The 119847-nt window shown below is 47.1% G+C and overlaps 2 protein-coding genes and 1 non-coding gene across 3 annotated transcripts; 1 reads left to right on the top strand and 2 right to left on the bottom strand.

The window, feature by feature from the left end:
- Positions 1-6884: 6884 nt before the first annotated feature.
- Trnal-uag lies at positions 6885-6966 on the top strand. Its single transcript has one exon. It is a non-coding gene; the product is annotated as a tRNA-Leu (tRNA).
- A 3539-nt stretch (positions 6967-10505) lies between these two features.
- Sdr42e2 (short chain dehydrogenase/reductase family 42E, member 2) lies at positions 10506-35555 on the bottom strand. The gene is made up of 12 exons (XM_042689833.1): positions 35535-35555; positions 32095-32936; positions 31047-31142; positions 29555-29612; positions 28473-28591; positions 27301-27376; positions 22677-22759; positions 18787-18924; positions 17745-17810; positions 16399-16462; positions 14062-14135; positions 10506-10754 (listed from the first exon to the last, which is right to left on the bottom strand). Exons 2-12 carry the CDS (start codon positions 32899-32901, stop codon positions 10506-10508), a joined length of 1830 nt encoding a protein of 609 aa, XP_042545767.1. The 5' UTR covers positions 32902-32936; positions 35535-35555.
- A 5666-nt stretch (positions 35556-41221) lies between these two features.
- On the bottom strand, positions 41222-103198 carry Vwa3a (von Willebrand factor A domain containing 3A). Its single transcript, XM_042689811.1, has 33 exons — positions 103191-103198; positions 101561-101647; positions 100822-100945; positions 96659-96777; positions 96496-96573; positions 91628-91682; positions 86924-87022; positions 84423-84529; positions 81584-81709; positions 80575-80683; positions 79610-79675; positions 78005-78130; positions 77576-77711; positions 77157-77260; positions 74859-74939; positions 73558-73652; positions 71090-71209; positions 66280-66354; positions 65942-66086; positions 64663-64858; positions 62165-62235; positions 59555-59698; positions 57922-58012; positions 56312-56422; positions 54852-54949; positions 53500-53637; positions 51906-52014; positions 48518-48662; positions 47423-47567; positions 45592-45743; positions 43285-43408; positions 41437-41534; positions 41222-41273 (listed from the first exon to the last, which is right to left on the bottom strand). Exons 1-33 carry the CDS (start codon positions 103196-103198, stop codon positions 41222-41224), a joined length of 3534 nt encoding a protein of 1177 aa, XP_042545745.1.
- Between the last annotated feature and the right edge of the window lie 16649 nt (positions 103199-119847).

Raw genomic sequence — 119847 nt, 5'->3', positions numbered from 1 at the left:
AATCTGAGGATTGCAGGTCAAAGCCAGCCTGAGTAGGAAAGTCTGTGAGACTCTTTTTAAAATTTGTTTTACTTTTATTTTTGTCAGTTGTCAGGCTTGAACTCCGGGCCTGAGTGCTTTCCTGGGCTCTTCAGCTCCAGGTGAGCACTCTACGGCTTGAGCCACAGCACCACTTCCAGTTTTCCAGTGGCATATCGGAGATAAGAATCTAGTTTCCTATTCGGGCTGGCTTTGAACCATGATCCTCAGATCTCAGCCTCCTGAGTAGCTAGGTTTACAGGCATGAGCCACCGGCACCCGGCTGTGAGACTCTTATCTCCAATGAAACATCAGCGGCTCAGTGGTAGAGTGCTTGCCTTGCGTGCATGAGTTCCTCGGTTCGATTCCTCAGCACCACACAAGCAGAAAAAGCCAGAAGTGGCACTGTGGCTCAAGTGGTAGAGCGCTAGCCTTGAGCTGAAGAGCTGAGGGACAGCGCCCAGGCCCAGAGTTCAGGCCCCATGACTGGCAAAAAAAAAAAAAAGAAACATCAGCAAACTGGAAGTGACGTTGTGGCTCAAAGTGGTAGAGTGCTAGCCTTGAGCAAAAGAGCTCAAGGACAGCACCCAGGCCCTGAGTTTAAGCCCTATGACTAACAAATAACTAATTAACTAAATAAAAATATATTCAGTTTAAAAAATCAGTTTGTTGAATGATATCTCCTTTGTAAAACTACATAAAGACAAAATAGTAACAATAACAATAACAACAGCAATAATAGTACTTTCCTTTATACCACAAGTTGAGTGGAGAACTGAAAGGTGGCTATAATTTATTTGTGCTTTCCTCTCTTCCTTTTCAACAAGGAACACCGATCACTTTTGCAAAAGTTATTTTTAAGTGCCACATAGTGTACTTAAGTGCACACCCGCATGCACGCATGTGTGCACACAGACAAAACACCCCAAAAAGCAAAAGCACCCCGTTGTTCCAGCATCTGTGGTCTCTGCACCCTGGCTTGGCTGTGGCAGGGCTGGGCTTGCATGTGATCTGTTTTTGCTGCATGTCCGGAACAAATGTATGAATCACCAGAGAACCTGGTCAGCAGGCCAGAGAGGAAGTGGCTGGTAGAGAAAGGCTGGGTGGGGCAGCAAATGAAGGGCTACACACACACGCACGCACGCGCACACACACACACACACACACGCACGCACGCACGCGCGCACCCCTTGGGTGCCCTACTAGACTAGCCAGCTTGCTTTCTGCCTGATGGGGCCTAGTAGATGAAGGGTGTTCAAGGTGGGGAGGGAAGAGAGAGGAGAGAGGAGAAAAGGGGGAGGGGAGGGAAGGGGAAAGGAGGAGAGGGGGAGAGGGTAGGAGGGAGAATGAATAGGAGATTGGTGGTTTAGTACTGCTAGGAAATGGTCTGATTAGGGGCTGGGAAGTTGGCTCAGTGATAGAGCACATGCCTTGCATGCCTGAGGCCCTGGGTTCGATTCCTCCGCACCACATAAGCGAAGAAGAAAAAAGCCGGGAGTGGTGCTGTGGCTCAAGTGGTAGAGCGCTAGCCTTGAGCTGAAGAGCTGAGGGACAGCGCCCAGGCCCAGAGTTCAGGCCCCATGACTGGACCCAAAAAATAAATAAATAAAAGAAAATGGTCTGATTAATCAGGTGTGGGTGGCTCTAATCCAGGCTACTCAGAAGACTGAGCTCTGAGGGTCTTGTTTTGAAGCCAGACTGAGCAGGAAAGACTGCGCAACTCTTTTTTTTTTTTTTCCAGTTGTGGGGCTTGAACTCTGGGCCTGGGTGCTGTCCCTCAGCTCTTCAGCTCAAGGCTAGCGCTCTACCACTTGAACCACAGCGCCACTTTTGGTTTTCTGGTGGTTTATTGGAGATAAGAGTCTCACAGACTTTCCTGCCCAGGCTGGCTTTGAATCTTAATCCTCAGATCTCAGCTTCCTGAGTAGCTAGGATGACAGTTGTGAGCCACCGGTACCTGGCTGGTGAAACTCTTATTTCCAATTAACCACCAAAAGCAAGCTGTGGAGTTGTGACTCAAGTGGTACAGTGCACATCTACTGGAAAATGCTTTAAGCGACTGTGGGAAGGTGATCTACAGAGAACTCTGCCTTCTTCCTTTCCCTCCAGGGGTGACCATTCAGAAGGGCAGGACCTAGTCCAGTCATGTCTGGATATAGAAGTTGGGTGACTCTTAGGCTCTAGTCAGGAGCATTTGCCTCTTAACTCTATATTCAAATGCATGAAAATCTTTTTTTTTTTTTTTGGGTCCGGTCGTGGGGCCTGAACTCTGGGCCTGGGCGCTGTCCCTCAGCTCTTCAACTCAAGGCTAGTGCTCTACCACTTGAGCCACATCGCCACTTCCGGCTTTTTTCTTTTTGCTTATGTGGTGCTGAGGAATTGAACCCAGGGCCTCAGGCATGCAAGGCAAGCACTCTACCACTGAGCCACCTTCCCAGCCCTGCATGAAAATCTTAACCAAGAAGGAAAAACCAAAGCTGGGCCTGTAACTCTGTGGTAGAATAGCATGCTTAGCACGGGTGAAGTTCTGGGGGTGATCCCCAGCACCAGAAAAACAAAAAAAGCAAGAAGAGATGGGTCCTGGGGGGTCATACCTGTAATCCTAACTACTCAAGAGGCTGAGATATGAGGATTGTAGTTTGAAGCCAGTCCCAGCTGAAAAGTCCTCCATAAGACATTATCTCCAATCAATAAAAAACAAACTAGAAGTGGAGTTGTAGAGCACCAGAAAAAGCCAAGAGAGAGTAGAGGCCCTCAGTTCCAAGTCCCAGTACCAGCATAAGAAAAGAAAGAAAGAAAGATAAAAAAGCTGTCTGGGTACAAGCCGCTCATATCTGCTACTCAGGAGGCTGAGACCTGAGGATCACAGTTCAAAGCCAGCTCAGGCAGGAAAGTTTGTGAGACTCTTTTCTCCAATGAACCCACCAGAAAACCAGAAGCAAAGCTATAGCTCAAAGTGGTAGAGTCCTACCCTTGAGCAAAACAGCTCAGGGACAGTGCCCAGGCAATGAGTTCAAGTGTCATGACTGACAACAACAAAAAAGCCACTTTTTCTACAATTGTGTGTGTGTGTGTGTGTGTGTGTGTGTGTGTGTGTGTGTGCGTGCATGCCAGTATAGGGGCTTGAACTCAGGGCCTAGGTGCTGTCCCTGAGCTTCTTTTGCTCAAGGCTAGCATTCTACCTCTCAAGCCACAGCTTGATTTCCTTGGAAATAAGAATTTCACAAACTTTCCTGTTGGGCTGTCTTTGAACCATGATCCTCTCAGCCTACTGAGTAGCTAAGATTGCAGGTGTGAGCCGCAGGCACCTAGCTCCTAGGATTATTCTTGTGGCCAACTCTGTTCTAGGTCTGGGGGATATAGCACTGGGAGAACAAAACCTGTATTCCTGGAATTGATGTCATAGCAGGGTCCGCCCATTATCAGGCTAGAGAGATCCATAAATATTCACAAGCACGGGCTGAGATTGTGGCTTAGCAGTAGAGTGCTTGCCTAGCATGTATGAAGCCCTGGGTTCAATTCCTTAGTAACACATAAACAGAAAAAGCCAGAAGTGGTGCTGTGGCCCAAGTGGTAGAGCATTAGCCTTGAGCAAAAGAAGTTCAGGTACATTACCCTGGCCCTGAGTTCAAGACCCAGGACTGGTGTGGGGGGAAGATATACATATATATGTATATGTGTATATATATATATATATATATATACATATACATATATATATACATATACATATATATACATATACATATATATGTATATGTATATATATACATATATATGTATATATATACATATACATATGTATATGTATATACATATATATATATACATATATATATATATATATGTACACACACACACTTGCCAGCAGGGAGCTAGGAGGTGTACATGGGATGCTAACAGGTCAATTCCTGGCCACGGACCATGGAGGGTCTGGAGGTGTGGAGTTACCACCATCAATATCCCTTGGTGTTAGGCAGAGATTTCTCTGAATGCTTGGCCTGTATTACCATAATTGATCTTTTTTTTTTTCCCCAGTCCTGGGGCTTGATCTCAGGGTCTGGACACTGTCCCTGAGCTTCTTTTGCTCAAGGCTAGCACTCTGCCACTTTTGCCACAGTGCCAGTTCTGGCTTCATGAACCCAGGGCTTCATGCATGCTGGGCAAGCACTCTACCACTGAGCTACATTCCCAGCCCCATAATTGATCTTTGTTCATTCTCTGACAATCAGAAGAGGGTCTGACACATTGTAGGGGCTCAGGAAATATTTACAGAAAGAAAGCATGGAAGGACTCTTCCCACTCAATCCTGTGAGGTAGCACCTCCATTCCAGCGATGAGCAATACAGGCCCATAGAGAGGGGCATTTCCCCAAGTCACACAGCCAATAAACGCACAGGAGGTTCAATTCGCGCACTGTATTTGCTTCCTATTGCTGCTGGAACAAATGTAATGAGTCGACACAACATAAAATGATTGCTGTTAAGGGGCTGGAAAGGTGGCTCAGTGGTAGAGTGCTTGCCTTGCATGCCTGAGGCCCTGGGTTCGATTCCTCAGCACCATATAAGCAAAAAAAAGATTGCTGTTACTATTCTGGATAGGTCAGACACGTGGGCTCCCCGTTTGGAGGTTCCTGGCCTGTTTCCTGACATCATCCAGCTTGCAAAGGCTCCTTATATTTCTGGGCTTACTCCTGGATTACTCAGTCCCTCCCCTATGCATGTGTACCTCCCATGTATGTGTACCCTACTCTGATTCCTGTCTCTCTCTTGTATGTTTTCTGTGTGTGTGCATGTGTGTGTGGGGGGGGGAGTCAGGGAGCTTGAACTCAGGGCCTGAGCTCTGTCCCTGAGCTCTTTTGCTCAAGGCTAGCGCTCCACCACTTTGAGCCACAGCTCCACTTCCATTTTTCGGGTGGTTCATTGAAGAAAAAAATCTCATGGACTTTCTTACCAGGCTGGCTTAAAAAAAAATTACCTTTTATTTAAAAAACTAAATTTTATTGTAAAGGTGATGTACAGAGGGGTTGCAGTTACATAAGTCAGGTAATGAGTACATTTCCTTTTGAACAGTGTCACCCCCGCCGTCATCCTTTCCAGGCTGACTTTGAACTGAGTGTGTGCACACTGGGATTTGAATTTAGGACCTCATATCCTCACTTGGCCTTTTCTGCTCAAGACTGGTGCTCTGCTATTTGAGCTCCACTTCCAGCTTTGTGCTGGTTAATTGAAGATAAGAGTCTCACTGGGCTGGGAAGGTGGCTCAGTGGTAGAGTGCTTGCCTTGCATGCATGAGGCCCTGGGTTCGATTCCTCAGCACCACATAAGCAGAAAAGGTTGGAAGTGTCGCTGTGGCTCAAGTGGTAGAGTGCTAGCCTTGAGCTGAAGAGCTGAGGGACAGTGCCCAGACCCAGAGTTCAGGCCCCACGACCAGCAAAAAAAAAAAAAAGAGTCTCACAGATTTTCCTGCCTGGACTGGCTTGGAACCACAATGCCCCATGTCAGATGGCTAAGTAGCTAGGATTGATTACAGGTGTGAGCCACAAGCACTGGGCTGGCATCTCTTGTAAGGACCCTGGTGATTACATTGGGAATAAATAGGCTACTTACCCCATCTGAAGATCTTGAATTTAATTCCAGCTGTAAAGTTCCTTTTGCCGCCTAAGGGAATATACTTACATGTTCTTTTTCCAGAGCGTCCTTCAGTTTAACATATCTACTGTCCTTACAGCTCTGGGTGTTGTCTCTTCCTTACTGTTGCAGAGAAATGTATAACCACATGGAAAATCAAGGAAAATAAAACAAACCAAAAAACCTAGGATGATTGGAAACTGCTGTGGAATGAAGGAGGAGCAGGAGGAGGAAGAGGAGGAAGAGGAGAAGGAGGAGGAGGAGGAGGAGGAGGAGGTAGCCATGACAACAGCAATGCCTTGAACTTGCTCTAAAGAGAGTTGAATTTTAGCTACCAGTGTTTGCTTTGTTTTGGGCATGGAATCTAGGCCTTGTACCTGTTGGGCAAGTGCTCTACCACTAAACAAGTTCCATTCTTTTTTAAAAAAAATATTTTCTATTATCTTTACATAGGCTCCATTCTTTTTCTTTTTCTTTTTTAAATTTTAACGATTTGAAGTAGGGCAGAAAGAGGAGGGGGAAATTGGGAGAAAGTGAAGGAAGGGGTGACATTGTCACAAAAGTACTCACCTGACTTATGGAGTGGTAAATCCTCTGTACAACACCTGAATGATAACAATAAAATTATATTTTAAAAAAGATTTGAGGCAGATCTGAGAAATTCTGAAAAGTGGGTAATGAAGGTTTGATGGGCTGGCCTTCAACTGGTTACATTTTTCTAAAATGTCTTGGATCATCAAAAAATCTTGGGAGGCTGGTTACTGCTGGCTATGGCTGGACAACCAGGACAGATTCCCCGGGGTAAAATGGGTTAATATTTCTGACTGAGGGTGCTCACGCCTGCCAAGAAAGCAGCAGAGGGGTCACAGGCTGAACTCTGCAAACCCGGGATTCCGCCTCCCGCCCTGCTTGGAGGAAGCGGCAGCGCAGCACTGCCACCTGGTGGTCGCAGGCAGAATCTCATGGGAAAAGCAAATCAAATTGCACTCGCGCGAGGATGACATCAGCGTTTAACATTTTAAGAGTTCTTCTTTCCTTTTTAGTAATTCATCCCTACCGTCCTTGTTGGGGTCCGTGACGAGACCATCGCGACTAACCGTTTCAAAAAGTTAGGGCCGAGCATAAGTGAGCCACCGGCGCAAACTGAGCATGCGCAAATCTGTGAGGGCGGAGCTTGCACTGCGGGCTGCGTCGTCACACTAACTTTAACTGTGAAGGACGCAGCCAGAAGCGGGCGGTAGCGTGGCCGAGTGGTCTAAGGCGCTGGATTTAGGCTCCAGTCATTTCGATGGCGTGGGTTCGAATCCCACCGCTGCCACACCCGTACCTTTGCTTTTTTTCTACTACGAATGCAACTTTGAATCTCCAAGCCTCATTTCTTCTTCTTTTTAAAAATTTCTTCTTCTTCCTCCTGAGACTATTTCTTTTTTTAAATAAGGGAGAGGAAAAAAATAAGGGAGACGAGAAAGGAATCAGTTCAAGCCTTCTTCACCCTCTAGCCCAGTACACCAATTCTCTCACCAATTCCATTCTTTTCAAACAAAACAAAACAAATAAAAAAGCCATTACACGAGGGGAGAATGATGGTAGGGGTGAATCAGTCGGGATGCATTTTTTATAAGCTGATTTACTGAATGGTAACTCCTTTCTACTACTTAAAGATAATAAAAAACATATTTAAAATTAGAAAATCTAACCTGTTGCAACAATGAGAAGTACAAAATGTCATGTCAAAAACGAGCTTTACAATGTCGGTGTGGGGGGGGGGAGGTGGGGAAGGATTGGGTGGGGGGGAGGGGGGAGGCTGGGAAGGGAGGTAAAGGGTAAACAAAGGAGGAGGCTGCAATGCTTGGTAAGAAATGTATGCATTATCCTGCCCATGTAATTGTAACCCCTCTGTACAGTATGTTCTCAAATAAAATAAAATAAAATTAAAAAAAAAATTAGAAAATCTGCTCATTTTCTTCCAGGGGGGTCTTATCTCAACCCCTCCCCCCCCAACCAGACTCCTCCCCTATCTCCTAAAAAGCTGTCTATGTCTAACTGCTTGTAGGCTGAGGCCACAGGAATTAGGTGTCCTTACCTCTCAAAGCCAAAGAAAGGTGAGAATGACTCTGGATTAGGCTCTGCTTGCCCAGAGCTTTTGGAGGCTCTGCCAGATACCCCAAAACCTCTGGGTCTGGTAGAATGGGCCCCACATTGGGATGTCAACCTTGAGGTCACAGTGTCAACTTCCTATATGGTCTTCAGGCTTGCTTTAGGAGCCCTTGTTTATTCATTCAACAACCAGCTACTAGATCAGAAACCCAGCTCATCCTGAGGTCCCCATTGCCCGAGCAAGGCAATCGTGTAAAACACAGTTACAGATATTTTTATTAATTATCTTTTTAGGTGCCAGTTCTGGGGCTTGAACTCAGGGCCCAGGGCATTCTCCTTTAGCTTTTTCTACTCAAGGCTGGCACTTTACCACTTGAGCCTGAGTAGCTAGGATTACAGGTGTGAGCCATCAGTGCCTGGCTTACTTTCATTATTAATTACACCTCTGAGGGGAGTTCACCAGGAAACTTGCTAACCTGGACCAAGGGAAATAAAGTAATGTTTAGCTGGCCTTGATACTGCATAATAGGCAATTGGAGGTGTCAGTGAGGCCTGGTGCTATGGAGGTAATACAGGAATGTCAGCAGAATGGACCAATAACAAGAGATGAGGCTGAAATTGGGCCCCTGTGACCCATGCTTGTAATCCTAGCTGCTCAAGAGGCTGAGATCTGAGGATCACCATTCAAAGCCAGCCTGAACAGACAAATCCTGCAGACACTTACCTCTAGTTACCCAGCAAAAAGCCAGAAGTGGAGGTGTGGCTCCAGAGCTAGATCACTAGCCTGAAGCACAAAAGCCAAGCTGGGAGCCCCGGGTTCAAGCCCCAGTATTGCCCCTCCTGCCAAGTCATATAAATAAAAGCCATTATCAGGACCCTGGTGGCTCACTTCTGTAATCCTAGTTACTAAGGATATGAAATCTGAGGACCCCATTTGCAAGTCGGCTTGAGTCAGAAAGCCTATGAGAGACTCTTATCTCCAATTGAGCCAGAAGAGGATATATGGCTCAAGTGGTAGAGTGCCAGCCCTGAGTGAAAAAGCCAAGATTGCAAGGTCCTGACTTCAAGCTCCAGCACAGGCAAAAAATACACAAATAAAGTAAAAAATAAAGTCCATGTGGGCTATCAAGCATAGCCATAAAAGATTATTATTGATTACTGCAAGCAGACAATCCCACCTAGCAAAAAGAAGAACACACTCTCTTCCTCACTCACAATAGAGAGACACTTCTGTGATTGCATAGTTCCCCACTACCATAGGTCTTTGATTATTTTCTTCTGTGACAGGAGCCATGTACTAGTTCAGCCAATCCCAGTGAGCACACACACACACACACACACGATCTGTTAACACACTAGTATTTTGGTACCCGCAGTCCATATCAAGATGGAGGTGCAGTTTCTGTGGGAGCAGGGCTGGATTAAGATCTGAGGTAGCCTGGTACTGGTGGCTCACGCCTGTAATCCTAGCTACTCAGGAGGCTGAGATCTGAGAATCGCGGTTCAAAGCCAGCGGGGCAGGAACCTCTGTGAGACTCATCTCCAATTGACTACCAGAAAACCAGAAGTGGTGCAGTGGCTCAAAGTGGTAGTGCTCTAGCCTTGAACAGGAGCACAGGGTCAGTGCCCAGGCCCAGAGCTCAAGCCCTGCAGAGACACACACAAGATCTGTGGCAGTGGTGGTGGTGGTGAGATGATGGAAGGAGTAACACGGATCAAGTCATGTTTTGTACTCATAACCTGACACCATGAATTAACTCCCCTTGTACTACTTAAAACAAATCATTTGAAAGGGAAGTTCGGTGCTCAACCCTTCCTTAAAGAGGCTGGAGATTGCCATCAACAACACATCGAAAGAATATCAAAGCCTTAAATAGGTCCAAATTTTATTTTCTCATCAAAACGATACAAATTTGGAGACATTCAATTCTTTAATTTTCCTTTTTTTCCCCTGGAACTTGCTTGTGCCGTATTTGTACTCATGTTGATGAGTCTTTGCCCAGACTTATAAAGGCCCGGCCAGACTGCAGGGAAGCCCTGGTCCCAGGTGGCCCCGCACCCGGGCTATCAGCCCACGGAGATCGGCGTGAGTGAGGGCAGATCAAACGCACGCGGCTACAACGGGTCTGAAACCCAGGATTACAAAGCGACCTCAGACGTGCTCGGAGATGCCCGGGCAGCGGCTGCAGACTCGCCACGTACCGGGCCTACAAATCCGCGGCGACCGGGCCAGAGCGCACCCGCCCGGGAGGCGGGGCTGGAAAGTCGCTCCTGGGAGCGGGAGGGATTGAGCCCAGAGGGTGTGGTCAGGGCCCACCAGCTCTGGGTCGGAGCCGGGAGAAGGTCCCCTAGGTGAAGCAGGTGGTGAGAAAGAGCTAGGTCCAAGGGTGGAGAAAGAGGCGTGGCCAGGGCTCGGGGAAGGCGGAGCTTGATTGGGCGTGTCCAACCAGAGCTCAGGAGGCGGGGTGAGCATTCAGAGGCCCGCCCAAGGACCAGAAGTGAAGAGGCGGCGGGCCAGTAGCGGGAGGTGGTACCACTGAGGTGGAGCAGATTATGAGACCTGGCTACGTCCTAGGGTGGAGTCAGAGTGGAGAAAGAGGCGTGGCCAGGACGTAGGGGCGGGGCTATGGGCGTGTCGGGAGGAGGCGGGCTCAACAGCCCAATAGCAAGAAACGAGGAGGGCGTGGCCAGCGGTGGGAGGGCGAGTACCGGCCCCCGGGAAAGGTAAAGGCCCGGCGGACTCCCGCGGGCCGCGCGCGATCAGAGCCGCTGCACGGCCGCCTGCAGAGGCTGCAGGAAGTGCAGACCCAGGCTGAGGAGGCCGAGCAGCAGCAGCAGCCCGAGCAGCAGCCGCAGGAGCGTCCGCGCCGTGGGGCCGCGGGGCTGCCGAGCCGTGGACCGCACGTAGTGCTCCACGGCGTCCGCGAAGCTGAACTTGTCTGGCGCGTAGCCCAGCTGCGCGCGGGCCTTGGCGATCCGGAAGGTGTGCGTCACGGCCACGCTGTGCACCTGCGGGGGGGGGGGACGGGGCAGCCGGGGCCGGGCTAGTGGGAGGGCCGAGCATTCCCTGCCTCCTTCAGGGAAAGGGAAAAGAGGGCCGGGCTTGCCCTTCATCGCAGCGATCTGAAAGGACCCGCTGCTGCGTCTCGTTCCTGAGATGCCCTCCTGGGGAGGTCATCTCCACGCTTCACTTTTTTGGAGGGCCCCGCCTCCAGGGTGCCATCCCCACACCTGTCCCACGGAAGCCCTGCTAAATTCACACCCTGATCAACACCTCTTCGCGGCCTAGCATGGCAGTGCTGGTTTTCAGAAGGCCTTGGATCGGTTCTGAGATACCAGCTAGATGAGGCCGAATGTCCTTCCTGTCTGTGGCCAGAGTTTGGATCTCAGGGAAAATACTCCCACCTCCCCGCCAAGGTATGAATAACTTTGGCTTTGGCTCCCCAGCCTCAGACGCAGGCTTCACCCCTCCCTGATGAACTGATTAAGGGTCCCTAAGAGAATTCAGTTATGCACAAGTAGTTCCTCCTAGATGTTTGAGCTGCTCTCCCCTTCCCCCTTGCTCTGCCATATGGCCTGAGGCCCGCCAACTTCAAGGGTAATAAAGATAGCTATCAATTATGGAACAGTACTCTGGTTGGCTTTTATATGGCTTGTCTCATTTACTCCTCTGAGATGGCACCATTTCCTCTGTGGGTATTTGGAAATTCAAGATTAAAGAGGTTAAGTGACTTGCCTAAGGTCACACAGAACAGCCACATTCTAACCATGTCATACTGTGTCATTGCCTCCTCTTGTTTCAAAGCTGGACACTGTGGAAGAAGACACCAGCGACATGATTTTCCTATAGCAGCGAAACACCGCTTGGTGTCAAACCTCTGGTCCTGGACACTTCTGTGGAGGAGGCAGGGAAGCTAGTTTTTTTTTTCTTTTCTTTCTTTTCTGGTTAATTGGAGAGAGAAAGTCTTATGGACTTTCCTGCCTGGGCTGGCTTTAAACTACTATCTCAGCCTCCTGCATGGCTAGGATTATAGGAGTGAGCCACTGGTGCTTGGCTTGAAGAATCCAGTTTTTGTCCCTTTCTTGCTTCAGGTAGTAAGTTCAGGGCTTGAAGGAATACAGAAGTAAGTTTATTCCAGCTGAATAAGTCAATATTAAAAAAAAAATTACTAGGGCCGGGAATGTGGCTTAGCAGTAGAGTGCTTGCCTTAGTGCTAGCATGCACTAAGCCCTGGGTTCGATCCCTCGGTATCACATAAACAGAAAAAACCAGAAGTGGTACTGTGGCTCAAATGGTAGCTTTGAGCAAAAAGAAGCTCAGGGACAGCGTCCAGGCCCCGAATTCAAGCCCAAGGACTGACAAAAAAAAATAATAATAAGGACTTATTATATGGGAAACAGCTGTGAACCATATAAGCAAATCCTGGCACAGTGTTCACAGAGATCAGGACTAACTGGCTTTCTCCCAGACTTCCTCATCGCTGGCTTATGTGCTGTTCTGCAGGCTAGGAAGTTAAATTCCTCCTTATTTCCCTGGAGTGTATCTAGGTTTCTGGGCTTTCTTCTTTGGTCTGTGAGCTACACGGGGACTGGCGTGTCACTGATGAACCAGCAGAGGGCGCACGAGCCTCAGCCTTCATACTTCCCCAATTAATCCTCAATCCCTGAATTGAACAAGGAAATCCAGTTTAGACAAGAAAGGTGGCTAAATCAGTATAACTGGCCACAGTTCAGTAGCACGTTGGCAGCTTTTTTGTTGGTCATCAATGTGATTCCTGATACTTTCTACAAGCTAATAATTAACCTTGGAATCACATGGGTCTGAGTTTGATTTTTGATTTTTTTTTCTTTCGGGTCCGGTTGTGGGGCCTGAACTCTGGGCCTGGGCACTGTCCCTCAGCTCTTCAGCTCAAGGCTAGCGCTCTACCACTTGAGCCATACTTCCGGCTTTTTTCTTATGTAGTGCTGAGGAATTGAACGCAGGGCCTCGAGCATGCGAGGCAAGTGCTCTACCACTGAGCCACCTTCCCAGCATGGGTCTGAGTTTGAAAGCCAGAGGTATATCACTTATATAAGTGACCCAGGAGGGTATTTCATTGACTTTCATGTCCTCCTATTGTATTTATTGATTCTCTTTACCAATCTGCATCGATAAAAGGGTAAATTAAACAAGCTTTCCTGTTTTCCTTCTTTCTTTTCTGTTTTTGCAGGAACCAGGGCTTGATCTCAGGGTCTTGTGCTTTCAGCTTTTATGTCCACAGCTGGCTCGCTACCACTTGATTCATGCCTCTTCTCCATTGTTTTTTTTCCTGGCTAATTAGAGATAAAAGTCTCATGAATCTGTCTGCTTAGGCTCATTCTGAACTTGTTTCTCAGCCTTCTAAGTACCTAGGATTATAGGTATGAGCCACTGCCCCCTTGCTCTTTTCTTTTTTTTTGTCTATGTAGCCCACATGACTTGGTATGGCCTGCAACTCATGATCCATCTGCTTTAGCCTCTTAAATGCATGTACCACCACCCCTAGAAGAATTGCTTCTGTCTTTGGCATATTTTCCCTTTTCCACTCCTTCATAGGTTACAAAGTGCTGGGCCTTGGATAAATCAGTCATTTCTCTAATACTCAGCTTCTCATCATAATCTTTTTGCTCTTCCTAAGTTAGCAGGGTAGCTGAGAGAATCAAGTGCAAATGTATAGGAAGGATTTTTTGTAAACAATTATCCAGGAATATCACCTGTTGCCTTCCTGTTTAGTCTGCATGAAAGCATCCTCTCTTTGAATCTGTATGTGGTAAGCAAGCATAAAACCATTGCCATCCATGGTAGGTAGTTAACACAGAGTCTCCATGCAGTAGGAATGAACTGTGAGTCTGGCGATACCAGGTTTTGTGTCAGTGTGTGTATGTGTGCTGACAGCCGGGTTGATGAAGGGGTTGAAAAGTGACATCCGGGAACCTGCCTTTGGGAACCTCCAGTCTGACTGGAAAGATACGCTACGCCTGGCTTGAACATCACTGGTGAGGAATGAGCTTTAGTTGTGGCGTTGCATACAGGGCACAGCCTGAGCAAAACTCCCAGAGGTTGGAGTTTTAGAAAGGAGAAATGCAGGGCTGGAGGTTGCATCCTGCCCTGTAAGCACCAAATCCCGAGTTCAAAGCCCAGTACCACCAAATCAATGAATGAGTGAATGATACCCCGACAAGTATCCAGCCATGAGGCCCAAGGGATGAGGCAGCAGGCATTGGAGGTGTGGAGAAGGGGAGGAAGGGGAAAGCAGAGGCGCGGGCCCAGCCCCCCCGGGGTACCCCTCTTCCTTACCTCGCTGCGGGTGAGCAGTGGCGGGATGTTGCAGACCGGCCTCAGGGCCACGTGCAGGTACTCCATCACTGTGGCTGCAGGGCGAGGGGCGGGAGGGAGATAGAATGGGGAGGGCAGAGCGCAGCCGGTTAGCGATCTGGGTTAGTGAAGGAGAGGATGGAGGGGGAAGGAGCCATCGAGGGGTGGGGGCAGCGAGTGGAGAAAAGGGCGGGTGAGGAACGGAGGGAGGGGAGGGGGGGATGGTGGGCGGGGCCGCGATGAGGGAAGGAAGCCAGTGAGGGGAGGGGCGTGGCCGGGGAGGGGTGTGGCCAGGGCCGCAAGGAGGGAGGGGAGCCAGCGAGGGGAGGGCGTGGCCGGGGAGGGGCGTGGCCAGGGCCGCCAGGAGGGAGGGGAGCCAGTGAGGGGAGGGCGTGGCCGGCGAGGGGAGGGGCGTGGCCAGGGCCGCCAGGAGAGAGGGGAGCCAGTGAGGGGAGGGGCAGGGGCGGCGAGGGGCGTGGCCAGGGCCGTCAGGAGGGAGGGGAGCCAGTGAGGGGAGGGCGTGGCCTTGGAGGGGTGTGGCCAGGGCCGCAAGGAGGGAGGGGAGTCAGTGAGGGGAGGGAGGGGCGGGAAGGAAGCGGGCGCGGGGCGGGCCTAGCTGGCAAACCTTAGGGCGCTCCTAAGCTACAAATCATTTGCTTTACTGGCGTGGCGTTTCCTTTGCAAAAGTCATAAATGCCTCTACACCGCAGGTGTGCCTTGTTAGCTGGGAGATGCGCCACATCGCTTCTTATTCCAATCATACTGACTGACTGGAAGGGTTTGAAGAAACCGGAGACTATACAAAGTTCTCTTTGGTCCCTTTTCTTAGTCGACCCCACTCCGGTCCTTCCTTCCTCTCCTCCTCCCCACCGCAGTCTTGGGTAGGAGAGAGATTGGAACTCCTCACCCCGCGCTTGAAGCCCTGAGCTACTTAAACAAACTGCTGGGGCTGGGAAGGTGGCTCAGTGGTAGAGCGCTTGCCTTGCATGCATGAAGCCCTGGGTTCGATTCCTCAGCACCACATAAGCAGAAAAAGCCGCAAGCAGTACTGTGGCTCAAGTGATAGAGCGCTAGCCTTGAGCTGAAGAGCTGAGGGACAGCACCCAGGCCCAGAGTTCAGGCCCCACGACAGACAAAACAACAACAAAAAACTGCTAGCCAAGCACAAACCTGTAAGGTAGCTTCTCAGGAGGCTGAGGCCTGAGGACCGAGGTTGGAAGCCAGTCCAAGCAGGAAAGTTCACAGGACTACTTATTATCATTGTCCTCCTCTTCCTCCTCCTCCTCCCCCCCCTTTTTTTTTGTGCCAGTCCTGGGGCTTGAACTCTACCACTTGAGCCACAGCGCCACTTCCAGCCTTTTCTGTTTATGTGGTACTGAGGAATCCAACTCAGGGCTTCATGTATGCTAGGCAAGCACTCTACCACTAGGCTACATTCCCAGCCCCAGACTTATTTCTAACCACTCTACCACTGGTAGAGTGCCAGCCTTTAGCAAAAAGGCGAAGGGACAGCGCCCAGACCCTGCATTCAAGCCCCAGTAAAGGCACGAAAGGAAAGGAAGGACGGAAGGAAGGAAGGAAGGAAGGACGGAAGGAAGGAAGGAAGGAAGGAAGGAAGGAAGGAAGGAAGGAAGGAAGGAAGGAAGGAAGGAGAGAAAGGAAAAACACTTGTTTTCAGTGGCAAGCACCTAAAAAAAGGTGCAGCAAGAACGCAGCCCTTTGTGGTGATTTGAGGGTACCAGCAGCGGGGTGCTAGAAGAACACAGGGCAGCTGTTGGGGTGGAGGTAGAAGGAAAGTCTGATCTGAGGGTGAGGACTCAAATGGAGTCTTCCAAAGTGGTCCTAACTTGCAATGGACTTGGAAGGGGGGGGGGGGGATGCTCTTGCTCTCAGTTCTCACTGAACACCCCAGACACTGACCTCTCAGAAGTCCCAATCTCCTCATCTTTAGGGAGGACTCAATCACAGGAACCATGCAAGCACACTAGGATTTAAGTGGGGCAGACACTATCGAAGGGCATGAGGGGCTATGGTGATAATGACTTTGGCTTCTATACACAGGATCTAGCCAAGGCCTTTTACATGCTAGGTAGGTGCTCCACCTTGAGCTATACCGTCTGCCATGGGTGATAAATTTAGCAACAATTGCTTATGCACATCCAGTGGGCTGGGTATAGGTTTTGTCTCATTCTAGTCCAGGCCCTGAGTTTCAAGCAAGGTAAAATGTGCACACACACACACACACACACACACACACACACACACACACACACACACACACCCCTGGTGCATGGAAGGCTTTAATACACACAGCCTTACCTGTCAGGTAAACCCAGGATGTAGGTACCTGGATCCAGGGTTGGCTGTATCCTAGCTTCTCAAACTGCCAAAGGAACATGGTCTGAGATAAGAATAGGTTGTTCCAAGCCTGGTACCGGTGGCTCACACCTGTAATCTTAGCTATTAAAGAGGCTGAGATCTGAGGATCATGGTTCAAAAGTCAGCCTTGTCAGGAAAGTCCATGAGACTCTTATCTCCAATTAACCACCAGAAAACCAAAAGTGGAGCTGTGGCTTAAAGTGGTGGAGTGTTAGCTTTGAGCAAAAGAAGCTCAGGCCCAGGCCCTGAGTTCAAACCCCAGGATTGTCCCCTCCCCCCCAGAAAGAAAAAAAATTGTTCTAGGGCCTGTATGAAAAGACCACCTATTCCCTCTACTTGGAACCAGCAGAGATCCACCCCCCTCTTCCCATAGCTCACAATGGCAGACCCCAAGACATCCCTACACCTGAGCCAATCTTAAAACGAAAGTTACTCCGTGGTCAGAACAACTCAAGCAGGAATTGAATGGTAGGGGAGGGAGAAGGAGGAAATATAACCTGGGATCTTCAAATCCCTTAGTTATTAATTCCAGCTGCTTACATATAATGAAGTTCCCTGGCACTTAAGTAGAATTGGGAGCTTTACTAGAATGGACTTCTGCTGTCCAAACAACCAGAAGTGTGTGGAAGGTAGGAGGAGATGCTTGAAGAGACAGGCTGGCACTGAGTCAATAGAATTTTTCCACTTGCACAAAAAACTCTCCTGATCAAAAAGACAGATCCTAGCAAGGGCTGGCCGTACGTGGAGAAATTGGAGCTGGGGAGATACAGAACGGCATAGCTGTTTCAGAAAAACAGTCTAATATCGTCCTCCAAGACAGGATTAAACATGGTTCCTATAACCGAGTAATTCCACTCACAAGTGTATACTCAAGAGAAATAAAAGGACATATCCACACCAAAAATGTGTATGTGAACTCTCCTTGTGGTACTCTTCATAGTAGCTCAGAAACAGAGACCCTGGTGCTCAAGGCTTGAGCCACACATCCCATACGGCTTTTTGCTGGTCAACTGGAGATAAGAGTCTCATGGACTTGTCTGCTTAGGCTGGCTTGAAACTGTTCTTCCCAGCTCAGCCTCCTGAATAGCTAAGATGACAGGAGCAAGCCCCTAGCACCACTAGGAAAGCCCACAAGCTAGCAATCAAGGGAAGTTTGGGGCAACCAGAGCTCAGTGACTCTGGCCACAGCTGGGGTACAGTGTGAAATCCTTTGAGTTTTGGCAGTAGGAGAGGAAGAGGAGACGGGATGGGGGTTCTCACGCAGGGAGGGGTGCCTGAACACCTACCAGGGGGGCCATCCACTCAAAGACGTTGACACTCTCCCCGTCGTTGATGTAGTACGCCTGCCCGCTCTGAGGGAGACACAGGGAAGGGTGGAGTTGGAGTTGGGGATCTGCTCACCATTCCCATCCCATTCTTGCAGATGGCTTCCAGAAGCTGCTTTAAACCTCATTCTCTTGGGCAGGACTCAGGCCTGGGGAAACACCTGGGCTATATTCCCTTTGCATTCTGGGGCTGCCACACTGACCAGCTGTGCAGCCTGAGTCACTCAACTCTCAACCACGCCAGGCTTCAGGTGGTGGTGTTTTTTGTTTTTGTTTTGCTGGTCCTAGGGCTTGAACTCTGGGCCTCAGAGCTGTTCCTGAGCTTTTGTGCTCAAGGTTAGCAATCTATGACTTGAGTCACAGCTCTACTTCTTGTACTCTGTGTGTGTGTGTGGTTTATTGGAGATAAGAGTCTCATGGACTTTCCTGCTTAGGCTGGCTTTGAACCTTGAGCCTCAGATCTTAGCCTCCTGAGTAGCTAGGATTACAGGCTTGAGTCACTGTCACGCAGCTCTGTGTGTGTGTGTGTGTGTGTGTGTGTGTGTGTGTGTGTGTTAATACTGGGGCTTGAACTCACGGTCTAAGTGCTGTCCTTTAACTTTTCACTAAAGACTGGTGTTTGGCCACTCGAGCTGCACCTCCACTTCTGGCTTTTTTTCTGGTTAATTGGAAATAAGAGTCTCAGACACCCATGCCTAGGCTGGCTTCAAACCTTAAACCTTAGATCTCAGCCTCTTGAGTAGCTAGGGTTACAGGTGTGAGTCCCCCAGGTGCTTGTCCTCAGTTTCTTCATCTGAGCAATGGGAGGATACTAACAGAACCTCCCTGTTGGGCTTTAGGAGGATTAAATGCAAAGCGTTAGCACTTGGTGGCTGTTACTTTGAGTCGGTGTGAAGAGCCAATGATGGCCTCTGAGGATGCCACCCCTCACCCCAGCACCACTGGGTCTTCCTCAGGGACAGAGCCCCTGCCTGCACCCCATGGGGCACCCCTGGACACTCACGGCCACGTAGCCCTTGGAGGCGGTGAGGGCCTCGGCCGCCAGCACATGCGCCTGCACCAGATTGTGCACGTGGACCCAGTTCATCCTGGTCTTGCGGTCCCCAAACCGGAACATGAACAGCCGCCTCCTGATGTGGCTCTGGTGGGGGGCAGTGGTGACAAAGGTGCGCTTGAGCTTGGTGGCTTTCCGCCTCACCTACATGCTCCCACATCCTCTGTGCCCAGTCCAGGACAGGTCCTGTGCTCATGCAGACTAACAGGTGACACAGGGCCAACTTGGGAGTCCCTCTCCAGCCCTCCCTCCCACATACTGGCCTCGCTCTTCAAACCTGTCTGCACCCATCAGATCCCCCTCTTCTGCGGCCCCCAGAGGCTACCCTCACCCCTTACCTGGACCCCCAGCAGCCTTCTTTTCTTTCCATTCCTCCACCCCAACCCCTGCAGTCAGATCTCTGCACAACCAGAAAGATCCCCCCACCCTCGCTTCCGTTCTGAGTGTGTGTGTGTGTGTGTGTGTGTTCTGGCCCAGAACTTTCCAAAAATGTCCATGCTGACATGTTGAAAGCAGTTCTTCCTCTTCTTCCTCCTCTTCCCCACCCCCTTCCTGCTCTTCCTCTTTGCTGGTCCTGGGGGCTTGAACTCAGGGCCTGAGCACTGTCCCTGAACTTTTCTGCCAAAAGCTAGCACTCTACCACAGACTTGAGCCACTTCTGGCTTTTTTGCTGGTTAATTGCAGATAACAGTCGCCTGGACTTCCCTGCCTGTGTTGGCTTGAAACTGTGATCCTCAGATCTTAGCCTCCTGAGTAGCTAGGATTACAGGTGTGAGCCACTGCTGTTGGGTTAAAGCTGAAGTTCTAACTGGCCAAGAAGCCTGTTCTGATCTGTGCTCTGGCTCTGACACATCTTATAGGCTCTGCCATGATCACGTGGACACCTTGCTGTGGCTTTGAAAGAGCCGCCTCCTGCCTGGGTCTTCTTCCAAGCACCCAGTGACAAGCATGTCCACCTCCTGCTTTGGTGTTCACAATGTCACCTTCTCCATGGGGTTTTCCTCAGTCTCAGCAAGCCCAATTCTCTCACTCTACTTTTTTCCCTCCACAGTGCTTTAGCACTTAAAATCGAGCAATTCTACTGTATTTATTCATTTTTGGTGTGCCTATACTGGGACTTGAACTCAAGGCCTCATGCTCCCTCTTGGCTTTTTCACTCAAGACTGGTGCTCTAAGCCGGGCGCTGGTGGCTCACGCCTGTAATCCTAGCTACTCAGGAGGCTGAGATCTGAGGATCGTGGTTCAAAGCCAACCCGGGCAGGAGAGACTGCGAGACTCCTATCTCCAATAAACCACCAGAAAACCGGAAGTGGCGCTGTAGCTCAAGTGGTAGAGCGCTTGCCTTGAGCTGAAGAGCTGAGGGACAGCGCCCAGGCCCAGAGTTCAAGCCCCACGACCGACCAAAAAAAAAAAAAGACTGGTGCTCTACTCCTTGAGCCATGTCTCCACTTTCAGCTTCTTTTTTTCTGGCTAACTGGAGATATTTCTAGTGGATTTTTCTGCCCAGGCTGGCTTCTAACTCTGATCCTCAGATCTCAGCTTCCTGAGGAGCTAAGGTTACAGGCATGAACCACCTGGCTGTGTCCTTTTTTTTTTTTTTTTTTGTCGGTCGTGGGGCTTGAACTCTGGGCCTGGGCGCTGTCCCTCAGCTCTTCAGCTCAAGGCAAGCGCTCTACCACTTGAGCTACAGCGCCACTTCCGGTTTTCTGGTGGTTTATTGGAGATAGGAGTCTCACGGTCTCTCCTGCCCGGGCTGGCTTTGAACTGTGATCCTCAGATCTCAGCCTCCTGAGTAGCTAGGATTACAGGCGTGAGCCACCAGCGCCTGGCTGGCTGTGTCCTTAAGGAAGAAAAGAAACACAAAGACCAGAATTGTCTGCATTGTCTAACAATTTATCTCAAAATCTGGAATATAGTAGGTCTAGTTAAGTATTTGTTGGCTGAACAAATAAGTAGGGGGTCTCACTGGAGTTGCCCTTGTGATGGCAAGTCTAGATTGTCTACAAGATGGAGTTCAGAGACACCTAGGAGACTGGTAGAACATAGCAAGATGTGTCTGTAAGGGTGTTTCTAGGGATGTGGAGAGCCTGAGGGCTCTGATTTAATACTTTAGTCCATTAACCCATTCAAATTTTACATAGATTATTGGGAAGGCGGAGGAACCTTCTCCTTGGCTGGGGGAAGCAGTCTGAGTGGTGGGTCCTTGGGTGCTCCTCCTGGCTCTGCTTCCTGTCCACCATGAGAGAGACCATTCCATCTGTTTCCTAGCTGCCATAAACTCAACAGTTCTGTCCCACCAGGCCCTCCCCACCTTGATGGACTGAAACCTCTGAAACTGAACAAAGTAAATAGCTTCTTCCTTGCTTTATGTCTGGTATTTTGCCACACTAGACAGCAAAGTAACTAATACAACTCTCAAGAATCCAGTCAATGTAAACAAAAGAAAATAGACATAATGGCCAGGTACTAGTGCTCATGCCTGCAATCCTAGTTACTCAGAAGGCTGAGATCTGAGGATCCCTGTTTGAATTCAGTCTGGGCAGGAAAGTCCATGAGACTATTGTCTACAATTAATTACCAAAAAGCTGGAAATGGAGAAATGGTGCTTTGGCTCAAGTGGTAGAACACCAGCTTTGAGTGCAAAAGCTAAGGGACAGTATCCAGGCCCTGAATTCAAGCCCCAGGAAAAACAAGCAAACAAACAAACAGGCCTAAGATCCCTGCAAAGGAATAACGTTCCATACCTCCCTTTGACCTTGTCCTCCCAAATCAGATCCAGAATCAGGAAGTTTTGCTACTTCCTACCCTGACCATGACCTTTCTCATTCCTAGGTTTGTGCCCAAGCTGCCGCCTCTATTTAGCCTTCTTTCTCTCTACTCCAGTTTCTTGATGGGTTTCCCCTTTCTCCTGAATCGTATAGGCATCACTTCCTCTAGGAAGCCCGTCTGTCCTGCCAGGTCCATTGGCTCATGTTCTAAGCTAATGAGGACAGGTCCAGAGTCTCCTGTCACCACATTCCTAACCCTAGCTTTTTCTAGAGGGAGGTAGTGTGTGTGTGTGTGTGTGTGTGTGTGTGTGTGTACTGTCCTTGAGCTGTTCTTGCTCAAGGCTAGTGCTCTACTACTTGAGCTTTACTTGTAGCTTTTTGGTATTTTTAATTGGATATAAGAGTCTCATGAGGACTGGGAAGGTGGCTCAGTGGTAGAGCGCTTGCCTTGCATGCATGAGACCCTGGGTTCGATTCCTCAGCACCACATAAGCAAAAAGAAAAAAAGCCAGAAGTGGCACTGTGGCTCAAGTGGTAGAGCGCTAGCCTTGAGCTGAAGAGCTGAGGGACAGCGCCCAGGCCCAGAGTTCAAGCCCCACAACCGGACCCCCAAAAAAACAAATTAAAAAAAAAAAGAGTCTCATGAACTTTCCTGCCTGGGATGGCTTCAAACTGTGATCCTTGGATCTCAGCTTCTGGAGTAGCTAGGATTATAGGCATGAGCTACCATCATCTTGCTACAGAGGTTTTTCAACCTGAAGACCCTTGCATGGCACTATAAGATGATCCATTCAACCCTCAGGGAGCCCACATAAGTCCGCCAGATTTCCAGCTCCTTGTTTCCCCAAATTGAGTTTAGTCTTGGCAAAGAGAGCACTACTCACTCCTGGTAGCATTGAGGGATATGACTGCTGGGAGATGGGGGTGGATGGGTAGGGGATATTTCCAAGAACTGAGGGTCCCAGACAGGGATTCTCTGCCTCCAGGCTGGTAACTCTGAGCTGAGAGGGGCTGGGAAGCATGCATATCAACCTCCCTCCACCTTTGTTCCAGAAGACTGGGGTAACATACAGCCACTCGGGGCAGGTGCCTCTGCTCTTCAGGCCCATAAATCCCTGGGGGCCGCAGCACACATGTCCGGAGAGACCCTCCTCCTAGGACACAGGGAAGGCAGTTAGCAACCTACAGAGCAGCAGCCTGGCAGGGAGAAGAAGCAGCAGGCCCAGTGTAGACCAGGGGTCCTTTCTCTGGAATGGGAAGCCCAGTGCCACTAGCAGCTCATCTTCCTTTGGAAACCTCTCCCCTTTGCAGAGGCTTTGGGGGAAGGGACTGTCTGCTTAAATGGGGGTAGCCCAAGAGTAGCTGTCAATATCAATGATACGAAGATGACCCATCTTAGGTGAGACCGGCCCTAAGGACACGGGTCATTATTCTGCCACCTAGTTCTCAAGGGCTGCCTCTTGTCTTTTCCAAGCCTGGCAGTTACTTTTCTAGAAATCCATTTTCAAAACCCTCTGCCACATCCCTCCAAGGGGACTCATTTCCCCTCCAGTGAGCCAGGGCCAATGTCTCTGCATCATAACAGAATACATACTAAGACAACTTCACTTTACAACAAGGCCCAGGGCAAACGGTAACGTGACAATCTTCAAAAAGATACGTCTACGTCTACGGTGGGGCCCAAGGGCTCATGCCTGTAATCTTCTTTACTCATTAGGCTAGGATTTGAGGATCCAGGTTTGAAGCCAGCCTGGGCTAATGGCTTTTCTTTTGTTATCCATAGCTGTCTCAAAATGAGAATGGAGAAGAAGATTTGAATTAGTAAAAGCAGAGGGAGCTGGTGGTGGCTCATGCCTGTAATCCTAGCTACTTGGCTACAATTGAGGTTCAAAGCCAGCCCAGGCAGTAAAGTCTGGAAACTTTATTTCAGTTAACCACCAAAAAAAGCTGGAAGTGGTGCTGTGGCTCAAGTGGTAGAGCGCTAATTTTGAGCAAAAAAGCTCAGAAACAGTACACAAGAGCTGAGTTCAAACCTCAGGACCAGTACATGCATATACATACGCACGTGCACACATGCTCACACACACATTCTCTCTCTCTCTCTCTCACACACACACACACATACACACACACACACACAGAGAAGGAGACAGAATAGGGCTTGGGAGAGAGATGAAAAGTACAAACAAAAGCTGGGCACCAGTGGCTCACGCCTGTAATCCTAGCTACTCAGAAGACTGAGATCTAAGGACCACAGTTCAAAGCCAGCCTGGGCAGGAAAGTTCATGAGACTCTTATATCCAGTGAATCACTAGAAAGCTGAAAATAGAGCTGTGGCTCAAGTAGCAGAGCACTGCTTTGAGCACAAAAGCTCAAGGACAGCACTTAGGCCCTCAGTTCAAGCCCGAAGAGACAAGAGGCCGCACCCCACCGACAGTGAGCTGGGGCATACAAGTATGCATATCTAAGGACGTGCTACCTGCACAAGAGCGCTCGCTGCTAAGGGAGGAGGAAGGTTGAGGGAGTGGAAGTCACCCTGGCTGACCATGGCGGGACTCCTTGGAGGCAGGTGTCAGGTGCGCTTTTCTGTAAACAGTCTCAGCTAAGTTTAAACTCTGGGTCCCCAGGGCATGGTGGAAGGAGGTCAGATGACAGTTGACAATGGCCAGTGGGGCACCAGGCAGCCACACAACCGAGGGGCCAGCCCAGGGTATCTGTGACTCTCTGGACTATGGAAAGCTGGGGATGGTCACATGAATAATTCTCGGCCAGAGGATTAGGTGTCCAGCATGCCAGCTGTGGTCTGACCTGGCCAGGGATGCCCCAGGAGAGAAGGGAATCCAACGGCACTGGGTCAAGTCCCATGGAAGACACAGCTGGATGTTCCTGCCGAGACCAGGTGCGAAGGCCTGGCAGCCCAGGGTGTGGAGGTGCAGACATTTTAGGGAAGAGCTTCTGTCTAGGGAGTTAGGCCCTAGGTTCTGGGGGTAACATTGCCCTGGGGTTCAAATCCTACCTCTACCACCTCAGAACTGTGTGATCCTGTGTGATCTTGAATGAAGCTAATCAGTCTGTTTTTGTCACCTGTAAGCTGAGGATTAGAATCAACCTTCCCTCCCTCCCTCCCTCCCTTCCTTCCTTCCTTCCCTCTTTCCTTCCTTTTTTTTTTTTTTTTTTTTTTAATCAATTGTGAGGCTTGAACTCAGGCTTCCGTGCTCAAGGCTAGCGTTCTACCACGAGTCACAGCTCCACTTCTGGTTTTCTAGTGGTTACTTGGAGATAAGAGTCTCATGGACTTTCCTACCTGGGCTGGCTCTGAACCTTGATCCTCAAATCTCAGCCTCCTGAGTAGCTAGGATTATAGGTATGTACTACTAGTAGCCTGGTTCTCTCTCTCTCTCTCTTTCCTTCCCTCCCTCCCTCCCTCCCTCCTTCCCTTCCTTCCTTCCTTCCTTCTTCCCTTTCCTCTTTCCTTTCTTCCTTCCTTCTCTCTCCCTTCCGCCATCCCTCCCTGTTTTTTCCTTCTTTTCTTTTCTCCCAGTACTGGGGCTTGAACTCAGGGCCTCAAGCTCTCTCTTGGTATTTTTGCTCAAGATCAGCACTTAACCACTTGAGCCACAGCTTCACTTCTGTTTTATTTTTCTTTTTTGTCAGTCATGGGGCTTGAACTCTGGGCCTGGGCACTGTCCTCAGCTCTTCAGCTCAAGACTGGTGCTCTACCACTTGAACCACAGTGCCACTTCTAGTTTTCTGGTGGCTTATTGGAGATAAGAATCTCATGGACTAAGCCGGGCACTGGTGGCTCTTGACTGTAATTCTTGCTACTCAGGAGGCTGAGATCTGAGGATCATGGTTCAAAGCCAGCCCAAGCAGTAAAGTCTGAGACTCTTATCTCCAATAAACCACTAGAAAACTGGAAGTGGCGCTGTGGCTTAAGTGGTAGAGCACTTACCTTGAGCTGAAGAGCGCAGGGACAGCGCCCAAGCCCAGAGTTCAAGCCCCACAACCAACCAAAAAAAAAAAAAAAAAGAATCTCATGGACTTTCCTGCCTGGGTTGGCTTTGAACCACCATCTTTGGATCTCAGCCTCCTGAGTAGCTAGGATTACAGATGTGAGCCACTGGCACCTGGCTTGGCTTTCTTTCTTTCTTTTTTTTTTTTTTGCCGGTCATTGGACTTGAACTCAGGGCCTGAACACTGTCCCTTCTTAGCTTTTTTACTCAAGGCTGGTACTCTGTCACTTGAGCTATACCTCAACTTCTGGCTTTCTGCTGGTTAGAGATGAATCTCACAGATTCGTCTGGGCTGGCTTCAGGATCAGCTTCTTGGATAAGTAGGATAATAGGAAAGAGCCACCACCTTTGGGATGGGGATTTTAATTTCAAGCATCTTTCACTCTTCAAATCTACCTGGCCCTCATGTTTAGATAGTATCGATCATTAAAAGGAGTCAAGCTGCCTGCTTCCTTTGTTTTTGCATTGCAGAAAGTCAACGGTAATAATTTGGATGGCAAGGAATTTACTTAGATGGATCTGGCACCTGATTTTGAAAAGCCAAGAACACCTAAGATGCTCACCTTCCAGGATGCTCTGAGCAGTGCATGAACCCTTTGCATATAAAATTATTGGACAAAACCAGGCACCAGTGGCTCATGCCTGTGATCCTAACTACTCAGGAGGTTGAGATCTGAGGATTGCAGTTCAAAACCAGCATGTGTAGATAAACCTGAGATTTTTTTTTTTAAATCTCCAATTAACCAGCAAAAAGCTGGAAGAGGAGGTTTGGCTCAAATGATCGAGTACTAGCCTTGAGGGAAAAGGGCAAGTGAGGGCATCAGGCCCTGGGTTCAAATCCCAGTACAGATGCACACACGTGTGCACAGGCAAACACACACACAAACAATAAGCAAGTAAATAAGTAAAATAACTGTGCAGAAATCAACCTGTAGTAAGCACTCAATAAATATGGACTGTTCATATTCTATTATCATATCTCTATAACCAGAAGAGATAATGCAGCTGGGAAGTCCAGGTTACAGCTCATTCCATATTCATCCTGCTGTACTCTTTCATCTAGAAGGCTCTTAGCTACATGCGGTTGGCTCAGGCTTATAATCCTAGTTACTCAAGAGGCTGAGGTCTGAGGATCATGGTTCAAAGGCAGCCCAGTCCGAAAAGTCTGTGAGACTCTTATCTCTAATTAACCACCAAAAAGCCAGAAGTGGAGCAGTAGCTGAAGTGGTAAAGCACCAACCTTAAGTGAAAAAGCTAAGGGACAGAGTTTAGGCCCTGAGTTCAAGCCAAGTAATAGTGTATGTGCATGTGCGTGTGCGCGCACACACACACACACACACACACACACACACACACACACACACACACACACACACACACACACACACACACACACACACACGGGCTCCTAAAACTGGATCCACATTGATAAGAAGAAAGGAGCTAGCCCTGGGTGAGACCACATCTTCCCCTCAGCAGACAGAGCATGAGCAGTGAGGGTTCATCATGATTTGCCCAGGTGAGGCCCAGAGCATGGGTTCAGAATACTTTGAATGGCAGAAGGCCAGGCCCTAGGGAGCTGTCCCGAGGAAGGGCGTTGGGCCTCAGGTGTATGTCTCCTGAAAGCCACAATAATGCATATACTTTGGGGAGGTGGCAGCCCATGTGGTGATCTTACTCACCTGGGAGAGGGGTCCCATTGGCCAGGAGAGTCAGCTGGTCGGCAATGGCTTTGGTTCGGGAGTAGTGGTCCGTGTGCTGCCAGAGAACAGAGCCCCCCCCCACAGGGGTCAGTGCTGCTGCCTGCCCATCCAGGCCCAGGACTCTCTTCCCTTTGGATTCTGGGAAATCCTGCTGGGATGTTGGCTACCATGTTGGTCCTGGGGCTTGAACTTGGGGGTCTGGGTACTGTCCCTGAGCTTCTTTTGCTCAAGACTAGTGTCCTACCACTTGAGCCATACATAGCCCCAATTCTGGCTTTTTTGTGTGTGTGATAGAGATAAGAGTCTCTTGGAGTTTTCTGCACTGGCTGGCTTCAAACAGTGGTTTTCAAATCTCAGCCTCCTGAATAGCTAATAGCATAGGTAGAAGCTACCAAAAACCTGGCTATGGCCAAGTCCTGAATGCTACTGCCCCGGCTCTCCCCTGGGGGTAGGCAGGGTCACCTTCTAGACTCACAGGGGCAGAGGGTCGCTAGTTTGAGAACATTAAGATGACCCTGCGCACATGCATTGGAGGAGCTTCTCGAGGCGTTACATCCGCGATCTCACCTTCTTCTCCACAGCTACCTCTACCTATCACACACCAGGAAGACACAGGAGCTCTGAGTATGGAAGGACTTGAGCAGAGTCACAGGTAGAAAAAGGCCAGGCTGGGACTCAAGGCCAGGTCTGTCTGATTTCAAAGTCTCCTGTGGAGCCAGGTGCTCATAATCCTAGCTATTCAGAAGGCTGAGATCTGAGGATTGTGGTTCAAAGCCAGACTGGACAGGAAAATCTGTGAGACTCTTATCTCCAATCACACACACACACACACACACACACACACACACACACACACACACACACACACACACACACACCCCAAAGCCAGAAGTGAAGCTGTGACTTAATTGCTAGCCTTGAGCATAAAAAAAGCTCAGGGACAGTGCCCAGATTCTGAGTTCAAGCCCCAGGATTGGCACACAGAAAACTAACAAAAGAAGAAGAAAGATCAGAGGCCCCTACAGGCATGGTGAGCTGAAATAGGAGTGGTTTCTGCCACCCAGCTAGGGAATGTTCTTGCTGTGATGCACGCTGACTTCCACTGGAGCCCCACCCACCAGCTCCACCCACCTCTTCTGAAAACCAGGTACCTTGTCCAGTGGGAAGTATGGCACAGAGTCCTCATCACCCTCCTCGATGCGCTTCCCTCCGAATGCCACATTCACAGTGCTGGTGTAGACGAGCCTCTGAACCCTCCGACGGACACAGACTGCAGAGACAAGTACGTGCGCACATGCGCGTGCACACACACACACACACACACACACACACACAGAGGCAGAGCAAGTGTCACTGAGGATGGGGCTCATAGGGACCTCCTTGGGCGATTCCATGATCTGCAACACTCTTCCCCTCAAACACTCTTCCCCAAATGCTGGGTCCTCCCAGAAAGTATTGCTGCTCAGGCTAGAAAAGCCACCTCCTTTTATATTTTGTGCCACTCCTGGGGCTTGAACTCAGAGCCTAGGCACTGACTCTTAGCTTTTATGTTCAAAGTTAGTACTCTACCACATGAGCCACAGCTCCATTTCTGGTTTTTTTGAGAGTTCATTGGAGATAAAGAATCTCCTGGACCTTTCCTGCTGGCCCTGGCTTTGAACTGTGATCCTCAGATCTCAGCCTCCTGAGGATATAATCCTAGGATTATAGGTGTGTGCCACTGAAGCCTGGCAGCCTTTTCCTTTTAACTTGGGGGTGTAAGTTCAGTCTCTGGTGGGGAAGGGGAGCAGTCCTGCTCATTTTCCTCCCAGTGTGGCCTTGGTCTTGAACTAACCTGTGAAGAACGGATCAGAGAAAGTCTCATTCCATGAAGACAAAAGGAAAAAAAAAAAAAAGACATTCTAGAATCAGAGAAAAATGGATGCCAGAAAAGGCTGGGTATAGTCAGAGGGCCCAACATGCGTCTTGTATTAGGTGCTCTGGGGATTTTTCCTATTGTCCTCAACCTCAGTTCAGAGTCCCCTGTTTCCAGACACACTGAGGTTGTTGAAGCCCTGAACAGGACTGCACACAGGAAAAGGCGCACTGCCACAGGCCTTCAGCTGGGGTAGGAAGGGGTAGGCCCAGAGGGTCCCCCTTTTATGCTCCAGCCCTGCCCCCACCCCCAGGAGCTGGGCCTGTGGCAGAAGGGACGAGAGAAAACACACGGCCACACTCCACTCTGAGCTCCTACCATTGATCACTAGTTTGGTGCCTCCAACATTTATAGACTCAATCTGCTCTTTTTGTAGCTAAAAGAGAAGATGAGGGTGGGAAGTCATGGTATTGCCGGGCAGAAGATGGAAGAGCATCCAACTCAGAGGTAGAAATCCAAGAGACCCTCAGGTAGCATGGGTACCCAGCTCTGTCCTCAGCTCCTTGGGCAACGGTGGAGACTCCAACCCTGCCTGGCCCTCGGGTCCCTCTATAAAGCAGAGCTGACCCCTTGGATGTCAACAGACTTCTTTTTTTTGGTGTGGGGGGAGAGTACTAAGACTTAAAGGTAGGGCCTGAGCACTGTCCCTTAGCTTTTTCACTCTAGGCTGGCACGCCACAACTTGAGCCACAACTACAGTTCTGGCTTTTTGCTGGTTAAATTAGACCTAGGAGTCTCACGGACTTTCCTGCCCGGGCTGGCTTTGTCCTTCATGGAGTTTGAACCTAGGACCTGGGCGCTGTCCCTGAGCTTTTATGCTCAAGGCTAGTGCTCTACCACTTTGAGCTACAGCTCTACTTCTGTTTTTTTTTTTTTGATGGTTAATTGGAGATAGGAGCTCATAGTCTTGCCTTCCCAGGCTGGCTTTGAACTGTGATCCTCAGATCTCAGCCTCTTGAAGAGCTAGGATTACAGACATGAGCCACTGGCACCCACTCCTGGGTCTTGTTAGTTAAAAACAAAACTGAAAATACGGTAAATATAAAAATAAGAGCCAGGCGGTGGCTACTCAGGAGGCTGAGGATAGCGGTTCAAAGCCAGCCTGGTCAGGAAAGTCTATGAGACTCTTTTTTTTTTTTTTTTTGGTCCGGTCGTGGGGCCTGAACTCTGGGCCTGGGTGCTGTCCCTCAGCTCTTCAGCTCAAGGCCAGCGCTCTACCACTTGAGCCACAGCGCCACTTCCGGCTTTTTTCTTTTTGCTTATGTGGTGCTGAGGAATTGAACTCAGGGCCTCAGGCATGCAAGGCAAGCGCTCTACCACTGAGCCACCTTCCCAGCCCATGTCTATGAGACTCTTATCTCCAATAAACCACCAGAAAATGGAAAGTGGTGCTGTGGCTCAAGTAGTAGAGCACTAGCCTTGAGCTGCAGAGCTCAGGGACCATGCCCAGGCCCAGAGTTCAAGTCCCACAACCAACCCAAAACGAACAAACAAAAACCCTGCAATCTTGGAGTTAGACACACACACACACACACACACACACACACACACACACACACACACACACACACTTTGAAAGATACTGTCACAGCCTGAAGAGGATGTGATATATTAGTAATGACCTCACTCTCCAGCTCAGAGAGGTTAAGTTATCAGGCCCTGGGTCACACAGCAAAAAAGCAGCAGAGCTGGTCTATGGTATCTAAATCCTCCCTGGAGGAGGTGAAGAGCCATGAAGAATCCATGCGCCCCAGGGTTGTGGTGGGTGGAACCACAGCGATTAATCCAGGTAGGAATGGGAGGCTCTCACCTTCTCAGCACCGGACATCCCATAGGAAGCCACGTGGAAGACACAGTCCACCCCCTCGAAGGCCCGGAACAGGGCTCCTTCATCTCGCACATCAGCCTGAAACACAGAAGGACGACATACCACAAGGGTCGTCTGGCTGGCCCCAGAGCCAGCCCTAACCTGCTCAGATCAAGCATCTATGCGTTAGATTTACTATAGGATCCTACAGGGCACTGTTCCTGTCAGCTGTCCCCATGAATGGAGGACCCAGGCTGTGTGTGTGTGTGTGTGAGTGTGTGTGTGTGTGTGTGTGTGTGTGAGTACTGGGACTTGAACTCAGGGCCTAGGCATTGTCTCTTAGCTTTTTCACTCAGGCTGGTACTCTACCACTTGAGCCACAGTTCCACTTCTGGCTTTTTAGTGATTAAATGGAGATGAGAGTCTCATGGACTTTCTTGCCAGGTGGCTTCAAACTTCCACCCTCAGATCCCAGTCTCCTCTGTAGAGAAGATGATAAGTGTGAGCCACTGGTGCCTAGCCCTTTTATTGGTTTTGAGACACAGCCTTCTCATTGTGTAGCCCTGACTTGGCCTTGATCTTCTCTCTCTCAGTCTCCTGAGTGCTAGGGTTATAGGCATGCACTATCACACCCAGTGAGACCCGTATAAAGTAGGTATTATTGTCTCTTCTGTGGATGAGGACCCTGAGGCTCAGGGAAGCAGGAAGTAAAGGAGCTGGAGCAGAAGCCATCGCTGGCTCCACTACTGGCTTCACATTGGATTCTGTCCCCCCAAACCACCACCTCCAGCGCCCCCCTCCATTCTGTTTTTTTGTTTTTGGTTTGTTTTTTTTTCGGTCGGTCGTGGGGCCTGAACTCTGGGCCTGGGCGCTGTCCCTCAGCTCTTCAGCTCAAGGCTAGCGCTCTACCACTTGAGCCACAGCGCCACTTCTGGCTTTTTTCTTTTTTTGCTTATATGGTACTAAGGAATCGAACCCAGGGCCTCAGGCATGCAAGGCAAGCGCTCTACCACTGAGCCACCTTCCCAGCCCCCCCCCTCCATTCTGGCACCTGGACGAACTGGGTCCTCGGGGGCACTTCCCACTGGGGTCTGCGGAGGTCAAGAAGGATGACAGAAGCACCACTCTTGGCCAGGGTGGAGCCCAGGCTAAAGCCCAGGTAGCCTCCTCCACCTGTCACTAGAACCTTCTGTCTGCGGCTCTGTGCAGGGCTGGTTGGAGTCTTCTGCTGCGGTACTGGTGCTGTGGCTGCGGCTGATTCACTGGGTTTGGGCCCAGATTGAGGTAATGGTGCAGCTCCTTGGCGGAGTCCTGACCCAGTTCCTGTCCCAGCTACTGACAGGGGTCCCAACCCAGTTCCTGACTCAGCTCCAGGCCCAAGTCCTGGCCCAATTCCTGATTCAGGTCCTGTCCCAGCTCCTGACTTAGGCCCCGGCCACGCTCCTGTCAGGAGTCCTGAGCCAGCTTTGGTGCCAGCTCCTGCTGGAGGTCCTAAGGCAAGTCCTGACACAGCTACCAGCCCAGGTGCTGACCTAGGTCCTGACCCAGGTCTTGACCCAACCTCCTTGGCTCCTGACCTAGATCCCCACCCAGCTTCCAACCCAGCACTTGATGCAGCTCCTGACTCAGGTCCCAGAGCAGTGCCAGATCCCAAAACAGCACTGGGTCCCTGCCCAGACCCCAGAAGAGAACTGGGTCCTGGCCCAGCTCCCAGAAGAGCACCAGGCCCTGACCCCGGCCCTAAACCAGACTCTGGGCCTGAAACCGCTCCCCAAGCCTGGCAGACAGGACAGCACTTCTCCGCCTGGCCCGTGGCTATGCAAGGCTGTGGTGAGGAGCCTGTGGGGTTGGGCTTCATTCTCTACAGAGCCATGCAGCCCAGAAGCTGTCCACCTGTAGACAAAGCAAAGGAGAACATTCCAGAGTCATCTCATGTCACACAGATCATCAGAGTCCTAGGATGGAGGGGGACTGAGGAGGAAAGTAGCAACTCTTTGCTGGACAACTGTGGCTCACTCCTGTAATCCTAGCTAGTCAGGTGGCTGAGATCTGAGGATTGTAGTTCAAAGTTAGCCTGGGCAGGAAAGTCCAAGAGCTTCTTAGTTCCAATGAACCACCAAAAAGCCAGAAAGGGAGCTGTGGCTCAAGTGGTTCTCTACTAGCCTTCAGCAAAAATATGCTCAATAACAGAGCTCAGGATCTGAGTTCAAGCCCTAGGACTGGCACAAAAAAAAGGGGGGGGAGGAAGAAAAAAGAAATTAGAGACCCTTTGAGTTCCCAGGGGGTCCTATCCCTTTCAGAGCCCAAGAACCCAGATGATCGCACAAAATGGGCACCCAAAGTCACGCCACAGGACAGATTTGTAGTGCATTTCTGACTTCCCAACCCCAGACCCCATATAGTCCTAGAAGGAGCCAGAAGTGACTGTAATTGTGCCCAGGCAAAACTCACCAGACTGGGAAGTGACTGGCACTTTCTAATCAAGGAGGTATGAGGACTCTTGGAGAAGGGGAAAAGGAAGTAGAAGAGGAAGAGAAGCAGGAAGAAGAGAGGAAGCCAGGTGCTGGTGGCTCACAACTGTCACCCTAGCTATTCAGAAAGCTGAGATCTGAGGATCACAGTGCAAAGTCAGTCAAGGCAGGGAAATCCATGAGACTCTTACCTTGGAACCACCTGGAGCTGCGGCTCAAGTGATAGAGTGCTAGCCTTGAATGAAAAAGCCAAACAAGAGTTCAAAGCTTAGTATGAAGGAGAAAGGGGAGGCCAAGGTGGAGGGAGGGAGGAGGAGGAGGACAGGGAGGGGGAAGGGGAGAGGTATCCACATAGGATCTTAAAAGGCTCAGTACCCTGGAAACTTGTATTGATTCCAAGGTCTGGGCTTGCCCTGCCCTGACACCTGCTGCCTCTTTCTCTCACAGGCCATCCAGGAAAGCAGATGGCTGACACCACAGGGCCAGCCCAAGCCCTCTGCAGGCTTCAGCCAAGCTGTTGATCACTGGCACCACGATCACCCCTAACCCTATCATTCTACCTGAAGATGACACTTGACTAGGCTTAGGTCAGGTCATAAGCCTTATAAAAGCAGTCACTGCTTGCAGGCCTACTATGCACCAGGCATTACTTATACAGGTAAGTAAGTCTCTGCTCTGCAGTTGATATTGGCTGTGAGATATGGCAGGTATTCTGTAAGTGATTGCTGACTGATGAGCTTCATAGTTGATGGTGTGATCACAGGGCAGCGACTCTGACAGCCATAAGAACTCTCTTTCTCCTTCCTTCCTCCCTTCCAACATTCTCTTCCCCTCTCTCTTTTTTCTTTCTTTCTCCTACTCCTTCTTCTTCTGTATCAGAACTGGGGCTTGAACTCAGAGTCAGCGCACTGTCCCTTAGCATTTTCTCTCTAGGTTGGTGCTCTACCATTTGAGCCATAGGTACACTTCTGGGTTTTTGTTTTTGGTGGCTAGTTGGAGGTAAGGGTCTTAAGGACTTTCCTGCCCAGTCTGGCTTCACTCTGATCCTCAGGTCTCAGCCTCCTTAGTAGCTCAAGAGTACAGGCATGAGCTACTGGTGCCTGGCTAAGAACTCTTTTAGTCTACTCTGTTTGCCAAAGTACTAGGAGAGTAGTACAGTTACCCCTGCCTTGTGATAAGCACTAATAAGTTGAATGGGGTCAGGATATCCCTCCAGTCAGCCATGGAAAGTAGAGGATTCCACTTCCAGATAACTTCTTGCTAGCAGCTGGTGCTCTACTACTTGATCCATGCCTCCAGTCCAGCATTTTGCTGTTTTAATTTTGCTGAGAGATTCTTATCCATATCTCAGCCTCTTGAGTAGCTGAGATGAGGGCCCGTGCTACCAGTGCCAGCTCAGCGTTGTCCTATGTAAGGAACTGCTTGTGGCAAAGGCTGGAACCTGGCCTTGGGACCCCATTTGCTGGGTGTGCCCTGAAGCAAGATCCCCGGAACCTCATTGTTATTTCAGTACCCACAGCCCCAATAACCTCAGCTGCTCTGTCTGTGAAAGAAGAGATGCCAAGGCACTTTGCAAATCACTAGAATGCAGACGGCACAAGAGGTTTGCTCGTGGGGTCACAGCTCCGGAGCAGTGCCTGGCACATAGTAGGCCAGCACCTAGCTGCTGAAGGAGTGCAGCCACACTCGGGTGCTCTGGCCAAGGAAAGGGCTGACCACCATGGCTGCATTTCATTTTCCTGGGGAAACAGAGGCTCCTACGAGTTCCCCATCACCCAGGGGTGGAAACTGAGTCCCAGAGAACGTGAGGCAGGAGTTCGATTGCAGATCCACGGGGGACCCCATAATGGGCTTTGGTGAAAGAATGGGCAGGTTCTGAGACCTTCGAGGTTGGCAGGAAAGAGCGATGCCCCCCGTCCACGCTAGGGCCGCTTGGCCCGGCCAGCAGGCAGGGCCTGGTACCCCTGTCCTCCCTCGCCCCGCCTGCCCATCCCACTTCGCATCCCCGGGCTGCGCTCACCTGGCCTGGGCTCCCGCGGCGCCGCGTTCTCCCGGCGCAGCGCAGTTCTCGCGCCCAATGGGCCGGAGGGCAGCACCGCCTCCGGAACGGGCGGGGTCGGGCAAAGGGACCGCCCGGACCAGACCCGCCCCTCGCCTCAGACCACGCCCCCGACACCCCGCCCAGTCCGGAACCAGGCCTCACCCAAACGCCCCGCCCCTCGATGCCCCGCCCTTCTCCGCCCCGACGCCCCGCCCACACTCCCTCCCCGCCACCAGAGCACAGAGCACCAGCTCTTTTCTTTCCACATTTTAGATATACAACCAACCTTCCATCCATCCATGCATCTTTCCTCTGTTCTATTCATCCAGCTTTCCTTTCTTACTTTCTTCTGCCCATCTCTGTGTTCATCTGGTAACCACACCCCTCATTCCACTTTTAAAGGGTGCTACTTGAGTGCTTTCCCCTGCACCCACCGTCCCTGGGAAGTTCAATCTCAAGTGGCAGTAGCATAGGGACAGCCGTACACTCAACAGCCCATCCAGGTGTGGCTATGGGGAAATGGGCTGAGAGTAGGGAGTGCTGGCCACTTAGATATGAAGAGGGTGACTGAAAAATCTCCCCTATATGAACAAGCTATGGGCATAGGTAGGGGGAAGAGACTGTCTTGGCTTTGCTCCACACTATGTGCTAAGTGGCTATTTAATCTTTTTTTTTTTGTCGGTCGTGGGGCTTGAACTCTGGGCCTGGGCGCTGTCCCTCAGCTCTTCAGCTCAAGGCGAGCGCTCTACCACTTGAGCTACAGCGCCACTTCCGGTTTTCTGGTGGTTTATTGGAGATAGGAGTCTCACGGTCTTTCCTGCCCCGGCTGGCTTTGAACCGTGATCCTCAGATCTCAGCCTCCTGAGTAGCTAGGATTACAGGCGTGAGCCACCAGTGCCTGGCTTGGTTATTTAATCTTTATGATTGTTTCAGTCCAACTTTAAAGACAGGAAAATAGGTCTAGAAAAATGGTGCACAGGTTAGCACAGGTAAGCACTGATGCACCAGCTAAGCACTGGTGGCTCATACCTGTAATCCTAGTTATTCAGGAGGCTGAGATCTGAGGATCACAATTTGAAGTCAGGCTGGACAGAAAAGTCCATGAAAGGTCTATCTCCAATTAACCAACAACAACAACAACAAAAACTAACCTTTTATGGAAAAAGTTAAGGGGACAGTGCCTAGGCTGGAGTTCATTTCAATACTGTCACTGGACCAAAAAAAAAAAAAAAGACAAGAAGGGTCAACCTTGGGTTTAAATCTTGGCTTTGCTGATTCCTTGTTTCTGCTGCAGCAGTGTCCAGGCTCCTCTTTCTCTTCATAAATTGGGAATGGGGTGTACTGTACAGTTGTGACTGTGAGATTATGGTTACATGATACACAGTCCATACCAAATGCAGACATGGGAACTGCCCATGGTGGTACTCAATCACTATTGGAGAAGTTGGCATTTTAACCCAGTCCCTCACTTCACCACTGCATAAGCCTAGGGCTTGATTCATCTAGCAGCTGCTTCTCTTCCTCCTCCTCCTCCTTTTACATGACTTGAATTCAGGTCATATGTGCTATACCTTAGGTTTGGTTTTTTTTGTTTTTGTTTTTTTGCCTTGCCAGTCCTGGGGCTTGAATTCAGGGCCTGAGCACTGTCCCTGAGCTTCTTTTTTGCTCAAGGCTAGCACTCTAACATTGGAGCCACAGTGCCACTTCCTGCTTTTTCTGTTTATTTGGTGCTGAGCCCAGGGCTTCCGGCATGCTAGGAAAGCACTCTACCACTAAGCCACATTCCCAGTCCCTGTTTTTTTTTTTTTTTTTTTTTGCTGGTCATGGGCTTGAACTCTCTTCAGCTCAAGGCGAGCACTCTGCCACTTGAGCCATAGTACCACTTCCATTTTTTGGTGGTTAATTGGAGATGAGTCTCATGGACTTTCCTGTCTGGACTGGCTTTGAACTGAGATCCTTAGATCTCAACCTCCTGACTAGCTAGGATTACAGATGGGAGCCACTGGTACCCAGCTACCTTAGTTTTTTGTTTTTTTTTTTTTAATTCAAAGCTGGTGATTTACCACTTGAGCCATATCTCCGCTTCTGGCTTTTTGATGGTTAATTGAAGATAATTGTCTCATGGACTTCCCTGCCTAGGCCAGCTTTGAACCACAATCCTCAGATCGATCTCAGCCTCCCGAGTAGCTAGGATTATAGGCATGAACCACTGGTGCTTGGCTTCTGATCCATTCTTCTACTCACCAAGACAATCCTTTTCCTTTCCTATGGGCAGGACCACAGAATCTATAATCCCTGGTGCCAGCTTTCTGGCTTGCAAAAAGCATTGCTAACAACACAACTATTGTTGTGTCCCTTGCAAAATTCATACATTGAAAGTCTAACCCCTAGTCTCTCAGAATATGACCCCCCCCTTTTTAAATGAAATTTTGGAGGTGAGGAGTGGGGAGGGAGCCTACTCCACTATAACTGATACCTTAATAAAGAAGAGAACTTGGAGCTATTTTTTCTTTATTCTATTTTTTTTTTTTTGTCCAAGACTGGTATCAATCTCAGTACCTGACACTTTTGTTCACATCAGAACTTTACCAATTGAGCCATGCCTCCAACCCTGCTGCTTTTTTTAGGGTGCCAGTACTAAGGCTTAAGCTCAGGGCCTGGACACTGTTCTTAAGCTATCTTATGCAAGCTGGCACTCTACCATTTGAGTCACACCTCCACTGCAAAAAGAGGGAAATTTAGGCACAGACATGCCCACAGGGAGAAGATCCTGTGAAGACTACCAACCACAGAAACTACTAGAACAAGACTGCTGCAATTGATCCTTCCTAGAGCCATAAGAGGTAGTATGGCTCTGCTACTACTTGTGTGTGTGTGTGTGTGTGTGTGTGTGTGTGCGCGTGCGTGTGTGCACATGAACGTGACTGGGTGCTGTCCCTGAGCTTTTCTTGCTCAAGGCTAGTGATCCACCACTTGAACCACAGACCCACTTCTGGCTTTTTGGTGGTTAATTGGAGATAAGAGTCTCAGAAATTTTTCTGCTGTCTTTAAACCTCAATCCTCAGATTTCATCCTCCTGAGTAGCTAGGATTACAGGCATAAACCACCAGCACCTGGCTCTCTCTCCCACCCGCTGCCTTGTTCTAATACCAGAGCTTGAACTCAGAGTCTCATGCTTTTGTTTGGTATTTGTGCTTATGCCAGTGCTCTACCACTTGAGCCACAACTCAAGGTCTAACTTTTTTCATTTATTTATTTACTTATTTATTTATTTATTGTCAGTTGTGGGGTCTGAACACTGGGCCTGGTTGCTGTCCCTCAGCTCTTCAGCTCAAGGCTAGCGCTCACCACTTGAGCCACAGCACCACTTCCGGCTTTTTCTGCTTATGTGGTGCTGAGAAATCGATCCCAGGGCCTCATGCATGTAAGGCAAGCGCTCTACCACTGAGCCACCTTCCCAGCCCCGCTTTTTTCTGGTTGAGCCAAGAGTCTCTCAGATTTGTCTGTCTAGGCTGGCTTCAAACCTCAATCCTCAAATTTTAGCCTTCTGAGTAACTAGGATTACAAGTGTGAGCCACCAGTGTGCACCTTTTGCTACGGTCTTGATATTTCACTTCTATCTTCCATTATTTTAAGACAATATTTCTGGTTGTTTTGTTTTTTTTTGTTGTTGTTGTTTTGTTTTGGGCCTTGAACACTGGGCAAGTGCCCAAGCACTGTCCTTGAGCTCTTTTGCTCAAGGCTATTGCTTTACCACTTTGAGCCAAAGCTCAGTTCCAGTTTTCTGGTTGTTAGTTGGAGACAAAAGTCTCATGGACTTTCCTGTCTGGGCTGGCTTTAAACCATCATCCTCAGATCTCAGCCTTTTGAGTAGTTAGGATTACAGGACTGAGCCACTTATGCCTGGCTTGAATTTTTTCTCACTTAGTGGTATTTATTTTAAAAATTATCTTTAAGTAGTTGTTCTTAGTGGTATTTATTTTAAAAATTATCTTTAAGTAGTTGTACAAAGAGGTTTCAATTTAGTCTTCCCATATTATTTCATAGTTCTTTGTATATTCTGGATAAGTAATAGTTTTTTTTGTTTTTGTTTTTTTTGGTCGGTCGTGGGGCTTGGGCCGTGGGCCTGGGTGCTGTCCTTCAGCTCTTCAGCTCAAGGCGAGCGCTCTACCACTTGAGCTACAGCGCCACTTCCAGTTTTCTGGTGGTTTATTGGAGATAGGAGTCTCACAGTCTCTCCTGCCCAGGCTGGCTTTGAACCGAGATCCTCAGATTTCAGCCTCCTGAGTAGCTAGGATTACAGGCGTGAGCCACTAGCGCCCGGCTTTAAGTAATAGTTTTATCTCAGGCTTTATACGTACACACACACACACACACACACACACACACACACACACACAGACTCACAGATCATTTGATATGATCAAGTAATCAAAGTCAAGTCACTTCAACCATATTAATGAAATGAGAATTTTTTTAATTTTGAAAATGACATCATGCATGACACATCTATTTCATATATAAATAGTGGGGCTAGGCCCAGACAATGCAGCCTGACTTTTACCAGCGTGAGCAAAGCATCTGCCCTTGACTAAGTTCCAGAGATGTCTTCAGTTTGCTTAGGGGTGAGGGGTGGCTACGAGGGCTCTGCTGTTTCTTCTACCTCCAAGATGGGTTGACAGTGACCTTGCTTTGGTTGTAGAGCAATGGGTGAGAACCGGAGAAGATCGGGAAGAAGTCTCGTCTGGCTGGTTTCCAGAGCTGGCCCTTCACACTCAGCTCAATGTTCACCATGTTTGCCAGGGAGCAAGTTCTAGCAGGTTCCAGCAGGTAGATTCTAGGGACACCTAGATAATGAGGATAGCAGCCTCCTCCTGAGAGCACCAAGGTCAAGGGAAAGGTAGATAATGGAGCAGGAAACTTGTGTGACAAAGGGGCATGGCCAGTCAGGATGCTATGACAGGATTGCCGGAAGCTTCCAATTTTGCCTGGAAGTTCCCCAGTCTAGATACATCCTGGAGAACCTTCACAGTGGAGCTGATATCATTTGAACTGTGACTTGATGGATGAGGTATCACTAGTCAGAGATGTCAAGAAAGGGAATTTCCTAGACAGGGAGCTCCATGCAAGACTTCCTATTGAGTGACAACTCTGTGTCTGGAATGCTGGGGGACAGGTGGGAGGGAGGGAAGCACCAAGATGGCCCCATACATGAAAAACCTTCTCTCCCTCAGCATACAGGCCATCTTGGGGTCTGGAATGGTGTTTTCCTACACATAATCTGTAGGCTACAGCCTAGCCTCTGTGTGTGTGTGTGTGTGTGTGTGTGTGTCTGTGTGTGTGCCAGTCTTCTGACTTGAACTCAGGGACTGGGGACTGTCTCTGAGCTTCTTTTGCTCAAGGTCAGTGCTCTACCATTTGAGCCACAGTTCCATTCCCGATGTTTTTGGTAGTTTAGCAGAGATAAGAGTCTTACAGACTTTCCTGCCTGGGCTGGCTTTAAACCACAATCCTCAGATCTCAGCCTCCTGAGTACCTAGGATTACAGGTGAGCCACCAGCACCTGGCAACTCCTTCCTTTAGATACAACTGTCTAGTAAAGTAAGCAGGTGACTTGGCCCTTAGCATGGGAAGCCCATTCTCTCCTCTTACCTGAGACCACCATTTTAGCAAATCCCACTCTTTGATTCTGCATTAATTTTCTTCTGGAGTTGAGATCTGGTAGGCAGAAGAAGAATGAGGGTTCCCTTGGGGCCCATATTTCTGGGCCTGGCAGGGGGCAACATGCCAGGTGCTTACAGAATTAGAACGTTATAACCAGGGTGGGTCGTGTGTCTCAGTGGGGCCTGGGGTTTGGGGAGGAAGGGCTGCTATGGCATACCTGAAGGACTGGGCTTGCTTGAGGAAGGTTGTGGCTTTGTTAATCTCTTGAGCCAGTTTTCTTAAGTCATCTCCTTCGAAAAGTGGCAGTGCAGGGTCCTTAGAAAGGGGAGATCAGTGTGACTTTAAGCCATTAAATTACTGGATAGGAAAAAGCATGAATTATTGTATATTAAAATTTTACATTGGGACTGGAATTCTGGGCCTAATGTTCTCCTTTAGCCTTTTTTGCTCATGACTGGAGCGCTACAACTTGAGGCGCACTTCCACTTCCAGCTTTTTAGTGGTCAATGGGAGAGAAGAGTCTCATGGACTTTTCTGCCTGGGCTGGCTTTGAACCTCCATTCTATAATCTCAGCCTCCTAAGTAGCTAGGATTATAGGAGTGAGCCACCAGCACCTGGCTTTCAAATTCTAAAATTTTAGAGTGAATAAAATCCAGCTTCCATGCAGGACCTCAGCTTGAGTATCTTCAGGAATGGGAAGCTCACCACCTATCCAGGAAGCCATTCCACCCATGAGAATTGGTGTCGGGAGGAGGAATAGTCAACAAAGATGATCTCTGAACTTCAGGGGGAAATTGAGACCTCTTCAGGCCCAGCAGACACTCAGGGTACCTGTCTTTATCTACCTGCTACTCAATCAGTACATTGTCTTCTGTCCTTTCTCCATTTCTTCTAGTAAAATAGAGCTTCAAGCAGGGCACTAATGGCTCATACCTGTAATTCTAGCTACTTAGGAGGCCAACATCTGAGGATCACACTTTAGAGCCAGCCCTGGCAGGAAAGTCCGTGAGACTCTTGTCTCCAATTAACCACACACAAAAAAGCCAGAAGTGGAACTGTGGCTCAAGTGATAGAGCACCAGCCTTCAGCAAAGAAGCTAAAGGACAGAGCTCAGGCCGAGTTCAAGTCCTAATTAGATTAAATGGTGTTTGTGACTTTAAAAATAATAATAATAATAAATATAAAAATAAAAGCTGAAAACAAGCCCCAATACTGGTGCAATAACGTAACATAAAATAAAATAAGCGTTTCAAAGATAAGTTTTTCAAAATGCTAATGGCAGAAGTCCCAAAGCCTAGGCCTAATACAGCACTCATACTAACACTTCCCAGAGATGAAGCTGTCTCCCTCTCTGGCTCCTGTTATAAATATGCTCTCCAAGAACCGTTGGAATCACACGAAAATAAAGAATTGTCTCAGCAAGGCAAAATTGACTTCTACACGGAAGGGTGCCCCATCAGCCAGAAAAATCTGGCAAGCACGCACACGGAGCAGGCAATCTGCTCTGACATTTATCCCTCAAGAAGGCCCCGCCCCTCTGCTCAGATTGGTCAAGCTCAGGTTCACAATCTGCTCACCATTGGCTAGTCTGAATGGCAAAATGTATTTATATAAGGTGATTTTGAAAGAAGATGAACAGTTCACAAGTAATCTCAAAACATACCCACACCCTCTGCTATTTCTTGCACAGTCTGGGGTGTGCTGTAATTCCATCTCGAAAAGAAACCCATCCAAGACAAAATCTTATGTTTTAAAAATCCTTTCTTATCCCCAAACAGTTCCTCTATTCCTAAATAAGAGCCATGCCACCAGGCCAAAGCAGGAACGTTTAAGCAATACATATCCACAGAGTGTGAGTTTTCCTCACACTCCCTGAGCTACCTATCACCTGGGCTGACAAGGTCTTAAACTGAGAAGCTAAGGGCACTTAGATACATGCTCTTTACCTCTCCATCTTGCTCTGTCCTTGCCAACATCACCTCCACTTGGGTCTCCTGACTCATTCTTGGCCCAGTTTATGGGCATTTCATTGGACAGATTTGCACTCAGCAGCTGGTGACCTACCGTTTCAAGGCTGAAGCCTCTGGTGAGCAGCCCGTGAATATTGCAGAGTGTGTCATCATCCACAGGGCAGTGGTAGCGGCCCCCAGTGAGGGCTGCCAGCTTCCTCAGGAACTCAACTGCTTCTCTGGAGGAGGAACAGAGGCCGATGGGCTCACAGAGGCTGAGGGAGACTGGCTGACATCCCTAGGCCCAAGGGGGTAACTTCAGGTGTCCTGGCCCCGGGCCTTGGCTAAGCATAGCACCATGGAGACTTCCTTTCTTTTTCCTTTTGGTGCTATTACTGGGCTTGAACTTAGGACCTGGGTGCTGTTTCTGAGCTTTTTTGCTCAAGGCTAGCACTCTACCACTTCAGCCATAGCACCACTTCTGCGTAACTATTGATTTTTCAGTACACAATTAGAGATAAGAGTCCTACAGAGTTTCCTTCCTGGGGGGGCTTTGAACCACAATCCTCAGATCTCAGCCTCCTGTCAAGCTAGGATTATAGGCCTAAGCCATCAGCACCTGGCAATGGAAACTATCTTTAGTATCACCAAATACACTGTTCTGACCCAGTTCATGGAGATTCACCAGACCTTTTTTTAAGTTGCTTTGCCTTGCCAGCCTGCTCTGGCCTTTGGCATCTCTTCAATGTGTGGTAGGCCTGTGAGGGATATATGGCAATTTTTACAGAACTCACAATGTAAATAGCAGGTGAAGAATGTACCTAAGTAATTGGCTTGTGAATAATGATGTGCCTGTGTGTCGAGGATTGAACTCAGGGCCCCATGCATGCTAAACCTGTGGGCTCCGAATACTTCCCTGCCCAATGAGAAATAGATCTGTGAAAAAGCTGAGGCCTGCCTTACGTGGTATTTTGTGTGTGTGTGTGTGTGTGTGTGTGTGTGTGTGTGTGTGTGTGTGTGTGTGTGTGTGTGTGCATTGGTACTGGTGCTTGAACTCAAGGCCTCACACCGTTGCTTAACTTTTTCTGCTCCAGGCTAGCACTCTATCATTGAGCCACAGCTCCACTTACAGCTTTTTGGGTGGTTAATTGGAGATAAGAGTTTCATGGACTTTTGTGCTCAAGTTGGCTTTCAACTGAGATCATCAAATCTCAGCCTCCTGAGATCTGATTACAGGAGTGCATTACCAACACCCATACTTGTGTGTGTGAGAGTGTGTGTGTGTGTGTGTGTGTGTGTGTGTGTGTGTGTGTGGCGGGGGGGGGGGGGGGGGAGGCAGTCATGGGAACTAGGGCCTGGGCATTGTCCCTGAGCCTTCTTTTGCTTAAGGCTAGTGCTCTACCACTAGAGCCACAGCACCATTTCTGGTATTTTCTAAGTAGTTTGTTGGAGATAAGAGTATCATGGCCTTTTCTGCCTAGGTTGGCTTCAAACTGTGATCCTAGAATTATAACTGTGTAACTAGAATTATAGGTGTGTACCAGCACCCAGCTTTACCTGCTTTTTAATAGTGATAGCTTATTTTTAAAAAATGGTGCTATGTCAATATGTTTTCTTCACTGGGGTTTCCCCTGTAAATATTCATAAATATGCTTCCAAGAAAGGCGAGGACAAAGATGGTGGGATTGTATGAATGGAGTGAATAATTTTTAGGCTGGAGAGAGACAAAAGAGCAGCTGGTGGTAGGGTCAGTTTGGGGTGATGCAAGGGGCTTTTTCTTTCTTTTTTTTTTGGTCGGTCGTGGGGCTTGAACTCTGGGCCTGGGCGCTGTCCCTCAGCTCTTCAGCTCAAGGCTAGCACTCTACCACTTGAGCCACAGCGCCACTTCCGGTTTTCTAGTGGTTTATTGGAGATAGGAGTCTCACAGTCTCTCCTGCCCGGGCTGGCTTTGAACCGAGATCCTCAGATCTTAGCCTCCTGAGTGGCTAGAATTACAGGCGTGAGCCACTGGCACCCAGCTGCAAGGGGCTTTTTCTTTGCGTGCTGGTATGGCAGCTTGAACCTGGGGCTTGGGCACTAACCCTGCGCTCTTTTGCTCAAGGCTAGCTCTATTACTTGAGCCACAGCTCCACTTCCAGCTTTTTGTGACAAGACTCTCACAGACTTTACTGCCTGGCCTGGCCCTAAACCAGGTTCCTCAGATTTTAGCTTCCTGCATAGCTAGGATTACAGGTGTGAGCCACCTGGACCCAGGGCAAGGGGCTTTCTTCTGGGCTCTAGCATCTGCTGAGGCCTCTGGCAAAGCAGTGCATCTTCCCAATTCTTGACACAGGACACTGGTGTCTAAGGGAGGCCCAGGTTTAGCTGAGGAGTCCAGATCACCTCCTCAGGCAAGCGGTTCAGGAGAAGCAAGTTTGCCCACCTGTCTGCGCAGTTCAGAGAGATAGCGTGCACCTTTACATCTCTGTCCTTCTGGAACTTTTGGATGGTGTTGAGGACTAAACTGCAGCTTGTGTCTGGCTTCCCGTCGGTCAGGAGGTACAGCCCTTGTACATCACGGAAACTGAAGGCTTTCTGAGAGAGCACAGGAAGGAAGAAAGGGGGATCATCCAATTGTCCCCGAGAAAAGTGTGCCTGATTGGATGCCTCTGACATGTCCTCTTTCAGCCCAAGATAGATCAAGGAAGAACATGGTGACTTCCTAGCTGGTTAGTTCTAAGCAAGTCACTTAACCTCTCTGAGCCTCTGGGTCCTTATCTCCGGGAGAAAACAAAAATCACTTTCTCAAGCCAGACCCTGATGGTTCACACCTGTGATCCTAGCTATTCAGGAGGCTGAGATCTGAGGATCACAGTTCAAAGCCAGCCCAGACAGACAAACTGGAAAGACTCTTATCTCCAGTTAACCAGCAAACAGCTAGAAATGGAAGTATGGCTCAAGTGACAGAATGCCATCCTTGAGTAAAAAAGCTAGGTAGCCGGGCGCCAGTGGCTCACGCCTGTAATCCTAGCTACTCAGGAGGCTGAGATCTGAGGATCACGGTTCAAAGCCAGCCCAGGCAGGAAAGTCTGTGAGACTCTTATCTCCAATTAACCACCAGAAAACTGGAAGTGGCACTGTGGCTCAAGTGGTAGAGTGCTCGCCTTGAGCTGAAGAGCTGAGGGACAGTGCCTAGGCCCAGAGTTCAAACCCCATGACCGACCAAAAAAAAAAAAAAACGCTAAGCAAAGGTCCAAGTCCCAATACTGACATTTAAAACAACAACAACAACAAAAACTTTCTCATTGATGTGTGTGTGTGTATGTGTGTGCGCACGCACGCACGCGTGTGTGATGACTTGAACTAAGGGCCTAGGCACTGTCCCTGAATCTTTGTGGTCAAGGCTAGGACTCTACCACTTGATCCACAGCTCCACTTCTGGCTTTTTGCTGGTTAATTAGAAATGCCCATCTCACAGACTTTCTTGCCTGGGCTGACTTCCCACTGTGATCCTCCTATCTCAGTCTCCTGAGTAGCTAGGATTACAGGTATGAACCTCTGATGTCTGGCTCTTTACTGGGTTTTTAGGAAGATAAAATGCAGCATAACAGCACTGGTGGCTCATGCTTGTAATCCTAGCTAACTCAGGAGGCTGAGGTCTGAGGATCAAGGTTCAAAGTTAGCCCCAGCAGGAATATCTATAAAGCTTATTGCCAATGAAGAGGTGTGGTTTAAGTGTTACAGTGCCAGACTTGAGAGAAAAAGTAAAGGGATAGTATCCAGGCCCTGAGTTCAAGTCCCAGTACCATCACACACACACACACACACACACACACACACACACACACACACACACACACACACACACACACACACACACACACACAGAGAAAAGAAAGTCAAGCTGGGTGCCGGTGGCTCACGCCCATAATCCTAGCTACTCGGGGAACCTAGATCTGAGGATCACATTTCAAAGCCAGCCTGGGCAGGAAAGTCCGTGAAATTCTTGTCTCCAATAAACTACCAGAAAACTGGAAGTGGCGCTGTGGCTCAAGCGGTAGAGTGCTCACCTTGAGCTGAAGAGCTGAGGGGCGGACAGTGCCTAGGCCCAGAGTTCAAGCCCATGACTGACCAAAATAATAATAATAATAATAATAATAATAAAGGAAAGAAAAGAAATTCAGTAACAGGTGATGAATCCTGGAATCTCCCATGCTTAAGGGGTGATGAAGTGGCTTCTCTGCTACAGGGTCCTGTTTGATGGGAGCACTTGCCTTTAAGGCTGAAAAAATCGAGGTGCTCCCTTGAGTTTGCAGGTGGGTCACCCACTGCATGGCCTCATGACATGCTGCCTCTGTGGTCTCCACCAGCGTGTCCTTCCATGGCTTTAGGTTCTCTGCAAAGCTGAGCAGGTTGAAACTGGAGATGAGGACCGAGAAGATGGGAGAGAGAGGAGAGAGGAGATAGATCCATCAGGCTGGTCTTGGCTGGCCCCCAGAAAGTCACCTCTGTGGGGATTCTTCACATCCACCATTTAAGACCCCTAGAATGAGCTCTGTGGTCTGTTGAGGAGGGCTGTGGGTCACCCGAAAGTGACAGGGTCCACACTGAAGATTCTTGATGCAGATAGATTTCAAGGCTTGGGCACTGGTGGCTCACACTTGTAGTCCTAGCTACTCAGGGCAAGAAAAGTCCTTGAGACGCTTATCTTCAATTAACCAGTACAAAGCCAAAAGTTAAGGTACAGTGCTAGCCTTGAGAAAAAAGCTTAGGAACAGCACCTTGAACTTGAGGCGGAACTAGCCAGCCCAGGAACCAACACACACACACACACACACACACACGAATTCGAGTTCAGAGATTGGTGTGTAGTTTGGTAGTAGAGCACTTACCTTGCTTGTTTGAGGCCTGAGGACCCATTCCCACCACACATACACCCACATAGCCCCTCCCCTCCACACAAATTAAGTTAAGGCCAATAAGCTCTTCAGAACCTTCCAGGCTTCTTGGACAGGGCATCCTGGAAACTGCCTTTGATCTTCCCACCCACCCGATTGCTGATTACACCTGTCACAGCTCTGACCCACCCACCAGTCTCTGGCTCTACCCACCCACAGCAGTGACTCCTCCTACAGCAGGGACCCCACCCACCCACCGTGCTGGCCCCGCCCACCCACCGTGCTGACCCCGCCCACCCACAGTGCTGACCCCCGCCCACCCACAGTGCTGACCCCGCCCACCCGCAGTGCTGGCCCCGCCCACCCACAGTGCTGGCCCCGCCCACCCACAGTGCTGACCCCGCCCACCCGCAGTGCTGGCCCCGCCCACCCACCGTGCTGGCCCCGCCCACCCACAGCACTAACTCCTACCTGTCACAGTGCTTCCGCAGCTGCTCCCAAATCAGCAGGACCAGCTCTGACTTCACCTGCTGCTGGTAGGGCTCCATGGACCCAGACATGTCCAGCACAATGCACACTTTGCTCTCCAAGATGACACCAAACATCTGGCGGCTTCCTGCTCAGAGATGGGTGGGCATGGAGGCAGGAAAGGCGTGAGGGAGGGGTCCTTCCGCCAAGGTGGTTTTCTGGTTGTGTTCAACACACCTGGCGTCTGGTAAGCAAGTTCGATGTGGACAAGAGCCATTAGGGAGGACAGAGACTCATGGGAAAAAAAAGGATGAGGGGTAAAGCAGGGAGGGGGTTCAAGGGTTGGGGATCCCCAGAGGATGGGTGACTTGCTCGGGATGCCCCAGTTTGACAGTGGCAGAACTGAGGTTCTGGACCTTCTGGCTTCAAAGGTGAAGCAGAGATGACACAAGGAAAGACAGACAAGACGACGGTATGTCCAGAATTCTGGAAATGTGTCTTTGGGACTCAGTGGGCTAGTGGATAAAAACAGACTGCCACTCTCCAGGAGAACTCAAGATCAAGGAGATGGAGTGTTCAGACTCAAAATCATCTGGGTGCTCCACAGTAACGCTCATGTCAAAAGAATAAGAGGGAAGCCTGGCATGGTGGCACACAACTGTAATCCCAGCAGGAGCAGAGACAGGAGGATTTCAGTCACAAGTTTATGGTGGCTAACCCAGGCTAGCTGTTCCTTTCCCGGTCCAGATAAGATCTGTGCACTGTTCATACCTCAGCTCAAACATCAAGATTTCCTTGACCTTTCTGTCCAAGCCAACTGCTCCTCGAAGCAACATGCCCTTCTTCCCTGCCATATTATAGTTATTAGACTTGTGGCTTTGGTTAACACCTTTATCCTAGACGATATGCTCTGTAAGCTCAGGGACCATGCTGGAATGTGTCTTCCCCTCACTCCTAGCACTGAGCAGGAGGGCATCACTTACCTGTTGAGTGAATGAATGAATGAATGAGTGAATGAATGGATGAGTGAAGGAAGCCTGTGGGTAAGTTTCAAAGTTTGAGTGTTTGGTGCTCAGGCTTATAATCTTAGCCACTCAGGAAGCTGAGATCTGAGGTTCGAGGTTGGAAACCAGATACTTGTCTCTAATTGACCAGCAAAAAGGTGGAAGTGGAAGTGTGGTCCTTGAATGAGAAAAAGTTAGGGGACAGCACTCAGGCTCCAGTTCAAGCCCCAGTGCTACACAGAAGAAGAAGAAAAAAAGAAGGAGAAAGAAGAAATAAAAGGAGAAGAAAGAAAGAAAGAAAGAAGGAGGAGGAGGACAAGAATAAGAGGAGGATTGCAGCACTGTTCACAATAGCTAGGATATGGAAACAACCCAGATGCCCCACCACAGATGAATGGATCCAAAAATTGTGGTATCTATACACAAAGGAATATTATGCAGCCATTAGAAATGACAAAATAATGGCATTTGCAGGGAAATGGATGGAGCTAGAAGGAATCATGTTGAGCGAGGTAAGCCAAGAGCAAAGAGACAAACGGTACATGGTCTCCCTGATAAGTGGATGCTAAATCCAAAATGTTAGGTGATACGACAAAACTAACAGGACTTAAGAAACAAAGAACTCCCACTCATCTGGTCGAACCACTACTAAATAACCCCATGCTGCTGATCACACGTATGGTATATATGTGTACACCATTATATGTCATAGACCGTGATAGACAATTTGCTCCAGGAAAGTTAGAATGAACTTGTGACTTTAAATGAGCATCATTATTCCACAATACTGTGAAATTTGGGAAATTATGTAATTACTTAATCACAATTAAAAAAAAAAAAAAGAACCTCAGGGAAGGTAGGGAGGGAAGGGATGGTAGGGGGAAAACAATGGAGGGGGTAACAATGCTCAATAGGAAGTGTACTCATTACCTTGCTCGTGTAACCCTCTGTATAGTATCTTTACAATAAAAAAATTAAATAAAAAAATAATACAAGGTAACATAAAAAAAAAAGAATAAGAGGAGGAAGAAGTGGAAGAAGAATTTGCTTTGAGCTCTTCCCCTGTGGTCACCATGGACTAGGAATGGGGAGAGGCTCACCCCTTTTTGTCTTGCCCTAGCCTCTGATTTGGCAATGGCCCTAGGTGTATGGCTCTTCTTGGAAAGCAGGAGCCATGACCACACACTACTGATGGGAACACAAAGGACAGGACCTAATAGATTTGCCCAGGACCTCAAGAGTTCCCACAGAACTTCCTTCTTGTTGTGCCTGAAACCCTCCAGGCCCTTTTATCTGTCTCTAGCTGTCAACCCAGCTTCTTGGCTTCCAAGATTCAGAGTCATTCCCCTCTATTTCTCTTATCTGGGGCTGGGAAGGTGGCTCAGTGGTAGAGCGCTTGCCTTGCATGCATGAGGCCCTGGGTTCGATTCCTCAGCACCACATAAGCAAAAAGAAAAAAGCGGAAGTGGCACTGTGGCTCAAGTGGTAGAGAGCTAGCCTTGAGCTGAAGAGCTGAGGGACAGCGCCCAGGCCCCAGAGTTCAAGCCCCACAACCCCCCCCCCCAAAAAAAAAAAAGAAAAAAAATGTACTCTTTTATCAGTACTGGAGTTTGCACTCAAGGTTTCGAACTTTCTCAGCTTGATTGCTTGGCTGGCACTTCACCACTTGAGCCATGTCTCCAGCCCTGATTCATTGCTCTGTGCGTGTGTATGTGTGTGTGTTGGTACAGGGACTTGAACTCAAGGCCTTGTGCTCTATCTGGCTTAGCTTTTCCTCTCAAGTCTGGTACTCTACCAGTTGAGTCACACCTCCACTTCTTGCTTTTTGCTGGTTAATTGGAGATAAGAGTCTCATGGACTTTTCTGCCCAGGCTGGCTTTGAACTGCAATCCTCAGATCTCAGCTTCCTGAGTAGCTAGGATTCCACATGTGAGCCATTGGTGCCCTAGCACATGTCTCTGAACCCCTTAGCAGCCCTTCTCTTGGATGCCAGCCTGGCTCTGCCCAGCCCAGAGGCTGCTTGAGGGCATCTTCCGGTCAGGACTTCATATCCTCACTTGCAATGGGCAGTTCCATGGGAGGCTTCTTAATACTAACAGACCTATGAGGGGAGCTGCTTAGTCCCTGTAGAAAGATGCCACAGGCAGAGGACCCTAAGGTGGCTTGGACGGGCACTGCTCTTTCTGAGCCCCTTGACCAAGGAAGCAACTTCCTGTCATGTGGCACCTTGCCTGACCTCTGAACCCGGGGCTCATGTTATCGATGGATGGCTCTCTGGGGCTTAATCTTTTGACCTGACAATTCTGGAGAGAGTGGTCTGGGAAGGATTGATTTTGAGGTTCTGGGGTTCGCCTTCTTCTTCCTCTCAGGGTGGCGGGCGGGCTCACCAGACAGCAGCCACTGCAGCCTCTGCACGTAGCGTCTTATCAGCTTGTCCATGCTGGAGATGTACATGTCCATCTCCCATAGTGTCCACCGTAGGTGCCTCACCACTCCCTGGTTAAAGTAACCAAAGGCAAATATCCATCAGCCAGTTCTTCACAGTCTCAGCCTCCTATAGCAGTTTATCCCATTGTCATCAACAACTGCCCAAACAGCTGGACACATGCCAGTATAAACTAGCCACTCAGGAGGCTGAGATGTCAAGATCGCAGTTTGAACCCTGCCTAGCCAGATGACTCCCCAAGTCTCTTTATCTCCAGTTATTCAGCAAAAGGCTGGAAATGGAAGTGTGGCTGAAGTGGTAGAGTGGAAAACCTTGAGTGGAAAAGCTAAGGGAAAGCATCCTATCTGTGAGTTCAAGCCCCAGTACTGGCATGGAACAAAGCAAAACCTGCCAAAACATCTGTGAGGCATACATTTGTTTGATTCATCCATTCATTAAGTAATGAATGGATGAATGGATTTTTGAGATAGGGTCTTGTTACGAAGCCTTGGCCAGCCTGGAATCCAAGATTCTCCTGCCACAACCTCTAGTGTTAAGATTACAGGTGTGTACCACCATGCCCTGCCTGTTTTTTGTTGGCCATGGGGCTTGAACTCTGGGCTTGGGCGCTGTCCCTGCGCTCTTCAGTTCAAGGCGAGCACTCTACCGCTTGAGCCACAGTGCCACTTGCAGCTTGCTTTCTTCCTTCCTTCTTCCTTCCTTCCTTCCTTCCTCCCTCCCTTCCTTCCTTCCTTCCTCCCTCCCTTCCTTCCTTCCTTCCTTCCTTCCTTCCTTCCTTCCTTCCTTCCTTCCTTCCTTCCTTCCTTCCTCTTCTTTCCTTCCTTCCTTCGTTCCTTTCTTTCTTTTCTTTCTTTCTGTCAGTCGTGGGGCTTGAACTTTGGGCTTGGGCGCTGTCCCTGCACTCTTCAGTTCAAGGCGAGTGCCCTACCACTTGAGCCACAGTGCCACTTCCAGTTTTCTAGTGGTTTATTGGAGATAAGAGTTTCACAGACTTTCCTGCCTGGGCTGGCTTTGAACTGAGATCCTCAGATCGCAGCCTCCTGAGTAGCTAGGATTACAGGCATAAGCCACCAGTGCCCGGCTGCCCTGCCTGTTTTTTTTTTTTTTTTTAATTTATTTAAAAGCTCTTTTTCTTTTTACTATTGGATTTATAGTTCAATGTAGGAGTTCTGTGAATTAGAGCAATAGTGTGGAATGAATGAAGTCACTGGGATAGGAAAAAAATTGTATCTCCATTTTTGTTGTTGTTGTTGGTCCTGGGTCTTGAACTCAGAGCCTGGGCACTTTTATGCTTTTAGGTTTAGGGCTAAGCACTTTGCCACTTGAGCCACTTTTGGCTTTTTGGTGATTGGTTGGAGATCAGAGACTCACAGACTTTCCTACCCAGGCTGGGTTTGAACTATGACCCTCAGATCTCAGCCCCCTGAGTAGCTAGGATTACAAGAACTAGTCACTGACACCTTGGTGGGGTCTGACGCTTCTGCTCTACAGCATGAGCTCTCTACTGAGAAGGGCGTCAGAGTGCTGAGACTCACGTGGACATTTATGCTGGGGAAGATGCCACAGTGTCTGGCTGACGCCGACCTTTGAGCTGCCTTCTGATGGCTGCAGATGGGACCAAAGCATCTGGAAATCTCCATCTTCAGTTTTCTCAGCCCACAGTTTGCTAACCACTTTAGGATACAAGAAAGAAACTATTATTACATATAAAGAACTGCCTATTATGTAGGTAACTCAGGCTTGATTGGGTTATTCTTTAGCTGTTAAAAACACACATTTGAAAGCTGGGGGCTGCGGGCTCATGCCTGTAAATCATCCTAGCTACTCAGGAGGCTGAGATCTGAGGATTCAGGTTCACAGGCAGCCCAGATTAAAAAAAAGTCTATGAGACTCTTATTTCCAATTAACCACCAACAAAGCCAAAAGTGGAGGTGTTGATCAAGTGGTAGAGAACCAGCTTTGAGTAAAAAAGCTAAGGGATAGCACCCAAGCCTCAATTTCTTTTTTTTTTTGGGGGGGGGGGGTCCAGTCGTAGGGCCTGAACTCTGGGCCCGGGCGCTGTCCCTCAGCTCTTCAGCTCAAGGCTAGCACTCTACCACTTGAGCCACAGCACCACTTCCGGCTTTTTTCTTTTTGCTTATGTGGTGCTGAGGAATCGAACCCAGGGCCTCAGGCATGCAAGGCAAGCGCTCTACCACTGAGCCACCTTCCCAGCCCCCAAGCCTCAATTTCAAGCCCAAGTACTGGCACAAAAATTAAAAAAGAACAAAAAACCCACAAAAGAAACCTTGAAATCTGTCACAAGGTGGAAATATTGGGGTTCCTGATCCTTACTGGGAATCCCTCATTCTTGCTTTCCCAATATCCATTGTAACTGTCTAACCACAAACTTTGGATGGAAAGTCCTGATTGGTCTAAAGTCTAGATTCTAACCCAGTGAAGAAAATCTCAGGCTCTTCGTCCCAATGAGATAAGCCAGAACACCAAGGTTCAAACCAATCAGAGCATAGCACCCAGGATCACCTAATTGGAACAAAAATCAGATTTTCATTGACTAGTTGGGGGAAGGGATACAAACCAGAATTTGTTGCTTGCAAGCTAAAAAACCTGGTACTATTAAAATACTTCATACAAAATACACTCTGATTAATTCTCACCTCAATCTTATTGTGTAGGTGTAATCATCTTCAGTTTACAAATGTAGACACTGCGTGTAAATATGTGATCTCCCTCCCCAAGGTCAGCTAGCTCAAGAAATAGCAGACTCAGATTTTGAACTTAGGTCTATTTACTTTATCCACTATAGTAAGCAATCATTTTCTCAGGCTTGTCCTCTAGTTTAAGTATGCCCTCCCTCATAGAAGTAGTGGTTGGTGCAAGGAATTACCTCTTTACTTGAGCAAACTGTATCCTTCCTGAGCAGCTCAACAGAAGAATTAGGCTTTCTTAAACCCCTTCCTGGTGGGTACTTACTGAACACAGAGCCTAGGAGAAATGGAGCAAAGTCATTTCCAGCATACTTCTTCCCTCCTGCAACATACCTCCCTTTCTCAGGTCAGTTTCCCTGCCAGTCAAGTTAGTTGCAAAATTCCTTCTATACAATTTGTGAATGAGGTAAACAGTGAGGCTCTTAGGTAGATGGAGAAATTGTTCAGGGCCTCCTTTTTCCACATAGCAATGGATCCCTTACTCAGATTGCTACTGTTATTGTTTGGATATGAAGGGTTCCCCTCCTCGCTTAAAAACATCAACAAAAAGCTCACATAATGCTACGTAGCTGGTAGCATTATCTTGGAAGGTTCTAGAAAATTTACAAGGCAGAACTAAGATGGAGAAAGTAGTAGGTCACTGGAGGTGTGCCTGTGAAGCTTTTTTTTTTTTGGGTCCGGTCGTGGGGCCTGAACTCTGGGCCTGGGTGCTGTCCCTCAGCTCTTCAGCTCAAGGCTAGTGCTCTACCACTTGAGCCACAGCACCACTTCCGGCTTTTCTTTTCTGCTTATGTGGTGCTGAGGAATTGAACCCAGGGCCTCAGGCATGCAAGGCAAGCGCTCTACCACTGAGCCACCTTCCCAGCCCCATGCATGTGAAGCTTCTATCTGGTCCCTGGGTCCCTCCTCTTTTTCTGCTTCTTGTCCACCATAATATGCACTACTCTGCCACATTCTCCCCAACTCTCTGTCATGAGAGGCTGAAACCATGAACCAAAATAAAGAATTCTTTCCTTTAAGTTGTTCTCCCAGGTATTTTGGACACATTTACAGAAAGCTAACACAAGGAATCATTTAGGGGAGCTTGGGAAATCTCCATCCCTTTCCCAACCAGTCTTGGGTATGAGGAAACTGTTATTTATCTTGTGTATACCAGTCCTGGGGCTTGAACTCAGGGCCTAGGTGCTGTTCCTGAACTTTATTGGTGAAGGCTAGTGCTCTACCACTTGAGCCACAGTTCTACTTCTGGCTTTTTGGTGGTTAATTGGAGATAAGAGTCTTCCAGACTTTCCTGCCTGAGCTGGCTTTGAACTTTGATCTTCAGATCTCAGCCTCCTGAGTAGCTTAGGCTACAGGCATGAGCTACTGATGCCTGGCAGGAAACTGTCCATCTTGGATGGGTCCCAAAGTGACTCAGGGTCACAGGAGTCTCATTATTGACTTTCTTTATTCTCTGGCAGTATGGACGTTGCATATCCATTTTCCTGGGTTGGAAGAACTGAATTCTTTGAAGACAGGCCTACAACAGAGGCCCTTCAGGTAAAGCAGTAGTAGAGTGCCCGGTGGGCTTTCCACCAAGGCCTGCTGTCCTCACAAAGCCAGAGGGGCTGTTCAGACACTTGTGTAGGCTCCAGCTTACCCACATGATTCCCAGACTCTGTGTAGAACAGGGTGAGAGCTGCGTCTGCTGCCCTGGTTTTGGTCTTCTGCCTCTGTTCTGCCACTGCTTCTTTCCTGGGCAGATCTGCAGCTGGAGGACATTATTGGTTGGGTGAGTTGGTCTCATGGGTTCCTTCAGCATAGCTATACAGCCCGGCACGTTCCAGCTGTTGTACTCCTGTAAATGGGGCTCTGAGAGGGCTTCTAGGCACCTCTTGTCTCTACCCAAGGTCCCCCGACCTTGCCTGGATCAGGAATTGCTAGTTAGCCCCAGTGAGTCCTGATAGGTGCCAAGGGCTTTGTGCCGTCTCAGATTCACATTGCCCTCAGGTTACAGAGGAACTGGTAAGAAGTACAGGGAAGCCAGGGCTCTGTGGCTCACACCTGTAATCCTAGCAACTCAGGAGGCTGAGATCTGAGGATCACAGTTTGAAGCCAGCCTGCGCAGGAAAGTCTGTGAAACTCTTATCTCCAATTAATCAGCAAAAAAGTGGGAAGTGGAGCTGTGGCTCAAGAGATAGAGTGCTAACCTTGAGCAAAAAAGCCAAGCAAGAATGTGAGGCCAGGGGCTTGGAAGTTGGCTCAGTGGTAGAGTGCTTGCCTTGCATGCCTGAGGCCTGGGTTTGATTCCTCAGCACCACATAAGCAAAAAGAAAAAAGCCGGAAGTGGCGCTGTGGCTCAAGTGGTAGAGCGCTAGCCTTGAGCTGAAGAGCTGAGGGACAGCGCCCAGGCCCAGAGTTCAGGCCCCACGACCAGACCCCCCCCCCCAAAAAAAAAAAAAAAGAACGTGAGGCCTTGAGTTCAAGCCCCAGGACTGGCACACACACACACACACACACACACACACACACACACACACTCCCACCCTAATCTTGCTGACTCCTGAACTCTGTCCTGGGCTATTTATCTAGGTCTATACTTTCCTGCTGAAGCTGACTTCACACCACCACCCTCAGATCTCAGCCTCCTGTGTAGCTGTACCTTTGATTTTAAAATGAACATACAGTCTGAATGATTACATTCATAAAATAATGCTCTCTCATGACCATCAAGACCAGCTGGCACATCAGGAACTCCTTTGATCCTGAATCTTCTGTGTCATTAAAATGAAGGAACCCATAGAGAACCTCCTACCTAGGACTGACTGATAGGTCTTATAGGGATCATCTGGGCAGATGGGCAGGTACCTGGTCAATATTCACGATCACTGATTACTACTACTACTACTACTGCTGCTGCTGCTACTACTGCTACTACTACTATTGTTTGTCAGTCATGGGGCTTGAACTCAAGGTTTGGGCGCTGTCCTTGACTGTTTTGCTCAAGGCTAGCACTCTACCACTCTGAGCCACAGCTCCACTTCTGCTTTTTAGGTGGTTAATTGGAGATAAGAGTCTCATGGCCTTTCATGTTCAGGCTGGCTTCAATCCATGGTCCTCAGATCTCAGCCTCCTGAGTAGTTAGGCTTACAGGTGTGAGCCATCAGTGCCAGCAATCACTGGTTACTCACTTATCATCATGATCCATCCATGCATTGGTGGTACCTGGAGCTTTCCCTCCTTCCTGCCTTGGCTAGCACCATGCCTTACCTGGGAAGATGGCTGCTTTGCTACTGAATGCAGGCAACTTCTGAGGTTTCAGCGGAGGGCTCTTCTCTCTGACCAGGTCATCTTTAATGTTCTAGAAAACAGGCCATCTTTTCCATCAGAGGCCTGGTCCCTGTGGCAGCCCATCACTCCACCCTTGCTCTGTCAATCAAAAATGTCTGTATGGAGGAGGTGGAAGGATAGGAGCCTACCCTCAGATGTGCTTGACAGCAGGTTCAGAGGGGACTCTGAACAGTATGAGAAGGCGCCAGATTGCACTATGGGAGTTTGCCAGAATGTTCATGATCAGTTATCCACCCCTCATCCTACTAGGGTAACTTCTATGTCCACTCAAGTGGGGTTTTTTTGTTTGTTTGTTTGTTTTGTTTTTTGGTGCTGTCCTGGGGCTTGAACTCAAGGCCTAGGCACTGTCCCTGAGCTTTTTTAGTCAAGGCTAGTGCTCTACCACTGGAGCCACAGCTCCACCCACTTCCCACTTATTGCTGGTTAATTGAAGAGAAAAGTCTCATGGACATTTCTGCCCTGCTGGCTGCGAACCTGGATGCTCAGATCTCAGTCTTCTGAGTAGCAAAGATTACAGATGTGAGCCACCAGTGCCAGCAGGCATCTACTTTTTGTTTTTGTTTTGTTTCTTGGTGCTGTCCTGGGCTTGAACTTAGGGCCTGGGTGCTGTCCCTGAGCTTTTTAAGTCAAGGCTAATGCTTTACCACTTGAGCCACAGCACCACTCCCAGTTGTCTCTGAGTAGTTTATTGGAGATAAGAGTCTCATGGACTTTCCTGTCTGGGTTGGCTTCAAACTGGGATCCTAGATCTCAGGCTCCTAAAAAGCTAGGATTATACAGGCATGAGTCACCAGTGCCTGGCAGCAAGCATCTAAGTTTGAAAGGAAGATTCCTTACGAGGCATGACTAGAATTTGGAGACAGCTCAAGTCACCCAGGACTCTGTACCAGCTAATAACACCTTTGAGTAGTCTGTGGAAATGGCCTGGATGCTGCCCACTTTCGGGGCTCCCTAGCCCAGGGTCAGGAGGCCCACCTCAACCTCTTCACTAGGGGGGGTCGGCTCCAGAATTCCTGAAGAGGAAGCCTGAGAGGAAGATCTTGAGATCCTAGAGCTTTTCCCCTAGAATCTGGGAAGGCCTGAGGGAGGTCTTAGAATAAGACTGTGCCTACATGCACAGAATTCTCCACTAATACAATTTCCTGGCTGGGAATTAACTAATTACTCTGGGAGTGTTTTTGTTTGTTTGTTTGTTTTTTGTTTTTAAGACTATGCTGTGGTTAAGGGGTCAGTCAGGGCGTGGTTCCAGGATTTCCTGAAGCACTGCTTCAGGACGGAGGATCTTCCCAGTAAAGGTGATTCTGATTGTATGGGGGCGGGGGGGGGGGGGGGGTGATTTATGCAAAAGACATTTAACAGGCTGTGAATGGGCAGGCCCAGGTGACCTCAGGGTCCTGTATGCCACTGCTAAACTTTGGGATGCAAGCAGCAGGAGCCTATAGGGTGGGGGAGAGGGGATCTAGCCCAGCTATTTGGAGACCTAGGAAAGACCAGGAGACAACAAGCTGGACATAAAATCCTCTGTGTGTTATCAGGGAAAGGGGAGTCAAACCATTCTGGCCACCGAAGGGGCCGTGGGCTTGGGAGGACAGAATTTTCTGGGTTGGTTTTGCTTCAGCATCAGGTTGTCTGTCAGATCTGCCTTTTCCAGCTCTTTCTGTGAATGGTTCTTCAATGAGGCCACGAGTAAGGCACACTGCAAGGGGGTTTGAGAAGGTTAGAGATACCCCGACCACTGTGGACACACACACACACACGCACGCATGCGCGCACACATACACACACACACACACACACACGCACGCATGCGCGCACACATACACACACACACACACACACACACACACACACACACACAGCAAGGAGAGCCCCTTGATGCCTCTTTCTGTCCCTAGAATGCCACCTGGTGCTCAATGCTGATTTCCTTCCTTCCTTCCTTCCTTCCTTCCTTCCTTCCTTCCTTCCTTCCTTCCTTCCTTCCTTCCTTCATTCCTTCCTTCCTTCCTTCCCTCCCAGTTCTGGAGCTTGAACTCTAGGCTTGAGTACAGGCCCTGAGCTTCATTTGCTCAAGGCTAGTGCTCTACCACCTGAGCCACAGAGCTACATCTACTTCTGACTTTTTCTGAGTAGTTTATTAGAGATAAGAGTCTCACAGACTCTCTTGCCTGGATAGGCTTCGAATGGAGATCTTAGCCTCCTGAGTAGGTAGGATTTCAGGTGTGAGCCACTGGCACCCAGCTTGTGGGTTGATTTTATTAACAGTAAGTACCCCAAGGCTTAAGATATGGCAGGAACTGGGCTACTTAATACCTTAATACTTCAAACTCTTAGGCTGAGATGTGCCAACTACGCCTCAGGGCAGGTATGATTTAATCCCTGTTTTATAAAGTAGGAAGCCAAAGCTCAGTGAGCGTAAGGTTCCTGTTTAAGGCCACACTACTCAGGAATGGGGGCAGGGCTTTTAGGCCAGTGCTATTTTTATTGTAAGACACTTAGGCAACCATGCTAGTGGTTTGTGCCTATAATCTTAGCTACTCAGGAGGCTGAGATCTGAAGATCACAGTTCAAAGTCAACCCAGGAAAGTCCATAAGATTATCATCTCCAATTAACCACCAAAAATCAGGAGTGGAGCTGTGGTTCAAGTGGTAGAGTGCCAACCTGAGTGAAAAGCTAAGGGACAGTGCCCAGGACCTGAGTTCAAGCCCCAGTACAGGCACAAAAAACAATCAAACAAAAAATAATTATCTAATGGAGACCCCCATGTTCCCTCCATGTTCCCTCCTTCCCCCAGGGCTTCAACTCAGAGCCTGGGCACTATACCTGTGGCTTGAGCCACTATGCACTTGAGCCACAACTCCACTTCCAGCTTTGTGTGTGTGTGTGTGTGGTTAATTGGAGATTAGTGTCTTGTGAACTTTCTTGCCTGCTGGCTTTGAATCTACATCTTCAAATCTCAGCCTCCTTAGTAGCTAGGAGCATAGGTGTGAGCCACCAGCTGAATGATTCATTTTGACCACATTGTCGTTAGGTTCCTCTGAGCAATCTTCTTGACAAGGTCTCAATCTTGGTCAGTTTAGCCCAATTTCAGCAAAGAATTCTGTGAATTAATTTAATGCAACCCACTCCCTCCGATCAGACCTTTATCCACAATGGTTGACCTCTATGTCTTTGGCCTACCCTTAGTAAGAACCTCCTGCTTTGATATCAAGTTCTGTTTGTCATTTCCCACTTTTTCTTCTATTTTTATCAAAAGTTTTCCTGTGCTGGTATTATGGCTTGAACTCAGGGCCTGGGTGGTATCCCTTTGTTTTTTATTTTCTGCTCAAGGGTGGTGCTCTGCCATGTAAGCCACACCTCCACTTCTGGCTTTTTGGCTGTTACTTGGAGATAAGAGTCTCCAGGAGTTTCCTACCCTTGTTGGCTTTGAACCTAGATTTTCAGATCTCAACCTCCTGAATAGTTAGGATTACAGATGTGAACCACTGCACCCAGCATTTTCCACATTTTCTACTTGATAATTTCCAAATTTTCAACTTGAAAATTTCTACTTTGGTTACAAATCTCCAGTTCCCATTGTTGTATCTGGAGTTAAGTTCAATCTTTCCCTATTGCAATAATCTCTTTTTTCGGAGGGCAGGGGGTGGGGGTGGGGGTGTGCTTTTCCAGGGACTTGAACTCAGAGCCTGGGCCTTGTTCCTGGACTTTTTTTTGCTCAAGCCTAGTGCTTTACTACTTGAGCCCTACTCCAGTTCTGGCTTTTTAGTGTTTAATTGGAGTCTCATAGACTTTCTTGTATGATCTGGCTTTGAACCGGATCTGCAGATCTCATCCTCCTGAGAATCAAGGATTACAGGTGCGAACCATTAGTACTTGGCAATTGCAATGGTCTTCAATAAAATCTTCCACACCTTTTCTAACCAGCAATAAAGCCCTCTCCCCACCCCTATTAAACATGGCTCCCCACCAAAGCTAGGAAGAGGCAGAGGAGGAGCCAACCTAGAGTCCTCAGGGGGGAAGCTTGGGCTGACACCCCAATTTCACACTCCTGGAAGTGTGCATGCCTCTGTGGGAGTGTTGGGCCTCCTAGTTTGGCATACACTAGGAGCTTACTACACACTAGAAGCCAGACTAGGCACTGGGCTGCAGTTCATGCATACATACCTTCTGGGAGTAGTTGAGTGCCTTTTCTATCTCGGCTATGATAACACTGATGTCGTCACTCTCATAAATGCCTGGGAACAAAGCAAGTCATGAGTGGGGTGAGGGGGCATGTGGAGGGGCCACCAGCCCAAGGGGCCAGATGAGTTATAATCACCAGTAACTTAGATGGACATATGCCAGGGCAATTTAGGACACAGAGCCATTGCAACGCTACTAACGTTATAGCCACACAAATATCACTGAGTCAGGGAGGCTGGAGGCACTGTCTCTCAGCCTTGGTAACTCCTATGTTGTCATGATATTATTTACTTCATGCATTCATCAACCCATCCACTTGTTGCTTGCTGAAATGAGTATATAGAAGAGAAAATGTAAGCTGGGCACTGACGGCTCACGCCTGTAACCCGAAGCTGCGATCTGACAATGTGGTTCAAAGCCAGCCCAGGCAGGAAAGTCTGTGAGAATTTTATTTCCAATGAACCAGCAAAACGCTGGGCGCAGAGCTGTGGCTCAAGTGGTAGTGCGCTAAACTTGAGTGGCAAAAAAGCTCAAGGATTGCATTCAGGCCCTGAGTTCAAGCTCCAGAACCAGATACACACACACACACACACACACACACACACACACACACACACACACACACACAAGCTCGCACGTGTGCACGCACTAAAACATTGTATCCAGGGCTGGGAATGTGGCTTAGCGGTAGAGTGCTTGCCTAGCATGCATGAAGTCCTGGGTTTGGTTCTTCATGTACCATATGTACAGAACAAGCTGGAGTTGCACTGTGGTTCAAGTGGTAGCAAAAGAAGTTCAAGGTATAGTGCCCAGGATCTGGGCACTATCAAGCCCCAAGACTAGCAAAAAAAATGTATTCAAATATAAAATTTACCATTTCATTCTTTTTTTGTGTGTGGAGTAGTGATAGAGAGGACTGAGAATGGAACCTAGGGCCTTGTGTATGCAAAACACTTTTTCTTTTCTTCTTTTTTTTTCCCCCCCTATGGTCATGGGGCTTGAACTCTGGGCCTGGGTGCTGTCCTGGAGCTCTTTTGCTCAAGGCTAGTGCTCTATCACTTTGAACCACAGCTCCATTTCCAGTTTTCTGGTGCTTAATTGGAGATAAGACTATCACAGACTTTCCTGCCCATGCTGGCTTTGAACCTTGATCCTCAGATCTCAGTTTTCTGAGTAGCTAGGATTACAGGCATGAGCAACTTGTGCTGGGCTTGTAAAGCACTTTTTTTTTTTTTTGGGTCCGGTCATGGGGCCTGAACTCTGGGCCTGGGCGCTGTCCCTCAGCTCTTCAGCTCAAGGCTAGCGCTCTACCACTTGAGCCACAGCACCACTTCCAGCTTTTTTCATTTTGCTTATGTGGTGCTGAGGAATCGAACCCAGGGCCTCATGCATGCAAGGCAAGCGCTCTACCACTGAGCCACCTTCCCAGCCCTTGTAAAGCACTTTTTATACCACTAAGTTTCATTTCAGTTGGGTCATGTCTAAGTGTACACAGGTCAGTGTCATCAAACACTTTCTGACTTCTAGAACAGTAGTTTGGTATTATTTATTTACTTACTTATTTTACTATTTTGGTTAATCCGGGGCCCATGTAGTACAATGTACTTGCCCTACTGGCTCCTAATTTTTATTTATTTATTTTTAATATTCTCTTTTGGTGCTAGTTCTTGAACTTAGGGCCTGGGCAGTATCCCTGAACTTTCCCTTTAGAACTCTACCACTTGAGCCACAGCTCTTCTTCCTCTCCTTCTCCTTCTCCTTCACCTTCTCCTTCTCCTTCTCCTTCTCCTTCTCCTTCTCCTTCTCCCCCTCCCCCTCCTCCTCCTCCCCCTCCTCTTCCTCCTCCTCTTCTTCTTCTTCTTCCTTTTTGCTGGTTCATTACAGATAAGAGTCTCACAGACTTTCCTGGCTCAGGCTGCTTTCAAATGGCAATCCTCACATCTCAGCCACCTAAGTATTTATTATGAAAGGTGTGAGCCACTAGTGTTCAGCTAATGTTATGTTTTGCTTATTTCTTTACTTTTTTCTAGTCCTGGGGCTTGAACTCAGAGTCTGGGCACTGTCCCTGAGCTTCTTTTTTTTTTTGGTCTGTTGTGGATGCTGTCCCTCAGCTCTTCAGCTCAAGCCTAGCGCTCTACCACTTGAGCCACAGTACCACTTCTGGCTTTTTCTGCTTATGTGGTGCTGAGGAATCAAACCCAGGGCCTCATGCATGCAAGGCAAGCGCTCTACCACTGAGCCACCTTCCCAGCCCTCCCTGAGCTTCTTTACTCAAGGCTAGCACTCTACTACTTGAGCCACAGCGCCACTTCTGGCTTTTTCTGTTTATGTGGTACAGAGGAATCAAACTCAGGGCTTCATGCATGCTGGGCAAGCACTCTACCATTAAGCCACATTTCCAGCCCTAATATTATGTTTTGAAGTATGATTTACATGCTCCTTCTCTAAAATGTGTCAATAGCATAGAGATACCCATTTACCTGTTTCTCCAAACCAGTGGAAGCGACCGCCAGCAGCCTGGGCAATCTCTTTGTAGGCAGCAGCTGTGTCTGTCCGGCTGGCATAGCAGGCAGGAGGTGTAGTGTCCATGTGTGGCTCCCCCACATAGAAGAGACACACGTTCAACTGGATATCACAGCCTGCACAGGCCTCGGCCACGTAGGCACTGAGCGTGGGCTGTGGGGGAGAAGAGAAAGAAGGCTTGTAACCGAGGGCCTACAAGCCTCTGGCCTCCTGATATGTCAGTCTGATTGATCTTTCTTGGTCCTACTGTGTGCAGGGTCTCGTACTCAGCTCTGAACATGGAAATCCATGAGACTGATTTCTCTCAGCATGAAAAGAGGGGATGATGCTGACTTAGACTCTTGACTTGGTCACAGAAGATCTGGTCTGTGACCAGCAACATGGATGTCCCTCTAGGAGAAGGCTTGCTGAGCTAGGAACAGGTTTTTTTTGTTTGTTTTGTTTTGTTTGCTTGTTTGTTGGTCCTAGGGTTTAAACTCAGGGCCTGGGCTCTGTCCCTGAGCTTTTGTGCTCAAGGCAAGTGCTCTACCACTGGAGCTACAGCTCTACTTCTGGGTTTTTGGTAGATTATTGCAGATGAGAGTCTCATGACTTTCCTGCCCAGGTTGGCAACGAACTGCGACCCTCAGATTTTAGTCTCCTGAGTAGCTAGTATTATAGGCATCAGCATCTTGGCTTTTTTTTGTTTTGTTTTTTTGTTTTATTGTTTTTTATTGTTATTATAAAGGCAATATTCTGAGTGGAACAGTATCTTAACATCTTGTCAGTATAGTATACTTTATGAGGAAGTTTAGAAGGGTAGAAGAGTAGAGTACTTGACTAGCATGCATGAAGCCTTGGGTTGAGCTTCTAGCTCAAAAAAAGCAGAAGCAAAGCTGAGCAACCAGTGGTTCACACTGGGAATTCCCCATGTGAATTCAAGATCCCAGCTGGGGAATCTCAGATCTGAGGATCACAGTTTAAAGCCAGCCTAGGAATGAAAAGTCTGTGAGACTTATCTCCAAATTAACCACAAAAAAGCTAGAAGTGGAGCTGTGGCTCAAGTGATAGAGTGCTAGTCTTGAGCAAAAAAGCTCAGGGACAGTGCCCAGGCCCTGAGTTCAAGCCTCGAGACACACACACACACACACACACACACACACACACACACACACACACACACACACACACACACACGATCCCAGAGACGCTGCCTGTGAGCAGCAGGATAACATGCCCAGCACCAAGCCTACCCACCACGTCCTGGTCGGGGATGCCCCCTGTGAAGAGGTAGATGCCCTGGGATTGGTGTAATTCTTTGTCCTTGAAGTCCACTTCCATGGCTTTCCGCAGGGCGCTGAGCACGTTCCTGCTGCCTTTACAATGCAGGCCCAGGGCCCACCTGGAGAGGCAGGAATGAGGCTGAGGGGGTGGGCGAGGGGAAAGCAGTGGACACACTTGTCCTCTGACAGTTTCCCAAGGCGGTTGAGGGGCAGGGAATTTAGACCTCCCGGCGTAGTAGGGGGATGGAGAGAACCATGCCCACAGGCCTGCCCTCAGACACAGCTGGGGCAAGAGGCTTTGCTGTCACCTACCGCCAGGCACTCTGCAAATTGCTGTGGTTCACAGGGACCATCTCTGGCTTCCAGCTTTCAATTGTGCTTCCAAACCTTTGAAGAAAGCAAAGACAAGGCTGAGAAGGTGGCTTAGTGCTTGCCTAGCATGCTTTAAGTCCTGGGTTCAATTCCTCAGTACTGTACACACAGAAAAAGCCGGAAGTGGTGCTATGGTTCAAATGGTAGAGTGCTAGCTTTGAGCAAAAGCAGCTCAGGGACAGTGCCAAGACTGGCAAAAAGAAAGAAAGAAGCGAAAGAAAGAAAGGAAGGAAGGAAGGAAGGAAGGAAGGAAGCAAAGACAAAGGAAGTTGGGCGCTGGGGCCTTATGTCTCTAATCCTAGCTACTCAGGAAGGTGAGAACTGAAGATTGGTTTGAGGCCAGCTAGGACAGGAAAGTCCATGAGACTCTTATTAACCAACAAAAAGCTGGAAGTGGAGCACCAGCCTTAAATGAAAAAGCTAAGAGACAGTGTGAATTTAAGTCCCAATACTGGAACCACCACTACCACAATGACAATGACAATAATGAAGAAGAAGAAGAAGAAGAAGAAGAGGAGGAGGAGGAGGAGGAGGAGGAGGAGGAGGAGGAGGAGGAGGAGGAGGAGGAGGAGGAGGAGGAGGGGAAGAAGAAGAAGAGGAGGAGGAGGAAGAGGAGGAGGAGGAGGAGGAGGAGGAGGAGGAGGAGGGGAAGAAGAAGAAGAGGAGGAGGAGGAGGAGGAGGAGGAGGAGGAGGAGGAGGAGGAGGAGGAGGAGGAGGAGGAGGAGGAGGAGGAGGAGGAGGAAGTGAAAATTTTGCTTTGTGTATGCCTACTCAGTAGCCTAGTTCTCCTGGTTTTAGGAGAGCAAAATTCTGGGAGATTTTCTTTCCGGTTGTGACTTGTTCCTGAACATTCCAAGTACACAGAGCTGTAGTCCTCAGCTTTGGTTGGCTTCCTTTCTGACATACTGACTGTGTCTGCTGTCTCCTTTCTCTGCATTAACCCCCTATACCCCCAAGGAGCACATCAGTGGTTTTTTTCTTGGTTTTCTCTTTCTTTCTTCCTTCCTTTCTTTCTTTCTTTCTTTCTCTCTCTCTTTCTTTCTTTTTTCTTTCTTTCTCTCTCTCTCTCTCTTTTCTTTTTTAAAATTATTTTAGGAGCTGGGAAGGTGGCTCAAGTGGTAGAGCACTAGCCTTGAGCTGAAGAGCTGAGGGACAGCGCCCCCCCCAAAAAAGTTATTTTATATATGTATTTATATTTATTTTTTTATATATTTATTATTTTATTTATTTTTTGGTGCTGTTCCTGGGGCTTGAACCAAGAGCCTGGGTGCTGTCCCTGAGCATTTTCACTAGTGCTATCCAAGTTTGAGCCACATGTCTATTTGGCTTTTTGGTGATTAATTGGAGATACGAGTATCATAGACTTTCCTGCCTAGGCTGGCTTTGAACCTCGATCTTCAGGTCACAGTCTCTGGAGTAGGTGATTACGGCTTTAGGGAGGATTACAGGTGTGAGTAGAATTACAAGCGTGAGCCACCAGCACCCAGGTGTTATTTTTAATTTTTATGCCAGTCATGAGGCTTGAGCACAGGGCCTCACACTCTTGCTTAGCTTTTTTTCCGCTCAAGGCTAGCACTCTATCACTTAAGATATAGCTCTACTTCCAGTATTTTACTGGTTAATTGAAGATAAGAGCCTCACAGGGCTAGGATGTGGCTTAGTGGTAGAGTGCTTGCCTAGCACGCATGAAGCCCTGGGTTCAATTCCTCAGCACCACATACACAGAAAAAGCCGAAAGTGGCGCTATGGTTCAAGTGGTAGAGTGCTAGCCTTGAGCAAAAGAAGCTCAGGGACAGTGTCTAGGCCCTGAGTTCAAGCCCTAGGGCTGGCAAATATGAGAGAAAAGTTAAAAAAAAAAAAAAAAAAAGGTAAGAGTCTCACAGTCTTTTCTGTCGAGGCTGGCTTGGAACCACAGACCTCAGATGTCATCTTCTTGAATAGTTAGGATTACAGGAATGACTACCGGTGCCCAGTATCCTCCCTCCTTTTTTGTTTTGCAGGATGCAACTCCATTTCCTCACACCACCGTTTTCTCACTGGTCACCCGGTACCATTCATTCCTGGATCCTCTCCCGCCCCTTTGACTCCTCCCTTCCTGGCTTCTTTAGGCCATTCCCTTCCTCTACCCATTCTTCAGTAGTGATGTTTTCCAAGGGCTGCCTGTGGCTATCTTCTCCTTCACATCACCTCTGGAGGAGAGAGGTGCATTGCACGGCCTTCCCCATCCCCCATGGTTGGGAAGTAGGCATGATGAAGTAGGCATTGTCCCCTTTTGAGGATCTCCAGACCCAACATCCTCTGTTGATAGTGTATGTTTTTTGGTAGTACTGGGATTTCCAAGTTTATCTTTAAATCATTTTTTCCCTTCAAAGACATGCTGTACCTGGGACACCATCTTCTCTCCACCCCTCCCCCATCCTGCAGCCAAAGCAGTGACTCCCTTCTGTACCCTTAGCTCCCCAGCACCTCTCTCCTGCACCCCTTTTCAGGATGAACCTCTTCAGTTCATCCTTACATCCCTGCTTGTGCATTCCAAGATGAATATCTGATCACATTATAACCTTGCTTAAAATTCTGCACGGTCGCTGGGTGCTGGTGGCTCATGACTGTAATCCTAGCTACTCAGGAGGCTGAGATCTGAGGATTGTGATTTGAAGCCAGCCCAGACAGGAAAGTCTATAAGACTCTTAACTATAATTAGCCATTAAAAAAGCTGGAAGCAAAGCTGTGGCTCACATGGTAGAGTGCTAGCCTTGAGCACAAAGCTTAGGGACAGCACCCAGTCACAGAGTTCAAGCCCCAGGACCAGCACCAAAAAAAGAAGGAAAACAAAAGAAAAGAAAATTCCATGAGACTCATCTATAATTACTAATCATAGGGCCAGAAGTGGGAGGTATGATTGCCAGCCTTGAGTGAAAAAAACAAACAAGCTAGGCACTAGTGACTCAGGCCTGTAATCCTAGCTACTCTTGAGGTTGAGATCTGAGGATAATGTTTTGAAATTAGCTCAGGTAAGGAAGTCCATGAGACTCTTATCTCCAATAAACTTAAAAAGTTGGAAGTGGAGCTGTGGCTGGAATGGTAGAGAGCTAGCCTTGAGCAAAAAAAGCTCAAGATCAGCACCCAAGCCCTGAGGTCAAGCCCCAGTACACACACACACACACACACACACACACACACACACACACACACACACACGCACACACGCACGCACATGCACACATGCATGCATGGGCGCGTGTGCACACATATGCGTACACAGCCAAGAGAGAGCAAGAGGCTATGAATTCAAGTCTCAGTACTAGTACACATTAAAAAAAATCCTATAAAGCATCATAGTACTGTATAGGAAATGCCAGAGCAAAGGTAACACATATCCTTCATCAACTAATGGGGCTTTGGTCATGTAAATCTCCTCTTACATATATACTCATACTGAACTGCCTTGGGGGCCCCTGAAGATCCATCATGCCTCATTCCTTGTTGTGTGTGTGCTGCTACTGGGGCTTGATCTCAGGGCCTGGGCCCTATTCCTTGGCTTTTTTGCTCAAGGCTGTCACTCTGCCACTTGAGCCACAATTCCACTTCCAGCTTTTTGATGGTTAATTGAAGGTAAGCTGCTCATGAACTTTCCTCTCTAGGCTGGTTTCTTACCATGATCATCAGATCTCAGCCTCCTTAGTAGTTAGGATTACAGGCATGAGCCAGCAGCTCCCAGCTTAAAAATATTTAATACTAACTACTTAATAGGTTTAGGTCAAGTTCTATTTGGTATGAAACTAAGTAAAAATGTCCACCTTAAGTGGGTTTCTCTTCTCTGTCTTCCCTAATTAGTTGAAATGATATCCAATCTAAAAGCCTATAAATAATTTTTAAATTTAATAAACTTTTGTGATAGATTTATGGTCATATGCATAATATAATTTAAAACCATATAACATATACAGTAATATGTAAAATCATATATAAAATGTAATTTTAAAATAATATATGCAGTAATTTATAAAAACATATAGTGCAGCCCAGTACTGGTGGTTCATGCCTGTAGTCCTAGCTATTCAGGAGGCTGAGATCTGAGGCATAGTCCAAAGCCAACCTAGACAGAACAGTCTGTGAGAGTCTTCTCTCCAATTAATCACCCAAAAGCTGGAAGCAGAGGTATGGCTTGAGTGGTATAGTGTTAGCCTTGAGCAAAAAAGCCAAGCAAGAACTTGAGGGCCGAGTTCAAGTCCTGGTAAATGGCATGCACATAAAAATCCTTATAGTTTAAAAGTTAGATAGATAGATACATGCATACATACATAGAATGTAAACGTATATATCTTCAATTTTTATTTAAATTTAGAAATGAGAATCCCAGATGGTTGAAATTTTGTGGTCTGCTAGACCAGTCTAAATGCTCAAGACTCAGGCCTGGCTGAAGCCATCTTTTTGTTTATTTGCTTGGAAGCCAAATGGGGCAATGGGCTGAGTTACATTATCCTGGCTGATAGAGTACTGTGTTTTGGGGCCACTTAACTACCTTCACCCCAGTGAGACATTCTTGCTATCACTTAATTATTCAATGGCCCAAACAAGATCACCTCAATCAGATAAAGTGATTGGCCTTCTTGGACTGCTGGGTGGGTGGGATGTCAGTATCTGTGGTCTGTCTACCTTGGGCTGAGCCACAGCCCAGCCCAGCCCAGCACAGCAGGTGTTGGAGCCCTCCGTCCCTCCCCGCCCCACCGGAAACCCAGGAGCACCTACGCAATGAGGTTGAAGCAGTCCTTATTGGACAGCTGCTCCTCCAGCAGCAGCCGCAGTGAGTGCTGGATATGAATAATGTACATGGAATTGGTCACCGAGACGTCCAGCAGTATCACCACCCTAAAACAGAAACACAAGCTTCAAGCGGAGAACTGAAGCGCTCAGATAACCTTCATTTTGTTCCATTTTACTATTTAAAGTGTTTTCCAGGGACTGGGTGGAGGGTGTGGGGGTAGATTTTTACAGGCCAAATTTACAGCTGGCCAAAATCTTCAGTCTGGTGGTGGTGGTGGGGGGGGGGTTCTAAGGTCACAGTAGACTATAGAGGGGGTTGTGGCACATTCTGGCCCAGGAACTTTCTATAATGGAATGAAGACTTGTGGCGTAGACCTGGCTTAACAGCTGGGTATAGGCACATTATGATTTATATAAATGTCTTCACTGAAAGGGTTAGTATTCAACATTTCTATAGATCAAGGTCTTTTTGCAGAGAAAACAGAATCCTAAGGAATGGAGCTAGGTGAACCTGGGCCTCTGGGAAATGTCTATCTTTTAGTTTTCAGTATGTGTGTGTGTGTGTGTGTGTGTGTGTGTGTGTGTGTGTGTGTGTGTGTGTATGTGTGTGTGTGTGTGTGTGTGCTGGCACTGGGGTTTGAACTCAAGATCTAAGCACTGTCCTTTAGCTTTTATTTTGCTGCAGGTTATAACTTTATCACTTGAGTCACACCTCCACTCTGACTTTGTGTGTATATGCTGGTCCTGGGGCTTGAACTCAGGGTCTGGGCCAGGGCATTGTCCTTAATCTTTCTTTTCCCCCTCTAGGCTACCAGTCTACCTCTTGAGCCACAGCTCAAGTTGTGACTTTTTGGTGATTAACTGGGTAAGAATCTCATAGGCTTTCCTGCCTGGGCTGGCTTTGAACCTCCATCTTCAGATCTCAGCCTCCTGAGACCCATCACACCTGGCTAATTCTGGCCTTTTGACTTTTCTGACTGGGCTGGTTTTGAATTTGCAACCCTCAGAGCTCAACCTTCTAAGTAGCTAGGATTACAGGGGTGAGCCACCAGCGCCCAGCTCTCATTTTTATCTTTAAGCTCTCCTGCCCCAGATCCAGCCAGCCCTATTCTGTCTCCCTCTAATTTTACTACTTTAAATCTCCTCTCTATATTCTCTGTCCCTCTCTGTCTCTCTATCTCTGTCTCTCTCTCATATTGTGTGTTGGTCCTGAGGCTTGAACTCAGGGCCCTGAGTGCTGTCCCTGAGCTTCTTTTTTTTTTTTTTTGTCGGCCGTGGAGCTTGAACTCTGGGGCCTGGGCGCTGTCCCTCAGCTCTTCAGCTCAAGGCGAGCGCTCTACCACTTGAGCTACAGCGCCACTTCCGGTTTTCTGGTGGTTTATTGGAGATAGGAGTCTCATGGTCTCTCCTGCCCGGGCTGGCTTTGAACTGCGATCCTCAGATCTCAGCCTCCTGAGTAGCTAGGATTACAGGCGTGAGCCACCAGCGCCCGGCTCCTGAGCTTCTTTTGCTCAAGGCTAGCACTCTACCCCTTGAACCAGACCCCCACTTTCAGGCTAGCTTTGAACCACAATTCTTAGATCTCAGTCTCCTGAGTAATTAGGATTGTAGGTGTAAGCTATCAGCACCCAGCTCCAGTCTCAGTTTGAGAGTTGTCTCATTCTACTTATCATCTATTACCTCTTCCTTCAACTGTGACCTAATTTTCCTTTAGGAAACACCTCTGTGTCTATCAGTCCATTTGAGCTGGGTAAAGCTGACCCCAAAGCCAGGCTTCAGGGCTGGGCATTTGGCCCTGGAGAATCAGAGCATTGCATCTCCCTGGCTAGAGAGCTATGGTAGTAAAAAGCAGTTCTCAGGCTATAGTCAGCCACCATGTCACCCTGAGTGCAGACAAAGCACTCAGAGAAGTAAGCAGAGCTAAAAGAAGGATTCCTGACATGGCTGAAGTCAGGCTCCAGACATGACTGAAGATAGCCATCAAATCTGTCCGAAGGCTAGCCACCGGTGGCTCACGCCTGTAATCCTAGCTACTCAGGAGGCTGAGAGCTGAGGATCACAGTTCAAAGTCAGCCCAAGCAGAAAAGTCCCCATGAAACTCTTACCTTTAATTAACCACTTAAATATTGGAAGTGGGGGTATGGCTCAAGAGGTAGAGTACCAGCCTTGAACAAAAAAGCTAAGGGAAAGTATGCAGGCCCTGAGTCTAAGCCCCAGTACCAGCACCAAAGGGGAAAATGAAAAGAATCCTGAGTGACATGCTGACGACTCTGTAGGTGACAATAATGATGGCAATGGCCTGTCCCCTATAGTTATTATTCTGTTCAGAGGCTGTTGATCTCCACTCCCCACCAAGCAGTGGTGTATGTGGCTGCCAACGGGGAATCATGAGTGGATAATCCTTGGGTCTTCCTGAAGACCCATGGAGGAAGGAGCAGTCTTGGAGAAGGTACCTTTTTTCACAGAGGGTGCCCCAAATTCTTCTGCTGGCCAGGGAGAGCCACTCGACCCGCCTCTCGTACATGCGTACAACTCTACCAAGCTGCTTCTGAAGAATAGGAACAATCATGAGTCATTGTTGCTGTGACACACTCACACACACACACACACACACACACACACACACACATACACACACGTCCAGGGCCTTGAACTCAGAGGGTGGGCACTGTCCAGTTTTTTTTTTTTTTTTTGTCGGTCGTGGGGCTTGAACTCTGGGCCTGGGCGCTGTCCCTCAGCTCTTCAGCTCAAGGCGAGCGCTCTACCACTTGAGCTACAGCGCCACTTCCTGTTTTGTTTTTTTTTCCCCTCAAGGCTAGTGCCTTACCACTTGAACCACAGCTCTACTTCTGGCTGTTTTTGGTAGTTAATTGGAGATAAAAGTCTCAAGGAGAGAAGTATGCTGGTGGCTCATGTCTGTAATCCTAGCTACTCAGGAGACTGAGATCTGAGGATCATGGTTTGAAGCCAGCCCAGGCAAGAAAGTCCAGGAGACTTTCCAATTAACCACCAGAAAACTGGTGGAGCTGTGGCTCAATGTGGTAGAGCACAAGTCTTGAGCTAAAGAGCTCAGGGACGGAGCCCAGGCCCTGAGTTCAAGCTCCATGGCTGACAAAATAGTCTCAAAGGCTGGAGATAAGAGCCAACCCTGGAGGCTGGGCACGGGTGGCTCACACCTGTAATCCTAGCTACTCAGGAGGCTGAGATCTGAGGATCGCGGTTCAAAGCCAGCCTCGGCAGGAAAGTCCATGAGACTCCTATCTCCAATAAAGCCCTAGAAAACCAGAAGTGGCGCTGTGGCTCAAACGGTAGAGTGCTTGCCTTAAGCTGAAGAGTGCAAGGACAGTGCCCAAGCCCAGAGTTCAAGCCCCATGACCGCCAAAAAAAAAAAAAAAAAAAGCCAACCCTGGGTGTCTTCGAACCACAATCCTTAGATCTCAGCCTCCTGAGAGTCATTGTTTTAAGGGGAACAGCTCAGAGGGGCAGATACTCCAGTGGGCTTGCAGAAGGGCCATGTCATATGCCTGGGTGCCCAAACAGAAGAGACATCTATTCTTCTATGTCATGAGCAGTTCTGCCATGAGACTAGGAAAGGGAGGGTCATATGTTGATATCCAGTACTCTACTACTAGGGCAGGTGCTTGTGAAGCTCGGAGACTCTAATTTACAACAGGGTATCAATGGCTTGGCATCACCACAGCCCTTAGTCCATTCCTGCACCCCATATTCCGGATGAATGGCATCCATCCTTCACCTGGTATTCATAGAGGAAGGGCGGGTCCACGTGGATATTTTTCACTGTCCCATCATGCCATTCAAATTGTACCATTGCCTTCTGAGTTCAGGGGTGAGCAGGACAGGAAGCAGGTGACCAGAGGCACATATGAAGAAGGAGCAAAAGTTTACATTAATTAGTTAATTGCATTTGTGCTGGTACTGGACCTTGAACTCAGGCCTTCATGCTCTTGCTCAGCTTTTTCCTTCTAGACTGGTGTGTTCTACCATTTGAACCACAGCTCCATTTCTGGCTCTTTCTTTCTGGCTCTTAATTAGAAATAAGAGGCTCACAAACCTTTCTGCCCTGGCTGTTTTGGAACTGTGATCCTCAGATCTCAGCCTTCTGAGTAGCTAGGACTACAGGCATGAGCCATTAGCACCTGGTGCCTAAGGGTTTTGTTTGTTTGTTTGTTTTGTTTTAGTCACTGGCTTTTTGCCTTAGATGCATGGGAGAGAAACAGGCTCAGAGCACATCCAGGGTTGGATTTCCTTATCCCCAGCCTCTCCCCCAGTGTGTCATTGACTTGTGTGAAGCCTATAGCAGGCTACCTTTGGGAAATGGATCCGCTGAATGAAGCATGACTGACAGCAAGTCTAGCTCCCTCCTGGGAGCCACCTCTGAGCCCCTCCCCTCAAGGCCTTATGATATGGTTAGGGGTGGAGGTAATAAAGCGGAGTCATACTAGCCACTGCTTCCTGATGCTGGAAAGCCAGCAAGGCCCACAGGGACGCAGGATTCCCAATGTATCCATTCCTATTCTTCCATCTGCCAGCAAGCTTCCATCTCATCTACCCACTGACGGAGCCATACAGCTGCCACTCCTCTTGCTTGCCTTTCAGCCTTCTACCTTTCCACAGAACTTTCTATTTATCTAGTAACCTTCCTTCAACTTCTTCCATCCTTTCATTTTGTATGTGGGGGGGCGAGGGGGAACTGGGCACTGTCCCTAGGCTATTTTGTTCAAGGCTTGCAGCTCCACTTACAATTTAACTTTTATTCTCATAATTTTGTCTTTATCCCTTTCTATTATCCATCTTTCCATCTTCCCTTTCATCTTTCTTTTTTTCTTTTGGGTCCAGTTGTGGGGTCTGAACTCTGGGCCTGGGAGCTGTCCCTCAGCTCTTCAGCTCAAGGCTAGCGCTCTACCACTTGAGCCACAGCACCACTACAGGCTTTTTTCTTTTTTGCTTATGTGGTCCGAGGAATGGAACCCAGGGCCTCATACATGCAAGGCAAGCACTCTACCACTGAGCCACCTTCCCAGCCCTCCCTTCCATCTTTCTATCTGTTCATATATACATCCATCCACCCATCCATCCATCCATCCATCCACCTTCATTCTCATTCATTCTTCAATGTTTCTACCATCTCTCACTCTTTTCTTTTTCCTACCTCCCTTCCATCTGTTTACATATCTTTTCTTCCATCCTGCCTCTATCCACTGACCTATTTTCAGTTTCATTTATTCAACATTTCTATCCACCTATCATTGCTTCCTTCTTTTTTATTTTTCCTTTCCTCTCTTCACATTTCTATCCATCCATCCACCTACATTTCTATTTATCAATCAGCATTCCCATCTATCCATCCATCCATTCATACATACATGCATACCTCTACCTTATCATCCATCTACCCACCCACCCACCCATCTATATTTCCATTCATTCATTCACCCATCCATAATTCCCACCCTCTCTTCCTCCCATCTACCCACTCATCCACTCAGCCATCCAGTATTCATTCATTGACTGCTTCTGTGCAGCAGACATGGGGGGATACAGAGTTGAAGAGAACCCTTTCTCTTGGAGGGCTCACTGCATGAGCCTACTGTTGGGTAATCATAGATGTCTGTGTTAGGAATAGCAAGGACATAATATCAAGTATGTCCTATCTGAGTGGGCTGGAGGAAAACTTTGGAGGTACTGTGGTGCCTAATATATTCCCTCTTGCCTCATTGACTACCTTTCATTTCCAGGTCTTTGAAAACCAGCTATTAGAGTAGATTTTTTTGTTTGTTTTTGTTTTGGTGCTGGATATCAAACCCGGGCCTTGTGCATGCTAAGTGGCACTGGTACTGAACCCTGTACCCTAACTCTGTACATTCGGTTTGATGAATTCTTGAGTCCCGAGTGGTGATTCTGCATCCTGCCAGGCTTTCGGGCCCATATTAACTCGGTTCTGCCTTATGATTGCCTCTGCCTGTACTCACATAAGGCTATGTGCAAAGCAGCCCTGCCGATGATAGGAGAGAACTGTGACTATAAATTTTACCTGGTGGATAGTTGATGATACTGTTTTCTGGAGGATGGGCACAAATTCTTCTACAGGAGAGAATGCGTTGGGGGCCAGCACCTGATAAAGGCTCAACTTCTTGGCTGAAAATAAAGAAAGAAAGAAGCAGTGGGTTGGGCACTGGTGGCTCACGCCTGTAATCCTAGCTATTCAGGAGGCTAAGATCTAGGATCAAGGTTCAAAACCAGCCTGGGCAGGAAAGTTCATGAGACTCTTATTTCCACTGATGGAACCGTTGAGCAAATGTTGAACAAAAAAAGTTAAGGGATAATACCTAGGCCTCAAGCCCTAGTACCTGAAGAAAAAAAATAGTGGAATTCAGGCATTGGCTAAGAAGCCCCCAAAGGTTTAGTTGGCCTACCTGTTGTCCTGGGAATCAACCCTCCTTCAGGATTTACCTTTTAGACCATTGACCTTGAGCCATTCTGCAGAGGTCTTGTCCAAGTTTGGGAATTCAATTGTGAGAGGAGCTTCATGCTTTGGGGGTTTAGGCAAAAGACTTGTGAGGTGTCCTTTTGCAATCTCGGTGGAGATCTAAATTAAGTTAGAAAACTCTCATTACAGAATATCATAGAGCTAGCAAGTTCTCTGCCACACACCCAGTCTTTCAACCCCCCCCCCCCCCCATCAACCTTATCCCTTTCTCTGAAGATTTCTGGAATTTCCAGAGAGGTTGACAGATTCCTCTCTAATGTCTCTCCTACACGAAGCCACGTGGGCTTGATCTAGCCTAGTCTCTCCTTGTCCACAGGTGTAAAGTGAAGAACTGAGGTTAAATCTCCCAGCCCTGTGGCAGGGGGCAGAAAAGCCCTTCACACACTATCTACCTGCTTCATGACACAGGCCAGCTCCTCGCAGGGACCGCTCTGGCGCAGGGCTTGCACATGGCTCAGGAGGCTTTGGGCCTTCTGAATTTCTTCCAGGAGCTCATTCACATCCTGACTAGTGTAGAGCTGAAAAGTGCGGGGAGGGGGAGATCAATGAACCTCCAGAAATCATTTGGCTATAACAGCAATGGCCAAAGCCAGAAAGAGCAAACAGCTAAGTTCATTCCTACAGGTGAGGGGCAATCTGTCCAAACCCAAGGTCAGAAACTGGGATCTGATGTGCTAGAAAGAGCTTGAAAATATAATATATGTTGTTCCTTTTTTGGATATGTATGCCAGTACTAGGGATTGAACTCCTGAGTTCCTGAGTGCTGTCCCTTAGCTTTTTCATTCAAGGTTAGCTCTCTCCCAGTTGAGCCACAGCTCCACTTCTGGCTTTGTTTTGGGGAGGGGACACTGGTAATTGAAAATAAGAGCTTCCTGGACTTTCCTGCTTGGCTGATTTTCAACCACAATCCTCAGATCTCCACTGTCTGAGTAGTTAGGATTAAAGGCATGAGACACTGGTACCGGGCTTTTTAACTTTTTATTGTTTTATTTATCACTCATGGATCTTGAACTCAGGGCCTGGGTGCTATCCCTGAGCTTTTTTGCTCAAGGCTAGTGCTCTGTCATTTGAGCCACAGATCTACTTCCAGTTTTCTGGTGGTTCATTGGAGACAAAAGTCTCATGGACTTTTTTGCCCAGGCTGCTTTGAACCATGATCCTCAGGTCTCAGACCTACTAAGTAGCTAGAATGACAGGTATGAGCCACCAGCGACTTAAACATTTTATTTCTTTAAATTTGTATTGTTTTCCTCAACTAGTTGTACAATGGGGTTTTCATTCAACCTGCCATTTGTTTTACACACAATGCATCTTGATCAGAGTCACCCTCAAGTCCCCAAGTTCAGTTTTCGCCTATGTACATTGAGTATTATGGCTGTATTTACCACCTATCTTTGTGGGTTTTTGGGTCATTATGTATATCCCAGATTGGGCTTGAACATGTCATCCTCCTGTCTCAGTCTCCTGACCAGTGGGATTATAGGTGTAAACCACCACACTTGGCATGATTGAACCCTTAATCTGTCAAAAGATCTGCACATTTGCTGTTACTTCCACAGGGAAGAAACATGGGGTCAATGATATTTAGCTGTCAGTGAAGACAAAGACATAGCAGATGATTTCATCTGAAGTGGATGGGCTCATTCTGTCCTATTTGTGGGTCCCTCGCAGTAATAGGAACCCCCTCTTGGGGAGACAATTGTTTCATACTTGGGGCTGCAGTGTGCAAAGAAGCAGTTTGGGTCTGTAGCATGCCGACTGGGTAGTGACTGAGGATTCCCCAACAAGGCAGTGGGAGGCCTCTAGACTCCCAAGCTTACAGTCAACTCGTGGCCACTGTCTTCAACCTATCCCGGGCCTTCCCATCACATCATTGTAATCTGACTTTACCTGTGCCCATGTCTTGAGCGTGAGATGGGGGAAGGAGGAAGCAGGTGTAGGGCATGGTTTGTTCCAGCCCAGCAGGCAGAGTGACAAAGTACTGGCTGAGGGCTTACCTCCGTCTCGGGACTGTAGCTATGGTAGTAGCCCCCCAGTGCTTCTGTGAGGTTCTTCAGGATAGCCTGTGGGGACAGTGACAGAGTCGGCCTTACGAAGGGCACACCTACATTCCACCAGGCACTCAGCTCCCAGCTTTCCAAGGCTCCCCATTTCCCCCACAGAATTGGTGCTGGAAAGGCAGGTCCTGTCCTGCATGGAGCTCTTTCTTTCCTCTTTCTTTCTTCTTTCTTTCTTTCTTTCTTCCTTTCTTTCTTTCTTTCTTTCTTTCTTTCTTTCTTTCTTTCTTTCTTTCTTTCTTTCTTTCTTTCTTTCTTTCTTTCTTCCTTTCTTTCTTTCCTTCCTTCTTTCTTTCTTAATTTCTCTCTTTTTTCCTTCCTTCCTTCCTTCTTTCCTTCCTTCCTTTTTTGTCGGTGGTTGGGCTTGAATTCTGGGCCTGGGCACTGTCTCTCAGCTCTTCAGCTCAAGGCTAGCGCTCTACCACTTGAGCCACAGCATCACTTTCAGTTTTCTGAGTGATTTATTGGAGATAAGAGTCTCACGGACTTTCCCTGCCCAGTCTGGCTTTGAACCACAATCCTCAGACCTCAGCCTCCCCGAGTAGCTAGGATTACAGGTGTAAGCCACCGGTGCCCGGCATTTCTTTCTTTGTTTTTTCTCTTTTGTGCTTGTCTTGGGGCTTGAACTCAGGATCTGGCATGCTGTCTCTGAGCTTTTTTGCTCTACTGTTTGAACCACAACCCCACTTCAGGATTTTGGGAGGTTTATCGGAGATAAGAATCTCACAGACTTTCCTGCCCGGACTGGCTTTGAACCACAATTCTCAGATCTCAGCCTCCTGAGTAGCTTGGGTGACAGATGTGAGCCACCAACACCTGGCATCTGCCCGGAGTTTTAAAGGCCCACCCATCCAGTTCCCTGTTGCCACACCCAAGGGAAACCTGGGAGGGCGTCCGGCACTTACCGTGGGCACCTGATCATCACATCTGTAGGTGATGATGTGGATGAAGATGTCCCGTCCTGCAGAGGACTGCTGGATATAATCACACAGGATTTCAGAAGGCTGATCTGGACTGGGAAGAGGAGAGAAGAGACGTGAGCCTCCCACTTTGAGAACATTCCAGAGCAAACTGCTAATTCCCAGGGAATAGCTATTGATTCCTAGCTGGCTCTATGGGTCCCAGGTAACTTGTGTAAAACACGGGGCTCGGGGACTACAGGTGTGGCTGCTGCAGAAAAGTGCCTGTGCTCCATCGTTATCTCTTGTGTGCGTCGAGTTCTGCTTGGTGATTTTGCCCGGCACTAAGTGCTTCTACAATCCCAGCAACTCAAGAGACTGAGATCTAAAGATCACAGTGTGATGACAGCTCAGGTAGGAAACTTCATGAGTGTCTTATTTTCAATTAATCACCAAAAAGCTGGAAGTGGCCAAATACCAGTGGCTCACGCCTCTAATCCTAGCTACTCAGGAAGCTGATATCTGAGGACCTTGGTTCAAAGCCAGTGTGGGCTCCTTCCTAACGCAGGAGCAAAAAGCCTGGAGCTGTGACTCAACTGGTAGAGCACTAGCATTGAGTGAAAAAGTTCAGAGACAGTGTCCAGGCCCTGAATTCAAGCCTCAGTACTGACACAAAAATAATAAGTAAATAAATGAAATAAAACAAAAGTTTGGTTCTCCTTCCCCCTTCTGTTAACTTACTAAGTAAGAAATGAGACCTTGCTGGGTGCCGGTGGCTCACTCCTGTAATCCTAGCTACTCAGGAGTTTGAGATCTGAGGATCATAGATCAAAGCCAGCCCAGACAGAAAAGTTCCTGAGACTCCTATTTCCAATTAACCACCAGAAAACCAGAAGTGGAGCTTGGCTGAAAGTGGTAGAGTATTCAGATTGAGCAAAAACGCTCGGGTACAGTGCCTAGGCCCCAAGTTCAAGTCCCACGACTGGAAAAAAAAAAAAGAAGAAACAAGACCTACCAGCTTCCTATTATGGTCACCAGAGAATTCAGCCCTTGTACAGTGAAGATTTTCTTCAGGGCATGTAGCAAATTGCTGCCTTCCTCAGGCTGTAGATTCTCCACCCAGAGCTTGAGTTCCTGGAGGCTGGAAAGAGACTAGCCTAGCAACCTTGTTACCATCACATACCACAGTCTGAGAGATGTCTTATACAATTTTTTCATTGTATAAACCTCATGGAATGGACACCACAAGCCCACTCCATGCCTTGACTGTATGGATCATACACATGAGCTGTAGGTTATTTTTACTAAGGCCATGATGAACAAGAAAAGCCTGGAATCATAGCTACTTAGGAGGCTGTGATCTAAGAATCATGGTTTGAAGTCAGCCTGGGTCTGTGAGACCCTCAGGGCCTGGGCACTGACCCTAAGATTTTTCACTCTACCACTTGAGCCCAGGCTCCACTACTGGCTTCTTGCTGGTTAATTGGAGCTAAGAGTCTCACAGACTTTCCTGTTGGCTTCAAATGTTGATCCTCAGATCTCATCCTCCTGAGTAGCTAAGATTACAGGGGTGATCCATGTCAATCTTGTGAACAGAGAAACCAATCCTAGGCCTGATGAATTCTCTAGCCAGTAAGTTTCAAGCTCAATTTAACATCATTGTCTTGCATTCAATTTCATTTATGTATGTCTGTATGTTTAATTTTTGTGTGTGTGCTGGTCCTGGGGCTTTAACTCAGGGTCTGGGCATTGTCCCTGAGCATTTTTACTCAAAGCTAGTGTTGTGCCAGTTGAGCCACAACTCCACTTCAAGGTTTTTGCTCATGAATTGAAGATAAAAGTCTCACAGACTTTCCTGCCTAGGCTGACTTCAAACCTTGATCCTCAGATCTCAGCCTCCTGAGTAGCTAGGATTACAGGTATAAACCACTGGCACCAAACTTATTTTTATGGCTACTTCCTAATTATGGTGAGTGATTAAGGGCTTCTCAATTACAGTTATGATAGAAAATTTCCTTTAATCATAATAAATAGCGATAGAGAAAAACTAGTTCTAGTATAAATACACAGGGTAAATAATAGCAATGTGGCAGAGATATGACACAGAGAAATGACATAGAAGCCCAGGAAGTCTGGCCTTAGCCAGATGATCTCAAGGTGATTTCAAGGTCAAACACACTGAAATCAGAGCCTTCTTAGTTTCTGCTTAGATTTTTCTGGGGTCTGCTCTGAGCTTTGAAATCCAGTCTGAGTTGCTTTTCATCAACGAAGTGGCATTACTAGTCCTGTTGCAATGGCTATTCTATTAAATAGGATTGGACATGTAAAGTGGGGAGTGTGGTACCTACCTCCTGGTGAGTGATCAAGGATGCTCTCTTATTCAAAGCAAAATTCTACACTTTAATCCTAGCTACATAGGAGGCTGAAATCTGAGAGACTGAGGTTCAAAAGCCAGCTTGAGCAGGGAAAGTCTGTGAGACTCTTATCTCCAATTAACCACCAGAAACCAGAAGTGGTGCTGTGGCTCAAGTGGTAGAGCACTAGCCTTGAGCTGAAGAGCTGGGGGACAGTGCCCAGGCCCAGAGTTCAAGACCCATGATGAAAAAAAAAAAAAAGAAAAAAGCTAGCCCAGACAGAAAAGTTTGAGGGACTTCATCTCCAATTAGCCAGCCAAAACATGGGCTGGAGGCATGGTTCAAGTGGTAGAGCGCTAGCTGTGAATAAAAAAGTCAGAGGAGGTACATGGAAAGAAGGGAGGTAGGAGGGGAGGGAGGGAAAGAAGGAAGGTGGAGGGAGGGAGGGAAAGAAGGAAGGAAAAAATTTTACAGATCACAATAAGTGAATTTTTTTCTTTTAGCGTGTCAGTCCTGGAGCTTGAACTCAGGGCCTAGGCACTGTCCCTAACCTTCTTTTGCTCAAGGCTAGCACTTGAGCCACACAGTCATCTCTGGCTTCTGTTTATGTGGTCCTGAGGAATCGAACCCAGGGCTTCATGCATGCTAGGTAAGCACTCTACCACTAAGCCACATTCCCAGCCCAAGTGAAATTCTTACTCATCTTTTTGTCCCCTCTCAAAAAAAAAATAACTCCACAATCTAGATTCTTCCAGCTAAAGAACATCTATGTGGTGGAATACTATGCAATCATTACAAGTGAGGTAGATTCTTTGCACTGATAGAGATGAGAAATGTAGGCACTGTCCTCCTCAAACTTCTGACTCTTGTGCTTCACCCTTCCCACATGCTGGGATTACAGGTATGCACCATCATATCTAGCTTAGGAAACAACTATTGGGAGGTAGGAATAGCAGCAGTGAGAAAGACTCATTCAATGTTAATTATCCTTCATATCTTTTTAAATCTTTGAAAACATGCATGCGTTATTTTTTTTATAGTAATAAAATTATCTTTGACTGGGTGCCAGTGGCTCACTCCTGTAATCCTAGCTACTTAGGAGGTTGAGATCTGAGGATCAATGCTTGAAGCCAGCCTGAGCAGTAAAGTCCATAAGATGCTTTTCTTCAATTAACCACCAAAAAGCCAGATGTAGAGGCATGGTTCAAGTAGTAGAGCTCTATCCTTAAGCATAACTCAAGGGACAGTGCCCAGGCCTTGAGTTTAAGCCCCAGAACTGGTGTGTGTGTGTGTGTGTGTGTGTGTGTGTGTGTGTGTGTGTGTGTGTGTGTCTTGGACTCGTGGCTGTGTGGTCTTTCATTCTGGGGACTGTGTAGGGTGACTTGTCTTTGTGCCATTGGCTGCTTGTGTCTGCTTTTGTGAGCTGTCACTTGGTCTACTTTGATCCACTGGGACTGGCATCTTCAGCATGCTGTGCCCAGAAGAGGTGGAGCCACTCACCTGGAGGCGTTGACATTCACAGGGTGTGGCCAGAGACGCCTGGTGCTGGCACCAAAGGACAGGGCATAAAGCTTCTCCTTGAAGCTCAGCTGCTCATCAATGAGCCTCTGCAGACAGAAGGACAGAAGTGGCTCAGGGAAGTTGATTGTAGCCTCTCATCTGGGCTGGGTGTGAGCTAAATAGAGCTCAGATAGAGGTCTAGCCAGGTGCTAGTGGCTCATGCCTATAAGCCTAACTATTCAGGAGGCTGAGATCTGAGGATTGTGTGTCAGAGTCAGCCCTGGCTGGAAAGTCCATGAGATTCTTATTTTCAATGAACCACCCGAAAACCAGAAGTGGAGCTGTGGCTCAAAGGGGCAGGGTGCTAGCCTTGATTAAAAAGCTAAAGGACAGGGGCTGGGAAGGTGGCTCGGTGGTAGTAGAGTGCTTGCCTCTCATGCATGAGGCCTGGATTCCATTCCTCAGCCAGCACCACATAAACAGAAAAAGCCAGAAGTGGCACTGTGGCTCAAGTAGTAGAGCACTAGCCTTGAGCTGAAGAGCTGAGGGACAGTGCCCAGGCCCAGAGTTCAAGCCCCATGACTGACAGAAAAACAAAAAGAAAGAAAGAAAGAAAGAAAAAGAAAAGAAAGTTCGGGGACAGTGTCCACACCCTGAGTTTAAAGCCCCACGATCAAAATAATAATAATAATAATAATAATAATAATAATAATATATAATATAAATAGGAGCCTTGTACTTCAGCTTAGTGGCTGGCCCAAGCTGACATCTGCTTCTGAGCCAGTGGGTTTCAAGGTGGCATCCTGATGACCCACCTCAGCAGGTGCTATGTCTGAAGCCTAGGAACCAAATGAGCCCAGAACCAGGGACAAGGCTGGACAACTGGCTCACTTTGCACCAAACAGACCTGTGTGTGTGTGTGTGTGACTGGGACTTGAACTCAGGACCTCATACTATCCCTTAAATTTTCTTTATTTGCTTGAGGCTGGTGCTCTACCACTTGGGCCATACCTCGACTTCTGGCTTTTTGCTGGTTAGTTGCAGATAAGAGTCTCTGGAATTTATTTGTCTGGGCTGGCTTTTTACTGGGATCATCAGAGTGCAGCTTTCTGCATAGCTAGGCTTATAGGGGTGCGCTACAAGCACCTGACTTTTGTAAAATACAAGAAGACATTGCTGCTGTGGACCCCATCCCCCAACCCTAGGCCTCTCCCAAGACTCTTCCAGATGTAGCAGTGAGCACTCCATTTGCACAAACACCTTCCATACTCATAACAGTCCCATCAGGCAGCCGTTGTCTCTGTCTCCATTTAACAAAGATCCAGAGAGATTAGGAGAGTAAGAGATGGATGAATTGTGTGTGCCAGTCCTGGGACTTGAACTCAGGGCCTAGACACTGTCCTTGAGCTACTGTGTTCTACCACTTGAGCCACAGTTCCACTTCTGCCTTTTTTTTTTTTTGGGTCCGGTCGTGGGCCTGAACTCTGAGCCTGGGCGCTGCCCCTCAGCTCTTCAGCTCAAGGCTAGCGCTCTACCACTTGAGCCACAGTGCCACTTCCGGCTTTTTTTTGCTTATGGGTGCTGAGGAATCGAACCCAGGGCCTCGAGCATGCAAGGCAGGCGCTCTACCACTGAGCCATCTTCCCAGCCCCTACTTCTGCCTTTTTTTCCAGTGAGTAATTGGAGATAAGAGTCTCATGGACTTTCCTGCCTGGGCTGGCTTCAAACAGTGATCCTCAGATCTCAGCCTTCTGAGTAGCTAGGGTTACAAGGCACGAACTACTGGCACCTGAGATTTGATTCCAGTTTTCTGATTAGAATTCTGAGCTTTTCTGTGCCAGATCTGACAGAAATAGTAGAGTAGCAACTCTGGCCAGAGAACACAAGCCAGGAGTCTTGTGCTACACAGGTGGGGCTGGAAGGCTGATGCCTTACTCCTCACACTGTGGGGTGTAAATGTTAGAAGTTCACACTTCTGGGGGGAGGGTTCCCCCAGAATCCCATATATTTCTATTATATAGGTTCTAATAAAGTGTGAATGTCCTTCATAAATCAGCTATTACACACCTGCTGCAAACAAAGCAGCCTAAGGCTGGGTACCTGGTGGCTCACTCCTGTAATCCTAGCTACTCAAGCAGGAAAGTTCCTGGGACTCTTATATCCAATGAATCACCAAAAGAGCTGGAAGTAGAGTTGTGACTCAAGTGGTAGAGCTCCAACCTTGAGCAAAAACAAAAGCTCAGGGACAGTGCCCGGGCCCAGAGTTCAAGCCCCAGGACTGGTTCAAAAAAGGAAAGAAACAAAGAAAGGAACAAAAGGAAGGAAGGAAGGAAGGAAGGAGGGAGGGAGGGAGGGAGGGAGGGAGGGAGGGAGGAAGGAAGGAAGGAAGGAAGGAAGGAAGGAAGGAAGGAAGGAAGGAAGGAAGGAAGGAAGGAAGGGAAGGCAAAGCAAAGCAAAGCAGCCCAGGAGCGGTTGGAGTAGTTCCTGGGCCAGAGACTCACCATGAGGTCACTCTGGAATTCTTCTTTGCGAGGGCTGCTGTTGAACATGGACTCATCGATGAGGAGGGCCACTCTGGTTCCCCTGATGATGCCGAAGGCCTGAAACCAAAGGCGGCATTAGGAGCAACCAGCCCAGCCAGCACCCACCTGCTACAGACTGGGGAAGCCCTACTTCTGAGGAGAATAAGCAAAGTCTTGATGTCCGCAGTTCAGTTCTAGGTGTAAAGCCTATTATTTGAAATTTCTTCATTCCACCAGTGGTCATGCCTGTCATCTAGCTGCTCCATAGCCTGGTTCAAAACCAGCCCAGGCTGGAAAGTCTGTGAGACTATCTTCAATAAACTGCCAGAAAAGCTGGAAGTGGAACTGTGGCTCAAGTGGTAGCCTTAAGCAAAAAATGCACAAGGACAATGCCCAGGACCTGAGTTCGAGTGTCAAGACCAGCACAAAAAAAGTCGAGTAAAGGGGAGAGAGACAGAGAGATAGACAGATAAAGACAGAGAGACAAGGAGAGTCTCGTTTGTGAGGAAAAAAAATTAACTATGATTGTATCCGTTTATTGTGCTAATTTCTTTGCAGCCCTAATTATTTAGTGTGTGTGTGTGTGTGTGTGTGTGTGTGTGTGTGTATGCAGGTATAATAGCTTGAACTCAGGGCCTGGGCATTATCCCTGAGCTTTTTTGTTCAAGACTGACACTTTGTCCCTTGAGCCACAGCTCCACTTCTAGCTTTCTGATGGTTAATTGGAGATTAAGCCTCATAGACTTTCCTGCTTGGTTGGCTTCAAATCTAGACCCTCGGATCGCAGCCTCCCAAGTAGTTTAGGATTGCAGGTGTGAGCTACTAGTGCCTGATTCTTTCCTCTCCATTCCACACCCCGCCCTGCCCCGCCCATGGCAGCGCTGGAGCTTGAACTCTGGGGCTTATGCTCTCACTTAGCTTTTTTGATCAATGTTGGTGTTTTACTACTTGAGCCACAGCTCCAGTTCCACCTTTTTGCTAGTTAAGTGGAGTAAAGATTAGGATTTGACTGCCTGGGTTGACTTAGAGCTAGGATCCTCAGATCTCAGCCTCCTGAATATCTAGGATTACAGACATGATTCCTTCCTTCCTTCCCTCCCTTCTTTCCTTCCTTCCTTCCTCTTCTTCCCTTCTTTCCTTCCTTCCTCCTTTCCTTCCCTCTTTCCTTCCTTCCTTTCATTCTTTCATTCTTCTGTCTTATGTCTCTTCCTGAGAATGGTTTTCTTGACCATCCAACTTAAATAGTCCTCCTTTTCAGTGGACTCTCTGCACACGATTTTCACTTGATTTTTCCTCACAGTACAGGATTTGTGGATTCACTCCTTGGTTGTTTGGCTCTAGCACAGTTGAGGAAGGCAGGGCCTTTGCTTTGCTCAGAGCTAGATAGGAGCTTATCACAGTCAGTGCCTGATAGACTTCAGCATCAAGCCAGATCCAATTGAAGTACAAGGCTCCCAAGAGCATCGCCAATCTTCAGAGAGTAGAATAAGTTAACATTGAGAGCCAGTTCTATTTGTTTTATTTATTTATTTAGGCCAATCCTGGGCTTGAACTCAGGGCCTGGGCACTGTCCCTAAGTTTCTTTAGCTGAAGACTAGCACTCAACCACTTGAGCCACAGCGCCACTTCCGGCTTTTTTTGTGTATGTGGTACTGAGGAATCGAACCCAGGGCTTCATGCATGCTAGGCAAGCACTCTACCACTAAGCCACATTCCCAGTCACTTAAAAAAATTAAACAGTTACCATTAGAATTCTATAATCTTGTGTAAGGAGGGGGAGTGTAGTTGTGGAGGTGGGAGGGAAGAGATGGTAGGGGGAAAAGCAAAGAAGGAGCAACAATGCTTGATAGGAAATGTACTCATTACCTTGTTCATGTAACTGTAACCCCTCTGTACAGTATTTTTACAATAAAAAACTTATTTTTTAAAAAAAGAACTCGGGGCGGGGGATAGGAAGGGATGGGAAGGGGAAACAGAGGAGGCAACAATGCTTGATAAGAAATCTACTCATTGGGGCTGGGAAGGTGGCTCAGTGGTAGAGCGCTTGCCTTGCATGCTCAAGGCCCTGGGTTTGATTCCTCAGCACCACATAAGCAAAAAGAAAAAAGCCGGAAGTGGCGCTGTGGCTCAAGTGGTAGAGCGCTGGCCTTGAGCTGAAGAGCTGAGGGACAGCGCCCAGGCCCAGAGTTCAGGCCCCATGACCAGACCCAAAAAAAAAAAAAAAAAAGAAATCTACTCATTACTTTGCCCATGTAATTGTAACCCTTCTATATGGTATTTTCATACACACAAAAAAAAAAACTAAAAAAAAAAAAGAACTCTATAATCTTTGCAATGAAAAAACATGCATTCCTTTACATGTAGCCATTAAAATTCTGGAACTTTATCTCATAGAAACAGTTGGGGGGGGGGGGGGGCTGGGAAGGTGGCTCAGTGGTAGAGCACTTGCCTTGCATACTCAAGGCCCTGGGTTCGATTCCTCAGCACCACATAAGCAAAAAGAAAAAAGCCTGAAGTGGTGCTGTGGCTCAAGTGGTAGAGCGCTAGCCTTGAGCTGAAGAGCTGAGGGACAGCGCCCAGGCCCAGAGTTCAGGCCCCACGACCGGACCCAAAAAAAAAAAAAAAAAAAGAAACAGTTGGGGGGCTGGGCACGGGTGGCTCATGCCTGTAATACTAGCTACTCAGGAGGCTGAGATCTGAGGATCGTGGTTCAAAGCCAGCCTGGGCAGGAAAGTCCATGAGGCTCTTATCTCCAATAAAACGCTAGAAAACTGGAAGTGGCGCTGTGGTTCAAGTGGTAGAGAGCTGGCCTTGAGCTGAAGAGTGCAAAACAGCGCCCAAGCCCAGAGTTCAAGCCCTACAACCGACAAAAATAAAGAAAGAAAGAAAGAAAGAGTTGGGAAGCTGGGAAGGTGGCTCAGTGGTAGAGCGCTTGCCTAGCATGCATGAAGCCCTGGGTTCGATTCTTCAGCACCACATAAACAGAAAAAGCCAAAAATGGTGCTGTGGCTCAAATGATAGAGTGGTAACCTTGAGCAAAAAGAAACTCAGGTCCCGCTCATCTGGTTGAACCACTACTAAATATCCCCATGCTGCTGATCACAAATATGGTATATAACATGTGAACACTGTTATATATTACAGACTGTGGTAGACAATTTGCTCCAGGGAAGTTAGAATGAACTTGTGACTTTGAAATTATGTAATCATTTAATCACAATCAAAAAAAAAAAAAAAGAACCTCGGGGAAGGGAGGGAGGGAAGGGATGGTAGGGGGAAAACAATGGAGGGGGTAACAATGTTCAAGAGGAAGTGTACTCATAACCTCACTCATGTAACTGTAACCCTCTGTATGGTAGCTTTACAATAAAAAAAAAAAAAAAAAAAAAGAAACTCAGGGACAGTGCGCAGGCTGCCCCAGAACTGGCAAAAAGGAAGAAAGAAAGAAAGAGAGAGAGTGAGCGAGAGAGAAACAGGGAAGTAGGTAAGAGGGAATCGGAGACGAGGCTCCTCCACCAAGAGAAGCCCAGTGCTCTGGTTCATGTCTGTCATTCCAGCTACTCAGGAGGATCTGAGGATCCAGGCTTGAAGCCAGTCTAGGTACAAAAATTCTGTAGGATATTTGTCACAAGTCAACAACCGAAAAGCCAGAAGTGGATCTGTGGCTCAAGTGGTAGAGTGCTAACATTGAGCCCCAAAGCTCAAGGACAGCACCAAGGCCTTGAGTTCAAGCTCCAATACTGGCAAATAAATAAGTAAATAAATAAAATGCTTGAAAGACATGGAAATGAAATATTAGTGGTGTCCTCAAATCTTGGCAAGTAACATAAAAAAGAAAACGAAATTACAATGTCAAGAAAACTATGCCTGTGGTTTGTCCTGCTTTGGCCTCTTTGCTGCCTGCTTCTAAGCCCTGCTCTGTCTCCTGCAGATACACAGCCAGACACAGAGAAAGCTCTCCTTCTTCTAGAAATAGCTGTGGCTTTCCATGTGAAGTCATGTGTGTCCTCAGCCAGGAGGTTTGAGGGTGCTTACCCAGTCTCCTCTCCTGCCCCGTTTTCTTCAGGAGGGAGCACTGGTCTCAGGCTTTGTCAGTGAGCTTGCTTTCCTTCCACCTTATCTAGAGTGATTGCCCCAAGGATTCCAATGAGAGTCAATCCCAGCACTTTGGCAGGGAGTGTGCAAAGTAGGGAGCTGTCCAATTGGTAACATGAATGCTTCAGAGCAGCTGAGGAACCATTTTCCTAAGCTTGGGGGTGGGGGTAGCCATCCTGAGAAAAAACTAAAGCAAGCAAGCAAACAAACAAAAAACAACAACGAACAACAGCCTGGCGTGGGTGGCTCAAGCCTGTAATCCTAGCCACTCAGGAGGCTGAGATCTGAGGATTGCTGTTCAAAGCCAGATTGGGCAAGAAAGTTTGTGAAACTCTTCTCTCCAATGAACCACCAAAAAACCAGAAGTGGTGCTCTGGCTGAAAGTAATAGAGTGTGAGCCTTGAATAAAGAGCTCAGGGACAGTGTCCAGTCCCTGAGTTCAAGCCCCACAACTAACCAAAAACAAACAAACAAAAAACCTAGCAACAATAACAAAACCCAGAGAGACAAAGAGATCTACATCTTGCTAGGCCTAGGCTTTTCATTTATGGTGGCTACAAAATTTCTTTTGTGGCATCTCAGAATTACCTTCTTGCTGTCCTCCGTGAGCCAGTGCAGCCTCTGCTGGTAGCACTCGAGGGTACTGTGGAAACATTGGAAAAACCAATCACTGAGTCAGGGTCACACTGAATGCAGCTACTCGTGAAGGGAAGCCATCATGGGATTTTTTTTCAATTTTTATTTATTTTAATTTGCTATTGTTGTTATTATTACTATTATTATTATTTGTTGGTCATGGGGCTTGAACTCTGGGCCTGACGCTGTCCCTCAGCACTTCAGCTCAAGGCTAACGCTTTACCACTTGAGCCACAGAGTTACTTCCCATTTCTGAGTAGTTTATTGGAGATAAGAGTCATAGATTTTCCTGCCCGGGCTGGCTTTAAACCTCCATCCTCAGATCTCAGCCTCCTGAGTAGCTAGGATTACAGGCATGAGCCACTGGCATCTGGCTTGTTAATATTATTACTATAATCATTATATTTGTGTGTGTGTGTGTGTGTGTGTGTGTGTGTGTGTGTGCGCGTGTGTGTATGTGTGCTAGTCCTGGGGCTTGAACTCAGGGCCTGGGTACTGTCCCTGAGCTTCTTTTGCTCAAGACCAGAGCTCTGCCATTTAGCCACAGCTATTTGCAGCTTTTTTGTGATTAATTAGAGATGAGAGTCTCATGGACTTTTCTGTCCAGGTTGGCTTTGAACTGTGATCCTCAGATCTCAGTCTCCTAAGTAGCTAGGATTATAGGCATGAACCACCAGCACCTGGCCAGATCTGTGTATTTGCAGATGAACCTGTCCTTGGTGAGAAGGGATAGAAAGGCAGAGTAGCAGCAGCTCCTTACAGGATCAATTAACAAAAAGATTAGTTTCCAAACAAACAAACAAACAAACAAAACACCAGCCAAGGGAACTTGTTTTGTAGTACTAGCGATTGAAGTCTGGGCCTTTGCTGGTCAAACCTCCAGCCCTGCCTGGGGAACTTCTTGAACTTAGAGCAAAGCCAGCTATTGCAATGACTATTGGAGCAACCGCATGTGACTGGGCCTCAAGGTCAGGGCTGGGTCATTGGAGTTTAACTGACATGAAGGCACTGAGGGCAGGTGGCATTCTGGATATGAAATGGCAGGGTGGGGAGCCAAGGGAGTGCCAAGGGAGACCCACTTGTGTTGGAATTCAGTGCTACCATTTACTAGCTTTCTCTTTGCTACCTTTTGTCTTTTTTATTAGTGTTATTATTGCCCTTAAGTAGTTATATAAAAGAGTTATAATATCCCAAAGCCTTAAAAAGAAATTTAATGCCCATGGCTCACATCCTGGCTACTCAGGAGGCTGAGATCTGAGGATCATGGTTTGATGCCAGCTCAGTCAGGAAAGTCCATGAGACTCTCATCTCCATTATCTATCAAAAAACCAAAAGTGGAGATAAGGTTCTAGTGGTAGAGCACTAGCTTTTTTTTTTTTCTTGGGGTCTGGTCGTGGGGTCTGAACTCTGGGCCTGGGCGCTGTCCCTCAGCTCTTCAGCTCAAGGCTAACGCTCTACCACTTGAGCCACAGCGCCACTTCCAGATTTTTCTTATGTGGTGCTGAGGAATCGAACCCAGGGCCTCAAGCATGCAAGGCAAGCGCTCTACCACTGAGCCACCTTCCCAGCCCTAGAGCACTAGCTTTGAGTGAGAAAGTTAAAGGACAGAGCCCAGGCTCTGAATTCAAGCCCCAAGACTGGCATGTGTGTATACACTCACATATATACAGTTTGCTAGGCATAGTGGTATATGTCTGTAATCCTAGCATTAAGGAGGCTGTGGCAGAATAATTGTAAGCTCATCGTCAGTTGGGCTACTTAGTATTACCCTAAAAGAGATGTGTGTGTGTGTGTGCATGTGTGTGTGTGTGTGTGTGTGTGTGTGTGTGTGTGTGCATGTGTGCATGTGCTGAGGTTTGAGCTCAGGTCCTTGAACTCTTACTTGCCATTTTGTTCCATAGTGGTGCTCTACCACTTGAATCACACCACCAGTTCCAAAACAGATTATTTTTTTTTTAATTTTTTTTTTTGGTCCAGTCGTGGGGCCTGAACTCTGGGCCTGGGCACTGTCCCTCAGCTCTTCAGTTCAAGGCTAGCACTCTACCACTTGAGCCACAGCACCACTTCCGGCTTTTTTCTTTTTGCTTATGTGGTGCTGAGGAATTGAACCCAGGGCCTTGAGCATGCAAGGCAAGCTCTCTACCACTGAGCCACCTTCCCAGCCCCAAAACAGATTATTTTTTAAATAAAATTTTTTTTTTGGGTCCGGTCGTGGGACCTGAACTCTGGGCCTGGGCGCTGTCCCTCAGCTCTTCAGCTCAAGACTAGAGCTCTACCACTTGAGCCACAGCGCCACTTCCGACTGAGCCACCTTCCCAGCCCCTTAAATAAAAATTTTAAAGTAATAAAACTCAGGGGCTGGAAAGGTGGCTCAGTGGTAGAGCGCTTGCCTTGCATGCCTGAGGCCTTGGGTTCGATTCCTCAGCACCACATAAGCAGAAAAGGCCGGAAGTGGCACTATGGCTCAAGTGGTAGAACACTAGCTTTGAGCTGAAGAACTGAGGGGCAATGCCCAGGCCCAGAGTTCAGGCCCCATGACCAGACCAAAAAAAAAATAAAAATAAATAAAACTCAGCCCCAGAGTTTCATCACCTTCAACCTGAAGCTAATAATTGGATTCTATCTGAGCTAATTTGCCAAAAGTCAATATACTGAAAATCAATTTACCAAGGAATCTGAATAGATGTGAAATGCTAAGTTCACAATTAAAATCAAGTGAAGAGCTGGGAATGTGGCTTAGTGGTAGAGTGCTTGTCTAGCATGCACGAAGCCCTGGGTTCGATTCCTCAAAACCACATAAACATAAAAAGCCAGAAGTGGCACTGGCTCAAGTGGTAGAGTGCTAGCCTTGAGCAAACAGAAGCTCAGGGGCAGTGCCCAGGCCCCGAGTTCAAGCCCCAGGGCTAGCCAATAAAAAATAAATAAGTAAATAAAATCAAGTTGAATGTTACAGAATTCTTTAAAAGTCACTTAATTTTCAAATCCAAAATACTTTCAGTCAAATTTACAGTTCAATGAGGTTTGGCAAACTTGGCGATCAGTCTTTCTATGTTGATCTTTTAGTGACTGTTGGTTAAACTACTTACAATGTGCTTTTGGAAGCTGCCAAAGAAGATGATGCATGCAGCCCTCAGCCAGATTTCTGAGGCATTAATAAAAAAATGTTAATAAATGTTAGCTATTAATTATTATCATAACCTTTCAGGAAGCCTCAGGTAAACAGTTAAGTATGGACCACAGTTTGCTACAGCTGGGACACCAGCTTAAAGACAGATCTCCGAACACACGTCTGTGAGCAAGAGTGTACATATTTACACACTAGTGACGTGCATATGTTTGCAAAGGTATGAACCCAATGTCAATTTGACATTGAAAGTAGTCAATCTTAGCCAGGTACCAGCGGCTCATGCCTGTAATCCTAGCTACTCAGAAGGCTGAGATCTAAGGATCTTGATCTAAAGCCAGCCTGGACAGGAAAGTCCATGAAATTCTTATCTCCAATTAACCATCCAAAAAGAAAAACCAGCAAAAAACAAGAAATGGATGTGGCTTCAGTGTCAGCCTTCAGTGAAAAAGCTCAAAGCTCCTAGTCCCTGAGTTCAAGTCCAGTACCAGCACCAAAGAAAAGTAGTCACTCTAAAGCCATTAAACATCAAATGCTGGCATGGTGATTCATACCTGTAATCCTAGCTACTTGGAAGGCAGAGATAGAGGGATCTCAGCTCAAGGGCAGCCCAGATAAAAAGTTGTGGAGACTCAATCTCAATCAGTAAACTATGCCTGGTGATGCATGTCTCTGATCCCAGATATACAGGAGGTGTTAGTAGTAGGTTTATTGTCTAAGGTTGGTCCAGCAGAGCAAAAAACAGGGATTGGGGACGTAACTCAAGTGACAGAGCTGCAGCCTAGCAAGTGTGAAGGCCTGTCAAAAAAGAAAGAAAGAAAGAACAAAGAAAATTACCAAATAAAGGTACAGCTTTTCAGTATACATCCAAAGGGACTGTGGATTTATGTATGTATGCACGTATTTATGTATTATGTATGAATGTGCCAGTGCTAGGGCTTGAACTCAGGGCCTGGGTGCTAACCCTGAGCAAAACCATTTGAGCCACAGCTCACTTCTGGTGTTTTTTTTTTTTAATTTCTTTTTTTTTTTGGGGGGGGGGGTTAATTGGAGATAAGTCTCACAGGGGAGAGACTCTGCCTGGGTTGACTTTTTTTGTTTTTTTTCTGTCCGGTTGTGGGGCCTGAACTCTGGGCCTGGGAGCTGTCCCTCAGCTCTTCAGCTCAAGGCTAGCGCTCTACCACTATGAGCCACAGCGCCACTTCCGGCTTTTTTCTTTTTGCTTATGTGGTGCTGAGGAATCGAACCCAGGGCCTCAGGCATGCAAGGCAAGCGCTCTACCACTGAGCCACCTTCCCAGCCCTTGCCTGGGTTGACTTTTAACCTTGATCCTCCAATCTCAACCTGCTGAGTAGGTAGGATTACAGGTATGCACCACTGGCAGCCAGTGAGTCCCAATAGGGTTCTGAATTTTGTTTTTTAATTGTATACTTTTTTTTTGGTACTGGGTAATCGAACCCAGGACACTGCACTTGCTAGGCGAGCACTTTGCCACTGAGCTACATCCCAGCCTAAGGCTGTGGATTTTTCAAAAAGGCATAAGGCACTGATCTGTGAAAGGGGCAGATTGGGATTCCAGGTGGGGGGAACCCTTCCCCTTTTCACTGAGATGCTGTTTGAGCCTAGTTCTATCCAGGCGGGGACATGGGACAATTCCTGAGCTCTGGGTGTTGGCAGGATGTTGCGAAGCACTTACTCTGAAAGCCTTGACTCGAAATGGCAGATGGTCTGGGGAGAGAAGTTCATCTTCTCTGTCATCTTGCCCCCCTCCTCCCTGAGAACACAAAGCTTTGTGAGTGGGGTTGCAGACCGGGGGTGGGTGTTACTTGCAGCCATAGGGAACAGGGGGTCAGACTTACAGCATGGCCGTGCCCTGTCCTATCAGGTCAGCCAGGGTGAGTTTCTCAAGCTTTAAACTGTGAGTCGAAAGCCAATCTTCAGAATCTTGCAAAGCTGACGTGTGGGTCCGCTGCAGCCTCTGAAGGACAGAATGCAGTAAGACAGAAAAGAGGAAAGGGAGCACACAGGCCTCAGATTCCCTCATGTGTCAAGTCTTGCCCACTGATCCAGTCCCCGACTTAAGACAGTGTAAAAGCTGGGCATTGGTGCCTCATGCCTGTAATTCTAGCTACCTAGGAGGTTGAGTCCTGAGGGTTGTGATTCAAAGTCAGTCTTGGGCAGGAAAGACCGTGAGACTCTCAGCTCTAATTAAGCAGCAAAAAGCCAGAAGTAGAGCTGTACCTCATTGGTAGAGTGCCAGCCGTGAGCAAAAAAGCCAGGCAAGAGCACAAGGCCCTGAGTTCAAGCCCTAGTCCTGGCTGGTGCACACACACACACACACACACAAAATGGTGCAAAAGTTCTCCTTGCCTAGGGAGCAGGTGCACAGGGGTGGTCTATGCTCTGAGTTGGCTGTGCTGTCAAAGCCACTCATCCTGCATTGACCCAAAAGAAATGCACTCATTACTTGACTGTAACCTCTCTGTACATCATCTTTATAACAGCAATTGAAAAAATAACTCCGCTCACCCCCATGCCCATTTGATGACCTCAGATGTGGCTCGACTGTTCAAGGGCCACTCACCTCGTGACTGGACACACAGACATACATGGCTGCCACTCCAAACAGGATTGACCAGGATTTGGCCGATGACTTAGCTTCTCCTGTGTGTGTGCGGGAGTGTCATGAGACTTCAACTCAGGGCTGGGCAGTGTCTCTGAGCTTTTTTGTTCAAGGCTAGTGCTCTACCACTTGAGCCACAGCTCCACTTCCAGCGTTTTTGGTTGTTAATTGAAGATGAGTTTCATGGACTTTCTTGCCCAGGCTGGCTTTGAGCCATGTTCCTTAGGTCTCAGCCTCCTAAGTCGCTAGGATTAGACTCATGAGTCACAGTGCCTGGATGTGCCTCAATTTTTTTTTTTTAAAATCCTAACTTCTAATTCAGGATCAACTGGAGAAAGCCAAGTACATCCAATGACTCCTCACCGCAACAAGCTGAGTCAGGTGCATCTGGAGCCTTCCCTCATTCCATAACCATCCCTACTTCCCACCTGTCCATGAGTCTCAGGCTAGGGGAAGCTGGTGGTTGGTTCTCTATGGAATAGTCTTTGTTTCTTGTCAGATCCGGTTCTCTGGACCTGTTCAGCTAAGTTCTGCCTCCTATCTGTCTAAGGGTCCTCAACAAGCACGTACTGACTTACTAGTAGAAGAGGGGATGGGTTATTCTGTCTTTGCTGGGCCCAGAACCAGGAATGGAGAGGGGTTCTCTAGAGGAAAACATTCCCAGCCATCACAGGACAGAAAAGAAAGACCTGTGTGCAGAATGTGGGTGGTGTGATGTAATCACACACACACACACACACACACACACACACAACTAATACACACAAACACACAGACATACACAGATACAAACACACGCAGACACACAGATACATACAGACATACATACACAGATGCAGACACAAAGGCAAACACAGACACACAAATACACACAGACACAAATACACATAGAAATACATATACCGGTACATATAGACATACACAGACACACACAGATCCAAAGGCAAAAACAGACACACAAATACATGCACAGACACACACAGATACAGACACAGACATACACAAACACACAAACACACAGATACACTATGCACACAGACACACAGAGATACAAACATACCCAGACACAAGGCAGATACATGGGCAAACAGAAACACATACAGATACAAACACAGATGCACACAAACACAGACACAAATACAAACACAGACACATCTAGGCAGACACACAGACACCCATAGACACACCAGCACACACACAGACCAGTTTTGGAGTCCTGCTCTTACAGTGGAGTTGTGGATCTCCTTCTGTCACCTGCGTGGTTGCCAGGGTGGGGGAGTAATCAGGAGTGCTCTGCTCCATAAGTGGGCCACTCCTCATCGACAGCGGGTACAGGAAGAAGAGGCGAAGCTGGGCACCAGTGGCTCAAGCCTCTAATCCCAACTACACAGGAGGCGTGTAGGATCACAATTCAAAGCCAGCCTGGGAGGGAAAGCCCATGAGACTCTTATCTCCAATAAACTACTCTGAACAAGCCAGTAGTGGCACTGTGGCTCAAGTGGTAGAGTGCTAGCCTTGAGCACAAAAAAGCTCAGGGACAGTGCCCAGGCCCTGAGTTCAAGACCCATGGGAGAAAAGGAGGAGGAGGAGGAGCAGCAGCAGCAGCAGCAGCGGCAGTAGCAGTAGCAGTAGCAAGAAGACATAGGCAGAGAGGACAAGTATACACAGGGCTCTCCATGCGCATCACAAGGCATGTTTTCCCTCCTCACCTGGCCATGGGCGTAGTGAAGCTGGGTATATGACACAGCCTTGAACAATAGTCCTTAGTCACCTACTCTGGTTCAGATATAAATAGAAAGCCACCAGAAAGGAAAGACAATGAAAATATAATGCTGCTCCCCTATTCCAGCTAGATCCTATTACGTAAGTTCTGTGCCCAGATGCCACCCTTCCCTCTGTCGCAAAAGGAAATTAGTAAATGTGTAAAAAGAAAAAAAGTGTGAAAAATGTACTCATAATGAGGGCAAACACTGATACAGCATGTACTTTCTGTCCTATAGAGCAGAACTTCATCCTCCTGATGAACAAGCAGAAGCACAGAACAGTGAAGTGATTTGCCCCAGGTCACACAGCTGACAACTAGGGAGCTGTAAAGTCCAAGACAGGCTTGTAATAGAACATGATCTTGCTTTTTTGCAGTTAGCACCAAGCTGCCACTACCCGAGGAAGAACTGAGAAAGGACTGGCAAGGTGACTTTCTCATGATAGGATTCCTTGCTAATGAATGTCCTGGCCTTAAATCAGAGTCCCTGTACCACCCTGTACCATACTTCAGTCAGCCCTGCAGTGCAGAGTAGCAACACTAGATGTCGCTCTCCTCATCTTTTAGGTGGACCCGTTGGTGGCTCACACAGATGGGGAGACTTGGCTTCACTTTGCTTCCTTCCATTTTAGTAGGGGAGGGGCCTGGGTTCTGTGCTTAGCTGCCCCCTTCCCCCACCAGGCTGTTGCTTTAGCATTCAACCCACATCTTCACTTCCAGATTTGTCTGCCTGGCCTAGCTTTGAACAGCGATCCTCAGCCCTTAGCCCTCCCGAGTAGCTAGGATTGCAAGCGTGAGCCGCTGGAGCCTGGCTTTTGAACTTTTGAGCCACCAGTTTCCAACTCAAAAGGGAGCCTATAGTTCAGTGCCAACTCAGGCAGATCGATCTGGGAGACTTTTATCTCCAGTTAGCCAGGAAAAAGCTGGAGTTGGAGCTGTTCCTCCAGTGGGAGAGCAACTGCTTTGAGCAAAATAAGCCAAGGGAGAATAGAAGATCCTGAATTCTAGCACCACAGTTGGTGTGCACGTGAGCACATGTATGCACGCACACATACGCACACACACACACACACACACACACACACACACACACACAGAGGGAACTTTAGAATTAATGTTTTTAGACTTGAGACTTTGATGCCATGATTAGGATCTTTCCTTATTCTTAAATATTTAACGATGTGAACAAAGTGGTTATAACATTCCTATAAACAGCATAGAGATTTTTCCCCCCTTTTTTTTTGTGGGTGTGGGCCTTTACTGGGGCTTGAACTCAGGACCTAGGTGCTGTTCCTTGTCTTTTCCCCTCAAGACTAGCGCTCTACTACTTAAGCCACAGCTCCATTTCCAGTCATTTGGTGGTTAATTGGAGATAAAAGTCTCACAAACTTTCCTCCCCAGGCTGGCTTTAAATTATGATCTTCAGATCTTAGCCTTCTGAGTAGCTAGAATTCCAGATATGAGCCACTGGCACCTCGTTCTCTTCATTCATTTTTTTTTTTTAAAGCAGAGGATTAGAAATGAATGCTCAATTCATCTTTGTTAGTCCCAGGATATTATATGAAGAGAAGGAATACCCAGGGTTTACCCTGTATTTCCTGGCTATGATTTGTAAGCATCATTAGTCTGGTTTATACCAGTAAGTCCTGTGTTTGGTTAACATGTGTAACCAGTAGACCATTGTCTGTATTTGGGCCCGTCCTGTGTACATCCTTCTGCTTCAGCAGCTTCTCTGAGTCTGGCATGGTGTTTCTCTTCTTGCTACAAAACACAAAGTGTTTAATCAATGCCCAGCCCCAGGGCTCAATTCTCTTCCACCAGAGACACTTTTCTTTCCCCTGCTTCCCCAAAAGACTCCAACAACATTTGTATTTCTATACTCAGAATGACAGGATTCCTGTAGATTCCTCCAGATTCACAAAACTATGTGTGTGTGTGTGTGTGTGTGTGTGTGTGTGTGTGTACGCGTGTGCGTGTGCCAGTACTGAGGCTTGAACTAAGGGCCTTGTGCTGTTCCTTGGCTTTTGTTTATTTCTCAAGGCTGGCACTCTATCACTCGAGCCGCAGCTCCATTTCTGGCTTTTTTTTGTTGGTTAATTGGAGATAAGCATATCATAGACTTTTATGCTGGGGATGGCTTTGAACTGTGATTCTCAGATCTCAGCCTCCTAAGTAGCTAGGATAACAGGTATGAGCCACAGGCACGGGACTTAAAGGCATTTTGTTATATTGTTTGATAGTTACCGGAAGCCTCCAGGTCAAGATTATAACAACCATTCACCTGCTCTCACTTCTAGGCAGCTGGTTCCCTCTCAGCTCCCATGAGCAAAATGCTGTAGCCTATTTTCAACTGCAAAACCAGAGAACTGAACTTACCAGTTAGCTTCCAGAAACAAATCATCTTGACCATGGAAGACATGACTGGTTTGTGTCGCCATTATAAAAATACCCAACACTATTTTTCTAAAAAGGAAAAATAACACAGGAAAGGAGTTGGTAAGTACAACATACAGGGTGTAGTTTGGGGAAACTAGTTAGCTCAACTTGCATGTGTGTGTGTGCCAGTATAGGTGCTTGAACTCAGGGCCCAAGACTGGCACTCTACCACTTGAGCTATGGCTCCACTTCTGGATTTTTGGTAGCTAATTGGAAATAAGGTTTTCATAGGGGGCTGGGAATGTGGCACAGTGGTAGAGTACCTACCTTGTATGCATGAAGCCCTGGGTTTGATTTCCCCAGTACTACATAAACAGAAAAGGCCAGAAGTGGTGCTGTGGCTCAAGTGGTAGAGTACTAGCCTGAGTTCAAGCCCCAGGACTGGCAAAAAAAAAAAAGTCTCACAGGGGGTTGGAGAAATGGCTTAGGTGGAAGCCAGAAGTGGAGCTGTGACTCAAGTGGTGGAAAAGTAGCCTTGAGTTAAAAAGCTCGGGGTTATCATCTAGGCCATGAGTTCAAGCCTCTGGACCAGCACACACACACACACACACACAGAGAAAAATTAAGATGGTGAAAATGCTTTGCAAAATGCAAGGTACAACACAAATGGAGAATACACTCAAAGTCTCTGCATCTTCAAGCTCTTCAGCCTCTTGGGCACATCTGGACATTGCCATGCACATGTGTGTGGTTGGGGGCCATACAGAGATGGTGCCAGTGAGACAGAGGAGCAGGACAGCCCTTACCCTCGAGCCTCTGCTCAAGTGAAACCTGGTTAGAGAGACTGTCTGCAAGCACCCACCTCTAAAAGCAGCTCGTCTGCCCTGCTGCTGTTTTCCATCACATCTGTCACCATTGGACCTGTGTTCTGACTGTGTGCTCTTTCTCTCAACCCAAACACACTAGAAGTAAGACCCTGTAAGGTCTTACTTACACACTTAGTAGAGTTTAGTGTTAGAAATCTTTTGCAGCCAGGCACTAGTGGCTCACACCTATAATCTTAGCTACTCAGGAGGCTCAGTTCTGAGAATCATAGCAGCTCTGAAGACTTACCTCCAATTAGCCACCAAAAAGCCAGTAGTGGAGGTGAGGCTCAAGTAGTAAAGTGCCAGCCTTGAACAAATAAGCTAAGGCACAGTATCTAGGCCCCGAGTTTAAGTCTGTCACCTGACAACTCCACTTACCCCAAATAACTATTTTATACTGCTCTGTATTTTTTTTTTTGCCAGTCTGGGGTTTGAACTCAGGGCCTGGGCACTGTCCCTGAGCTTCTTTTGCTAAAAGCTAGCACTCTACCACTTGAGCCACAGTGCCACTTCTGGCTTTTTTTATGTGGTACTGAGGAACCCAGGGCCTCATGCATGCTAGGTAAGCACTTTACCATTAAGCCACATTCCTAGCCTCTACTGCTCTGTATTTAAAGCTATTCATATTTCTAGGAATGTCCTCTGCCCCTTTAGTCTGCCAAGAAAAATCAGTGTTTTTTTTGTGTGTGTCCCTACACCCCATCTATTGCCTCCAAACCCCTGTACTGAAAACGCCGTGAAAGTTCTCCTTGTTATCCCCTTACTCTTTCATTTCTAGTTTGACAGATGTGCCCCCAACCAGCTCTGTTACTTAATACTTCTCTATTTTGGATCCTTGCACCTAGTACAAAGCTTGGCCTCCAGGGAGCTGAAGCATAGCACTCAAGGTTGCCTGAGTCTTTCTTAGTCCAGAGCTTAACATCTGGGCAGCCTCAGCCTTTTCTTCTCTCTTCCCTTCCCACCCCTGACAACGCTGTAACACCCACCTTTACCTTTATTTTTCCATCTTTTAGAGAAGAGTGCTGGCACCCTACGGCCTTGTTTTCTGGTTCTTTGCTTCAAGCTCCTCCAAGCAACTTCACAGCGAGGCTTTGCCCTGTGGGACAGTGTTAGCTGGTCTCCAGGGTAACGGCTGGCACCATTGCAGCCTGGGGAGGCTCACCCAGAGAAGAAGGAACCACCTCTCCCACGTTCCTTTGCCTTTTTCTGCCCTTACAGAAGCCTGAAAGGCCTTGGACCTCTCTCTCTCTCTTTTTTTTTCTTTTCTTTTTGCGCTGGTCCTAAGTCTTGATCTCTGGGCCTAGGCACTGTCCCTGAGCTTCTTTTGCTCAAAGCTAGCACTCTACTACTTGAGCCACACCACCACTTCCAGCTTTTTTTGAGTAATTTATTGGAGATAAGAGTCTTTCAGACTTTCCTGCCTGGGCTGGCTTTGAACCACAATCCTCAGGTCTCAGCCTCCTGAGTAGCTAGAATGACAGGTATGAGCCACTGGCTCCCAGCTTTTATTAGCTTTCAGAAGTTCTGGATCAGCAGAGGACTATAGGTTAGACCAGTAGAGTCCTGCTACTGACTGCTTTTTTTACCCCAGAAAATCCACTACAAATATAAGAGTTGGTGATTTTCTTTTCCTCCAGATTGCCCCAGCCATGTGCCCTACAGAGGCATGAATGTCTTACCCCCACCAGGTCCAGCCTCCTAGAATCCCCACCATGTGGAATCGAGGCCTGTGGCCTCCACATCAGATCCTCTGCCACTGCAGCTCCAAACCCAGGCCCCCCTCAGAATCACCTAGGTGGTTTTTAAAGAAAGCATAGAACGTTCTCAGAACTGTGGGGGAGCATAGAGACAGGAATCTGAGGATGGCTTCAAGTGATTATGAGGTAACCAGGCCTTGACCCCTAGCTGGGACCTCTTAACCCTTTCTTTACAGAAGCCATTTGTGATGAATGAAGGCATCTAATATCAACCAGCTTGGAAGTGGTCAAGGGAGCAACACTTAGTTTTTCTTTGTTTTTATATTTGTTGGTCATAGGGCTTGAACCCACGGCCTGGGCTCTGTCCCTAAGCTCTTTTGCTCAAGGCTAGCGTTCTACCATTTTTTTTTTTTGGTCCGGTCGTGGGGCCTGAACTCTGGGCCTGGGCGCTGTCCCTCAGCTCTTCAGCTCAAGGCTAGTGCTCTACCACTTGAGCCACAGCGTCACTTCCAGCTTTTTTCTTTTTGCTTATGTGGTGCTGAGGAATTGAACCCAGGGCCTCATGCATGCAAGGCAAGTGCTCTACCACTGAGCCATCTTCCCAGCCCCTAGTGCTCTGCCATTTTGAGCCACAGAATCACCTTTGCTTTTTGGTTAATTGGAGATGAGTCTCATGAGGACTTTTCTGCCTTGGTTGGCTTTTGAACTGAGATCCTCAGATCTCAGCCTCTTGAGTAGCTAGGATTACATGTGGGAGCTACTGGCACTGGGTTGACACTTGGTTTTTCTTATCCAGGTGTGTGTGTGTGTGTGTGTGTGTGTGTGTGTGCGCGCACGTGCATGCTTACGCTAGTACTGGGGCTTGAACTCAGAGCCTCTGGCCTTTTTTTTTTTTTTTTTTTTTTTTGGGTCCGGTCGTGGGGCCTGAACTCTGGGCCTGGGCACTGTCCCTCAGCTCATCAGCTCAAGGCTAGCGCTCTACCACTTGAGCCACAGCGCCACTTCCGGCTTTTTTCTTTTTGCTTATGTGGTGCTGAGGAATCGAACCTAGGGCCTCAGGCATGCAAGGCAAGCGCTTTACCACTGAGCCAACTTCCCAGCCATGACTTTTTTTTTTTTTTTGTCAGTAGTGGGCTTGAACTCTGGGCCTGGACGTTGTCCCTGAGCTTTTCAACTCAAGGCTAGTGCTCCACCACTTGAGCCACAGTGCCACTTCCAGTTTTCTGAGTGGTTTATTGGAGATAAGAGTCTCACAGACTCCGGGCTGGGTAGGAGCCACAATCCTCAGATCTCAGCCTCCTGAGTAGCTAGGATTACAGACATGAGCCACCAGCGCCCAGGTTGGGCCTCTGGCTCTTACGCAGCTTTTTTAATTCAAGGTTGGACCTCTACCACTTGAGCCATACCTCTACTTCTGACTTTTTGCTGGTTAATTGGAGGTAAAGGTTTCTCAGATTTGTCTTCCTGGGCTGGCTTTGAACTGCCATCCTTAGAATTCAGCCTCCTTAATAGTGAGGATTACAGGTGTGAGCATCTGGCATCCAGGTCATTTCTCAAGTCAGGATTCAGTTCCTGGGCCTTCAGTAGAAGTTAGAACATGTGTGATTCCTGATGTTGACCCCAAGCCATGGCAGTAACCACTGAACTTCTCAAAACTGAAACTGCTGAGTGCACAGCAGCTCACACCAGTAACCCTAGCTACTCAGGAGGCTGAGATCTGAGGATCGTGGTTTGAAGCCAGCCCAGGCAGGAAAGTCCATGAGGCACTTCTCTTTAATTAGGGGCTGGGAAGGTGGCTCAGTGGTAGAGTGCTTGCCTTGCATGCATGAGCCCCTGGGTTTGATTCCTCAGCACCACATAAGCAAAAAGAAAAAAAGAAGCCGGAAGTGGCGCTGTGGCTCAAGTGGTAGAGTGCTATCCTTGAACTTAAGAGCTGAGGGACAGCGCCCAGGCCCAGAGTTCAGGCCCCATGACCAGACCCCCCCCCCAAAAAAAAAAACAATACTTCTAATACTTCTAATTAACCAGGAAAAAAGCTGGAAATGGAGCTGTGGCTCAAGTGGTAGAGTGCTAGCCTTGAGAAAAAAAGTTCAGGGAGAGAGCCCAAGCTCTTGTTCAAACCATAATACCGACATAAATAAGCAAACAACAACAACAATAACACCAAAAAAAGCCACCAGAAATGGTTTATCTTTTATGAGCAGAAGAGCCAAGGCTAGGAACAGCACATGTAAATTCAGGCCATTTACCATTTGGCCAATACCAATGGGAAGAGAGGAGGGAGATAAAAGTCAAGAATTACACAGCCATAAGCAACCAGTGGCTATGCTGTGAACTAGCAGCAAGGGTCCAAGGGCTGAGGAGTGGTTCAAGTGGTAGAGTGCCTGTCTAGCAAGCACAAGGCCCTGAGCTCATATGCTAGCACACACACACACACACACACACACACACACACACACACGTGCGTGTGTGAAGGAGAATAAGGGGGAAGAGGGGAAGGAGGGAAAGGAGGAAGGGAAGAAGGGGAAGGGGGAGGAGAAAAAGGAAAAGAAATGAAGGAAGAGGAGGAGGAGGTGGTGAAGGAGGAGGAAGAGCAGGACATGATAAAGGCCTGTGTGTGCCCAGTTGTAGGGAAGCCATAGGTGGAAGGGGGCTGTCCGATTTGAAGATACCATTTTTGAAACCCAGAAGCCCCAGACAAGTACTCTACTATCCTCACTCCCTTACTGTCTGGATTTCAACATTATACAAGAAGAAAAACCTGCTGAGCACTGGTAGCTCATGCCTGTAATCCCAGTTACTCAAGAGGCTGATCTGGGGATTGTTCTAAGCCAGCCCAGGCAGGAAAGTCTGTGAGACTCTTAGCTCCAACAAACCAGAAAAAAGCCAGAAATGTGTCTCAAGTGATAGAGCACCAGGCTTGGGTTAGGTGGGAAAAGAAACTCAATGAGAGCATGATGTGTCCCTGAGTTCAAGCTCCAGTCTGGCACATGCATGTGAGTGTGTGTACATGCACACGTGCGCGTGCGCACACACACACATAAGAAAAACCCAACACTAGAAATGGTTATCACTTTTTTATTTTGCTGGGGCCTTGTGTTTATTTGGCAGGTGCTCTGCCATTTGCACCATACCCTTTTTGCTTTTGTTCTTTTTCTCTGGTAGGGTCTTGCTCTTTGGCCAGCCTCGAAGCATGATGCTCCCAAATCTCTGCTTTTCAAGTGGCTAGGATTATAGATGTGACCCAGCACGTCTGGCTCGTTACTGCTGCTTTCTTCTGGGTGTGTTTGTACCAGATGGAAAAACAGTATCAGTGTTCCAGGCTGTCTTGAGTAGCCAAGTGGAGAGCTATGTGTGGCGTGGGAGCCATCTTTCTCTGCTCCCCTAAGAAGATAGGTCGTGATCAGCTCCACATAAACACAACTGGAATTTCTCTCTTCTTACATTAGGCTCTGGAGACCTGACCAAGGTCAGTTCAACTATCTTTAGGTCATTTCTTTGGGCGCTCTTAAATGGTATCATTACCCATGATTGTGGTGGGATTTTTTTTTAAAGTATAGTACTTTGTATTTTCTTTGATTTCTTTCCTTCATTTCAAACTGAGGAGCAGGTGTCTTCTGCTAGGTTGAGAAGCAGCATGAAGTCAACCATTCCCCCCCCCCCCCCACCCGAACTTTGTAAAAACCTAGGCTGACTCACAAAATGATATGCCAAAGCAGGGGAGGAGTGTGTTTAATGTCAGAGGAAAATGGAATGTGTTAAGTCTCTCCATTGAAAGAGCCAGAAACCCAGTTCAAACTGGCTGAAGGAAGACAAAAATGGAATTGAAATATTCAAGATAGAAAAGTTGGGGCTGTGGGCATGGCTAGACCCAAAGGTTCACATGTTAGTAGAACTTTTCTTCTTTCTTGAATAGCTTCTTTAGGTTGAAATCTTCAGCCATCATGACTTGGATACAGAAGTTCTGAACTTTCCTTGGACAACCTAACAACTATATTTTAGAAGGAGAACAAGAGCCCCTACTAAAACATGTCATGTGCTCTCCTGACCCAGTCACTATGACTCTAATTGGTCAAGTCAACCTTGGGGCCAGGGGAAAGCCATGTGGCTTGAGACAGGAAAGAACAGTTTAAAAAGAACAAGTCATCAAGAAGACGCGGGTAGTGAATACTAAAATAATGAACCTGATGGGGAACTGGAGGTTTATACCTGTAATCCTAGCCACTCAGGAAGCCAAGATCTAAGGATCAAGGTTCAAAGCTGCCCTGGGCAGACAAATCTAAGAGCCACATAGCTCTAACTGTCCATCAGAAAACCAGAAGTGGAGCTGTGGGTCAAATAGTGGAACTCCAGCCAAAACAGCGCCTGGCTCTAGTTGATTTTTAAGAGCCCTGAGAAGGGATGAGACGTTGTCTGTTAGAAAAATTTACTTGGGTGCTGGTGGCTTACACCTCTGTAATCCTAGCTACTCAGGAGGCTGAGATCTGAGGATCACAGTTCAAAGCCAGTCTGGGCAGGAAAGTCTATGAGACTTTATCTCCAATTAATTGCCCAAAAAATCTAGAAGTAGAGCTGTGGTTCAAGTGGTAGAGCACTAGCCTTGAGCAAAAAGAGCTCAAGGACAGTGTCCAGACCTAGCATTTAAGGCAGGCCCACAACCAACAAACACACACACACACACACACACACACACACACACAATTTTTTTTTAACTTGGATGTACAAATTCTGAAAAAGCTCCAGAAACCAATGGTTGACCTCAATAGTTTTACCAGTTAATGACATCAGTACTGTAATATTGAACAATAGCTCCAGAGAGCTTGGACAAGATGTAAAATTAAATAGAAATAATTTATGTAGGTTGTTCTAACATCATTTATTCTCCAAAGAACTAGATAATATTCACATTTCTAAATAGGGACTACTATGTGTGTGTGTGTGTATAAGTGTGTGAGGAGTATGTGTAGGTCCTGAGGCTCAAGTTCAGGGCCTGGCTGCTGCCTCTGAGCATTTGTGCTCAAGGCTAGTGCTTTACCACTTGAGCCACAGCTCCACTTATAACTTTTTAGAAGTTTATTGGAGATAGGATTCTCATGAACTTTTCTGCCTAGGCTGGCTTTGAACTGTGACCTTCAGATCTTGGCCTCCAGCATAGCGAGGATTACAAGTGCAAGCCACCAGCACCCAGCAGGACTCCCTTCTATGATTCTTTGCATCCCACATCTAGAAGAAGCAAACTATGGATTTAGCTGTTTGAGCCAAGGAATCATGCAACTGGGACAGGCTATTTTTATTTCTTTTAGACTTGCCAAACTGGCAGTGTGTGTCAGAAAGAGTCCTAGATCTGAAATCAGGGAACCTAGGATGAAACCCACATTTATACCAATTAATAGGGGACTTGGGTAAGCTCTTCAGCTCCCTTCCTCCTTTTTTGAGGTCCTTTTTTTAAACTCAGGGCCTCAGGCTTACTTAAACACATTCTACCACTCCAGCTGCTGTACTAATCTTTTTTTTGTTGTTGTTTTTGGTCATTCGTGGGGCTTGAACTCTTGGCTTTGATGCTGTCCCTCAGCTCTTCAGCTCAAGGCAAGCACTCTACCACTTGAGCTACAGTGCCACTTTTGGTTTTCTGGTGGTTAATTGGAGATAAGAGTCTCGTGGAGTTTCCTGCCCGGGCTGGCTTTGAATCTTGATCCTCAGATCTCAGCTTCCTGAGTAGCTAGGATTACAGGTGTGAGCTACCAGCACCCAGCTTAGTCTTTTTTTATATTGGTTATTTTTGTGACAGGCTTTTGCTTTGTGCTCAGGGCAATCCGGACTGCAATCTCCCAGTTCACTTGTGGCTAGGATGACAGAGAACCACTGTGCCAACCACTGCAATCTCAAAATTTTGATGCCTAGGGTTGGCTTCAAACTGCAATCCTCTTGAGGATCCCTGATCATATAAAATAATTTTTACCAAAATGAATTCCAGGAAATGGACATTTTTTTTTGGTCTTTTTTGTTTGTTTAACTATCTTTAGGAGGGTAGGGGGGCACAGAAATGGTGGGATAAAGAGTGAACAAAAGCAGCAGTTTGGGCACTATTTTGAAAATGAACTATACAACTATATAAATGTGAGTGGATAGGAGGGAAAAACTGGGAAAGGGAAGAGGTGACGTCCAAAAAGAAATGTACTTATTACTGGACTCATAAAATAGTAACCCCTCCATGATCACCTTTATAATAACAATAAAAATTAAAATACTACAATCCTCTGATATCCAGGTCCTAAAGAACTAGAATGGCAGGCTTGAGAGACCATGCCCAATTGTTAGCCTTTTTGATGCCGTTTTCTAGTCGATAAAATACCTCCTCTTACTACACAGGAAGACAATTAAGATGACATATGGGAAACCAAATAAATTTACTATAAGTTCATTTTTGAAACTTTTTAAGTATCATGATTACTCAGTCATAACACTTTTGAAAATATGAGCTGCCTTAAGTTTCTATGCTTCAGTCATATTCATTTGGTATTTGGGAAGTCTTTGAATCTAAGGCCAAAATTCACATCAGCATTGTAATAGCAAGAACCTAGAAACTAGCTAAATGGTATGTGTATGTATGTATAAATATATATATATATATATACACATTATATATGTGCATAATATTCTGCAGCCTATAAAGCAGTAGCAAATATATATGTATGTGTGTGTGTGTGTGTATATATACACACACATATGTATATATGTATATATGTATATATGTATATATATATATATATATACACACATATGTATATATGTATATATATACACAATGATCCCAGCTAATCAGGAAGATGAGATCTGAGGAACATGGTTCCAAGCCAGCCAAGGAAGACAAATCCAAGGGACTCTTTTTTTTTGTTGGTCATGGGGTCTGAACTCTGTGGCCTGGGCACTGTCCCTGAGCTCTTCAGCTCAAGACTAGTGCTCTACCACTTGAGCCACAGTACCCCTTCTGGCTTTTTCTGTTTATGTGGTGCTGAGGAACTGAACCCAGTGCCTCATGCTTATAAGGCAAGCGCTCTACCACTGAGCCACCTTCCCAGCCCCCAAGAGATTCTTATCTTCAGTTAACCAGTAAAAAGTTAGAAATGGGGATGTGGCTCAAGTGGTAGAGCATCAACCTTGAGAGAAAAAGCCAGATGAGAGCTGGAGGCCTTGAATTCAATCCCCAGTACTGGGGACAAAACAACACTGCAAACAAACTAGGGCTGGGGTTATGACTTAAGTGTCAGAGCACCTACCAATCAAGTATGAAGTCTTTAGTTCAAACCCCAGAACTGACATTTAAAAAAAAACAGCCACCAAGCCAGGTGCTGGTGGCTCACACCTATAATCCTAGTTATTCAGGAGGCTGAGATCTAAAGATTGTGGTTCAAAGCTAGCCCAGGCAGGAAAGTCCATGAGACTCTTATCTCCAATAAACTACCAGAAAACCACAAGTAGCACTGTGGCTCAAGTGGTAGAGTGCTAGCCTTGAGCTGAAGAGCTGAGGAACAGCACCCAGGCCCAGAGTTCAAGTCCCTCAACTGACAAAAAACAAAAAACAAACAAAAAAAACCAACATAAACAATACAAAATGAACAAAAATGCAAGAGCTTAGGATAGTCCAGAAAGCATTCTCAATGACCTTGAAAACAAAAATGGGTAAAGTCCAGAGAGAGGAGTATAAGTAGGAATTTTTTTACTCCCAGTACATTTTTCTTTTTTTTTTTTTTTGCCAGTTATGGGGCTTGAACTCTGGGCCTGGATGTCGTCCCTCAGCTCTTCAGCTCAAGGCTAGCGCTCTACCACTTAAGCCACAGTGCCACTTCCGGTTTTCTGGTGGTTTATTGGAGATAAGAGTCTCATGGACTTTGTTGCCCAGACTGGCTTTGAACCATGATCCTCAGATCTCAGCCTCCTGAGTAGCTAGGATTACAGGTGCACGCCACCAGAGCCCAGCTTCCAGTACATTTTTCTAACTACATAAGCAAAATGCACAGTAGGTGAGGTGGCCAAATCTTTCTTAGACATGCAGATTAACTTTTTTCACCTAGAGCAATTATGAATTTAGAACATTATGAATATAGAACAACATTTTTTTCTGCCTAGTTTAACTGTATTTGCATTGGCCATAAAGAACAAAACAATATAGGAGAATTCCAACTTTTCAATTTAAGAACACATGAATTATCTTAGACAACCAATATTAAAGTTTTAAATAGCATAAGAAAGACTGCCAGAGTCAGGGCACCATATTTATTTCACTGATTGGCCCTGTCAGATAATGAATGGGGATTGATTTGTGACCAGACACAGTTGGCAATATTTACTAACGCAAGTTAAAAGTGGCTATTTGGGGATAACCACATCTTAAAAGGACAGCAAATCCCTGAGTCCACTCTGTTACAGCAGAAAGAATTAAAAACATCCTGGCAGGGTCTTGTCTTGGCGAAACATACCAAATGCATGGCTTCAAGACAGCAAACATATTGGAAGCTTGAGGAAGTCTCCAGAGTTTTCTTGGGATCAATTGGGTGCTTGTATCATCCTGGTCCTCTTTGTACAAGTCGCAATGATAGAGCTGCAGATTCCATAGGAAAGGCTCCGGATTCCTCAGACAATACCAAGGAGGGCAAAGAAATGGACACACTATGCAGATTACCACACACTTAATGGGAGAGTCAACACACTAGGGATGATCTAAGTTAAGCTTCTACCTTCAGGAGAAGACCACTGAAACAATCCTGGCAAATAGATAGGTGACTAGATTTTTCAGTTCCAGAAAATAAAGGGTTTCATATTTCCCTTTTATTACAAGGCCCCAATTTAATTTTGGTAATTTGACATGTAAAACACTGTTCTAAGCTTTTGGGAATATAGTATGAGAAAGTCATAAAATTTGTACTCAAGAATATATAACTAGGTACTGGTGGCTTACACTTATAATCCTAGCTACTTAAAAAGGCTGGGATCTGAGACTAGAGGTTTGCAGACAGACCAAACAGATAGTCCTTGAACCTTTTTGTTGTTGTTGTTGTTTGTGTAGCTTGAACTCTGGGCCTGGGGACTGTCCTTCAGCTCTTCAGCTCAAGGCTAGTGCTCTACCACTTGAGCACCACCCACTTCCAGCTTTTTCTGTTGAACCAAACCCAGGGTCTCATGCACGTGAGGCAAGCACTCTACCACTGAGCCACCTTCCCAGCCCTGAGCCTTTTTCTTTTAGATCATGGGGTTTGAACTCAGATCCTGGGCACTGTCTCTGAGCTTTTCTGCTCAAGGATGGTGCTCTACCACTTTGAACCACATATTCCACTTCTGGTTTTTAGGTAGTTAATTGGAGATGAGAATCTCATATTTTCCAGCCCTGGCTGGCTTTTAACCTTGATCCTCAGATCTCAACCTCCTGAGTAGCTAGGATTACAGGTATGAGCTACCAGTGCCTGGCTCCTTGAGACTTATGGCCAATTAACTAGCAAAAAGCAAGAAATGGAGGCATGACTCAAATGGCAGTGTTAACAGTGAGTAAAAAAAGCAGATAATCGGGCTGGGAAGGTGGCTCAGTGGTAGAGTGCTTGCCTTGCATGCATGAGGCCCTGGGTTCGATTCCTCAGCACCACATAAGCAAAAAGAAAAAAAGCCAGAAGTGGCGCTGTGGCTCAAGTGGTAGAACGCTGGCCTTGAGCTGATGAGCTGAGGGACAGCACTTAGGCCCAGAGTTCAGGCCCCACGACTGGACCCCCCCAAAAAAATCTATTTGGGCTGGGAAGGTGGCTCAGTGGTAGAGCGCTTGCCTTGCATGCATGAGAGCCTGGGTTCGATTCCTCAGCACCACATAAGCAAAAAAAAAAAAAAGCCAGAAGTGGCGTTGTGGCTCAATTGGTAGAGCACTAGCCTTGAGCTGAAGAGCTGAGGGACAGCGCCCAGGCCCAGAGTTCAGGCCCATGACCGGACCCAAAAACAAAAAACAAAAACAAAAAAGCAGATAGTACAAGGCCCTGAGTTCAAGCCCTAGTACCAGCACCAAATACAAATAAATGAAATATAACTAATTGTAGAGATTTGTTTAGTAATAAAAGCAGTACATAGCCAGAAGCCAGTGGGTCATGCCTGTAATCCTAGCTACTCAGGAGGCTGAGGTCTGAGGATCAAAGTTCAAAGCCAGCACAGGCAGAAAAGTCTGTGACACTCATCTCTAATTAACCAAAAATGGGGAGGGTGAGCTGTGGCTCTAATGATAGATTGTCAATCTTGAGCAAAAAAGCAAAGTCAAAGCACAAGGCCATGACTATAAGCCCAGTATTGGCAAACAAACAAACAACAAACCAGTACATAATCTCTGACCACACACACAAAGGACTTTAGTTTTTAAACCAACAATAACCCTACAAGGTCGGTTTTAGTCCCATTGCAGATATGGGTGGTGGTGGAAACTAAGGCTCATAGAGGTGAAATGATTTACTAAGGGTTCAACAGCTCCAATCAGCGAACTGGGATATGAATCCAAGCAGTATACTTCCCTTTAGTACTAGTAAAGAGTGACAACCAAAAGGGACCCAGGCACAACAGATTAGATACATTTTATATATAGGAGAGACCAGGGAAAACTGCCAGGAGGTAGGTCAGATGCAGCCACAGCGGAGGAAGTTTGTAGCAAGAGAACAAATAGGGTGGTTATCAGTAAAAAGTAAAGTAGTGGGCAATTGTCAGGAGCAGCAGCCTAGGGCCAGGCCATCACCATGCCAAAGGAGTTTGGGAAATGGAAAGGACAGAACCTGAACAAGGAAGCAATCTGCTTCCTTCTGAGTTGAAGCTTTGTCACCTAACTTGGATGAGCTGGACTGGTTCCAAGAGTGGAACCCTCTACCTCCTATGTTGAGTGTGTCACTGAGACCAGATTGTGACTTTGGAACCCCAAGTCTGAAACCTTGATTTCTTCATATGAAAAAGTATTGTTTTAGCCGGGCGCTGGTGGCTCACACCTATAATCCTAGCTACTCAGGATGCTGAAATCTGAGGACTGCAGTTCAAAGCCCAGGCAGGAAAGTCTGTGAGACTTTTATCTCCAATGAGCCACTAGAAAACTAGAAGTGATGCTGTGGCTCAAGCGGTAAAGCACTAGTCTTGAGCTGAAGAGCTGAGGGACAATACCTAGGCCCAGAGTTCAAGCCCCATGACTGACCAAAAAAAAACAAAAACAAAAACAAAAAAACAAAAAACACAAAAAAACCCCACAACACAAAAAGCTTTAAAGTGCTTGCAAATATCATCCCACAATTTTTTTTTCTCCTAGAAAAAGAACTAAAACTCTAAAAAAGAATACAGTATACTTTCTATCTTTAATTCCCTTTATAAATAACTTCATTTATTGTGTTGCTGGGTAACCATGATCTAAGAGTTGACTGTGCATGAAAGAACCCACAGTCCTTGCTCTAATCCTGATGTTCTTCCTATATACTTCTTATACAGTGCTTAGAATAGAATAGAGAGGGCTAAATAAAGCCAGTATGTGTGTGTGTATGTGCTGTGCATGCTTGCTGGTACTAGGGCTTGAACTCAGTGCTTTGTGCCCTCGCTTGGCTTTTTTCACGATTGATGCTCTACTGCTTGAATTATACCTGCAGTTCCAGATTTTTTTTTGCTGGTTAACTGGAAAGAAAAGTCTCAAGGATTTGTCGGCCCAAGCTGGCTTGGAAATATGATCCTCAGATTTCAGCTTCCTAACTAGGATTACAGGTATGAGCCAATCTGCGCCCAGCAAAAAAAAAAAGAAAAGAAAAAAAGAAAAAGAAAAAAGCATTTATAAACCCAAGTCATTAGTAAAGGAATAGTGTCACTTCTTCCTAAAGCATACTGAAGAAAACATCACCCCTCCTTGCAGTTCAGCAAAAGCATATCATTACAATTCCCAATTGTCCTGCTTGCTAACATTTATGGAAAAGACTTCATTGACTACCTCCATTCTGTGTAATAAGTTAGGATAAGGTTTCAGTGGTGTGAGGATAGAAGTATCCATCCTCATTTGTCTGGAACTCTCCCCCATACACAACTGTCCATCCCAAGGGAAAGTCAGTTTCAGACAAACAGGGATGTCTGGGCATCCTCTGAGATACCCTCAAGTCCTAGAATCCAAGAACAGCCATGCTTACCATGTCTTACTTTCAGCTGCTCATGATGCTCCAGGAATGGCCAGATACAGAAATACCCAGTGTGTGTAAAGAAATACACAATATGTGAGATTTTATCCCTAGTTCTTATTAGGTAGAATAAATCCTCAGAGATACAGTAAAGCTGTAATGGAGCCAGTAAACAAGTATAAATACCAATATTCTATGATGGTCTTCCAAACCATACTTTGAGGTCTTTGAAAGCAAGAGCCGTTTGCTGGCAGGAAAATCTAGATAATTGATGCAAAGATGGACTGAGAAATATGTGCAAGGAAGACAACAGAGAAAGACGGCTGACCTTAGGAGATTTGGCTCATTTTTTCCCTCAGCTCATGGAATATGATGGTTTGTTTTTTCAATTGGTATGTGCTATTTTATTGCTAAGGAATCCTCTTATTTCAAATGAGCAAATCCAGATTCTGGAGTATTCATGATATTACTTTCCTGGACTGGGGTTAGGAGTAGTAGAGAGAGGAGTTCTCTCACAGATTGCTCACAAGGAAATCAGTTCAGGAGGCATGCAAGTGTCCCTGTGTGTACAAGTAAAACTCTACAGGAAATCAAACTGCAAACTCAAAGCTTATTTCAAAGTAATAGAAGACTTTTTTAGTTTCTTTAGTAGACAATTTATTTTGATAAACTTGCTCAATAACAAAAATACAAGTGAAGAAAATTATGTTCATTTTATACAGTTATATTAACAATTTGTTTTGAAACTATTGATTGAAAAAATGTTATAACCAATTAGAAAACAATTCTTAATAAAGTTTGGGATAATATACAGACCTTGATCACAAACTTTAAAATTGCTTGAGGTGATACAACTAAAAGTCCTGTGTAAGGAATTCTACCCACACAGGCCACTTTTTTTTTCTTCGTGTATTTTTATCCTTCAAAAATTTTCTGAAACAGACAGCTTACTGTTCTGAATTGTGAATGTAAATTTCATTTTTAAAAAGAAGATCAAAATGGGTTGATAAGACAGTTACTACAATCAGAGTAACGTGGCTATAAGTCTTTTAAAAAAGACAAAATAAATGCAACATGTTCTTCCCTCGAAGCCCATGATGCGAAATAATAGCTAAGAATACACGCAAAGTTAGTTTGCAATACCTTTTCAGGGCCTTTCCTCTAAATCAATACACTGTTTGTCACCAGGACTATGTATTACTTAAGAGATTAAAATGAATTCTCAGAACATCAAGTGAAGATATCAAGCTTTAGGCAAAAGGGTGAAGAACCAATAAAATGTTTTGGTCATCTAGAACATTAAAAGGGTAGGGGGGTGGTTTGGGGGGGAGAACCATCCTTCAAAAACAAAACAAATGAACCAGAAAGTAGGTTTTTAAGAGGTGGAAGATTCAGAAAAATCACATACACACATTAACAACATAGAACATGGATTACCTTTGGGAAGAATTATACTGAAAGGTTTGCTTTTAATGAATTTAAGAGTTTTATGCTTACAGATGTTTAGGCGTGTTCAATAGGAGCTTCCAAAATTTTTCAAACTAATTCAGCCTTGTGCAAATTAAACCTAAAATACTTTTCAGCAGATTTTACAGTGATATTCTTAGGTATGAGAAGAATGTACACTCTAAAAACAATGTATCAGACAAAAGTTTGACAAATGATTGCACCATAAAACAGTGTTTTATATACATTTTACAAGATATGATTTCCTGCTATAAATTAATAATGTACTATATAGTACTTATTAGAGTGACCTTTTTTTTTTTTTTTAAGAAGCAACTGCTGACAGTTGGCTATCTTTTCACTTACAGGATTGACAGAAATTTCTATAATTGAGTCCACTTCAATGCTTGGTCTGGAAGCGGTACAAAGACTGGACTTCACACACTACTGGCTGGGATGGTCTCAGTCCGGGGTGAGGGTGCTGATTGCCTAGAGGGCCTGCTCCCCCCTCAGCCCTTCGTACACCCCCACCTCGAAAACAATGATGAAATTAAAGACAGTTCAACAGTTTTGGGTAATAGATACAAATAAAACCTTAAATGTTGTCATCTTCTATGCAATACCACTGTAAGTGACAGAAGTAAACAGTGGGGAAATTCTTAGCAGCTGAGAAACTTCCTCTCCCCATGCTCATGATCCAGTTAAAAATACTTTTGAGAAACTATTTACAATAAAATCCCATCTTTTGGAAGAGAAAAGCTCTTAGTGATATATGTAGATATATTTAGATATATGTACATATATCATCATCAGGTCATTTGAACCGTACTTTGCTAACACTTGATCTCAGTGGCATAATGGTGACAACCAGAGCTTCCCACCGATTGAGGACTAATCAAAGCACGTGGGAACCGCAATCCCAAATGTCCACAGAATACATCTGGTGGCCATCTTAATTGGCTGGTCATCATAATACTTGGGGGAAAAAAAGGTTTCCCAAAGGTTTCTAATACATGATTTTTTCCCAGGCCACTCAAGGAATATACCCAGGGGTGCTCCATACCCCCTCCGTTCCTAAGTGAGCTGAAACACTGGGGATTTCATTCACCATGAAATATTGTGGGACTAACAATAAGATGCATGATTATCAAACAAGTCCGAGTGGAATCCACCAATGTCCTCCATTCCATACTTTGAGGAGATAGCCCACCTCTGAAGTGACCATTCTGTAACCTCACACATTTGCTTCTGCTTGTTTGAAGGAAGCCTGGGATGCTAACTTTACTCCCGGACAGGGACATTTGTCGCCAAGTCACTTGAACAGGAAAAACTGGGCTCCACTGCCATGCAACACCCTCCTGCCCCACATTTCATACAGGAGATTATCTATAGTGTCCACCAGGAAAAATAGGCATTGACAAGAAGGTGTGGAAATGTGGAGAAGAGGAATACTGTATGCATGACTTAAAGGGTTAGCGGCAATGCTCCTTTAAAACTGTGGGCTTAGTAACAGCCTTTGAGAGTGAATGCAAAAGAAAACAGCTTTAAGCAAACAAAGGCATACATCATATAAAGAAAATATTGTATTGCTCAAGTTTTAGGATATATTAATAATGCGTACAGATGAGAACCAAAACTTAACTTTTATGGCAGAATGAAGTTAGTGTTGTAAATAGCCAGAACAGCCAGATATTTGCTAGTGATCTTTGTATATGTAAAGTTGTGTGCTTGAACATAGAAAATGTATTATTAATGTAACAGACTGAGCCAGTAGAAAAAAAAAAAACACAACTCTATGTAATAGACAACAGGTGCCAATAATTTAAATAGTGTCAGAATCCCCAAATTATAAGGTGTGACGTGATCTTACCTTCTATTATCATATACAAATAAATTAAACCTAGAAAGAATTTTTAGCTTAACTTAAAATTGCACCTAGAAAGGTATGGGATTATTTGCACCTATTACAAAAACCTGTTAAAATCAAGGGCTGCTACAAAGAATGAGGTAAACTGAAGACTCTCTCCGCTATACAGCCTTCAGCTAAATGGCTTTTCTCTATTGAGTTCTAGGTTTGCACACCACAGTGTTTTGCTAGCAAAGCATTCAGAGTTCTCCTCCAGGAA

Source organism: Dipodomys spectabilis, unplaced genomic scaffold, assembly GCF_019054845.1.
Source record: "Dipodomys spectabilis isolate Male_0828 unplaced genomic scaffold, ASM1905484v1 ptg000127l, whole genome shotgun sequence".
Classification (NCBI taxonomy): Eukaryota; Metazoa; Chordata; class Mammalia; order Rodentia; family Heteromyidae; genus Dipodomys; species Dipodomys spectabilis.
This window is presented reverse-complemented; position numbering and strand designations above follow the sequence as displayed.

Coding starts and splice junctions, on each gene's coding strand:
- Sdr42e2 (XM_042689833.1), bottom strand. CDS start 32,901: ATGAAGCCCAACCCCACAGGCTCCTCACCACAGCCTTGCATAGCCACG. Junction 27,377..28,472: donor CATACTTCCCACTGGACAAG/GTACCTGGTTTT, acceptor GTTCTCTGGCAG/CACACGGACCACTACTCCCG. Junction 16,463..17,744: donor TTGAGTGGATGGCCCCCCTG/GTAGGTGTTCAG, acceptor TTCCTTTGGCAG/TTTGAGAAGCTAGGATACAG.
- Vwa3a (XM_042689811.1), bottom strand. Junction 43,409..45,591: donor TCTCTGAACTGCGCAGACAG/GTGGGCAAACTT, acceptor TTCCTCCTCCAG/AGAAGCAGTTGAGTTCCTGA. Junction 41,274..41,436: donor AAGCAAGCCCAGTCCTTCAG/GTATGCCATAGC, acceptor TCTGCCTACCAG/ATCTCAACTCCAGAAGAAAA.